This window comes from Dama dama, chromosome 18 (genome assembly GCF_033118175.1).
Source record: "Dama dama isolate Ldn47 chromosome 18, ASM3311817v1, whole genome shotgun sequence".
NCBI classification, from domain to species: domain Eukaryota; kingdom Metazoa; phylum Chordata; class Mammalia; order Artiodactyla; family Cervidae; genus Dama; species Dama dama.
This window is the reverse complement of record NC_083698.1, coordinates 73,502,936-73,632,148: the sequence shown is the minus strand read 5'-3', so window position 1 is coordinate 73,632,148 and position 129,213 is coordinate 73,502,936. Positions and strand designations below refer to the sequence as shown.

The 129,213-nt window shown below is 54.1% G+C and overlaps 2 protein-coding genes across 4 annotated transcripts; one reads left to right on the top strand and one right to left on the bottom strand.

Moving 5' to 3' along the window:
• Nucleotides 1-7,625: 7,625 nt before the first annotated feature.
• Nucleotides 7,626-16,990, top strand: YKT6 (YKT6 v-SNARE homolog). Of its 3 annotated transcripts, none has more exons than XM_061165610.1 (7): nucleotides 7,631-7,851; nucleotides 10,272-10,354; nucleotides 11,557-11,657; nucleotides 12,680-12,784; nucleotides 13,055-13,120; nucleotides 14,448-14,549; nucleotides 15,216-16,990. In XM_061165610.1, the coding sequence occupies exons 1-7, from the start codon at nucleotides 7,748-7,750 to the stop codon at nucleotides 15,249-15,251; spliced, it is 597 nt and encodes a 198-aa protein (XP_061021593.1). In that variant the 5' UTR covers nucleotides 7,631-7,747; the 3' UTR covers nucleotides 15,252-16,990. The 3 variants fall into 3 exon arrangements, with proteins under 3 accessions (XP_061021595.1, XP_061021593.1, XP_061021594.1); XM_061165611.1 differs by having other exon boundaries at nucleotides 7,713-7,851; nucleotides 10,279-10,354; XM_061165612.1 differs by lacking the exons at nucleotides 14,448-14,549; nucleotides 15,216-16,990 and adding an exon at nucleotides 14,306-14,441 and having other exon boundaries at nucleotides 7,626-7,851.
• Nucleotides 16,991-19,716: 2,726 nt separating this feature from the next.
• Nucleotides 19,717-111,984, bottom strand: CAMK2B (calcium/calmodulin dependent protein kinase II beta). Its single transcript, XM_061165609.1, has 21 exons — nucleotides 111,867-111,984; nucleotides 78,351-78,445; nucleotides 61,376-61,435; nucleotides 55,352-55,406; nucleotides 51,237-51,302; nucleotides 45,575-45,647; nucleotides 42,058-42,160; nucleotides 41,882-41,965; nucleotides 41,092-41,186; nucleotides 40,806-40,928; nucleotides 40,258-40,341; nucleotides 39,423-39,465; nucleotides 33,435-33,475; nucleotides 33,207-33,278; nucleotides 30,016-30,064; nucleotides 28,583-28,696; nucleotides 27,226-27,339; nucleotides 22,468-22,543; nucleotides 22,246-22,340; nucleotides 21,748-21,982; nucleotides 19,717-21,477 (listed from the first exon to the last, which is right to left on the bottom strand). Exons 1-20 carry the CDS (start codon nucleotides 111,929-111,931, stop codon nucleotides 21,750-21,752), a joined length of 1,740 nt encoding a protein of 579 aa, XP_061021592.1. The 5' UTR covers nucleotides 111,932-111,984; the 3' UTR covers nucleotides 19,717-21,477; nucleotides 21,748-21,749.
• Nucleotides 111,985-129,213: the final 17,229 nt, after the last annotated feature.

The following is a 129,213-nucleotide window of genomic DNA, read 5'->3' as shown; positions in this document are numbered from 1 at the left end:
TCCCTGAGGCTCCGTCACCGCCCAACACTTCCTGCTCCGACCAGGTGTGGAGTGGGGAATTCTCCTGCCAGGGCTTTCTGCGCTCCTGCGAGGGCCCACGCTGCCATGGCAACCAGGAGCAGGCCTCTGTGCTCACGCCCTCCGGCCTCTGCAGGGCTGACCATCCTGTCATTAGAGCTGCCATGCAGAAAACTGGGGCTGATGGCTAAAGGCCTCCATCTTGACATCACCATAGCGACAGCCTGATCATCTTATCACTGTAGACTTTGCACCTGTCCAGTTCCCAGGGGAGACTCAGAGGGTCTTCCAAACTCAAGTCCTAAGGGGGAGAGGCCCCTGGGGTTCTGGGAAGCAGAGGAGAGGGGATGGGTGGCTTAGCCACTGGCATGGCCACACGTGCTCAGACCACTCTCAAGCTTGGTCACTGCCTTCCCTGCCTACCATCTGGAAATCTGAGCTCTGCTGGTATCCAGCAGAGGGAGCAAGGAGGAGTGACCAGGGAGAATTCTCCAAATGGATCCACTGTAACATTTTTAAGCCACTTTTGTACTGATGGTCATCTGGGCAGTTTCAGTTTTTCTCCATTGCAAATCTTGGTCTTTCACCAGAGTCAACACATGCATGTGTTTCTCCTGGATGGTTCCTAGGGGCTGAATTGCTAGGTCAGATGCTGGGCACGTTTTAGGATTGCTTGCAAAGGACTACATTACCCCCTCAAATGGCTTCACTAATTAATCTTTCCACAGTCACTGGAAGTTTGGTTCCATGCTGACCAATCCATGAGTTGATAAATCTTTATAACTTTTACTTATCTGTCGTGTTTCATTATCATTTGAGTGGCAAAGTGTTGGACACCTTTTCATATGTTTATAGTTATTTGTATTTCTTTTCGTAGGGGGATGATTTGTTTTTATTACTTAACTATTTTGTTATTAAATTGTCTTCTACTTTTCAGTTTGTATTAATTGTTTTTATATTCCATCCATAATATCTAATAATCCTTTGCTTGTTAAATATGCTATAATACCTGTCCCCCATCTATTGCTAAGCATATGGCTTGATCACTGATGTCTTTCATCACACAGTATTTCTTTTTTATGAATTTTATTCTTTGCTTTCTTTTGTGAAGCTCTTGTCTTGCTAAGAAGATCATTCTCCACCCAAATTAGAAAAATGCTGTTCCACATTTCCTTCTAATATTTTCCCAATTTGTTTATGTTCAGCACTTTTGTCCCTCTAATTAGTGCATAGTTTGAGGGTAGGAGTCTAATGAGTTTGAGGAAGCTCTGGGAGTTGGTGATGGACAGGGAAGCCTGGCGTGCTGCAAAGAGTTGGACATGACTGAGCGACTGAACTGAACGGCATTGAACTGAGGAGTCTAACACTTGTTGGCTATCCTTTTCCCACTGCCTTGTGCTGTTGGCTGCGCCACAGTCTGTGCTCCGTTGCTCTGTTTCTCTGTTGTGAGGGAACGGGTCAGCTCTGGTCACCTTGCAGGAGTACACACAGGTGCACAGCTAGCCTAAGCATTGTGGTGTCCTAGGAAGTGAAGCTGGACTTGGGAGGAGCTGTGCTGAGGCCACCTCACGCTCTTCTCCCCATCTGCCCAGGAGGCATCCAGCAGAGTTTCCCCTCCTCTCTGATTCTGAGATGTGAGGCTCTCTGCCCCAGCCCCTCAGCATGTAGCTGCCATCTTGACTGGGGTCCCAGCCAGAGGTAATGCCTTGGGGTGACTTGAGGAGCAGGCATCCTGCCTCTTTGGTTGAGTATCATTCTTTCTGGTACATGGGACAAGGATGGAAAACAGCACGTTTGGGTGCTCTCCTTTGTCTTTCTTTCTTTCTTTTTCAAGTTGCTGCCTGTGTCAGTAACAAATTGTCTGAATGCAAAAATGACTCTCAGAACTCTGCCTGTCCCGTCTTAGCCCCACAGTTGTCTATGAACTAGACATCTCTCTGTCCATTCCTGTGGATACCACACTCTTTCAGTCAGCATAACTTTTTAGCTTTTTTAATATCTGTTGGGACAAACATCTCCCTTTTTTTCCCTTCAAAATTTTTTTTTACCATAAGCCTCTTATCTTTCATATAAACCTTAAAATCTACTCATCTCATTTCACTAAAATAATGCTGCTGATAATTGCACTGGAGAGGCATTGAATTTGTGGATTGGGAGATCCATTTTAGAGAACTGACATCTTTATAATGTCAAATCTTCTTATTCAGAATTTGGTACATGCCCCATTTGCTTAGGTCTTCTTTTATGCCTTTCAGCTTTATTATTTTTCTCTTATAGATAAATTTCTTATTAGATTTATTCCTAAAGAAAGGAAATATAATAGGAGAAGGAGAAATTGTCATTATAACTAATATTGATTAAAACGTTTGATTGACAAAGTACTTTTACGCTCATTATGTCATTTGATCAGATAATCTTGAGGCAGTAGGCATGGGTGGTATTATTTTCATCACTCGCCCCCCCCCCCGCCCCCCACTTTCAGATAAGTTCACTGAGACTGGGGAAGTTGAAGGATCGGGCTGAAAAGAACTGTGATGCTCACCATCCCCCAGGGACAAGAGACAAGGCAATCCTCTTGCAGAGCCCTGCCCTCCCTGGCCACAGTTGATATGTTACCTAATCCAAGGGCAGCCACACACTGCACACTGGTCAGAGCCTTGGGGGTGGCCCCACAGGAGACATTTACCCAATAGGGACTACTTGAAACAACAGGTTGTAATTTGGAGGCCTCAAAAGGGCAGAATCTCTGAGCATTCACGTCTCCCAAGTAAAGTCCTGCATCTTCTCCCTGAGGGGAGGTAGAGGATGGTACATTCCCAGCTGAAGTATCTGTGGAGCAAGAGGGGAGGGAGCGGCTCCCTTTGCTTCCCCTCCCCCCCACCCAGGTCCCAGTGTTTCAGCCCTTCACTCTGCTAAACCCCCATCACCTGTGCCTCTCATCAATTTAAACCTTTCCACCTTGGTTAGTATCTCTCATTTTTTGTCCTTCTCCCGCTCTCTTTCTTCATTCTAGTGGAGTTCATATAAACATACTTATTTCATCTTCTATGTTTAACCAGAAGTTTGTACCTACTGTTTGAGGTTCACTGACCTTTTTCATCCGAGCAAATCCCATTGCTTCTCCCAAGCCTTAAACACAAAGTCTTAAGACTGTGCCGTGGTTAGATAGCCTACCCTGTGGTCTGCGTTGATTGGCTGAGGCCTGGGTTAGTGGCCCAACTGTAAGACCAATCTCTGAGGCAGTAGGGAAGGCCTTATGTTGATTGGCCTCAGACTTTCTGGTACCCGCGTGCTAGCAGGGATGCAGAGCTTCAGAGGGTGGAAAGGTTGGGGAAGGGAAGAGGACAGAAGGGGATGGAAGAGGCTGCGGAGGGGGCTCGCAGTCCTCTCAATAGCTTGTGCTTTTAGATTCTTCATAGTGCCTTTTCCTATGTGATGTCTCCCATTCTGCTTTCTGCTCTCAGAGGTCCTGGGGACCAGGCTTGTGCGAGGCCCAGACTCCTCTTTTGTGGTGGCCAGCTCTGTCCCTCTTGCTCGGCCTCTGCCTGCCTCCCTGCCTTCCTTCCTATTCTGCAGAATTTCTCCCACTTTTTTGTTCAGGTCAGCGCCATAGGGGTAAAGGTGCCTCAGGTCAAGTCACTAGTCTAAATGACTGTGTATCCAGCATGGGCTCTGTATCCATCTCTAGATGCAGAGCAGGGAAGTGGTGCCTGGAGTTGCAAATATAGGTCCTGGCAAGGCAATTCTGAGGGGGCCTGTCCCTCTGTTCAGGTAACTCCCCACTGGGTCCTGGCTTCCTTGGCTGTGATCACTTCCTGCCCACTGCCTCCAGGTAAACCTTCTCATAGTATACCCCATCCCCTCCTGCTCTGACATCTATTCCCTTTGGTCTGGTGGCAGAGCTATGTCTGTCTTCCCTGTGGCCTGGTGGAAGCACAGGACAGGTGGGTAAGCGGTCATGGGAGTGAGCAGCATTCCTGGAGGCTGAGTCTGCTAGTAGACCCTGGTGGATGGCATGAGGTCCATGCTCCTTAGACTTGGTGAGCTACTAAGAAAAATTTCTCCTCTGCCCTCTTTGGTTCTCCAGCTGGGCTGAAGAATTATACTGACAGTAACAGGAGAAATGCATACAAGTTTTATTTAAAATTTGAGTTGCATATAGGAACCTTCACAAGAGAATAAAGACCCAAAGAAGTGATGGGTAAAAAAGCTTTTATACTTTTATCTTTTTTTTAAAAAAGCAATAAATTTGTGAAGAATTGACAACAGTGTTGGGTAGGGAAAGTAAATTGCGGAGAAGTGACTAAAGAAGATGAGAGTTGGTTCAAAATAATCAATATGTCAAAGCAGCATATTTAAGGTGACATGCTCTGAACTCTTTTGGAAGCCTGACTACATTGAAGGCCCCTTTCAAGGGCCCTTTCCTGGGTATTCTGTGGAGGCTGGTGTTAGGCTTAGAGTGAAAACAGCCCTACTGCCCTAGCCTTGACTGGTCAGACAAGGGGGTGTGGGGACTGAGGCCGCTGAGTGGCTGGGTTTCCCCCCTGGGCTGGGCCTCCTGGGGTACGCCCCTCAGCCTGCTTTTTTACATATTTACTTGTTTATTTGTTTGCCTGCATTGGGTCTTAGTTGTGGTGTGTGGGATCTTTGTTGAGTCACGCAGACTCTCTCCAGTTGTGGCACAAGTGCGCAGTGGTTGAAGCGCATGGGCTTAGTTGCACCATGGCCTGTGGGATCTTAGTTCCCTCAACTAGAGGTCAAACTCATTTCCCCTGCTTTGCAAGGTGGATTCTTGACCACTGGACCACCAGGAAAGTCCCTCTGCCAGCATTCATCTGGCTCCCTAGAGGCTTTCGCTGTCCAGCTAAATTGAGCACCTTCTGTGAGCTGAGCAAAGCCTCAAAGGTGGGTGGCAGTCTGCCTTGCCCAGCAGGGGCTAATTTAGAGACCCTCAGCCATTTGCCATGGACAACCTTGTTCCAGTTCTGTCTGCAGGGCCCAGTGCTGCAGGGATCCAGGACTCCAGAGAGCTGTACCACCCCTGCCTGTGTGGGCACTGCATGTATGACGTCAGCACCCCTGCCCTACAATCTCTCCTAGTCCCATCATTTCAGACTTACAGGACAGCTGCCAGAACAGTACAGCAAACTCCTGGATACCCTTCATCCTGACTCTTTTCTTTTTCATCCTGTCTCTTTAAATTTATGATATTTACCTTTAAATATATTATGGGTTTCCCAGGTGGCTCAGTGGTAAAGAATCCACCTCCCAAGCAGGAGACTCAGGTTCAATCCCTGGGTCAGGAAGATGCCCTGGAGAAGGAAATGGCAGCCCACTCCAGTATTCTTGCCTGGAAAATCCCATGGACAGAGGAGCCTGGTGGGCTCCAGTCCATGGGGTCGCAAAAAGAGTCGGACACAAATCAGTGACTAAACAACAATGTGTATTTCCTAGGAAAAAAAAAAAAAAGAATTCACTTACATAACACCACGATCAAAATCACTAAATTAAAAAATACAATACCATTCTACAATCTATAGCCCTTCTTTAGATCTCAGCCTACTGTCAAATCTCCACTTCCCACAGCCTGCAGGATCCCTATAACCTACCATGATCTCTCCTCCTGTTTTATCATGAACGATAACAATACACATAATCATCATTGTTAAACATCTATATGACTAGAGCTTGGAATATAATGCCTTATCATTTCTAGCAATGTGCCTATGGGAAGGACATTTTTCCAGTTTTACGGATGAGAGAAAGAGACACACACTCAGAGGGGTTAATCGTTTGTTCACTTCTGTGGTTTTGTGGTTTGTGGCAGTGCTAGGATTGAATCCAAGTTGAATAACTTCTGGGGTGATGAAGTGGAAGGTGGATCTTACTTTTCAGTAAGACAGATGAGCTTGGGGAATTGGTAACCACATAGACCAAGAGAGGCTATCTGCGGTGATGGTGGCTGAGCAAGGCCAGAGAGGAGGGAGAGAGCTGTTAGAGGTGTATGAGACAGTTTGTGTTCCTTGTTTTGGTGTTGACACGTTCCTCTTACCAGCAATTTCCTTAACCTGAATCTCAGTTTGTATATCTGTAAAGTGGTAATAGTATCTTCCTGTTTTTGTGAGGATTAAATGAGGTCACATATGCAAAGTGCTTGGTGTAAGGGAAAGTTCAGGACGACTACTACTATGTTTCAAGTGAATACATTTAAATCTATTCCAACAAATACTGTCCGTCTGATTCCTCCTTTTGTTTGACGTTCAGTGGCCAAAAAAAAAAAAAAAAAACAACCAAAAAACGGACTCAGAATTTTCTTCGGAAATGGCTTTCACCCGCCCCCTACAGGGCAATTGTGTCAGTGCAGTCAGGATGGGTTACACACAGTTCAGCGTCCTATCTTTTTGAGACACTGGCCCGGCATTGGCCTCTCTGTTCCTGAGGTTTGGTACCAAAATGTCGGGGATGGGAAAAAGCCCTTCCGCACACCCCTGCACTTGAAAATACCCAGGGTCGATGAGAAGGCTGCTGAATGAAAAGGCAGGTGGTGGGAACTTCCTTCAGCCAGCAGAATAGCGCATGTGGCAATGTCCAGAGACGTTTTTGGTTGCCAAATGGCCATTGGGGTACCACTTGCATCTAGTTGGGGTAAAGACCCGAAATGGTGCCTACGATGCATGGACCGCCTGCAACAACAAAGAATTATCCAATCCAAAATATCACCAGTGACAAGACTGAGGTACTCTGATTGAAGTCATGTTTTGAGTGATGCTATTGGTTTTTCAAACATACCATCTCTTTCCCATCATTTCAGATCTGGCTGCTTCTAGCACGACGGTTGTGTAACCTTCCCTCCAATTTCCAAATATCAAGGTCCTTTTAGCTGTGTCTGTCCTGCAAGATGCTTTCTGATAACATACCATTTAACAAACAAGATAAAAGACGTACTACCCTCAGAGAACTGAGCCTTATTCACCCCCATCCACTGAAAAAGCATTATTTCAACATTTCAAGCAAAATGAGGTTTTCCAAGTCATGGTATGCCAAGTGCTCCCTCAGTTTGGAGCTGCGGGAAGGGCAAGAGAGGGTTCAATTAACTGAAAATAAGAGGCAAGCCTTCACCTCCCAGCAGGAGCCTCGAAAATGTCCCTACCCTTCACTCGAAAAGGAGATCTGATTTACAAAAGACTCCTAGAAGGCAGTTCGCGCATAAATTAAAGTCCCTGGTGTAGAGTTTACAAAGTACTGGCGTGTGGGTGGGGCTCTGGGTCTCACTGCTCAGAGGAAGGACAGCCCCCGGGACACAGGTGTTCCTACAGTACTCAGAAGGACCGGGAAGAAGCCGGGGGGCGCTGGGAGGACTCAGGACGGCCAGGGAAGGAGGGAGAAGGCCTCGGAGAGATAAGGCCAGCAGGAGAATAAGGACTCGCAGTAAGACAGCGGGGTGGCCTACTAGAATTCCGACAGCGCCTCACGCGCACGCGCAGGACCCCGCACCACCCACCTCGTTCGTGTTTCCGGCTGCTTCTTTCTGCATCCGGGGCACGAAAAGACTCCGTTAGGCCTCGGGTGGCAGCCCCTGACCGGAACCGGAAGTGGACCCCGAGCCAGGAGAAGGAAGCCGGTGGCCGACCCGTCAGCAGCCGGCGGCGGCCTCGAGGGGCGGCGCTGCGCTGCTCCCTGCGAACCGGTGCCGCGGCCAGGCGGGTGGCCAGCCCAAGGGCGCGGCGCCATGAAGCTGTACAGCCTAAGCGTCCTGTATAAAGGCGAGTCCAAGACGGTGCTGCTCAAGGCCGCATACGATGTGTCCTCCTTCAGCTTTTTTCAGAGAGCCAGGTGAGCGGGCCCAGGAGGGCGGCGCCCGGACTGGGAGGCCCGGGGTCCGGGTTGGAGACCGCCCGGGAATCGAGGCCCGGGGCTTGGCCTCCCGCATTGGAGCCGGTGGCCTTTTCCTCGGCCTGCGGATTGTGCCTCTTGAGAAATCATCCTCCTTTCAATCGTGAAAAGCCATACCCCGTTCTGGAATGTAGTCCGTAATCAGGGGTTTTCAAAATTTCTCTATAGAAATGACCGGGGGGCTTTGAGAAAGGGCAGATTCCTCTAGGTTCACGCCGAGTTGAGTTCCAGCAATCTGTATCTTAAACCAGCAAATCCCACTCAGTGGTTCTGACCCAGGAAGCTCACGTGCCACACCTTAAGCGCCACGTTTGTGTTATCTGGCTGGGCTTTCCAACAGTTCGGTGTGAGAGTTCCTGGTACACTCTGTCATATTATGGAGGAAGTCACTGAGGCCCCAGGAGATGGATACCAAACCAGCCAGGACTCCAACCCAAATTGTATGCTCTTTACGGTTGGGCTCTAGTGGTACAAAAGCGTTCTACAGTGAAGATGTGGAAGGAAGCATGGAGGTTTTAGGGCTTAAAAACCTTTGAACATTTGCGAGGCACTTTAATGCAATCAAGTGTGTGTTAGAAATACCACAGACACTTAACAGCCTGTTTGTGGGCGGGGTGGCGGTGACTGAGGCACAAAAGGAGAAAGGTCCTACAAAGTCTGTGTCTGTGGACACCCAATCTCCAGGTCTGGTGGCATCTGGGTTCTATCTTCATTACTCCAGTGGGCTGTTTTGTTCTTGATGAGAGTGGCTTGATGGCAGGATCTCAAACAATTCCACTTGTTATTTTGTTGAAACTTTCTGCTTCTTTTTGGGTCCTTCTTGATCCTTAGCATTCTCTATGGTGACCTCTAGTCTCTGTTCTGTGTTGCTGCTTTTCTGTGATGGAACTTTGGGTGTTAACTTGGTTAACTCTTGATTCTTTTCCTTTCTCTCTTTCCCCTATTGACATTTACTGAGGATCCTCAGAGATTTCACTTTCGGACTTTCATCTCACTGGTTTTCGGTATCCAGACCAGTTTCAGATGATTAACACAACGGCAGTACTGTAGGGAAATCTCTACAAGTGTCTCTTAAAACAACATATAGTCCAGTTGAGCCCATTGTTTTTCTCATAAGTCCTCCTCTCTTCTGTCCTGCCCACCTCATGATTATCAGAATGTGAACCTCAGAGCTTTAAAACATTTTCCAGCTTTTCTGGCTCTTGTATGCAGAATGTCACAATTATTGCAGTTCTTCCTTTGTCTAATTATAGTTCTACTCTAAGCTCTGTCTCTTTTTAGTTTTATTGCAAGGACTTCCTTATTTTCAGACTTTCCTCTAAGGGATTTTTCTGGTCCTATTCACTCTCTCAGGATATTAATAACAAGTAATACTATGCGCCAGACATCGTGCTAAGTGCTCATTTAGTCATCACAGCACGTCTCGATTTATAGACAAAGCACGGTACAGTAAGTCCCTTACCAGAGGTCACACATCTCGTAAGTGATGGAGCTGGGATCCCAGCCAGGGGAGTCCACTCCAGACATTGTGAGTGCTCACTCTGCTGTGTGGCTCTTGATGTGATCTCAGGAGTGTATGAATCTGCTGGAACCAACTGTGGATTCCACAAGTCAGGACCCTGCACTGACAGCCCTTTATATGACATTCCCAGTCAGAGGCTTCTTGTTAACTCTGGTTCCTCCAGCTGGACTGTTTTCACCTGTGACTCTTCCATTCTGGCCACATCTTTTTCTTGGGCCTGTGAACCTCCTCGTCTCCCTCAGCCTTGGTACAAACCATTTTCTGTTTCCTTGTCTTGGCTGAGCCCTTGCCCTCAATTCCGTCCAGAGTGTCCCAGGCCTGTACCATGGATTAGCCCCACCCGACCTGAGGCTGGAGCCAGCATTCACTGTCGCATTGCAGGGTCCAGCGTGTGGCAGCTGCCATAACTGACTGTGCATCCGCTGAACAGTTTTTGCCACTTAGGTGTCTCCATCACAGATTTTATTTCTTCCCACTTCTTGGGAGTTAGTGGAGCCTTGAGAACAGGAGCTGGCCTGCTGCTTCTCTGCTGTGTCCCAAATCATACTCTGACCAAAATGTTAAATTAACTATAACCTGTAGAAGATTCCCCAAAAGTCTGGAAGTGGGTTGTTTGGGTCTGCTCAGTAGCAAGCAGATGTGGTTTGAATGGTTGTGATGATGTGTAATTATCTGTATTCATGATCATCGACAGAGTGTTTATTAGTTCTTCCTAAGGTTGGAAGGGAAGGAATGAAACCAGGAAGCAATGTCTCCTTAGTCTATAAGCTCAGGGGTCACTTTGCATTGTGTTGGGGACAAGGTGACAGGAACAGGTAATATGTGTTGTGTTTCTTAGCGTTCAGGAGTTCATGACCTTCACAAGTCAGCTGATTGTGGAGCGCTCAGGAAAAGGCAGCCGAGCTTCTGTGAAAGAACAAGGTAAGAAGACCTACCACCTTGTAAGCGTGTGCTGGCCTGGCTGCCCCACCTCAGATGGCCTAGAGTTCTGTCCACGGAGGGGCTGCCTTGTGATGGAGAGGGTTCCCAGGACCACGATCCTCTACTGGCTTCTCTCTTCCCTCCTACACTTCCTGTTATGCAAAATTCTATGCCCACTGTTGGTATGTTGGTTGCTTCCTTAAATCACCCCCAAAAGCTTAGACTCGCTTACAATTAGGGTCTGCCTCTCTTGGAGCAGTAAGCAGCCTTCCTGCTTTGTCCTCTTTTGCCTTTGGAGTTGTAAACGTCTCAGAAAAGGACCTCTACCCAGCCCTGTTGAGGAAAAACTATTCTGTGCTGTGTAGTGCTTTTGCCCAGGAGCCTGGAGACCCCTTATTTTTCCTCACGACCTTAGTTTTTTCTTCTTCATGATTCAGGTTTCCTATAAGAATTTTTAGGCATTTGTTTTAGGAGCATTTGGTTAGCTATGTCACCTCTGAATCCTTTCCAAATGACAAAATATCATTTCAAGGATTGTGACTGTTTTGCAGAAGCCCTGTACAGGCCGTACCTTTTGATAATTCGATGACTTCAGCACAGTCGTACTTGAGACCCCAGCCAGCAGTGGCTCATTTTTTTCTGGATGGGCTTTATCTCTTCCTCCCTCTCCTGCCCCATCCCCATCAAGGCTCACCACAGACTGGAGCAGGCTAGGTTGCTGTAGTGAGGAAACCTGGTGCCCTGACAGGCTCAAGCCAGGAAATCTTTTACCAAGTTTCTTGTGTATATATGAAAATGGAAGCCACTTAGCTTGTCCAGAGTCCCATCAGCTTGGGAGCAGAGCAGAGCACCTCTGAGGGCTGCAGCTTCCAAGACAGTGGGGCCTGACCTCAAGCTCAGGGTGGGACTTGGACAAGCCGCTGGGGCCATTTCCTGGGATGTTTCTGCACCACTGGTGATCCTTCGACCCTGGCTTTGCACGCTGGGCCTTGGGACTTTCACTCACGCTGAAGCAGGGGTTGAACCACACTGCCAGCAGAGCCCCTGCACATGCTGCCCTATGTGCAGGGCCTCACCGTAAACCGGGCTCAGAGCCGCTTTGCTGACCCAGAAGACAGAAGCCCAGCACTGTATCTATCAGTCCAGCGGCTTTGGGGGGTGAGAAAGTCTAAAGCCCTCTTGTCATCCTCTTGTCTCCTTAGAATATCTGTGCCATGTCTACGTGAGAAATGACAGTCTTGCGGGAGTGGTCATTGCTGACAGTGAATACCCATCCCGGGTGGCTTTTACCTTGCTAGAGAAGGTGAGTTTGCAGCTTGGCTGGACTATACTTGGGCAGACAGGCGTGGACTGGGACCAGGAGTGACGTGAGGGATGAAATAGTGTGTCCAAAATCAGCCTGCTTTCAGCCTCCTCACTCTAAACCAAGAGACAGTCTGGGAGCCTTCTCATTCCTGACTGTCTCATCCCGCCCTGCCCCTGTCCCCCACTGATTTCTGCTTTTCATCCTACTAGTGTCCCTGGGGCCACCCTGGCTCTCCTTGTCAGCCAGCCACAGAGTCCCAGCATCTCTTCTTCCCAGTGGGTCCCTCGGGTCAGCTCTGGCTGTGCTTTCGCCCCCACTCACTCCTCTTGCCAGCTCTGCTCCTGCTTCCGCCCTGAAAGTCGTGACTTTCAGTTCCTTCTGAGCCACACTAGGCTGCATGTTCTGCCCCATGACCCACCTCCCTTCTTCCCCTCTGCTCTTTCAGGCCATACCTGCACACACCAGGCTCCTCCCCACCTGCCGCGCTTCTGCTCAAGGAGTCCCCCTGCTGGCCCTTCCTGCAGTTACAACTGCTTCTTTCCCCAGTATGGGACTGGTGCCTCCTCATTCTTCAATGTGTGTGTTTGTGGTGCGGATGATAAACTCCTCCAACACCCTGGCCCCACATCCCCTAAAACACACATGCGTATAAGTGCATGAAGTCTAGTGGCTGCTTAAATTCAAATGACCTGATTACCTTTTTGAAGAATTGTTTTTGTTTTTTTTTTTGAAGAAATGTTTTGAAAAATTAAAGGTTCAGTAAAGTCACAACCTGAGAAAAGTGGAAATCTGTAATTTGAATTTCTAATAATTTATCATTACCAGATGAGGTTCCTATGAGGCTGGGCATACTTGGATTTTAATTCCAAGAATACTGAAGAAGAAGAAACTTGGACCTAGATTTTCTCCCTTGCCATTAGCCATCCTCCTCTGCCTTCCTCTGTGGGTCCTGGGGTCCTGAGAGCCTCTTTTGGATGAGCACAGAGATGGGGCTGTTGTTGAGCTCCTTTGTCTTGCAGGTACTAGACGAATTCTCCAAGCAGGTCGACAGGATAAACTGGCCAACTGGATCCCCTGATACCATCCAGTACACAGGCCTGGACAGTCACCTCAGTAGATACCAGGTAAGGTGCAAAGGCTGTGAAATAGAAAAGCCAACAGCCCTGATGGTTGTGACTCTGGATGGTATGGAGGTTGATGTCCTCCTGAAGACCGCAGGAACCCGCATTAGGACCTGGAACCTGAGCTCCTAGGCAGGCTTTCACTTTTCCAGCATGCGTTTAAGCATCCTGTGGTTTTTAACTTCCGAAAGTATATACAGCTTGCTTGGTTTTGAGCCCTGTTTCCAGGCAGCCACTCCAGTCCTGACGTTTTTATTTTTGCTTCTTTCCTAGAACCCCCGAGAAGCTGACCCCATGACTAAAGTGCAGGCTGAACTGGATGAGACCAAGATCATCCTGGTAAGTAAGTAAATTAGGAGACCAAGTTCAGAAACTGAGAGGCAAAAGGATTTGCCAGCAGTCAAGCCCATGCAGCTGACGCTTGTTTTAATTATAGTCAAAGTGCTTCTGAAAGTGGTGGTGGCCCTCCTGGCCCTGTGCATCAGAGGCCTTGAAAGCAGACTCACTCAGACAGCCACTCTGTGGTTCTACCTCCATGGTGCCTGCCTTAGCCTGACCCACAGCCCAGCAGGTTCCTCCTTTTCAGAGTGTGGGTTTCGGTGCAGACTGAGGCTCTCTGACTAAATACAGGTCCCGAGTTGTCAGAAACAGGCCTGAGTCAGAAGAGCGGGAACCCTGCATTTTATCTGAAATCTAGTTTGCAATTGCTGTTTTCTGCCTTTGTTTTTAAACTCTGGGCTACCTTGGCTTTGGAATGAAAGTTAAGAGATGACTGTGTTCAGGCACCTCTCTGTCTTCTGTAACGTTTCTCCATGTTTGCTAACCAAGCCCTGTCTCTGCCTTCTGCTGCTTCAGAGCCTCAGTCTGTGAGCAAGCACACAGAGGCAGGGGACACACACGCACTGTCTTTCCTTGTCTCTCCACAGAGCAGATGGGTCCAGGTCACCCAGCCCATTCTGGCTGCAGTGGTAAAATCTGGATTACTGGTCACGCTGCCTTTTATCCATCCCATTCATGTCTTGATCCAGTTAACTTTTTATGGTGGAAATATGAGTTGCTCAGCCATGTGTAGAGATAAAGAATGTTTTTGCTCATTTCTCCTTCTGTGTCATTTCATATGTCCAAACCTAGGGTCATGCCAATTGCCTCTGAGGGCCTTGCAGTTACAGCAGTGGCCATCTGGGGTGGGAGCAAGTCAGCCACTTCCTGATGGCCCTGGTGGCAGGGCTAGGGACTCTTGTGAGGACCTCCCTCCCTCATGTGTTTGGAAAGGGTCTGTCTGCACTAAGTACAGAGGGGCTCTCACAGAGCTGATAGTTGTGAGATTCAGACACAGTTCCCCTGGGGGAAGCATGACATGGCTATGCAGTAGGAATATGTGTGTGTAGATACAGGCTCAGGGGACCTCTCCTGGAGTGTGGCTATCTAAGCCTCTGCTTTGGAGGATTTGGGGGCAGTGCTTTATGTCCAGTTAGAACCTTCTAGATCCTCCAGGAAGGTCACTAGGCCCTGTGTCCTCCGCAGGTCTGGGTCACTGTGTGTTGATGCTCATGTCGGGAGGAGCCCAAAGGAAGCACTTTGCTGTGACTGAGCTTCACGAGGGACTTGGGTCTGCTCACCTTGTGAACAGAGCAAGGCATTCTTTTGTGTCTTTCCTCTTGTCCAGCACAACACCATGGAGTCTTTATTAGAACGAGGTGAGAAGCTCGATGACCTGGTATCCAAATCCGAAGTGCTGGGAATACAGTCTAAAGCCTTCTATAAAACGGTGAGATTGGCCTGCCACTCCTGGGCACACCTTCACTCGGCTTCCCCTGCCTCTGGGCTGCTTCCCCCCCTCTCCCAACCTCCCCAAGGTGAGGATGGGTCCTCCTCACCCATGCTGTCTGAGGTATGCCACCTTCCCAAAAAGGTTCCGACACTTCTAATTTGTTAACTTGGACTGAACTATTTCACCGTTTGGACAGTAGGGGTGCTGCATTTACTTGGTCAACCCACACACGTTTGCTGTCATGGTGTGCCTTGGAGGGAGATGCCTGTGGGGTTAGGAGGTATCTGAACAGGAGGTGAAGGAGAAGGTAACAGAGGCCCCACGAACCAAGTGGGTACCTCTCTGTTCTCTGAAGATATCCTTAGTAAGAAACCCCCATGGGGTCAGATAACTTTATGGGGAGTGAAGGCTGGAGCGAAGGAAGAGACATTCTTGTTCTTTATACTCGGCTGAACAATAGGAAGTTTCCTCCCTTATCGATAGCATTAATGGAAGGTGGACAGAATAATCTTGGGAGTGTGAACTACTTCTGGATGGCTTCCCTCCACTTCTCTCTCCTTGGTGGTTCCAGAGCTCCTAGTAAAGCCAACTGGTCCCCTCAGAACTCCCAGCTCTGTGTGTGCTGAGGTCCACCTCTTGCAGCTCTGTTTTGTCTCTTTCAAGGCCCGAAAACAAAACTCGTGCTGTGCAATCATGTGATGGCCGCCAGCAGAAGCCCCTGCGCTGGAACGTCACCATCATTCACACCGGAACCACGGCCCCCCAGGAAGCAGAGCCACTTCGCAACAACCCAAGTGGGACAGATTCAACTTCGGCTTTAGAGCTCCTGGGAGAAACCGAAGGGTGGATGGGGACCTGGGGGTGGGGAACGTTCAAATTCACATGCCTAGTTATTTTTGAAAAGATACTGAGGCCCCTAAATGTGTATTTGGGGGCCAAATGGAACCATAAAGCTCAGTGACTTTGTAGATGCTGCAGGGCTCGTTTCTAATCCCCTGGGAAGGATGTGGGCCCCCGACTTGTGCAAGGCCCATGGGGGGTTCAGAGCCAGCTGTTTGTGGATCTTCACATGTTTGGGTTTTGTCTGTATACTAACTATTAACACTACAGGGAGCAGGGTGCCCTGACTCCAGGACTGGGGAGGGACAGCCACTGTGGGGCTGCAATGGGCGTGGGGGCGGGGTGGGGGGCTCAGGCCAGTGCTTCCATGTTGGGAGGAGACAGCTACTGGACTTACAAATTCTGAGACCTGGTTTGCATTCCTGCTGAGGTTGACTTTGACTTTCTGCGATACCCATCCAGCAAGCAAGTTCCATCAAGAGCCCTAGAAGTTGGGGAGGAGGCGCTTGCCCCGACTTGCCAATTGACTTTGAGCATCTGGATCAGAGCACATGTGCTGCGGTCTTGTGAATGGTTGTCACTTGCCTCTCTGGTGACAAGAAAGACTGTTCTGACAATCACCTGGGACTTACGTCTTAGCAAGTGACCTTCACTGTGGCCACCATTACAGGCACCAAGAGAAGATGCCAGCCAGCCTGGGGGTCCCAGCATCCACTTGTGGGCTGAGCTGTCCACATTCCAGCCCAACCCCCGGCAGACACACTGCTGAGCACCACTACCCCGCCCCCGCCCCCAGCAGCATGAGGCCTATGGCTCCGAGGCCCAGCCCTCAAAACAGGTGCAGGGGGCAACCCACGCAGTAGCCCAGGAGGTCCCAGGCTCTTGTCAGCCTTGCTGGTCCCTCGGGCCACACTGCCATGTTGTAAACCGCCTCCTAGTGCCCTGCTGCGCTTCCTGAGGACACAGGCTCAAGACGCACCCTTGAGACTTAGTCTCCTTGGATGCCCGTCTTGGAGTGGCATCAACCAGTGTGGTCTCATCCTCAGCTGTGCTTCCCTGAGCCCTCTGTTCTTGCCCTGTCGAGGAGGTCCACTGCCCCGACAGGAAGTGCCTGTGGCCCTGAATGCCCTGGCATGGGCCAGAAGTGGGATCTGCGTGGCCTCTGAGGACCCACCCTAAGACACTTACCTGTCAGCTGCTCATTTTCTCTGGGCACTGTGCCGCCAGAGAACTTGGTCTAAAAGTAGCTTACCCAACGTGAGTTCTGCCATGTTTACCCTTGAAAGGTGCAGACCTGGCCTGCTCACTGGTCTCTGAAGTGGCCATGACCACCTCTTAGGGATGATTGAGAGTTGTCTGACTCCCACTTTGGAAGGTACTGGGGTTGGGGGGGTGGGGGGTGGTCAAGATTGGGAAGAGGGTGGCAAGGGTGGGTAGGGCTGGCCGAGACCTCTGCATCCACCCTTCTCCCAGCTCCTCTTGTCTTCTAATGTTAAATCATTTGGCAAAGTGTATTTTAATAACTGCTGCCTAACTTTTCTTTGTGTTCTGTTTGGAAGGTTCCTGTCTGGATAAAGTTGTCTTTTGAAATTCCAAAATAGTCCTGTGCTTTGTTTTGGGCTTCCCAGGTGGCACTAGTGGGAAAGAATCCACCTGCCAATCCAGGGGACATAAGAGACGTGGGTTTGATCCCTGAGTCAGGAAAATCCCCTTGGAGTAGGAAATGGCAGCCCACTTCAGTGCTGTTGCCTGGAGAATCCCACGGACAGGAATCTGGTGGGTTACAGTCCATAATCACAAGAGTCGGACACGACTGAAGCGGCTAAGCGCACACTGCTTTGAGCCACAGGGACCCCTTCCCACGGGAGCCCTGCCCCTCGTGCTGTGCGGGGTTCGCCGCATCCTGGGGGGAGGCAGCCTCTACTTTAATGCTCCCATTCCCCTCTCCCCACCCCCTAGACCTTTCTAGCAGGAAGTGGGGGAGGGAGCCCCAGAGTAGAGAGAAGTCCTGCTCTGAATCCTCTGACCTGGTCCTCGCTGCACCCTAGAAACCACCTGGGAGGATTCCTCACAGCCACAGAGGTGGGACCACACACCCAGAAACTGCAGATCAGGGTGTCTGCTGCGGTGTGGAGCATCCTGTGCCCCCCAGATCCTTGCAGGCTGGCAACTCGGGTCCTAGTTTAGGGAATGTCCTTGGCAGTTGGTTGTTAGACTGTGAGTGCTTCTCACCTATTTCATTGCTGGCCTGGGACCGACCTGGAGACCCCTGGAATAGGGAGCAGCCTGGGCATTTCCAGCTTTTCCTGCTCAGAGGACCCACCAGGGCATGTGCCCAGGGAGCTTTGCCCAAAGCAGGTGCTCTTTAAAATGACAAATGAAAGGCCCCTCACTGACTTCCCTCTGCCTATCCTGCCATGCCTGCTGGGGGTGGGCCAGGGGATGGCTTCAGAGTGCTGGTCCACCTCAGGATTCCTGCAAGATCCCCAGCAGGGGTGGGGTGGGGCCACGGTGGGTACCCACAGGGAGGCCTGGCCCGGAGAGCCTCCTCGGATTACAGCTGACAGGTGAGCGGAGCCCTAGATACTGCGGGGGTGGTGATGACTCCGCTCACTGGCTCTGTCCTAGATTCTCTGCGCCAAGCTCTCCAATCTGCCCTGGTGCTCCCCGGGCAGCCCTCAGGTATGCCTGCACGCCTGAGAGCCCTGCCAGGTACCACCCACAGGGCCAGCAAGGTAGCCTCCTGGCCCATCTGAAGGTGTCTGCAACCAGGTGCCAAGGCTAGACCAGGAGACCTGCTGTGCCCTCATGGACAGGACTGAGCGGGCCTGAGGCGGCGCCGCCTCATCAGAAGTTGCTTGGACCCGTTGGGTGGGTGTGTTGGGTGTATCAGATTGTTTGGAAGCCTGTACTTCTCTCCTGAGAAAGCTTAAGGCGTGAGGTACAGACAGGCAGTGGCACCTGGGGACCAGGCGTAGAGGGGAGGCTGCCCATCACCACATGAGGGTGTCTCTGGGGTGTCAGCAGGACTGCCGGGCACTATGCAGGAGGGAGGAGCGCACGAGGCCTTCGAGGGGCCAGCGGAGCCCAGGCAGGTCCCAACAGCCCTTGCCTGGCACGGCCTAAACACGTGCAGCCATGAGGGAAGGATGTTCAGAGAAGCAGGCGGCCTGGCATCCGTGTGTCCATGTAGCTGTGTGGCCCTGTGGCCACGTGGTCAGAAAGCCGTGAAGTCAGGCGGCCATGTGGCTATGTGGTCTGGTGATCAGGCAGGTTGGATGGCCATGTGGTCAGGCAGGCACGTGGCCAGCGCTCACTCAGCCAGTGCAGGCCGAGAGTGTTCCCAAGGAAGGCCCAGAGGCTTTGTTTCCCTGTGGTGTGGGGGTGCAGTGGGTGACTGGGTGCCGTGTCCCTCCCTCCATGTGGGGGGTGAGCTGCAGAGGGAAGGCTGGTGGGGAGCGCCTGGCCCTGCCCACCTGGGCCCTCAATCCCCTCAGTCTGGGGCCACCTGGGAGCTTCTGTGCCTGGCATCCCTCCGTCTCCCAGGTCTCAGCTCTGGGCTTCTGCTGTTCGGGTCTCCTCACGGAGCCTCTCTGGGCCGTGGTTGTCATCACCTGCTGTGTCATCTTTGCATCCCAGCAGCCACCACTCCTGCTCCTGGCATCGGTGCCTCACGTAGGTGCCGACCTGTGTGCCGTCTACACAGCCCAGCGTGCAGGCCCCCAGACGCACCCCTGGTAGCTGCAGGCACCACGTGTCTCAAGCAACACACACAAAGACCAGAGAGGTGGATCTCTCCTATCCCTCCTACCTATAGGTGGATCTCCATCCTGTCCGTGGAGAACGGACAGGGCAGCAGGGCTGGGGCCTGGAGCTCTTCCCATATAGATCTGCCCTCCTGATCTCATCTTCAGAGACCACTAGAGTGACCAGAGGTTGGGGGATCCTAGGACTCAAGGTGTCATTTTTGGTTCCTGTCTGGAGCTAACAGAGGCCTTGGGGGCAGCAGGGAGGAAGGTGGGAGCAGCTGGAAGAGTTTGACCTGTGGCCTCACAGAGGGGCCCCACCTGGGTGTGCCAACTACCCGAGATGGGCTTGGGAACATCTGGCCTAGGGCTTCTGCAGCCTGGCCAGCCCAGGGCCCACACAGCAGGGGAGGGACCTGCCTAGAGGTAAGGGGTCAGCTAGATCCTGGCAGAGAGCACCCAGATACACTTGAAGCAGTTTGTCCTGTTTTCCATTTATTTGCAGTTTCCCGAGACAGAACAAAATAATAATTTTGTACACTTACAAGGCTCAAAAAGAAAAGACAATGAAACTCAGCAAAAAGAGAGAAGAGGAAAGGCCGGCCAGCACCGTGGGCAGCCGACCCTCTGCAGGGCAGGCCGGCCGATGCCGCCACACCACGGACATCTAGCTAGAAGAGCGGGTGTGGCTTGCTCATGAGGGGTCATGCAAAAGAACTCTCCCCCAGAAAAAAAAAAAAAAATCCCCAAATTATCCCAGACAGGCAGCTCCCTGGAGAGAACGGGTGAGCGGGGAGAGGAGGGGAGGAGGCCCCAGGAGGTGAGGGCGGCTGGGCCGCACACTGTCCACGGCGAGCCCTGCCGCTGCCCGAGGCCCAGGGAGCCCTGCAGATGTTTACCCTGTGTCCATGGGTGGGGACGGCTGTCCTGAGCACAGCCGCAGACAGGCAGGTGAGCGTCCACTCTGAGTGTCTGTCCATGGACAGTCCCCCTTGGAAACCAGCATCCTGTGTCCTGTTCCCCACTCTGGGCCCCTCCCTTGGCTTGTATGGGGAGAAGATAAAGAAAATCCTTGTTGAAAACAACATGAGTTGAAGGGGTAGATATTGGGGTTGGGGGGGTGCGTCCTGCACCTCTGGGATCACGGCCCCTGACCACCCCCCGAGTATAGCCCAGGAGGCCAGATCATACCCACCCCCATGCCTGGCCAAACGCTTTCGGCTCTCTCTGCCACCACCTGACCACGCAGCCTGTCCCAGAGGCTCACCATAGTGCCCACCGGCACACAGGGGGACCCGCCTCCCCACCCCTGGGTCCCTGTCGCTCGCAGCCCAGTGCAGCTCTCTGCTCCCTGCTGCTCTGGCACAAACTCTTAAAAGTGCAGCCTCTTCAGCAAACACTTGCCTGGCCCCTGCCTCTACCTGGAAGCCAGAAACACCCGCCCACCTCTGACCCTTCTCTCCTTTCTGCCCCACACCCACATGGGGACGGGGGAGAAGGTGAGCAAAGACGGAGAGGTACCCGAGCAGAAGAGAGGCCAGCCCAGGGGGTCCCTTCCTCAGCGGGCTGCTGCCAGCACTGTCCTCACCCATGTCTCCTGCCAGGTGTGAGATCTGAAACTAAGGTGTGCCTCCCTGCAACCCCTCCCCCAGTGCACCTCCCTGGCCCCGACCAGACCCGAGCTGGATCCCTGGGCCTCCTTGGATGGCTCAGCATCCTCCCAGAGGCTGGCCCAGCCGCTGCACTGATCACCCATGCCAGGAACACTGGGAGCCCACATCCACACCTTCTCAGGGAAGAGAGGAGGGAAGGGAAGTGGGAGGGAAGACAGCCGTGCTCGGGCCCCCTTGCCACCCCCCAGTCCTCCCCTGACAACACCTGACTCTTCTGACCAGGAGCCATGCACGGCAGGGAGGATGCAGACTTCTTGGGGGGTGGGCACCACCTAGCGAACTGTTCCTCGGGCGGCAGGCCCTGGTGGACAAGTTCATTCCCCCGGCCAGTCCCTGGAGGAGGCCAGGAGCGGACAGACACGTGGAGCTTGGGTGGGGTGCGGCCGGAAGGTTCGAAGCCCCACAAATGCCAGTGATTTTTACAGCTTTTTCCCTTGTTTAGTTTTTTTTTTTTTTTCCGTTTCATCGACGTCAATTTTGTGTGTGTGGTTGTCGTTGTCATCTTGTTTTTAAAAAGAAATCACATCTGGTCTTGGTTTTCTGCAGACACAGGCACCAGGGGAGGAACGAGGCAGACACAAACATGCGACAGGCAGGCCGTGCGCCCGAGGGCAGCTGGGCTCCAAACACCGAGTCTGTCCCGTGGTGAAACCAGCCGCAGCGGCTCTGAAACGGAGCAGGCGCCAGGGCGGGCAGGTCAGCTCTGGGGGCAGCTCTCCGTCTGACCCGGGTTTGGTGGCTGCAAGGTGGGCACCTGCAGGGCTGCCCGGAAAGGGGCCTGGAGACCCTGACCCAGCGCCCCCGCTCCTCTAACACCAGGCTTGCCTTATGCCCAGGAGCCTGCTGGGCCACCCCTTCCGGCCACCCCTTCTGGCCGCCACCCCTAGGCTGCAGCCCCCTCACCCTGGGCTGCACTCCCCTCCCCCAGGGTCTCACCTTCACTGCAGCGGGGCCACGGGCGCCCCCGAGCAGTGGAAGTGCACGTTCTGCCACTTGCCGTCTCGGCGATGCCACACGCGGGTCTCCTCAGACTGGCTGGTGCGGGGCCGGCCCTGCCCGTCGATATACTGTGTGAGGCGGATGTAGGCGATGCAGGCTGCGTCCTCGCCGATGACGTGCACGTGCGGGTTCAGGATGGTTGTGTGGATCGGCTTGCTGTTCTTGGCGAGCACTGCGGGCGGGCAGGGGCTTAGCGTTGTGCCTCCCCCCACCCAGCCCCTCTACCAGCCCAGGCTCCTCCCCCAAGAGCACCATCTGGTTCCCCCTCCCTGTCCCCATGTGTCCCTGCCCCTCATCCCTGTGGCTTGGGGGTTTCTGCCACAGAGGGTGGCACAGTGGCTGGCTGACCCTGAGCACAGAGGGGACAGCCTGACGGGGTCCGCACGCTCTCCAGGGGCACCCGCCCTCTTCCCCGCCCCCCTGCCCTGCACTCACAGTTCTCGAAGTAGAATCTGTGGAAGTCCATCCCTTCAACCAGGTTGCCCAGGGCTTCAGGCTCAAACGAGGTCAGGCCTGGGTCGCAGATTTTCCTGGGGGGCAGACCCAGGTGAGGAGGGGCCCCTCAGAACCGGGTGCTTCCATCCAGCCCCCTCCCTGTGGGGAAGCCCTCCAGGTCTACCCGCCCCACTCCAGGACAGGCCGGGCGCCCCGACTCACGCGTAGGCCTCGAAGTCGCCATTGTTGACGGCCTCGATGAGCTGCTCCGTGATCTTGATGATCTCCTGCTTCCGCGCTGTGGGGAGACAGCTGCCCAGTGACCCACCCACCACCTGTGCCCGCCCAGGAGGGTCTGGGCAAAGTACCCCGCCCCATCCCCATCCCAAGGCTGCCCAGCTCAGACTGCTCTCTTCAGGGCCACCCACGGCTTCCCTGTTCCCAAGTCCAACGAGCTTCCATCTTATTTGTCTTAAATACAATATCCCTACCAGTCTGGAAAACGCAGGACAGGGAAGCAAAGCCTGCCACGACCACCCTGCATCCCCAGTTCCCCCAGCCACGTGCTCTGGGCCCTCAGCAGGGGATGACCCTGTGACACCGTGACCAGCATTCCTGGCTCCTACTCCCCAGGCATTGCTCTCTAGTCCTCCGTGCACCCGACAGCTCCCTGGGGGGCAGGTGTCCACTAGGGGTCGGCTCACAAAGCAGGGAGGGGACTGAAGGCTGCAGAGCCAGGCCTCTGTGCGAAGGCCAGGAAGCAGAGCCCAGTGGAAAGCTGAGTGTGGGCCTCACCGCCTTCTCTCCATGGAAGCCCACAGACTGCCGGCTGGCCTCCCGCCTCCTCCTGCCTCCACCTGTTTGTGGTTCTGGGCCCCAGGACCACTCTTCCATCCTGCACCCTCCACCTGAGGCCCTGGGCCGGCAGCCTTCTCCAGGTTACTGCTCACTTGACCTCTGGTCCTAGACCAACCCAGTTCCTGGGGTGCTCGCCTGGGGGCCCCCCTTTATCTCTTTAACTACCATTTATTTTCAGGCTACATATTTTAAACACGTGGAAGAAGCACAAAGAATAATATAACCCACACCCTGCTGGTTCACATCTGAACAATTTTCATATTTGCTTTAAGATTTCTTCCAAAGAGAGAAGAGCTGTCACAGAAAGATGCAGGTGCCTGTGTTCCCCTGAATCTGGTTCTTCACTCACTCTCCCCAAAGAAGTACCATCCTGAGTTAGGTGCTAAACCACTCCTGTGCAGATACATCGACACCCAAAGGCACACAGGAAACACACACACGCGCGTGTGCACATAGCCACAGACACACCCAGACATGGTGATTCCATAACACAATAACACGCCAGCAGTAAAACCCAGACCCAGGAAGAGCACCAAAGGCAGCACCCCAGTCCTCTCCACAGCCCCCTCCCCAGTTACGGCCATGCCAGCCACGCATCTGTGCACCCTCACATGGGTGCTTGTGTCCCCTCCGCTCCCCGCAGTATGTGGGGACCACAGGCGCTCTGCAGGGCCACTCCTGTGGATGCGCATCCCCGCTCAACCAAGCCCAGTGACGGGCATCTATCGCTCTCCAGTGTCCAGCTGCCAGTGCAGCTGGGCTCAGCACACGTGTGAGTTGATCCATGGCCTACATTCCCAGAGCGCGGGTTGCCAGCTCCCAAAGGGTGCATGTGCCCCAGGCCCTCCCATCAGCACCTTCAGCGGTCTGGGTGTTCCCTTCTCCCAGGCGCTCAGATGGGAAGTGGACAGAGCCCACAGCAGGAGATGCTGCGTGCGAGCGGGGGCGTGCCCGTGTGTGAGCTGGGAGCCTGGGTCGTGCAGCACCGGCTCTGGACAGTGGCTGCTGGGCGAGCTCTGTGACACCCGAGAGGTTCAGGGCATGCATGCGCATGTGTGTATATATGCCCCTTCATGCACGTGGGTGCATACTTGTGTGTGTGTCTGCACTGCATGTGCACACACCAACCTGCCAGCACACATGCGCTTCCCCTGTCTAGAAGAGACCGTCTCTCTGCACTGGCTGAGCTGCTGCTGGCTTCCTGTTTTTGTTTCTTACAGAACTCCATGTCTGGATGTAACAGGGTTTGGGCCTCAGGCTGTCTCTGCAGAACCCAGGCCCCCGCTGGAAGCTGGCCTTCAGGAAGGGGGCCCAGCTGCCCTGATGCCTCCATCCACCCACAGAGCTCTGTCCCAACACAGACAGGTGCGGGTGGTCCCTGTCCTCACCTGCTGGATATTTCACACCCCCTTCGGCACACCCACTTCCTCCTGTGCCCACCCCATAACACTGCTTCTCCCCTCTCAGGACTTCCTCCACAGCCTGCCCACCTCTCAGCCCTCTGCCTGGGCGTTTCCCAATTCTGGGTGGCCCTCTCCTCTGGGACCTCATCCACCCCCACTTCACCTGTCATCTTCCTGGAAGTGAGCTCAAGCCTCAGTCTCTGATCTCCCACCGCAGCCCAGCTCCCCCACCAGATGCCACCCCGACGGTCAGGGCCCCTGGGCTTGTCTGACGGCAGCACCCGGCGCCTGCCCCTCCCGTCCCTGCCCTGGGCGGCTGGTCACCCTGGACCCCGCTGCCTCCTTCCTGAAGCACCACGTCCAGCCCCTGCCCAAGAGCGCCCACCTCCCACTGTGAGCTACTCTGTCAGCTCCAGGCCATCCTGCTAATCTCGCTGAGGGGATGTCTACACATCCCGACATCCCAGACACTCGTCAATCCCCCTCTTGACAGAGAGTGTGAGCTGTCTCCCCTCCCAACGTGAGCCCTCAGCCGACAACCTCGCAGCTGGAATTAAGAGACTGTTTTTTCTGTTTTGTTTCCCCAAGCACTCTGATTTTACGGCCATCCTACTGCACCATGGTAAGTGGCCGAATTTTCCACTTGATGAGGTAATGTTGAGTATTTTTAAATAAATTGTAATTAAAAATGGAGTTGGTGTAACAAGAAAGTATTAAGTAAATAGAACTCTAAGGTCACAAAACACATTGCGAAGTCTGAAGTTTGGGAAACAGCACCCACGTCCATTCTGCAGATGAGAAAGCTGAGGTTGCACAAGCCCACCCACAGCCCAGGAATGAGCCAGACGCTCCTAACCCATGGAAGGACTCTGGCCTCTCCTTCCTTGCCATACAGAACAATCGTGCCTCCCCAGGTAACACACCACATAAAGGGACTCCTGGTGGGGGTGGGGGGAGGGCTGGTTATCAAGGACAAGCTGCCCCCACCAGGCAACTCCAGAAATGGTCTGGCTTGGGAGAAGTCACCGAGTTGAACCGTAGCCCTGCATCCACTCTGGCTCTCTTGGGGAGAGCTAACAGGCCAGGGAGGCCCAGACACTAGCAAAGGGTCTAGGAGGACCCTAGTGACCCCCGGTGGACCCCAAGTAGCTGCAGGGGCACCAGGACGTCCCCAGCCACAGCAGAGAGGCAGCTGCACAGGATCAGCCTGGATTGTGCATAATCCCCGATTATGGAGAACTCAGGGCGGGCCGATGGGCACCAACCCGTTTACCACTGAGACAGCTGGAGAGCTGGCTCCCGGGAAAGGAGGCTGCCATGACCCAGCCCAAGGATGGCCCCCTGCAGCCGGACCTCTGCGCCAGTGGGGGCAGTCCCTGGTCCCAGAGCTGGGAAGGGGGGCCACTCCACTTGGCCCACGGAGTGCCAGAACTCACCCCGAAGTGGCCACTCAGAAGTCCCTTCTCCAGGCTGGCCCCACCTGCCTCCCTTCACCCAGGACCCTGCTGGGAACCCCAGGTGGGAGGGCAGGAGGTAAGAGGAACCCTCTTTCTAAGGGACACTGATGGGGCCACCCCTCCCCTGGGTGCCCCCCTCCCCCAGCGCTCCGCCCTCCCCTGCACCCTGTAGGCCCGGCCACACGTGCCAGGCATCCAGGCCCCAAGGTCCCCTCCACTCAATCCTGTCACAGACAGCCCCTTCTGCGGCCCCACCTCCCGAGTCAGGCTCAGGACAGACCCCTAAAGGGGCAAGCCTGTGCTGTGCCTCCCCCTCCCCCACTCCGTCAGCCTGTCCTCGGAGCTCCCCACCTGGGCCGGGCGTGCCCCAAAGGTCGGTCCTGGCCTTGGGCCAGGGTCACATTGCAGAGGACCCCTTGGACACAACCCTCCACATCTGCTACCCTCAGCTTCGTTATCTGTGAAACTAGGGTCCAGGAGGATCCTGGATTTGGGGGACACGGAGGCCTCTAAACTTGAATAAGACCCCGTACAATGGGGGACCGGCACAGGCTCCGCTGTGTGCCCACCAGCGAGACTCTGCTCTCTCAACTCTGAGACGCATCTCCACTTCCTCTAGCAGAGCCTGAGTTCAGGCCACAGCCCCCCACCCCCAGCCTCCCCCTCTGCTCCCACGGCTTCCCTCCCACCCACCCACCCCTGCCCTGGCCCCCAGGCATGGCTGGCAGGGGTCGGCACCCCCACAGCCAAGCACTCACCCAGCCTCTCCCCCGCCATGCCCGGCCCCCCGGCCCCGAAGCAGCTTCGCCTCTGAGAGCTCGTGTCTCCCCGGAGGAGGGGGTGGCTGCTGCCCTGGGATGTCATCCATCCCTGTAAGCGATACTGGTGAGCAGTCGGCAGACGGGCTGCAGACGGCCGCGGTGGCTCCTCCCTGCCCGGGGAGGCGGCCCAGCCCAGCGCCCGCCCCCAGCCCGCCCCCCGGCCCTAGACTCACCAGCCAGGGCCGACCCCAGACGGCACGCACCCCCATCCTCACTGCCACTATCCAAGAAACCTGCAGCTCACAGCCCCTGGGAGCGGAGGCTTCTCTCCCCACAGGTGCGCATCTTTAGCCGAAGAGCAGTTTCGTGTGGAATTCCCTGGGTCCCCCACCCAGGAGCCGACCCCTTCCCAGAGCCAGGGGATGGCGCATCGCAGCTGGAGGTCTCCACACCCGAGAGCCCCCAGGAGCAGCCAGCGGGGCCACTCAAGGTGCTACTTACACGGGGTGAGTGGGGGGCCTGGGAGAGCCGGAGACGGGCAGGGTGGGGGGCCCTGGGCTTCTGGGGTCCCCGAACCCCTCCTCACCGTGTTCAGGATGTCAGAGATCCTGGGGGCTGGGGTGGAACAGACGAGACGTGAACACGAGGCAGGCGGGGGACACGCAGGAGAGAAAACCTATGGGCTGATGAGCCAAGCCAGAGAGAGTGGGGGGGATGGAGGGGTCATGAAGGGACATGGGGGACAGAAAGGGATGGAGAAGGGATGTGGGGGGTGGAGGGGGACGTGAGGGACAGGGGTGACAGAGAGGGGCGAGGGGGATGAGGGGGAAGCTTCAGGGATGTTCAGGCAGCTGCACCTGTCTGACCAGGTGGGGGTGGGGAAAGCTGCTGTGGGCAGAGGGTGCCTTCCATGGAAGGGCAGCCTGGCCCGGGAGAGGAGAGAGTAGTCCCGCGTGGGGCAGGCCCGGGGTGGGGGCCCCCAGGTGAGGACGGGATGGGTGATTGGAGGAGTGTGCAGAACGCCTGGCCCCTCTGGAAAACCAGTTCTGCAGGGAGGCTGGGCCCTTTCTTCTCCCTTGAAACCCACAGGCCTGTGGTCGAGAGGATTTCTATAACAGCTCCTCGTGCCTGGATGCCCGGTGTGGGGCCCATATGAAGTCAGCGTGACTGACAAGGCCACGGCCCATGGCCCAAGAGGCAGGATACATGGCTGCTCCGGGTCTGGGAGACCCTCAGGGGGTGAGGTCTGGGGCTGGACAGCAGTGCAGGGAGCCGTGTGGGAGGTGGGGGCAGGGGAGCCAGGGGAGAGCTGCCTTGCAGAGTTAGCGCGTGCGCCCCGACGCCCAGCCAGGCTGGACAGTTAGCCAGGCCTCGGCAGCCCGGCCCAGGGGCAGCTGAGGCCGTGCATGGCAGGATGCGGGAGCCACTTGGCAGCAGAGGCAGCAGGCCTACAGCACTACTTACATGGGGTGGGCAGGGGGCCCTCGGCTTCTGGGGTCCCCGAGCCCCTCCTCACGGAGCTCAGGATGTCAGAGATCCTGGGGGCTGGGGTGGACAGGAGCAGATACGTGAGGAGGAGGCGGGCCAGACTGGTGGAGAGGAAGCAGGCCTCCCGCTCTCTCCCGCCCCAGGGCCTGTCTCAGCACCAAGGAGCCCCGGCCCTGAGACCCCCAGGCCAGTGGAGAAGGCCCGCATGGAGGCGGGCTTGAGGGGCAGAGGTGCTGGGGAGCTGCTTTGGGGGGCTGTGAGGGGCAGGCTGGTGCCCGAGCTCGACTGGCCCTTGGCCCTCGAGCGTCCCCTCAGAGAAGCTGCAGGCCCCTCCAGGAGACCCCCACAGCAGCAGGGCCCGGCTACTTACATGGGGCGGGCAGGGGGCTAATGGGAGCCGGAGACGGGCAGGGCGGGGAGCCCTCGGCTTCTGGGGTCCCCGAGCCCCTCCTCACGGAGCTCAGGATGTCAGGGACCCTGGGGGCTGGGCAGACAGACGAGACATGAACACAGACAGGTGAGCACACGCAGGAGAGACGAGGGGGTGCAGGAGGATGAGAGGAGGCTAAGCTAGAGAATCACACGATGGGGTCCAGGGCTCCTGGGGCACCATCACCCCCGTGTGCCCAGGGCTGTGAGATCACAGCAGGTGTGTGAGGAAGACACGGGGCCACCTGCAAGGCTGGAGGGTTGTGTACAGTGCCCGCCGGGAACAGCAGAGGGCAGGCCTGAGCCCACTGGGGCTTCTCTGTACATGACAGATGGCATAGCTGAGGCTGAGATGCCCCTGGCCCCTGCCCCATAAGGCCCCTCAGGCATTTGCTGACCATCTCCCAGCCAGACAAGGGGCTGGCATGAGGCTGGCTGGCTGGCCCTCTCCCCCGGGCTCTTGCAGTCTCAGGCCGTCTCAGGCCCCCGCCCGGTTGGGGTGAGGGCAGACGTCCAAGAACAGGGCCTGGGGGAGATCTGTGTGACCTCCAAGCTCCATGCCGATGGCTCAGGGCCCGCAGTCTGGGGAAATCACACAAATGTCCACTCGCCCTACATCCAGAGACCAAAGCCTTGCACTCGTTCGCTTCCACTCTAGGGCAGGGGGCATACTCAGGACAGGATCACTGCATCTCCCAAACTGGCAGAGCGGCCACCGCCAGCTCAGTGCTCATCTACACAGAGTGAGGCCGAGAGGCGGGCTCCCCAGGTGGGGGCCGGTCACCTGGCCTAGATGGAATGGAGACCAGATCCCTCCCTGGGGCAGCTGAGAAAGCTGAGGGTGGAAGAGGGGTGCCAGGGTGAGCACACAGCACCAGGCACCCTGGGGCATTGGTGGGGCACAGACAGAGCCAGAGCCAGCTCAGCCTGGGATCCCTGAGTGGGGAACAGGGCACATGTCTCCGCAACCTGCCCCCCAGCAATGAGCCCAGGAAATGCCCCTTGCTGCCCATCCGCGTATCAACTGCCAGCTGGGTAGGCACAGGTTTAAGGACCTTTGAGAGAAGAAACAGCAAATTCAACCATAGAAACTGGGTGCACAGCTCCCGGAGCAACTTGGGGGCCCCTGCAGAGAACCATCCCATCCCGGGCAGTGGCTTCCTCGCTGGTCAGGGTGCTCAGGTCTGCCAGGCTCTGCTTGGATGCTCTGCCCAAGACCGCCCAGCGCCAGTCCATACCCAGGCTCAGGTGGGGCTGTAGCCCTGAACAAGTCAGCCCCTCATCAACAAGTCAGCAAGATGTGGCCTTTGCTGTCCCAGCTCCCCACCCGCCAGTGGCCCGCCCACCAGCCCCACAGGTGGGGAGGTTGGATACCTTTTGTGTCTTCATCCTCTATGGTGGTATGGGTGCTGTCGGATGATTCCTGGGGAGACACAGGGAGGCAGCAGGTCAGGATGTGGCCTTTGCCCCCGCGGGGCCCAGGCCCCACTCCCAGAAACCCACTGGCAGCAACAGAGCTTCATGCCAGGCCCAGGGGTCACCCATTTCCAGGCTGAGCCACCCACGTCCCCAACAGCTGAGGACCCCAACTCCCCTTCTGCCAACAAGACACACCCAGTGGAAAGATTAGCATGCTCAGAAGACACTCTTGAACAAGATAAAAACTGTTTTGGGTTTTTTTTTTTTTTTTAATTCCAAGACTCCTAGGGAAGCAGGAAAGCATCCACAGCCTGCCCACTTTGGCAGGCAGGGCAGAGCTTCCAGTAGCTTTCCTCAGGAAACTTGACCTGGCCAGTCAGAGTGCGGCAGCACCATACCTCCTCCCCAGGCCTGGGCCATCCAGCCAGGCCTGGCTTTACCTCTCAGGTGGCCTGAAGGGCAGAGAGGTAGCCCCAGCATCTCCTCCCTCACCCCTGGCTTGTTGCCCTTCAGATACAAAACCAGATGCCGTCCACCTGTGACCGAGTTCCCAGAAAGCTTGGTTGCTTCTCAGAAGAAACATCTTAACAGGGTCCCCAAGGAACCTCCCCCCCAACCAACCTCCTTACTAGACACTGCTCTGGGCCCTGGGCCAGAAATGGGGCATCTACAGGTTGTAAGATCAGGGCCCACATCACAGAATGTTGTCTCAAGGCCCCATGCAGGGAAAGCAGGGCCCTCAACCCCAGACACTGGGTCCTAGGAACACCTATCCCTGGCCTGAGTCACAGTGGATGCCCAGGCTCTTCCTAGTACCTCGAGGCTGGGTCAGCTCAAATGCAGTGGCCCATAGCACCCCCGTCCTGGTCTGTGGCCAGGATATGTGGGGACCCTTTGAGGATCTCAGGCCCAGGGGGAGTCTGGGTGGGGGTAAGGTAGTGAGGTCCTAGAAATGCAGCTGGGCTCCCCACCCAGCTCTCCCACCACCCCAGAAAGCCAGCCCCTTCCCTGGCCGCAGAGTGAAGATGCTGATGGGATGGGAGCTGATGCCAGAGCAGAGAGGAGGAGCAGGGGAGGGGTCAGCTCAGCGGGAAGCACTGGGCGCGGCGGGCAGAGGTGAGCAACAGGTGAGGGCAGGAGGGTCTGTGCTGCCCCCCTCCTCCTGGCCCCACACTCGGGGGGCACACAGGGCAGCCCCCTTCGGCCCTTCTCCCCTGGAACACCCAGACCTTGGCCGCACGCTGCGAAGGACACCCAGGCTCTTTCTGGCACCCTGAGCCTCTGAAGCGGTCCCTGCCTTCGGCTGCTCCTGACCAGGCTGGGCCTGGCCACCCCCAGGGCAGGACGGAGAGGGTCTGAGAAGCGGACCCTGCTCAGGAGGGAGGAAGCCCAGGCTCTTGTGTCTGCCGGGGACTTGGTACAACCGTGCCTCCAAGGGCAGCACCTGGGGCTTTTCCCCAAAGGAGCAGCCCGTGGACTTGGGGGCTCTGTCCTGCCTCGAGGGGGGGCGGGTCACAGTACACCTGTCTCGGCACAAATGCTTCCCCAGGGTCAACATCCCAGACCTTCCCCAGGGCCGGGGGTCTGCCTCCCGGCTGAGCAGACGCCCCCGAGAGGGTGGCGAGGAACGCGCAGTACCTTGATCCCGTCCACTGGGTTATGAATGACGGTGGTTTGAGGCTCCTACAGAAGAAGGAAGCACAGAGGAAGGAAAGAGTGCAGTGAGAAGAGGAGGAGAGCAGAGGCGCCCCGGCAGGAGCCTGGGGGAGGAGAGAAGAGGGTAGCAGCAGAGCAGGATGGAGGCAGATGGCCAGCAGGGAGCGGAGCAGCTGGAGAGGGACCTGGGGCAATGTGGATGGAACAAGCAGACCAGCCCGGAGCCTCCAGGGCACCAGCGGCCGGAGGCCTATGGAGAGAGTGGGGCTGAGGGCAGGGGTGAGAGCCGCACGCTGGGGTCCCTTCCTCGGGCGCTCTGCCCTCTGCTTTTGCTGCTGGACCCCCTGCCCGGCATGGGCAGGGCACAGGTTCGAAGAGGTCATGGAGTGGGGGTGGCACGTGGGATGGACGGGTCCGAGATGGGGCTGGCTGCAAGGCCGGCGTGTGGGACCCTCCCCTCCTGGGCCAAGGCCACTCCCCACACCTGCACTCGCTGTGGATCTCCGTTTGGCAAAGCTAGCCTCCCCACGGGCAGTCCAGGGCTCAGTCCCAGAAGCAGGGCCTGAGGCCCGTGGGGCCACCAAGTGTACTTTCAGCAAACTCGGGACCTGTGGACCAGCAAACCGCAACCTCTTGGGATTGCCTGCTCTACACGAGACACTTGGGCAGGAGGGCCATGCTACTGGCCACAGCCCTGCACCAGCGGCTCCGTCCCCTGGACAGGACCCTCCAGATGAAAGCTGGAGCTGGTGGGTCCCTGTGGTCTCATGTCTACCCACCCCTCCCCATCAGGGGAAACCCTGAACCCTCCCGGCAGCCACAGGGCTGCACAGCCATAGAAGCGTGTCTCCCTGTACCCACCTCGGCCCCGTAGGACACGGACTCTGATGGGGAACACCATGGCTGCCACTGCCCTAGACCCGACAGCCACTGCTAGGCTGTGACGGGGGAAAGCCAAGGGGCCCCTGTATCCCTCCAGATCACTGGGCGGGCTCTGAAGCTAAAGCCAGGCTCATCCATTCTCCCTAGGGAGAAACCAAAACCCGCCCCTCCCAGACACTGCATCCCTGCAGCACCCAGGAGAGGGGCTGGCAGTCTGTCCCCACCCGCAGCCTGAACCACTCCCCCTGCAGAGCCAGCCCCCGCTGAGTTCCCGGCCAGCCTCCTGAGGGCAGAGGAACCAATCCAGGTTGATGCCCGGACCCTGGGTCTCAGTCTCACTGGACCCCTGATGGTTCCCACTGCTGACCACAAGTCAGCAGGGGCCTGCCCGCTGCATCCAAGATGGGTTCCCTGGCACTGCATGAACTGGGGTCTTCCCTCACCCCCACATCCCAGGGCAGAGGGGCTAGAAAGGCTAGGTGTTATCTGTCAAGAGACAGGCTGGGAGCCAGACCCTGGCTTTACCCCAGGCCTCCTGACAGTGGCCACCACACAGCCGGGGCACAGGAGAGGATGGCCAGGAAGTGAGGGCCAGAGGGGTTCAGTACCAAGGCGGCTGGAGGAAGCGTCCCCTTGGGGCTGGTGGCAGCGGCACTGTTTTTGGTGCTATTCGTCTGGGGCTGCAGAGAGAGGAAGAGAGGCCATTAGGGAGAGAATGAGGGCTCACACCCCTTCCTCGAGACAGGGGAGGCCCAGAGGAGCTTTGGGGGCTGGGCCACGCCGCAGGCTGGGGCAGGGGGCCAACCACTGCCCCCTGGGCCGAGCCAGTGCCTTACCTTAACTCCATCTGCTTTCTTGTTGAGTAAACTCTTGGCTGCTGCATTGGAGGAAACAGACATGGTGAGTGAGGGGCCTGGCTCCCACTGCAGCCCACCCCCTTGCCGTGAGGCAACCTTGGGCGCCTGCAAGGAGCCCAGGTCCCCAAGATTGAGTGAGCGGGCCACCCCAGGTCCCAAGGCTGGGTGGCTTCTGCCACTTGGGGCCCGCTGGGGACAGAGCGGGTCTGTACCCAATGCTGAGCAGGGCCACCCTGTGGGCAGCCTGGCCAGGGCTGCCTGAGGACCCTTGTCCCCAGGACAGGGGCTTCCCCCAGCCCGCGCCCATGACCTCGGAGGACAACAAGACTTCTCCCACCTGAGACCATGGGATCCCCCAAAAGGAGGGCAGGCACTGCCCTCACCCCAGATGAAAACGCAGGACAGGGCAACAGGTTGGGGTGGCGGGCACCTCCCAGTGATTCTCCATGTCCTCAGGCAGGGATAAGCAGGCTGTAGCTGGCCACCCACATAGGAAGGGACTTGTCCCAAGCCCAGGTGCCTGCCTGCTCTCAGCCTCCCAGACCCCCTCCCTCAGCAGACAGCGCTCAGAGCTCTGCCCCTATGGCCAGGCCCCAGGCCATGCCTCTTGGTTCAGAGCACACACACAGGGCAGCCTCGCTTTCCCTCCTAGCCCCACCGGCAGCCCCGGCCTTGGGCCACTTCTTGGCCTTGCTCTGGCAGCACTGACAGGCCTCCGTGCCCATCCACCAAGGACTTTGAGCTCTGAGTGAGGGCAAGAGGAGGACACGCCTGGGGGAGGGTCCAAAAGACCACCTACACCCCAGGGTCTCACCACCTCTCAGATGCACAGCAGACAGCCCATCTCACCCCAACCTTCCACCCCACCCAAGAGGTCAGGATGGCCCGCTCTGCAACTCCGCCTCTCTGTGCACTGACTTGTGAGGCCCTGACCTGCCACACCCCCACAAGTCCTCAGCCTCCAGCGCCTGCCCCTTCACAGGGGTAGTTTTAATTATAGAACTTAAAAAAAAAAAAAAAAAAGAAGAAGAAGAAGAAGTCAGCTTACCTTATGGAAAAGGAAAGGTGAGGAGGGGAAGAGAGGGAATGAGGAAGGAAGGGAGAGAGAGAGAAAACAAGATTTGTGGAGGTTCAGGCAGGGAGCGCAAGTCTGCAGCCCGGGATTCAGCGGCTCCTGCCTCGCCCGCCCTGCCCACGCTTATGCCAAGCGGTGCCCCAGGACGGCCGGTGCAGGTTAGAGAAGCAGCCCGGGTCAGACGCCCAAGGGCAGGGTCCCTTGCCCCGGAAGAAGGTGGCACAGCCCCGATGGCCGGCTCCGAAAGCTCTGGCTAACCAGCCCTGAAGTGGGGGCTGCCTGCTTAGAGGGACCGGGGAGCCCCAGCAGGTCTGCGGGGGGCAATTTGCTGCTGGGGACATCCCCGGAGACCACTGACTCCGACGGCACATCAGAAAGACAGGCACTCAGACCCAGAGGGATGCAGCGGTTATCAAAATGGGCCCACTCCCCACCAGCAACATCTGCATCACATAGCCTGGGCCAGCCCCAGACTTCCTGGGTGGGCTCAGTTTAATTGTTCATTTGCTCTGGGGGATCCTGATGCTGTTTCAGTTTGAGAACCACTAATCAAGGTCCCCAGTAGGGTGGCCAGCCCAGTCCCCGGCTGCTGGGCCCCCACCTGCTGATGGCCTTTTCCTGTCCAGGTGGCCTCTGGACTTTGTATGGGGACACAGATGACTGTCCCCAGCCAGAGGGCCCTGTGGGGTCATCAGAGAACCGCTAACACTGGGCGCAGCTTCAGTCCCCAGGCTTCCTCCCCAGTAGCCCCCCAATACCCTCGTTTTCCTCCTAGGATCCACGGGGCAAAGTTTAATGAAAAGCCGGACTCCTGGCCTCACCTCTTATCTGGCGGGCCTCACCCCCTGAGAAGCACCACAGGATCCCAGTGAGTGAAGGGACCATGGGCCTTTCCTTGTCCCCCCAGCCTGGCCACTCTGCAGTTCATCCTCCCAAGGGAGAGGCCTCACTTGGTGAGGCTGGTCTCAGGATCACACCCTGATGCCTGGGCAGCCCTGCCCTGCAGGCGTCTGGGGCCACATCTCACTTCTACGGGGGAGACGCTGGAAAACCTCCCCTGGTGGCAGCCACGTCTGCCTCCCTGTAACTCACCACGGAGGAACCTCCAAGCCCGTCAGATGTAGGAACTCCTGAGCCTCCGGGGCCAAAAGCCTGACTCCTGAGCAGCAGGACACTCCTGCTGACCTCACCTCTCTGCTCCCTTCCCCACCTCCAGTGCGCAGGGAGGGTGCCACCGCCCCTGAAGTGGGAGTCCTGCTGTGGTCGAAGAGCCCAGGGACCCTGTCTGTGCTGGCCAACCAGCTGGCCAGACAGGCCTGGAGGAAAGTGGCGCCCACCCCATCTTGAAGGCACTTGTCGTGAGAGCTGAGCAGGTGAGCAAACTGACCTCCAGCTCCCAACTTAGGGTGGGCAGTCTGGGGAGAGTCACCTCCCAGTGCCACATAGCAGTGATCAGCGGCACTCCCGGCCAGCTCTTCAAAACCAGCACAGGCCAGTGGCAGTCTGAGAAGTCCAGCCAGGGCCTGCTCAGGGCCCTGGTGGAGGTGGAATCAGCTGTGCCTTGGGCTTCCCCTTGGGCAGGAAAGGGGGCCCGTGCATCAGAGCCTGGGTGGAGGCAGATGGAGACCCTGGGACAGCCCTGGGTCTTAGGAGGGTCCCCTTCAGTCCCTGATTCTGTCAGAACCCACACTCCAGACCATGCTATTCAAGACAGTACCAGTTCTGCTCCCTAAAAGCCATCCCTCTGGGGACACAGACCACACCACGGCCCAGGCTCTGGGAAGCCTGCAGCAGACACCTGTTCTTTGAACTGACTCCCACATGCTCCTCCCTGGGAATCCCCAGACCTCCGTGTCTGGATACACAGCTGCCCCCATCCTGACCACAGCTCCTGGCCTCCACGTTCCCTAGAAATTCACATCTCTGGCTGAGATTAACCAGGACCCTGTTGACTTCCATTTACACTAGTGGTTGAAGGCATAGGGAGTTTCTTCGTGTCTTCTCAAGTCAAATTCATTACTATGCGGCGGGAACTGAGGTGAACCAACCAGGAACCCTAGACCCCCGGGGAGACAAACAGCGGCCCTCTGGCCTACCCCGCCCCGGGTCCTCAGGGCCACGCCGTCACTGCACCCCAGCAGTTTGCCTGGGTCTCCTCTCGGTGAAGGCCAAGTGGGACCAACCAGGATGCTTTGATGAACTGCAAAAGATCTACAGACACCCAGTCTTCCACTGGCCGAGTGCTCTATGTCACCCCAGAGGCCATCATCCACAGAGAAGCAATGTCCCTGGGACTGAGCCCCCTCACCCGCCATGTCTCCTGGGTCCAGCACATTGGCTGAGGTGGGCTGCCCTAGCGGGGGTGAGGGCTCAGCCCACAGGGCCCAGCCGTTACCTCGTCCCCTAGCTCGTCACTCACGGACAGCCATGCTGGGCTCCGTCCACATGCACGGACCACCGCAGGACACAGCGGCCCCTGGCGCCCAGGGCGGAGCCGCACATGCTCGCGGCCTCATGCACCGACGCCCCACATCCACTTGCAGGCAGCGGGCAGTGCAGGCGGGAGCCCCGGGCAGAGAGCGGCTCAGAGGCGCCTGCCTCACTCACCGCCCTCAGTCTTCACCAGGAGCCCCTAGTCTCACCGTTCCCTGCCCCTCTGCCCTCCCTCCCCCCAGGTGCTCCAGAAAGGCCCAGAAAATGAAGCTGACTCAGGATAGCCCCCGAAGGCCGGCCCTCTGGACCTGTCCACTGGGCTCACAGGAGGAGCGTGGACCCTCCTACCCAGGATGGCCCTGCGTTGAGCACCCCAGGAGGCAGCACTTGGGGTCCTCTGGGTGGGCAGGCAGGCCTGCGCATCCTGCAGGGTCAGGGGAAAAGAGCCGGGCTGGACATGTAGGGAAGAAAGGGCCTAGGCCTAGGAGCAGCTGGGCATCTGCCCTGTCCCCGCGGACACTTGAGGCAGTGGCAGGAAGAGAGGGCTTCTTCTAGCCACACAACCCTGTCTGGGGAGCACCTGGTTGGCCCTCAGCTGCAGCTCCGCCCTGCTAAGTTCGTGCCACCCTCAGCTTGGGCTGGGGCCATGGGCTTCCTAGGAGGTCTTGGGGTTCACTAGCCTTATAGGGTCTGGCCAAGGTCACAGTCGGGTGACTCCCTGGAAAGTCTGCCCTTCAAAGACAGGGGCGGTAGATGGGCAGACTCTGCCTCTCCCCTCATGGGCTGGGGACGAGGTGAGGGGCCTCATAGAAGGAAACCAAGAGGAGGTCTTTAAAGTCATTCCCTGGGAGGCCAAGGGCCACGTCTTGAGACTCACAGGGCAGACATACGTGTTTGAGACTCAGTACGGACCACTGGCTCCGTATGAGCGGCCGGGAGCACAGGGCACGTTCCTGAGGGCAGGTAGAGGCCAAGTCCGGGGTGGATGGGGTGGCGAGTGGGCTTTCATGGGGCACAGTCTCTGCCCATGCCCTTCTCCCCAGGGCTCCCATTCGGGATTCAACCCCCCCAGCAGCAGCCCCAGAAAAGAGGCTCCTTGTCTTTCTAAATAGGGTCTTGACGGATAAGTGGGGAGTGAGCCTCAGAGAGCAAAGGGCTCAGACCAGAAGTGGAGTGGGGGGTCTCCCGACCCCCAGACTCAGGAATCAGGACTGGGGAATTCAGTCAAATGCACGCAGGGTGACATGGCTCGGGGGTCACCTCAGCTGGCCCCTCCTATTACAGGTGAGGCTGCTGGGACATGGATGCTGGCTCCCTGCCCAGGGTGGGGGCTCTGTGGGCGTGTCCACGGCGGGAGCAGGGGCTCCCGGGGCCTCTGGGGTGGCTCTCAAGGCCCTGCTGGCGGCTGCGTGCAGCGAGGGGAGCTGCATGCCGACAGGCGGGACGTCTACCTTGTTCCACCAGCCCCATGGTGGTGCCGGAGGCCGCGGTGGACATTGTGGCCGGAGCGGTGGTCTGTCTGCCCACTGTTAGCACCGGGTTAGAGACGAGGGGAGGGGCGGACACAGACGAGGGGTGGGCGAGGTGAGGGAAGAGAAGAGACAAAGGAAGCAGAAGAAGATTAGAGTCAAAGTTTAGGTGACGGATGGTTCCAGAACCCCTTTCACAGGAGCGTGAAAACAAGATGGAGACCGATTGACATTGGGAAAAGCATTTGCCTCCTTTCTCCTTGGAAAACCCCAGCGGGGCCTTCCGGGTGCCCGGCCAGGCGTGCGACAGGACACGTCCTATTAGTATTGGTGTGACAACATGCCCCCCGGCCCGGCAGCACAGTATCACAGCAAGGTAACAGGAGGGGGCGGGTGCTGATGCAAACGGACAACGAGGACGACCACAGACGCTCCCGCGCCGGCATCGCGGGCGACAGACAAGCCACAGGAGAGCGAGGGGGCGGCAGCCCCACCTGGGGGACGTTGTCCCCACTAGGCCTGCCCTGTCCCGAGGCCTCAGGGTCGCCGATAGACCCTCGGAGCGGCAGCACGCCCCCAGCCCTGCCCACCCTTCCTTCGTGCCCAAGCGGGCGGCCACCAGCCAGCGTGTCCGGAGCCTCCTCTCGCCTCCCTCTCTCCCAACACAGAACGGGTGCTCAGAGGATTCAGGACAACAACGAGGCCACAGAGGTGCCGACCAACACCTGGACAGATACATGGAAGTGCGGCCCGGCCGGCAGGCAGCTCAGACACAGACCCAACACGCAGGGACGGGCCCTCGGGGGGGCCCGGCCAGAGCCCAGGCCTCCTCTGAGGCCCAAGGGTCTCAGAGGGAGGAAGGCCGGGCCGGGCCGGGCCGGCAGCAGAGGACGGGACTGTGGGGGTGAAGACGGGGCAGGCGGCTGGTGGCGGGTCACTCCCCAGGCTTCCCACCGCAGGCCTGCTGCTCCTGGAGATGGCTGTTCTCACCTGAGAAATTCCGTGTGGCCAGCATGGTGGTGAGGATCGCACCCTGGAGAGAGACACACGGCTGAAGCCAGGCGGAGACCCCCTCCCCCCACAACCCCTAGACCTGGGGTCAAGGTCTCTTAGAGAGCCAAGAGTTCTACACGCCCACCAGCTGCACTCAGACAAGTCACCTCATGCAGAATTAACAGTGACCTGTCCTGGGCCCTAAACTATCCACCAAACCAAGCTTCTAAAGTGCTTCAAGACCCCTGGGCCACTGAGGCTGGGGGTTTGCCTCTCCCCACAGCCCTTCTTCTCCCTGAGAGGTGCGTGCATAGCAGCCAGGGGCCCGGTCAGGCCTGAACATGCGCCCTCAGCACAGAGCAGCCTGTAGGCAGGATGGGCCTGGTGCCCAGTGGCCTCTGTGCCCAGGGCCCCCTCCCTCCTGCCCCTCTGAGCCGCAGAGCTTGGCTGCTCTCCTGACCAGAAGTGCCCCAGGTCAGAAGTGTCTCAGCTCACTCCCACCCAGACAGCATGACCGACCACAGGGCATGCCTCCCAGCCCCCTGCCACCGGGGAGCCCAAGGAACACCTCACGGGCAGCGTGGGAGACTGAGGAGGGTCCAGCCGACATCTGGGCACCTTTGGTGTCATTGCCATGGAAGGGACCAAGTCCACCTGACACATCTGGTCTGGATTTCACCCACGAGCAGCCTGTCCTGGGTGGCTAGGACCCCTGCCAGGCCTGCTGGAACCCCTCTAGCCACCCCTAGTGCAGGGCCCTCAGTGCCTCTGGGTAGGCGAGCATGTGAGCATGGCAGGGCACCCTGGCCACACACTGGGGTCAGCGTCTCACCTTGAGCTTCCTCCGAGCGTTGAACTTTTTCAGGCACTCCACGGTCTCCTGCCTGTGCATCATGGAGGCCACAGTAGAGCGTTGCTGTGGGGAGGGAACGAGGGAGGGTGTTATTGCAAGCAGCCCCGAGGGGCACCAGCTTTGTCCCCAAGGGGGGTGCTCAAAAGAGGGGGGGTCAGGGAGAGGCTCAGGGCAGCAGCACCCCTGGGGCTCTTGAGCCAAGAGCTACCAGCTACTCACTGCAGCTGGAGGCCACCTATCCCCACTGCCTGCCTAATCTCCAAGTCCATCACCTCCTATGGCTGTCCACTCCACCTGTGCCCACCACCACCTGGCCCTCACCCTCCTTGCCACTCCATCCCCTCACATGTTGGACTGCGCCTCCTCTTCTCATGGAGCTCCTGTCCTCCCAGGGACTGAGGCCTTTAAATCACCAGCACATCCCAAGCCACCTAGCCCTCAGGAGACCACAGGACCAACCCACTGGATTCGAGGAGAGGGCCCAAGGTCCACAGGCTAGGGGGTGGTCCGGGGCTGGTGCGACTTACGCAGACCCACGGGTGCTTCAGTGCCTCGTGTGCCGTGATGCGCTTGGCGGGATTGATGGTCAACATCTGGTTGATGAGGTTTTTGGCTTCGGGAGTGACCGTGTCCCACTCAGGGGACGGGAACTAGAAAGGAAAACCAGGCACAGGGGAGCCTGAATCCCCCTCCCCAGACAGGAGACAGACTTCTCCAAAGGGTCTCATCTGAAAACAGGGGTGTCACCCCACACCCCGCCTCTGCCAGCCTGCCTCCCCCAGATAGGGAGGGACTGGGGGTCCTGGCACTCACGTCATAGGCCCCGGCCTTGATCTGCTGGTACAGCTTGTGCTGGTCCTCGTCCCAGAAGGGTGGGTAGCCCACGAGCAGGATGTACAGGATCACCCCTGAGGAGAGCCAAGAGCCCAGGGCCTCCTGCTGCTGCCCTCACTGCCCACGCCCAGCAGCCCAGCGGAGCCCACCAGTGCAACCACACATGAGTCGCATGCTGCCACAGAGTGTCTGGCGTGTGATCCCGGGATGGGAGCCAGATGCCCAGCTCTGGTACTGAACAGCTACAGGACACTCAGCTAGTTTCTCAGCATCGGCTAGGGTGGGGGTCGCGGGCCAAGGCCAGCAAGTCCCATGAGGACACTGGGGTCCTCAAGCACCCCCTCCTCTCTACCCCCACAGCCAGCGTCAACCAGTGTCCCTCTTTGGAGACCCTCATGTTTGCAGAATGGCATCAACAGCTCCTCTGCCGCCCCCCCCCTACTTCACAGGGGAGGCCCGAGAACAGCCCCCTCCACTGCCCTGACTGTGGGGGAGATGCCCCTGGCAAGGAGGCAGCCCTGCCAGGGTGGTCCGCACAGCCCCCGCCCCTCCAGTATCCATCCACCATCCGGGCACTTGCTGCCCCTTCTCCAGACTGCTCTGCCGAGCGCAGGGCAGGCAGTGGGGTGGTGGGCTTCTCGGCAGCAGCCAGGGTTGTATTAGTAATTCCGGTCTGGGTGGGAGGGTGCTCCCAGTTAGGGGCAGCCAAGTGTGGGTCTGGTGCAGTGCTTGTGGGTGCAGCCCACCTCGCCCGGCACACCAGCCTCACCGCACGCCCAGATGTCCACCGGCTTGCCGTACGCCTCCTTGCGCAGGACCTCGGGAGACAGGTAGCCTGGCGTGCCAGCAAACCCTAGCAGGAGGGGAAAGGGCGGTGTGAAGGACCAAAGGGGTGGCAGACACCCCCGCTCTATCCCCTGGCCAGTGGGCTGGCCGGGTACTCACCAAACCACGCCTGCTGGTCCCCCTGCACCTCGATGGCCAGGCCGAAGTCCGCCAGCTTCACCGCAGCCCCTTTGCACTTGCTGGCCAGGAGCAGGTTCTCGGGCTGTGGGGAAGGTGAGCAGCCCGAGGGTGTGGGGTTTACACCCAGGGGTGTCACCGGAGAGAGGGGGACAGAATACCCCTTGGCAGGTGGGGGCGCACAGGTCCCCTGACCACATGGGTGTCCCCCCAGCATGGCTGACATCTTTGGCTTGAGCGCACCCCAGAGCCTGCACCCCACAGTCTGTCTCTGTCCCCCACTTGCCGGGGGCAGGGACATGAGCCCTAGAGCTGAGGGAAGCTGGCTCTCAAAGTGCAAGCTTGTGAACTCGGGGCGCTGGGACCAAAACAGCACACCCTGGAGGCCCCAGCAGGCCATGCGGGGCCCAGACCCCCACTGTAGGGGGGCTTCCCTCCCCCAACCAAGGCTGGCTGCACAGTGAGAGCGGCTGCTGGAAGGTTCAGGCACTTCCTGCAGGATGGAGACTCTCAAGGGCAAGGAGGAAAACCAAGGGCCCGTACGGACTAAGCAGAGTAGGACATCCAAGTCCCACCAGCCCTGGGCTGGCTGCCCACAGGAGGGGAGGGCCCCGTGCGGACCTCCTGGTCTCGGGGAGCAGCGCCTTGCTCATGCCAGAAGGAAGGGTATTCATCCCTGTCCCACTGGGGTGCCAAGGAGGCTGCTGCCCTGTGACTGGGAACACTTGGCTCCGAAGGCCCTAGGAGTTCCCTGTTCACTGTGTCCTGCTTGCTAGGCTCCTCCATCCCAGCCTGTCCCACTGGCCTCGCCAGCTCCCAGAGGGCAGCGCTCAGAGCTCAAAGCCACTGGACTCCCTCGTCCCTGGCTGCTGGGGGCTCTCCGGGCCCTCAGCCCCCTCACCAGGCCACCCTCCCGACAGGAAGGTCTGCTGACACCATGCCGCCCACCTTAGTGCCACCAAGAAAGACAAATGCAGCCAACAGAATTGAGTTAACCCTGCTTGGACACCGGGGGCGTGAGGACAAATCGTGTGGCATAGATGAATCACGCCAGCCCATGAGGCAGAAACCAGGGCTTCTCCAGGCCCCACACAGCTGGTGGATGAGGCTCCGTCACTCCAAGTGACACGTGCTGGGGATACTCAGCCCCGCCTGCGCAGCACGGCCGGGAGGCCTCTGAACACCTTGATTTTGCCAGTGTGAGTAGGGCAGGGGGACCCCTTCAGTTCAGTTCAGTTCAGTTACTCAGTCGTGTCCGACTTTGCGACCCCATGAACCACAGCACACCAGGCCTCCCTGTCCATCACCAACTCCCGGAGTCCAACCAGACCCCTACCTCCCCACAAACCCCACACCAAGAAGTCTGAAATAGACACAACATTGCAAATCAACTATACTTCAAATTTTTAAAAAATGTTTTTTTTATAAAAGAAGTCTGAAATACTATGGGTCAGGGGCTGCAGCTGGGGGCTTGACCCAGCTTCTACAGATCAGATTCCCCCCACCCCAAGAAAATAAACCAGCATTCTTCGGCTTCCCAGGTGGCACTAGTGGTAAAGAACCTGCCTACCAGTGAAGGAGACATAAGAGATGTGGGTTCGATCCCTGGGTCAGGAAGATCCCCTGGAGGATGAAATGGCAACCCACTCCAGTATTCCTGCCTGGAGAATCCCATGGACAGAGGAGCCTGATGGGCTACAGTCCATGGGGTCACACAGAGTCGGACACAACTGAAGTGACTTAGAATGCCTCTCTGGGAAGAAGGAGCTAAGGGAACCTAGTCCCTGGGAAGAGCTGGGCAAGAAGGCTCTTCCCTGGGAGGAGACGGAGGGGACCCAGCTGGGTTGCACAGGGATGTTCCCGCCTGCAGGCCCCACCCTGGCTCCCTCACAGCCGCCAAGATGGCACCAAGCCCCTCTGCTCTCTCCACCCTCCACACCTTGACTGAGAGGAAACCCACCACAGTATGCTCCTGGAGGTCTGTCTCGGCCAAGATGACAGAGGCCTCTCTAGAAGAGGAGGGACAGCCTGCTCCCCCCAACACCTGGTGGGAGACAGGAGACCAACTCGTCCTAACCCCTTTTTCCTTTTCTCAGCAAGGGTTCTGGGTGCCCTCAGGTCACACCTGGGCTGGGGAGAGCATCCATCTGCACTTCGGAGCTTTGGGCTCCAGGTTTGTTATGCATCGTGAGGTCCAGGATGAAGGAGGGATGCATGCCCTCTTCCCTGTGGCCCCTATTTCCAGAGGCCCCTGAGTGAGGCCCATGCAGACAAGACACAGAGACAGAGGGGCACCCACAGGACAGGCAGTCATCGGGGGGGAGCCTGGGCAGGCCCATGAGAGGACAGGGGACCACACAGCACATGCAGAGTGGGAGCGGGGACACATGAGGGCACAGGGTGGGTCCCGGGCCTGCTCCTGGTGGGACTTCCCCCCAAGAGCAGCTCCACAAAATCAGCTCACACACACACAAACACACACACACACACACACACACACACACACACACCTCTGGGCAGCCCCAGAAGGATGTGACTCCATTCAGCCCTAGCACCCACGGGAAGGTTGGTCTCAAACACCACCAGCAGGGATGCAGGCCCAGGGGTTCCCCCATCCCCTGCAAAACCAACGAGAGAAGAAACTGACCCAAACTCAGACTTGGAGAAAGCTGAAGTCAAAGAAAGGAGGAGAGATTGAGAGGAGGAGGAGGGGGGAAGGGGAAGGACAGGAAGAAGGGGGAGGAGAAGGGAGAGGCAGGAGGGCTGCAGCTCCTCCTGAGGGCCCCTCCCACCACACGGAGGCCTGTGGGTGACAACTCTTGTTTTAAATGATTTGCAGTCACTTTGCCCAGAGCTGAGCCAAGGGCCACAGAGATGAGTAGAAAGGACTGGAAGTTTGAAGAGACCAAACTGGCCCCTCCACCCCCTGCTCCCCAGGCATCAGCCCCACCTGCGTGTACATTCTCTGTGTCTCTCCTGCCAGGTCCGAATCTCAACTGGAGCCCAGAAAGCGAGACTCCGCGTGGACATGTGCTACTAAGGCTGGTTCTTGACAACTGTCCCCTCTCAGCCCTTAAGCCTAGAGGCACTGGGAGGGATGTGTACAGACACATGCATGCATGCACACCCACAAACACACATGCGCGCACACACAGTCTCACACACATGCACAAATGCACATGCATATGTACACGTGCTCACACATACACACGTCCATGTGTGCGCACAGACCCACATTCTCACAAGCATGCACCTTCAAACACAAACACATGCACACACATACTCTTATAAGTGCCAATGCACATGTACACATGTGCACACACATTCTCATAGGTGCACACCTTCACGCAAAAACACACGGGAACACACATATGCAAACATTCCACACACACACGTGTCTTCTGGTGCATTGCCCTACCCCCGAGTCTCCCCTTAAACACGACATGCAGTTACAGACGACAGACACCTGGCACAGAGTTGGGGAGGGAGGGGAACTCACCTTGAGGTCCCTGTGGACGACCCCCATTTGGTGGCAGTGGAGAACCGCCTCCAGGATCTGCTGGATGCAGTGACTGCAGCAAACAGCAGGCGCATTAGTGCGGGTGGCCCCTGAGGAGTGGGCGGGGTGCAGGAGAAGGGTGCTGTGTGGGAGTGCTGGGGTCTCCAGCCCAGTGGGGGCCCGGGGGAAGCAGGGAATCAAGTTGCTGCCTGCCACATGGGGGACAAGACCCTGGCCAGAAGGGGGCCTCTGGGGCTCTTCACCCCCAAAGGTCAACACAAGGCACGCCCTCCCCTCTAAGCAGGCCCACAGAGGAAAGATGCCTGGCCCCAGTGCACTCCACCCCAGGCTCATGCTGGCCACGCCTGGCCCTGAGCTGAGTGCCCTTGGGGAGGGAGGCCAGGGCTGAGTGTACACCCTGCAAGGCAGGCTGGAGACCCAGACAACGGGAGGGGAGGGGAGAGGTGAAAGGGCAAGGGAGAGAGGGCAGGCCAGTGCCACACTGCGGGGGTGCTGCCCTGGGCACCGGGGCCCCTCTCTGTTCTGAGGCTGTGCTAACGCTGCAGTCACCAGCACACATGTGTGAGAGCAGGTGTCATTTCATTAAAATAAACTTCACGTCCACTCTGGCTGCTGGCTGCCGTGCTAGACAGCTCAGCTCCATAGCAGCACTGGGGTCGCTGGGGGCAGCCTGGCACTATCCAGGGCCCCGAGCCAGGGGCTTCCTTCCAGATTAGGGAGAAGTCCCGAGCCTTCTAGGGCATCACTGGTTGGAGAAAAAGGTCCAGGCTCTCCCCAGGCACCTCCCACACCTGGGCTTCAGCAATGGCCCTAGGTATCAGACCCAGGTGCCTCCAGACCTAGACGCCCCCAGCCCCGGTGACCTGCACCTGCCTCCTCTAGGTGGTTGGGAAGTGTCCAGCTGCCCCCAGAGCCAGGCACAGACCCCTGGGGTTCCACAGCGCCCCTGCAGCATTACCAGCCACCAGAGACAGGCGTGCCACAGGCTGCCATAGCCCATCCCTGGGGTCTTGGCCCCAGCGGCTCTGGTGGGAGTGAGGGAGGCACAGGCAGGACTGCTCCTGCCGCGGCTAGATCGGGGAGGTGACTGAAGGTCAGCTGGAGGGATGGACTTTGTTTTCCTAAAAGCAAACTCAGAGAAGGGACAAGAAACCAGCCCATGTTCTCAAATAGCTTTGACCACACCTGGAGACCACATACTGGTGGTCTCCACCTGCTAGAAAAGTAACCCTGAGTGTCCACCCTGGAGAAACCTGGACCTCAGAGTCCTAGTGATGACGGATTTCCTGAGGTTTATGGGGTCAGAAGGAGCTAGGCCCAAACCTGTGGGTAACAGTCCCCCAGCAGCCCCTCCCTTTAGACGCCTCTAAGGGCTGGAAACCCCACCCCTGCCCCAAGCCCTGAGCTCTCCTGTCCCACCTGCTCCCAGGGCCTCCCTCCCTGCTCCTGTCCCTCCCACCACACTCTCATCTGCCAGCCTCCGTCTTTTGTGGTCCTCACCCTCATCCCTGTATCTCCAGGTCCACATCCAGCCACTACTAGCCCTCCCGTGACTGTAGACACGGGCTCAGCCCCTCCAGGCTGCCCCATCAGGGCAAGTTCATCCAGGGGCCTCTTTCCTCATGGGCGGAGCTCAGCTGTGAGGTCTGGGGAGCTCCTCTGAGGACAGGACAGGCCACTGGGTGGAGGCAGAGGCCAGAGGAAGCGCCAGCACTTGCAGTTGAGACCGCTGAGCTGGGGCCCTGGGAAGGGGGCGCTGGCTTTCCCAGTTCCTGGGAATCTGAGCCCCGGGGGGCCGTGCCGGGGCATCACTGCATCCTCCTGGATCTCAGCCCTGAGTCCCTGGACCACCTGCTCACTGCAGCACCCCACCCGACCCAGGGGCTCAGGGACCCTCAGGTCAACCAGCCCCTGCCTGTGCTGCTGTGGCCAGACCCTGGTTCTGCCCCTGGGGGTGTCCACCTGAGCTGTGTACTCTGCCATCCATGTGGAACCCCAAGCCTTCCTCCATACCATCAGCAGTCCTCACAGACACAGGCTGGAGTCCCCTGGGCTACTGGCCACTCCCTGAAAGCCCTGGAATGACCTGGCTCCAACCTCAGGCCTGCTGAGACCCCTGCAAGTCTTGATGTTAGTTTTGGGTCAATCCCATCTTCTTTCCTCACCCTCATGACTTTGCCTCTGCTCTCAACCTCAGGACGCTCTCTAGACCTTCCTCCGTGTGGAGCGAGCTCGGGGCTCCCACGTCGTCCCCCCTGCAGTCACGTGGCGGCCCTGCACTCTGGGTGGCGTGCATCTCTGCACTGGACTGTGGCCTCCGTGACTGCAGACACGTGTTAGTTCTCTCCTCTCATTGTGTCCTTGGCCTTGCAGGAAGGTTTCTTGGACCCGAGAGGCACCTGCTGCAGCACCAACTGATACATCGGCTCAGATGTGGGTGAGCGGTGCCCTCTCTCCTCCTCTGTGTCCCCTCCTGAGGATTCAGGGCTCCAAACTAGTGCCAGGATGGGGTGACTACACCTGCTGAGCCAGCACCAGTCTGCATCTCTCCCTGGGCATCCCAGGGCTCAGCCCGGCCGCTGAAATCAAGGCCTACAGCTCTGACACAGCCCTGTCCGCCCATCCCGCAGGCCCCGCCCCAGAGAAAACTGTGGAGGGTACACCCCTTCTCACAGCCAATGTGGCAGCACCGGCCTGTCTCCCAAGCCTATTCTTCACAGCATCCCTGGGATTGATGGGCAAGTGGCTTCTGCAGCCAGCAGGTGGACGGGACACTCACGTGCCTGGAGAGCAGCCCATTCCGGGAAGCCTGCCCTCCAGGGATCCCTGGAGACCGCTCCTGGCGCCCTTCTCACCCTGCTCCCACCCTGGTCTCCAGTTCGAGACCAGGGCCTTGGGGAACATGAGACTGACTGGCCCGTCACAAGGTCCCTTCTGCCTTCCATTTACATTATACCATCTTCCTCATGAGGACTCCTTTCAAACGGAAGAGTTTAGAAAGTCACTTTGTGGGCAGAATTGTTCCCCCGCATCATTCCAGATGCTGGCCGGTCCTGGACATTATTCTCCTGGTTCCAGGCTCTGCTGTTACCTGGGATATGATCCTTCCCCTCCCTTCCCCTTCCTCCTCCTCCCCCACCCCCCAGGGTCAGCCAGCATTATCACACACACACACACCCCCAAGCACCTCTCATGAACCATACTATTTTCAGGGTTTTTTAAAAATGGATTTGAACTTTGCTTTCCAAGGTTTGAAAAAAAGACCCCTAATTTTCCCCACAAACTCCAAAATAAAGATTCCACTTTCTCTTCAAAGGAATCTCCAGCCTTCTTGGTTAGAAAAGGGTTCAGAAAAGCAACTCCTGCCTTGCGTCCTCTTCCTCTAGAGATGTGACACTTCGGGAACTCATCGGATGCTCAGCTATGAGCAGCATGGCCCCAGGCAGGGCCTTGGAAGGTGGCGGGTGCACTAGATGGGGGCCAGACTGCATCGTGGTTAGGGAGGTACCCACCACCCCAGCCAGGTGTCTAGGGCTCCAGTTTCAACACAGCCCAGATCCCTTTCAGAGGAGGTCCCGAGGGGAAATACCCTCCCAGGGTGGGAGAAAGCCTTTACCCCCATCTGCCACAGCTCCTGGTGATGCCCGTGGGCGACCCACCCACGTGGGCATCCACATCACTCTCTCAGACCCTCCTGCCTACAGGCTAAGCACCAACACAAAGATCAAACACACAGTTCCGGGGCCAGGATTCCTGGGAGAAACGACAGCCAGACATACGGGTTTAATGAGTGGGGCCAGCTGGGAGGGATCCCCAAGAGCGCTGCCTCTCACCCTCTTCCTCATAGTCTGGCCACCAGCAAGGCGGAGCCTAGGAAACCAAGCATTTGTGTGTGTGTGTGGGGAGGGGGGGGCAAACTCCAGAGGAGCCTCCACAACAGATATCCAGGGAGGAAGATCCAGATCCCTGCCGCCTGGACGGGCAGGAGGGAGGCACAGAGCTGGATGGGTGGGGTGGTGCAGAAGGGGGTGGAGTAGATGAGGTCAGGAGGTGAGGGGGGCAAGGGTGGAGCGCCAACGACAAGGTGTTGGGGAACTAGGGGACGTGGGTGGGGTGGGGGAGGGAGTGCAGGAGTAGAGGTGGGCACGGGGGCCTTCCAGCCAAAAGCAAGGCTCCTCTGTGGGTCACATCCCCTCTCCAGCGAGACCGTCCCTGACAGAGTGTGGGAAGGTGCCAGGCCCCAGGCCGTGCCCCGTGGTGGGCCCGTAAGACCAAGAAGCTCTGGCAGGATGCTCCAGGAGGGTAAAAGAGAACAGCTAAGGTAAGCCCTCCCGCACCCCCAAGGCACCCGGGAGGCACCGCAGGCAGAACCGGAAGGCAGCCCTCCTCGTCTGGGTTCTGCAAGTCGTTCCCAGGCTGTCATGCAAAGTGAACACCGTTCTTCAAGGAGCCTCAGGAAAGCAGCCAGTGCCCATGTACCCTCGGGAGCCAGAGCCCTGACCCAGCCACCCCTCTCCACCACAGACTCCAACACCCCACCCAGCGCCCGCCAGGCCCCTGGCCTCCTGCTGCCCAGGTGGGGGCCTGCCTGGGTGATACCAGAACCCACTCCCACCCTCTCAAGGGGGCTCAGGCTGTCACTGACAGGCAAGGTTGTCTGGGGGTGCAGAAGCCAGTCTCAAATAGCTGCTTTTTAAAATAATGTTGATTAGAAAGGGAATACATATTCATTAAAGACAAATTTTAAAATAGACAAAGAAGATTCAAAACTTGAAAAGCATCTGAAAATTCACGGCCTAGAGACGACTGCTGCCAGTCTTTTTATTCTTTTCTTTTAAGTGCATGTTTTCCTGGGAGCCCGGCGGGGTCAGGCTGGGCTGGCCAGCAGTGGTGGCCCAGAGATGCACTGTCAGGAGTGACGTAACTGTCATGGATCAGAGTGGCGTCTGGGCAACAGCATGGGTCATGGGAGGGGTGCCCACCCTTCCAGGCGGGGCCCTGCCATCCACCAGCAGCCTCGCTGCAGACAGCATGTCTGAAAATGTCAGTTCCCTTCAACCCCCCGTGAGGGCTGATAAAGCTCCTTCACCCCCCACCTCAGGCCCTGGTTTCCTGCTCACTGCCCCCCAGGGAGCCCTGAAGGAGGGCCAGTGGGCACCTTTCCCACCAGCCCAGGCCCCCATGGCCTTCCCTTTCTGCCTCCAAGGTGGTCCTGGGAGGATGTCACAGAAAGGGGTTCCCGGCCTGTCTTGGGCAAAAGCATTTGGAAACCGTGAGTCTCCACGGGGAAGGCCTTGGTCAGACATCCACGGCGGCAAGAGGAGGCCCAGCACCACTCTCCACCCGCTCTCCCCCCACCAGCCACCGCATGGAGAGCCCCTCTGTGGGCCAGGTCCCACCCTGGGGCAGGCTTGGACCCTCCCTGACTTGGGACACACCAGCTGCCTGCCCCCACCCTGGCCCCAGGACCGCCCCAGAGGGCTCCAAGCAGGGCTTTCACCCAGCTGACCATCTCCCTGGACCACGTCAGGGACAAAGTGTATGAGAGATGATGGAGGCCAGAGGAGGAGGAGCAAGGCTTAGTGAGGGAGGGCCGGGCAGGAGAAGAGGGGGAGGGAGCGTGCGAGGGCTCTACACCCACCTGGCGTCCGCCTCACTGTAGTACTCTCTGGCCACAATGTCCTCAAAGAGCTCCCCACCAGTGACCCTGTGAGAAGAGCAGAGAGGTCCCCTCCATCACCACCAGCATCTCCACCCCCACCCCGTGCTCGTCATCACCACCAGCATCTCCACCGTCTTCACCTCCACGTCCCCCACACCGCCAGCACCTCCATCTCTAGAGTAACTCAGGACTGACACGCTTTAGTCTTCACACCCCTCTCCATGACACTGGTCTCTTAAGCTCAGAAAACTGAGCTTCAATGATCTCAGTGACTTTCCCAGAGGGGGCAGCCCAGGAGTTTGTTCTAGGCCTCTGGACTGTTACCCAGGCTTTGTGACTAATTCCAGGCCTGAGAAAAACTGGCTTACCCTCCTTGAACCCCCCAAGGCCAGTGATGCAGCCCCCGCACAAGGCGGAGGGGCCAGAAGAGACAGTGCATGGATGTGGCCTCCCCAGTGGGTGAGGTCACGAGGTGTTCAAAGTCCATCTCCAGAAAGAGAGTAGGACCTCCATCCACACACTCTCTCGCCGGTTGTCCCTGGGCCAGGGAGCAGCCTTCAGGTCCTAAGGTCAGGATGGATCCCCCTGCCCAGGGCAGAAACCACTGCCTGGAGAGCCTCAGTGAACCCAGCAGGGATCCCAGGCACTCGGGATCCCCTGGCTGAGAATGTGGGTGTGGACAGCAAGGTGAAAAGCAGGGGCCAAGGCTGGATGCACAGGGGAGCAGGAAAGCTCAATCCCCGGGTCTGTCCGAGCCCCTCAGCCTACTCGGCCAGCTCCAAGTCCACCAGAAGGTCCATCTAGAGCTTTTCTACCCCTGCAAGGTCTTGAGTCTCCCTCCCATGTCTCCTCCAGTGGGGACACCAAGGGCACTCCCTCTGCAAACACACCCTCCTTCCACACCCCCTCCAGCTGTGCTGGCCCCACATGCTGGGATCTCTCCACTTGCATCTCAGTTCCCATTCGTTCTTGGGACCTGGGGCTTGGGTTGGCCTTGTTTTGTGCCCAGCACTCAGGGCCAGCCTGGTCCACAGTGACCACAGGCATGGGCACTGCTGAACAGTGGCCCTGGCATGGGCAGGCTCTCTCTTAGAGAAACACAAAACTGGGGATGCAGTGGGTGCTAGGATGCCCCTGCTGGAGGCTAGATGCTGGCCCTCAAATCCTGTTGGAAGCCAACTATCCCAGGAGCAAGGAATTTTTCAGGTTCCAGGAGACTAAAGCTCAGACCCTGATGATGGAAAGATTGAAGGCAAAAGGAGAAGGGGACGGCAGAGGATGAGATGGTTAGGTAGCATCATCTACTTAACAGACATGTATTTGAGCAAACTCTGGGAGACAGTGGAGGACAGAGGAGGGTGGTGTGCTGCAGTTCATGGGGTTGCAGAGTTGGACACGACTAAGCGACTGAACAACAACAAGGCTCAGAGCAGGTGACTGTCCAAGGGAGCAGAGCCCCGTGTGTCTGTGTGTCCTTGTGTATCCATGTGTACACGTATGTGTGTGGAGCAGCAGGATGGAGTACTAGGTCCAGCCCAGAAGAAGACTCGCTATTTATTTTTCTGCACCCACAATTCACAGGTCAGGCTCTGCAGGCCCCGAGTCCAAGCACAGGGCAGAGAGGAAAAGGCCACAGGTACTGACCTGGGCTGCAAAAGGGGCCCAGGGAGCCCCCCAGCCCAGTAGCCCTGCCCTGAGCCAGGGACAAGAACGCTGGGGCCCCACATCCACAGGAGGCTCCGGCTGTGCTGACAGGCATCAGGGGCCTTGTGGTCCAGGGTTGCAGGGCAGGGAGTTGGTGGGGGCAGGGGTGGGGTGGGAGGCTGCCGTCTCAAGCTGGCTGGGAAGGGTGTGGTCTGGAAACCAGCCTCTCCCTTTCCTCAGATCCTGGCCACTCAGCATGGCCAATTCTGGGCTGCAGCCACAGCCTCCGGGCGAGCCCCTTCCTCTGTCCCCAGGCCTGGTCCCCAAGGCCACGTGACATTCTGAGGCATGGAGAGTGGGGAAATCTGTCAGTCCCCGAATCCACAGAGCCCCCCAAGTCGCCTAGGTCCAAGGGCCTCCTGAAGGTGATGCCAACTCAGGCCAGACACTTCTACCCAATTCAGGGGCTACAGAGTCCCAGAGGGTCTGCAGCGTGTCACAGGAGGGCGGCGTGGGGCTGGGGGTGGGGGTGGCAGGGCCTGGCAGCATCTCTATGCCTCCACTCCTCCCCTCTCCCTCCACAGCCCCCCACACCATGCAGGCCCTCCTGCCCCCACCAAACAGCTGCCTGAGGTCTAGTGGTGTCCTGGATGCCCCCAGAGAGGCAGTTTCAACAGGCCTGAGGGCCACAGTGGTTTGCAGGGAAGATGTGCAAAGCCCAGGGCCTCCCTCCTCCCACCTGCTCCAAACACACCCACCAGTTTCCTCTCATTAGCCCCCCTCAGAGCCTTCCCCACACGTGCCTGTTGCTTGAGCCAGGAGAGTCAAGGCGCTCCCACACTCGTGCATGCACTTGTATGGGTGTGCACACATATACACATATGCGCACCTGCACACACATCATTCTCTTCCCTTTTTCTGCTCCTGAATCCCACACACCCTCCTGTCTGCCACCAGGGGCCTGGACATGGCCACCCTCCAGCCCGGGGCCTCTATATTTCCTGGAAAAAAGCTGGTGGAGCTGAACGGATCTGGGGACCCACGGGGGTGACGGCAAAGGGTCCGTGAAACAGAACGCTCGGGGCACAGCCTTGGCCCAGCACAGGCAACTGTATCACAGGTCAGCCCTGGACACCTGGCTGGTATCTCGAAGTGGTGTCTTGTGGGACACGGGGGACTGTGGGGGACAGTTCCAGCATCTCCTGACCAGAGGACCCCAAGTAGGCCAGAGGTTCATTCCTCAGGCCTCCACACCCCGTGGCCGAGGCATCTGTCATTTGAGGGGGGAGGTCCCTTCAGAGACACATCCTGTCCCCGTGGCCAGGGCCCCCGGGCTGGGCTTCCCAGAGGCCACACGGAGCCACCCCAAACTACGACCTCTGCCCACCGCAGGGTCCAGAGTCACACTGACTCAGGACAGCTAAATAGAGCCCCGCTCAGCCGGAGCTGTCGGGGAGTGAGGTGATGAGATCACTGCTTCTAAATCCAGCAAGAGATGAGAGGAGGCAGGGGCCCCAGATGCTCTCGCTCAGCACAGCTCACACACACATGTGCACATATATACCCATGTACACACTGATCGAATCACACATCCATCATCTACATCCACCCCCACAAATCACACGTACAAATGTGCACACACGTGCATGCATGATTTGTGAGAGTGGATATATGCACACACACCCCACAGATTATACTCATGTACACACACAGGCACATACACACCCACAAGCCACATGTGTGTGCACACATGCACCCGTGGACATGCATGCAAACAGATACATTCCCCCACAAATCATTTGCACACTCACACTTCAGGCAATCATACACACACTGTTACATGCTGACGCCAACATACACCCATGCACACACATATATGTTCACACCCCACATATCCACACCAACTCACACACACATTCACATACATACACATGCACACACACCACAAATCACATGTGTACATGTGTTCATATAATCACACACATATGCACACACTGAAACCCACTCATGCACATGCCCCCACAAATCACACCCACAGATGCCTGCTCATCAACATATATGAATGCACACACACAGTCACAAACACACAGGCAGTCTCATGCACCCAAGCATACACTCATGCCAGTCCATGGGCCCCAGTGCAGCGGTGATGAGGCCACCAAGGAAGGTAACAGAAGACCGAGGGCCAGACCATTCCTCCGAGATCCTTCCCTCCCTTGGCCTCCAGCACACCCTGTTCTGGGTGGTCGGGAAGGGGCCCAGCTGGGCAATCCCATCCCTGGGGGATTCCATACACCAATGCAAAGCCAACAAACCAATGACGTAGGCTGGGGGCGAGGTGACCCAGGAGTCGGGGGACTGTCTGCCAGGGCTACAGAAGCCAAGGGGCCCAGCCCAGGCCCAATGCTGGGAGCAGACGAGAGCCCATGTCCCTGCGCTTCGGCACTTACAGATCGAAGACCAGGTAGTGGAAACCTTCCTCGGAGATGCTGTCATGGAGGCGCACTGTGGGAACAGGAGAGGCCATGAGCAGGGGCAACAGCCCGGGGCCCACCCACACTGCCCAGACACTCATCCAGGCCCACAGCCAGCAGCACAAGCCCTTCAGGGAGGGCCCATACACCCGCCCAAGGGCCTGTGGCTTCCCACAGTTTGGGCTGGGGAGGGCCCGGGTGGGCACTGCAGGCAGAGTCTGCGGGGTGAGCCGTGGGCCCTGCAGTCAACTGACCGCAATTCAACATCCGAGGGCCTCAGGGGTCTGGTCTTTCCTGTCTTTTCCTTTCCTTTGCCAGAAGGAGACCCAGTCCCCTCTCAGTCCCTGGCCAGGTCCCCTGCTCCCAAATGCAGCAGAGAGCCGCAGGAGGGGGCGGGGTGGGGACGAAGGCCCCCCCACCAGGCCTGGAAAGGAGCCGCTGAGGGACTTCATGGGAGAGGAGGGCAGAGGGCTCCACTGCTAACCCGTCAGGACAGGCTGAGGTGGCAGGGACCCCTGGGGGAGGACCACCTGCCCGGGGCCCAGTATGGCATCACTGCGGAAGAGTCAGACCCTGATTTCCCACTCCAGAACCTGCAGGGTCAGCAGGATGGCGCCACGGCCACGCATGCCCTCTCTGCTTTAGTTTGTTTCTCCATCTCCTGAGCCTGGAACAAGGCCTGGCCAGAGTTGTGCTGGTTAGGAGTTGACGAATGAATGAATGAGGGGATGAATGAGTGAGTGAACAACAAGGAAGATTTCGTCATGAAGAACACCACTCCAAGGCCTCCTTTTCCCTGAGCTGGAGACGTGCCCAGCACTGAATGGCAGGTATTTCTAGGAAACTCTGGACACTTCCCACCGGGTGACAGATCCTGCCTTCTGTATCTGCAGCCTACAGTGCGCCCATCAGAAACCATCCCAGTCATCCTGAGAGGTCACGCATGCAGCAGCCGTGCAGAGAGAGAAGTGACCGGCTGAGGGTCACACAGCTCACACAACGCTGAGCAGCAGTGTGGGCAGAGCTCCCGCTTGGCCCCTCTGCTCCCTGGGCCTCCTGGCAGTCTTGAGCTCCACCAGGATGGACGGGCCTGCGGGAGCTGGAAGAGCGAAGAGCAGGCTTCTCCCAGGCCCCACAGGTCCCTTCCTCATGCCCTCGAAGCTGCTCTGGTTTCTAGCTGGCTGTTGGCTTCCTTCCTCCTCCAGCTGTGGACTTCCAAAGGGCCCAGCCAACAGGGCCCTCTCATCAGGAAGCCCAATCTGGCTACAGTGGCCCCCCAACCTCAGGCAAAGCCTGGTTCAGGGAGCAGGCCTCACTCCCAGCAGTCAGGGCGCCTGGTCACTAAGGACAAAGTACACGGGCGGCTCCAGGGGGCACCTCATCTCACACCCTGCTTCTCTCACCATATCCCCCACCCACTGCTCGCTCTGGATCTCTCTGCTCAAGGGGCCAGTATCCAGCTTCAGCCAACCCAGGTCCTGGGGCCAACGCCTGGCACCCTCTCACTCCCACCCAGACCTCAACTCCACCAGGTGGGTCTGCACTTTCCTAACATACAACAGACCGGCTCACTGCGCCCTCCTCCAGGACTCTCCTGCAAAATCACTGAGTGAAACTCTCCCCCCGCCGACTCCTTTCTGGTGGGGGCCCAGCCGCTCGGCCCCTCTGAGCAGCCTCCTCTGCCCCCAGCTGCTTCCCCTGGAACTCCAAGCAAAGACAGGCCCAGGGTGGAAGGGGGAAGGGAGTGGACGGGTCTGCCTCCACCACCCTGCCAGGCCTGCAGACAGCACCCCAAGAGGAACACTCCTGGGGGGACCCTTTTCTCTTCCCACGCAGGGGAATCCTCCTTCCCCAGGGGAGTCCCAGGGGTCCATAAATCTGGGTTCCTGCTGACCTTCCCCTCCTCCCCCGCCGTGGAGGCCACCCCTGCCCTCAGGCCCAGGCCCCTCGGAGCAGGTGAGAGGGGACTGGCAGGACCCTCAGCCTGAGAGTTAAGGCCACATGCACACACTCTCCTTTTTTTTCACTTAAACATTTTTAACATTTAAAAAATAGTTATATACTACTTTAATGGTTTAGAAGAACACCCACCTAGCACAACAGACCCGTGATTTCACAGAGGGGGCTAAGTAAAAAAGGGAATTGTCACAGAATCTATTTAAGTAAAAACAGTAAGTAAATAACTGTGGGTGACATACAGCGGCTGCAACTAGAGTCCAGGTAGTTCCTGAGAGTCCAGCCTGGGAGCAAGGGGTTGGGGGACACCAATAGCTACAGGGGGGGGTCAGGAGCCCCGGGACAAGCCTCCCACTGTGGGGCTTGCTCCTCCAGGGACCACACAGAGTCCCAGGCCAGGGGGCTCTCAGTGGGGGTGGTCCTTCTGCCCCTCCCAAGCTGCCCCTCGAACTCCTCCATGGACTGCAGTACTGCGACGGGAGGAAGGACCCCGGGACCTATCTTTATGATCGGCTTTGGGAGGGTAGGGCTGTGGATGGCGGCAAGGGCCCTGCGCTGTCAGAGACGGGAGACCTTTCACCCTCCCCTCCTGCACTGGCCTCCTCATCTCGGCAGGAAGTCCTCCCAGGGCCATCGTACTCCCTGGTGTCCCCCTGCCCAGCTCCTAGATGAGCCATCCTGCAAGGGAGGGCAGTTCCAGCCCTGGAAACCAGGAGGTGGGAATTTGCCATCCATGAGCCAGGCCCAGGAGAGAGAGGATCAGTGTGCAGAGGGGAGGCTGGAAGGAGGCTGAGAGGAGGATGGAAGGAGGCTGGGGAGGCTGAGGGCTGCCCTCCTCAGAGTCAAGGCTGATGGCTCTGCTCACTCCTGACAGGGCCCATTTTAAAAGGCTGTAGACGGTTCTGCCTTGGAGAAGGAAATGGCGACCCACGCCAGTATTCTTGCCTAGAGAATCCTGTGGACGGAGGAGCCTGGTGGGCTGCCGTCTAGGCGGTCGCACAGAGTCGGACACGACTGAAGCGACTTAGCAGCAGCAGCAGCAGATGGTTCTGCCTACCACGGACTCTGCTTAATCTGTCACCCACAGCTCCGGGGGCAGGGAGGGAAGCTTGGGACATGCTCACCTGCTGAGCGGCAACCTCTCAGGGTGGCCACGGCCCACCAGTGAGGTGAGGGTGCAGGAAGCCTTGCCCTTGGCTAAGTCTCCACTTCAGGCTCCCACCGGCAATGGGAAATATGCACTGAACAGGAATTCCAGAGACCCCGGGTGGAGGCGGCCAACCTCCCGGACAGCTGGGTACAACACGGACATGTGTGTGGAGGGCACAGCCCACAGTGAGGCCCTGGAGCTCATGTCCATCCTGGACACCCTCGCCTGCTTCCCGGGGACCCACATGGTGCAGTGGGCTGCCCAGTGCCCACAGCGTACCCACACAGGGCCAAGGCAGCCTGCACCTGTCTCCTCTGCCCAGGTGCCCGCTTGTCTCTGAATGGAAACTAAAGCCCCAGGAGTGGTGGGGGCTCTGCCTGTGGGCTGCTCCCTGGGGGCCTGACTCTGGGTACCTGCTCCTAATGAGACAGCCCAGCCAGCAGCCAGGAGACACCATGTGCTACCATGTTGGTTGTGAGAGGCATTCACATCCTCTGATGAGCCTCCTTTAAGAGGAGAGCTGGGCTCCTTCAAGCAAAAATAAGGCAAGGTGGACGGCATCACCCCTTCCAGACCAAACCATCAAAAGGCCTGGTGCTTCCTCCAGAAGTTAAACACAGAAGCACCACATGGTCTAGCCATTCCACTTCGAGGTTTACCCCCAAAGGACTGAAAGCAGAGATCCAGAAAGAGACTTGTACACCCATGTTCGTGGCATCATTAGTCACAATAACCAACAGGCAGAAAAAGGCCAAGTGTCCACTGACGGATGAATGGATAAACACAATGTGAAACATACACACAGTAGAATATTATTCAGCTTTAAAAAGGAAGGAAATTCTGACACATACTACGACAAGGATGAGGCTTGAGGACATTAGGCTGAGTAAAATAAGCTGGTCCCCGAAAGACAAACACGGCATGGTCCCATTGATGAGGTTCCTACGGTGTCGAATTCATAGAGACAGAAAGCAGAATGGTGGGTGGTGGGGCCTCGGGGTGCAGGTGGGGGTTAGCGTTAACGGATGCAGAGTTTCCACTGATGATGATGAAAAAAGTTTTGAGTACAGATAAGGGCAATGGTTACATAACATGTGAATATACTTAACGCCACAGAACTGTGCTCTTAAAAACAGTTACACTGATAAGTATATGTATATATGCTATGTATATCTGACACAATTGGGGGGCACTGTCTTCCTTGTTCTCCTTCCCTCTCCATCTCTCTGTCTCAGTCTTTATCTCTGTGTCTGTCTTTCTCTTTCTTTCTCCATCTCTCTCTGTGTCTCTGTTCCCCTCTGTCTCTGTCTCAGTCTCTGCTTCTCTGTCTTTTCTTTCTGTGTGTCTCTCTCGCTTTCTGTCACCTTCTCTGTCTCTGTCTGTCTGTCTCCAGAGCCCTGAGCAGGGCTGGCTCAGAGCCAGGCCACCTGCCTAGCTGCCCCAGGCCCCCAGACTCAAGAGAATCCTACCCTGCTGTTGCTGTCTTAAACTTCATAGTAAGTATTGAACAAAGGCATTGATCCCATAAAATCTGTGGCAGCCTCAGTCACCCAGCTGAACTGCTCTTGAATCCACAGAAACAGAGAAAATCAGTGCCTGTTGGTTGAGTTTTGGGGTAATTTGTTGTGAAGCCTGGACCACTGACACACTTGTGAAACACGCCCAGTCCACGAACAAGAAGACTGGGGCTCAGAGCAGTTCAGTGACTGTTGCGGCGGCTTCTCTGGGTGGGGGCGGTGGGGGGGTGGAAGGCCACACCCGAATCCAGGTCTCTGAGCTCCAAACCTCTGAACACCGCCTCGGAAACGAGGGCCCTCACAGCTTATGCCCTGCTTCCCAGGGGAGCCCTCTCGGCTCCTCCCAGGGTCCCTCCGGGCCCTCCCTGCGGCTGAGGCCCTGGTCTGGGAGTGGCATGGATGCAGCTGCTCAGCACAGCCTGGCGTCCCTTGTAAACAGAGTGCCGCGCACCATCCTGGTGCACGTTTGGTGCCCAAACGTGGGCGAGAGGGCCCAGGAATCCACCCTGACAAGTTCCCTGGGTGCCTCTGAGGCCACAGGCCCACTGTCCCCTCTGTGTCTCCTGTCTACCTCCCAGCATGGGCAAGATCTGGGTCCTGGGCTCCTCAGAAGTCCCTTAAGGGATGAGAAGTGAAGAGAGACAGGCAGCTATGCTGTGGGGACAAGGGGCCCCTCACAGCTGAGGCGGGTGGGCAGAGGCTGACAGGCCCCCGGAAATCTGCTCCAACTTCCGGGGTCTGGGGTCCCAGCAGCTCCTGTGACTGTGTCTGGGCTGAGTCTGTACTCAGTCTGGAGGTTGCAGAAAGAAGGGTCCTACTGCAGGCAGGGCAGCCACAGTAGGCCCTAGGCCAAGACCCAGGCTCTGGGAACTCCACGGGCCCCCAGGGCAGCTGATACCCACCCCAGACCACAGTTCCAAGAGCCCTGGACTCGGGGAGAGCAGAGGTCCTCCAGAATCAGACCTCGGTCCTCAGACCTCGGTCCTCAGACCTCAGAGCTCAGGCTGAGGCTGGGTGTGGTCTTTGACTGGTCTTTGGTTTCCAAACTTTTTTCTCTGTAATCAGGCCATCACATTGTTTTCTGAAGCGTCAGAATGTTAGGCTCCTGTGTGTTATCACCAGAATCTTGGCATAGAGTTACAGAGTGGTCGGCAGGGACCCGTCCAGGAGGAACCCGACCTTGGCCTCCCCCAGGGGGCTGACCCAGAGTCTGTGCAGGATTCCCTCTGGGTCAAAAGGAGATGTTTCCAGGGGCCTGAGGGTGGGAACCTTCAATGGGGAAGGAAAGGGACGCCTTCAGGGTCCTCCTGCTGCCTGTAACGGGAGAGCTGGGACCTCCCCTGCCCCCCACCTCCCACCCCGCCGCAGGCAGCTCACCAATGTTGGAATGCTTCAGGAGACGGCAGATTCGAGCCTCTCTCTCCAGCTTCTGGTGATCTGGGGAAAGAAAGGGACACAGCATCACCCTGTGGCCCTGCAGCGAGTGGCACCCTGGAGCCCCTCGACGGCATGCTGGACGGGCCGCCAACCATGAGACTCACGGCTGGGAGACGTGGCCACCACTTTCTGCGATGTCTACCCAGCTGACCACCACCTGCCCAGGGGGCACGTCAGGTTGTACCCCCTACCCATGCCCAGACCCCCGGCTGGCAGCACTGGTGCTGGAAGAGGCTGCCCAGGGCCTGGAGCGAGAGGCCCATGGGAGGCATGGTTGGTGCTCACTCGGGGCCAAAAGTTTCCCCCACGTGATGCAGAAAGAGAAAATGCCGGCTGTCAGCAACAGAACTGACAGCACCAATTTAATCCTTTCCTTATCTGTCCTAATTCTGTTCTCTGTGGAGCTTTCTGCAGAGGCCCAGTTTGTTCATCAGAGGCGGCCGTGGGCAGGCAGAATAGCGCTGTCGGCCGACGGGGGGCGTCCGACCAGTGTTCGGGGTCAGCCTGGGGCTGGACCTTCCTCTGGCGGGGCATCTGGGGAAGGGATGTGTGACTTAACATACCCTCCCCCACACCACCACCCCATGCACAAACCTCCAAAACACAGGCCTGGATTTTGATGGGTCCTGGTGTCGATGCCAGGTCAGCAAGAAGAAGAGTCAAGGCCTCAGAGGACCTTCCACAGGATCTAAATTTTTACGCAGGTTAAGATGAGGCTCCCTAAAATTATGTTTTAGAGGGTGCTTTTGAAATTTATAAAACAAAGTGGTCATGGGTATGCAACATGATCCCCAGATTTTCAAAATGGTAGACTTCGGACCAAGTCTTAAAAATTACCAAGCATTACTCAGAAAGTTTGAGAGAAATAAAAATTCCCTAAGTCATCAAAAAAAAAAAAAAGCCTCAGAAGGAAGTCGCCCCAGGCAAGACAGCTGCTGATCATGAAACTACCCCTCCTCCCCCAAGCCCTGTGTGCCTCCTTCCACCCTGAGAAGCACAGAACCTCAATTCTCTGCCCCCAAGGGCTGAGCAACTTATCAGCCAGAAGTTTTATCTTTCAAACAAACAGAGGTGCCAGGAGGATTTTGAAAGCGGATAAGATTATAATGGCGAAAAACTGAAAAAAACAAAAACCTATTTCCACTGACCAGAGAAGACAGAAATAAATCACACAACAGAACACACCCATCCGTGTGCATATCACCCCAATCTTCCAACATGAGGACAAGTGGAAGAAGCCGCTCACAGAAGAAGACCCAAACTGCACTTCATTCACATCGAGGCCAACAAGCAGGGCACTGGCACGCATGTGTGGCCGGATGGCGAAAAAAGGCGGGGGATCAGGAGGGAGGCTGCCCCAGGGTGGGATGTGACTGGAAAGGGAGTGTCCGGGGCCTGGAACACCTGCCCCCACCCCTGCTTGCCCTGGGCCCTTCACAGTGAGGGCCTGAGGACAGTAATATACCAGAGAAGACCACAGGATCACCTGATTCACCAGGGAACTCCTGACAGCCCCACTAGTGGGACACAGTTAATGGGCTAATTACAATATGTTCTCAGAAGCAATAAAGTCACTGGGCAGGCCTCCTCAGACCTGCCAGCCCATCCCTGGCTCTGCTGGGAGGTGGGGTGGACTGAGGGGATGAGGAAGACCCAGCCACCAAGTCTTCCTGCAGGAAGGGCGCCCCCTGGCCCATCTATGGTCAGCTCTCCCTGGGCTGAGTGATGATGGTGGGCTGGAAGCCTCAGGACAGCCCTGAACATGGACATACCTGCAAACAGGCGTGTGCCCTTTTGGAGTGGGGCAAACCATGCCTACAGACAGAATGTCTCCAGGAGATCCAGCAGGCTCTCCCTCCTCTCAGGATGGGCACTCAGCCCGCCCCCCACCCCATCCCCCCTGCCCCCTGCCATAGCCCCGGAAATGCTAACACCTCCCTGAGCTGCTCATCTGGCTCCCACCTGTCTTTCCAGACCCCTTGTGACTGGGAGGGCTCTGGCAAAACCACAGGGCAGTGGGTGGGCCTTCGGGACAGACCCGCACGTCTTGCCTCACTCCATCTCCATCTTGCCCTCACCTCCATACCCAATGCAGCAAACGTTCCCCATCCTGCTGGGGGGTGGGTACGGCATCAGTAGACAAGATGCAGCCCAAGAGTCACCCACCATTAGGATGGATGAGTGGAAAACAGCCACAGAAGAACACAAGCGACGTGGCTTCCACTTTTCCATCTGTATGAAGCTCATTAACAGGCAACACCAAACAACAGGGGTCGGGGTCCTATCCGTGAGGCTCACTCTAGAGGGGAGGGGAGTGGTCCATGCAACAGCCAAGATGGCGGCTCCCCCGCAGGCAGCAGTACGGAGGCTTGGAGGTGCAGGCTGGTGGGTTCGGGGGGTTGTTCTGTTCTTGCTTAGTGGGTTTTTTTTTGACACTATCTGAAGACTTTTCAAACTTTAAGCTGCAAGAATAGCACAAAGTGCCAATGAACGGGGCATTTCTGTATAATCTCTCTTCTTCCTATGCACGTACTAACTTCCTCTGCAGCAGGAGCGAGTAAGCCCCACATTTGACGTCCTTCTACCAGGTTAAGAGCTCGGTGCGTGTTTTGTAAGAACAAGGACGTTCTCTTACGTAATCTCAATGCAGTTATTATTCACTAAATCCAATGCAGATACAATACTCAGTACAACCTACAGTCCATATTCCAATTTTGTCCCTGTCCCCATAATGTCATAGCTCATTTCCTCCTGATGTGGATGGCTAATGAATAGCTCACCTACATGCAGACGGAGCAAGGCTGAGGTCAGAGAAAGCCCAGGATGGTAAGGTGATAAGAGCAGGGGTGGTCGTCTTTCCTGGAAAAATTGCCTGATTGCAGTCATAAATAAAAGCCAGGAGAAAATTCATGTGGAGACCCATCTTTGGAAAGCAGATAATTTAAACAACCATATTCCTGAGTCTTACCACCAATGGCAGAGCCCCATCCAAAAAATCTTGTCCTACTCCTGCGTGTGTCTGGGGGATAAATTACTTGTTTGGGGCCAAGAAGGGGCACCAGGTTGCCCAGCCCAGGTGCAGATGTCTACCCCATGGCCACGCAGGTTATTGACCCTCTTGGCTGTCTCCTTTCCGTATCAGGCACAGCAGCACTTGACCAGTGAGCAGCTCTGAAACTCTGTATCACGACACATGTTTCAAGGTGGTCAAAGTTCAAGTGCAGACATCTCAGTAAGATCATAACTGCTCTGCTCTGGGTGGCAGAATTATGAATAATTTTTATTCTTTATATTTTTCCCCAACTTTGACAACAACCTTGTGTTACTTTTGTCATAGGGAAATATGCTGTTTTGTTTTTTTCTAATTTGGTCCTGTCTCCAGTAAGCACAAAGCCACTGGTTAAACATGATGAGAGTGTGTCATAAAATATTTGCCCTGAAATTAAAAATATAAGTTGATATTCTGTGACCTTGGATGGGAACCAGAAGCCATAAGAAGGGGCTGGAGGAGGAGGCTGTTTCTCTCGGGTCCAGTAGGCTGACCTCGGGCCAGGCATGTGGCCGTGGGAGGAAGAACCCAGCATCCCAATTCTGCCCACATCCTCTGATTTGCTTTCAGATCTTCCCGACCCAGGAATCGAACTGGGGTCTCCTGCATCGCACGTGGATTCTTTACCAACTGAGCTACCAGGGATGCCCCTCTACAAAGTCAAGGAGCTGCTGTCTCCGAATTTCAAAATTAACATCGTAATAGACAACATGGTTGGAGGAGTCAATTTTTTTTTTTTGAGGAGTCAAATTTAACCCAGTCTGCTTCACACAAGAAGTGCAACCCAGTCCTAAACTGTCAGTGAGAACCTGGGAGGACACTCCACCTAACCCGTCCCCTGGTGGACAGCAGGACATGTGATGGGCCAGCGACCCTGAGCAAGCGCTGTGACTTCTCGGGGCTGCCGCACCTGCTCAGCCTGCCACCTGCCTCCCTCCCAGAACTCTGGCCCCAGAGACCTGTCTGGACTCAGAAGACCACAGCAGTGACCACCAAGCAGGGCCATGGAGAGAACACGATCAAAAGGCTGCCCACCCCAACCAGGACCCCTCAGCACACTGGGCACCCCAGCCTAGTGCTCCCTCCTGAAGGAAGTCCAAGAGTCCTCTTGAGGAGCCAGACCCTGCCATGCCCACTGCAGCGATATCCTGGCTGGGCAGGCAGTGAGCGACCCCAAGAGGGGCCCACCAGCAACTGCCAGGGTTCTAGAGGTCATGGGGGCATTGAATCCAGCTGAGAGGCTCAAAAGGGCCCTCCCAGAGCTGCAGCCTGGTGCACTGAGGGTCTGGGTGTCCAGAGTTGCCCTGAGACCCAGCACCTGCTGCTTGTGACCCCCTGCCATGTCAGCTAGTGTTTAGTTACTAACATTGGTATGTGGCTCGGCACGCGTCCCACACCTGTGCAGGTTTGCATCCAAGGACGAGTGAGCCCTGAGGATCCACCCACTGGCACCCCTACGCATCCTGCCCCCAGACGGTGCGGGGCCCCCTCTCCCACGTTGGTCCCTTCATCTCCCCTCACGCATACTGGCTTTGGGGTCTCAGGTTAACCTCCAAAACAGGGTGTGGAAGAATGAGGGGCCAGGGAGTGAGGGCACAAGCCAAGCCCCCTCCAGCCTCCAGAACCCCACCCTGTTGAGGGGAAGGCTCTCTGCCCCCCCCTCGCCCACAGGCTGAGCATGTCCCAGGAAGCCCAGGGACACCCATCCTGGGTCCCAAGGAGCAGAGAAGCAGTACCATAAGCCCCAAGGACAGCAGGATAGGGGGCGGGAAGACTCACGGGGGATGCCAGAGGCGGGTTTTGGAGGAGTCTGCCATTCCTGGGGGTACAGCTTCAGTTCCCACACCCCCTCTGATGTGAAGCTCTAAAGGGGAACTCCTGAGTTCAGCCATCTTGTAAAAAGCTCAGGCATCTAATGGAGCCACACCCATGGAGACCCACCTAAGTACCTGTGGGCCGGTTGCCAAAGATGACTGGTGTGGTGCGTCTGGGGCAACCTAACACACACACGTGACATTTACACCTGCTCCCCAGACAGCGTCAGCAGAGGCAGAAACAAGCTATTTATTTCTCCTGCCAGAGAAACACCCCACTGATAAAACACAGCATTCACTTATACCCTATGAAAGTGTTTATCCAACAAAACAAAAAGAACTTTAGTCAAAGACACCAGCTACATGGGACCTGTGATCAGCGGCTCCTGCACCCTAAGCTCCTGCCACAGCCCGTGAGGCTTCACCCCGCAGTTCTGCAGCTTGTGTCCCTGGCAACGCGGGGCCTGGAAGCTTCTGAGTAATTCTACCTTGATTTTAGTGCCAGGCGCACCCCGCATCCTGGAGGTCCCCAAGGTGGGTGGCAGGGGCACCCGGGAAGGGAGGTGGCCCAGTGCAGTTCCCAGACCCCAGGAGCCCCCAGGAGGCGGGGACAGGTCCATTTGGGGCTGCCACTGTGCTGTAGCTGGCACCCACCGCCCACCATGAAGGAGATGGGCAGGGGACCCCCAAGGAACAGGAAGAGACTGGCGCTGCCACACACAGCCATCAGGCCGTGGGCGCCACCTGGTGGTTTCAGGCGTTAGCTGTTTAACTCTGATAATACCCTGATGAATGGCAATGGGAGACTCAAACCAGCTCTGTACTATCCTAAACTCATCAGTGAGGCGGGTCCCCCCAGCCACAGACCCCCAGATGGGAGAACCCAGAGCTGAGTCAAGAACAAAGAGGAGGCTGCTGGGGGCAGGAGAAGAGATGCAGCCCTCAGAGGCGGGAGAGGATGTCTGCACCCTGCGGGGTGGGGCACAGTCACAGTGGAGGAAACAGGTACCCAGAGAGCTGTGTTCCCAAGATCAGGACTGGACCCAAGGCCCGGTGACAGCTGCCTTCCCAGCCCCCACCTGCTCCCTGGCTGCGGGTGACTCACAGCAGAGCGGGGTGGGGGGTGAAAGGAGCCAGGAGGAGGGCGACAGGAGGGACGTGGGTGGGTGGCTGGCCCCTCGCCAGCTGCCAGGAGCAGCAGCAGTGCTGTCACCGGCAGAAGGACACCCGCGAGGCGCCGGGCAGGGGCGGAGGAAGGACAGGAGGCCCAGCGGGCTGCCACCCGCTTCCCCGGCTCAGCCTGGGACAAGTGAGGAAGTCAGAAGTGAGGACATGTCATGCTGGACCGAACATGAAATCTTGCGTGGAAGGTCCACACTGCCCAGCATGTGGATGGGGCTCTGGGTTGCTCTCTCCTCCTGGGTGGCTACTGGACCCCTGGCCGGAGACAAGGAGGCTGGAACATGTCAGGGCACCAGCTAGAGGTCATGGGCCACAGTGTCCGCTGCCTAGGACACCCCATCATCAGGACACCCTGCCAAACCTGGCAGCTACTGGACACTGAGCCAGCGGGGGTCCTAGCATCATATCAGAGTTAAGCCCCCACCTGGGGTCACTTCTGCATGAAGTGTGGAATGCCCACCCCTTGTGGCTGAGATCTCAGGGGAGAAGGGTGCCCACAGGGAAGGAGTGGACAGGGCCGGCTCTCAGGCTATGAGGTGTGGGAATGTGTGTGTGGCCAGGCCCCAGGCAGCGACTTGTCTATAGAATCACCCGCCTGAACGTGCGGTGCAGGCGCAGCAGGAAGACGCAGCTGTCGGGTGTCCCAAGCAGGAGCCCCTGCCCTCGGCTGCCTTCCTATCCTCACCTGAGTGGTTGTGACCGAATGCCAGGGGTCCTGCACCAGTCAGAGACAGAGCCACCCCTCCCCCGGATGGGGGGATGCCAGATGCTGATGCTGCCCACCTCCGGAGGTTTGAGGAGAACCGTAGCCTTCAGGGGTGGCGGGTAGCTCCCACATCCTATCCTGTGTCCAGCTGTTGGCTCCACAGGGTGGGTGCTGCCCAGGCTCCATTCCCTCCAGGCTAAACCAGCGGTGGGCTCACACCAACATCATCAAGCTGGGGCATGGGAGGCTCACTTATGGGCCAGACTCAAGTGACCATGGGGATACTGGGCACAGGGCCCTAAACAGGGCCAAGCTTTGTGCTCCAAGAGTTTCCCATGTGTGAAAAGGGTTAGGGGGGTGTTTCCAGAGAGAGGCCAGCAAAGAGAGGAAACCCCCACTGCTGGCCCCTCCCCCAGCAGCTAGCCCCTCCCCGCAGCCTGCCCTGCAGAGCTGGGCACCTGGCCTGTCATCCTCCCTGCTTTCCCTGCTGCCCTCCTCCAGCCTCTTTCCAAGACAACACTCAAGACCCCAGCAGTTGTCTCCCCTCTCCTCTCCGAGGGCTTCTATTCTTCCGAAGGGAGGTGGGAGTCCATGGCTGCAAATGAGAACAAGGACTCATTGTCCCCAGGTGACCCACCCCACTGAGCCCTGGGATTCCTCATTCAGGGTTCCCTCCTCTCCTTCCCACCTGTCTCCACCGCCTATGCCTTCAGATGGCACAGGGAGATTTCTAGAGTCTTCGGAGGCTCATGGACATCCACATCCCATTTCATTCAGGCTCATGTTAGTCACTACCCAGCATCAAGTCCTTAACTCACGTGTCCCAAAGTTGTGAGAGTCCGGAGGGACCCAGCACGGGAACACAGGTGGGCAGCTCTTGTGGTTCCGAGCTGCTGGGTCAGAATCTGACAGAATACCCTGGGCATTCACAGCAGCCAGTGGAGTGCACAGCAGAAACCCTGGCACCCTCCACGGTGCCCTCAGCCTGGGTGCTTCGCACCACCACCTACAGGATCCTCAGGGTCCCAGGAAAGGGGTGGGCAGGCCTGGGGGTGGGTGCACCAGGGCAAAGGCCAGTTCAAGTGTAAGCACCAGCATCTGCCGGTTTGAGCCCACCGCTGGTTTAGCCCGGAGGGAACGGGAGCCTGGGCAGCACCTACCCTGCGGAGCCAACAGCTCGACACAGAACAGGACATGGAAGCTTCCCCCTCCCCCCGAAGGCTACAGCTCTCCTCAAACCTCTTGAGATGGACAGCGTCAGCATCTGGCCCCCCCCACCCAGGGGAGGGGTGGCTCTGTCTCTGGCTGGTGCAGGACCCCTGGCGTTTGGTCACAACCACTCAGATCGGCAACGGTGATGCTGGAGGCTCCGACCTCAGCTTCATCCCCTTTCTAGGCACAGGATGGAAGGCTGCAGAGGAGGACAGGTCTTTCCGGAAGGACGTCGCCAAGCCAGGGCCTCGGCAGCTATTGCCTCCCGACAGGGCTCCCAGGCCTGGGACGTGTGGGACAAACCAGCCCGACTCCAGGGGCAGCGCAGCGTCCTGCAGCAGGGCCTGACCATCCGGTCATTGTCACCAGGTGCAAGCTGGTTCAGGGGGAGGATGAAGTTCACAGGGGAGCACGGTCTGAGACTCCGGTGGTTCCTCCACTCCAGGGCACAGGAGTGCCTCGGGACCACTGCAACTAGCGCTTGCTGTTTACTGACCAGCTCTTGGGCTCTTCACAGGCCTGCAGAGCTGCCAAAGGGCCCTCCTTGAGGTAGAGCTGTTATTAACATCGCTCCCAACTTTCCGACAGGGCATGGGAAGGCTGGAGGGTGCGGGGAGTGGGGCTGGGCCACCACCCAGGAAGGTTGGCCCAGAAGCCTCAGCCATCCCAAGGCTTTCCCACCAGGCTTCTCAAGCCTTCAACAGGCTGACATGCTTGAGCCCAGCCTGCTCACCCAGGGAGCACCAAGGGTCCTGGGGGCATCTCAACCTGCTCTGCATCCAGCACTGGGGGCCCCTGGAAAGTCCAGTCTCGCTGCAGCCCCGGTGGCACCGGCAGGGCCATGAGGATGAAAAGAATGGCCGCCACTGTAGCTTCTTGTAGCAGATTTTGCTTCTAAAAGACAACTAGCAATTATCACACCAGCATCACCTGGCAGCCACACGGCCCAGCAAGGGCTCCTGAGTGCGTCCTGCAGCTGCCACTGCCTCTCTGCAACAAAGAAAGGGCTCTCGAGGGGCACGAGCAAGCTGCCAGGTGCCCGGGAGCTCGGCCGGCATCCTGCAGCTCCCCACCTCGCTGCACTGAGCCGGCCAAGTGGTCCTCAGAGCCCTCACTCCACGGTCCCTCCGGTCTGGCCTTTCAGCGGCTCCTCCAGGGAGCAGAGGCGCCCTCTTCAGGCTCAGAGCCATCATTACCCAGCACGTTACCACTGCGGAAAGACGTGGCATCTCATGATTGAGGCCCCATGTGATGTGCTGCCCTGAAGTCTGGTGAAACCGGGAGGGCCCCTAATGGCCTAGCTGTAGGCACCCCCCCGGCCCCTCCAGCCAAGTGGTGCTTCTCCCAGGCTCGGACCTGAGCTGTCCGCCACTGGTGGCCTCAGCCCCCTGCAGGCAAGGAATTATTCAAACGAGCGACCACGGCCCCCTGGGGGAACGAGGGGCACCCCACTCTCTCATCACCATGAAGCCTGCCTCCCAGAGTCTGCTGCTCACTCTGTCCTGCGTGGCTTGTGTGACGTGCAGGGACCTCCCGGGCCCTGAGCCTGTGCGGCGCAGCCTGCTGTCCACCTCGGCTCTCTGGGCTCCATGTCCTGTGTTTGGTCATGCCCACGATCCTATGGCGGGCTCCCACCTTGACTAACAGGCAAAAAAGAGGTGATCCGACTATAAATGACTATCCTCTCATGTCCTCAGTTTTGTCTGCTATAAAGTGGGACAGAAATTGGGTCCTCAAACCTGCGGGTGCCCCTTGAAACCCTGGAGGGTGCTCTTGGTGCATGTGGGGTGAGCAGGGGTGGTAGGAAGGAGCTCTTCAGATTGGGGGGAATGACAGGAACAACGGATGAAACAACCCCTCCAGAGGGCCCGGGAGCTCGGGAACATTTCCCAATAACCGTGGACCAGCCCTCCTTTTGGGGCTGGGCCACCTCCCCATACTCCCTTGACCTTCTACAGCCCAATGGGGTGGGAACTGCCTCGGCCTGACTACACAAAGCATTTGTATCATCCAAGCCACCAGGCCCCAGAGCCCACGGGACCCAGGGTTCACAGGGACAGCCATGCCCCAGAGCCAGAAGCAGCGGCCAGGCCACAGAGCTGCCACTCTCCCCTCCTCACAGGTGAGGCCACCAAGAACACGGAGCGGGTGTCCACGGGGACTCCTGCCCACAAAGCCTGGCCTCCACCCCTTTTCTTCTCCTCCTCTGCCTTCGCCCAGTTTAGGGAAGTTTTGACTTAGCCTGTTTGGTTAACAAATTAATGACAAAGACCTGTTTAGCATTGCCTGATAAAACACAAAATGACCCGTTTGGGACTTCTCTGATGGGTCAGTGGTTAAGACTCCATGCTGCCATTGCAAGGTGCCACGGGTTTGATCTAGTTGGGAAACTAAGATCCCACATGCTGCACGGTATACTCAAAAAAAAAAAAAAAAATGACCAGTTAAATCTGAATTTCAGATAAGCAACAAGTATTTTTTTTAATATAAATATGTCCCACAAGCAGGTAAACAGTTTTCTAATAGAAGCATGTCCCATGCCGTTTGGGACAGATTTGTCTTCAAATATTTTTTATTGCCTATCTGAAATTCAAATTTAACTGCAAAATCTGGCCACCCCAGTTTGGTTCCCTCATTGCTCCCCCATCCTCCCACTGGGACGGGAATGAGGGGGGGTCACCTCCCACAAGAACTCCCAACTTTCCCTCTTACTCCCTCCCCACCTGCACCAGGACACCCGCCGCTCCACACAAACCTACTCCCTGGCAACAGAATCTGGGAGAAATGGGTCTGTCCAGTTTAAGATTGACCCCGGGGCAAAGGGAGGGACCCCCATTCCTTTGCACCCTCTGGGTCCCTAGGGAGACCCCCTCCCATTACCCAGGGTCCCCTGGAGCCCCTACTCCAGAGCAGGGTGCACCAAAGGCTGGCTGGGGGCCTAGGACATACTTATTCTAAAAAATCATTTTTTATTTGAAATTAGGACATTATACAGTGAGGCCCTGGCTGGGGCCCTGGGGCCCTGGGAGCTGCAAGGGAGGGGGCGGGGCTGAGGAATGGCCCCGTAAGGGTGCTCAGGTGAGGGAGGAGTGCTCGAGGGAGGGAGAGGGGGGACGGGAAGAGTGGGGAGGGGAAGAGAGGGGAGAGAAGAGGAGGGGAGGGGTGAGGAGGGGAGAGGAGGGAAAGAAAGGAGGGAGGGTGCCCCAGCGCCCGCTGCGCATGCTCAGCCGCCCCTGCAATGCGGTGCCGGCGCCGCGTCCTCCAGTAACCCAGTTCCGCGGATTCCCGGCGCCCATTATCCTCTGTCTCGGGATGTCTTCCCGCTTGTGGGTCGTGGGGGCCGACAGGAAACCGGCAGCACGGGTTGCAGCAGGAAAGCAGGGGCCCGGGCAGGTTTGGCCAGGGGTGCAGGCTCAGCCCCAGAGCCCCTAGAGACCAGATAACTCCTCCCCGTTACACCGCCGACAGGGGCGCCCCCCAAGGCAGAAGGGGCCATCCGGACCCGCGAAGGGCGTGACCCTACGTAAAGGTAGCTGGAGGTAAACCGAGCTTCAGCCTGGGGTCGGGAGGAGGGTCAGAGGTGAGCCTCGATCTCGTCTGTGGCCTCAGCCTCCTCGCGGGGAGGGTGAGTCCCCCACCTGTACGGTGAGCACCCACTGTGAGGTCAGCCCGCACACCTGATCCCCCTGCGACCCTCGGCAGCTGAGTGAAAACTGGAGCTGCCAGCGTCCCAGGCTCTGCTCATCACAACTGTGGGCCAGACTCTGCTTCTGTGGGGTTCTGTTTCCTCAGCCGTGGCACAGGCCTCCCACCACTGACCTCACGAAAATGCTGCTGAGGGTCAGGGCACCATACCCAGGGGCCTGAGCCCCCGCTCCTGCGCAGGCATGTCCCTCCTTCCTTCCTCAAGGTCGGCCGCTGACCGGGGTCATTTCTGGGACACCCGCTCGGGGCCAGTGAGTACTAAAGAGACACTCGGGGCCAGTGAGTACTAAAAGAGCTCGGTCCACAGGGTGTCCTCCAAATGGCCACTAAACCAGCCCTAAAGAGCAGCCACTTGGTGCTGACAAGGAGCAAGGGGAGGGGACAGGGAGGCGGGGGGAATAAGAAGTGCCTGCTGATGATCATCTTACCCCCACCACCCCCGTCAATTAATTTTCCTCTAACTGCTTTTGTTAATGGTAGTTTAATAATCTCTTATTATTCAGTACATTCACAGACTCTGAATGTCTCACAATCCTCTATTTAATTAAGTATTAAATTTAAAAACTCTAACTCTTACTGCCTTTGGCACAAGCTGGATGTAATCTGCAGTGTCCTCGTGGCCCCAAGAACTGTCAGTTACCAAGTGGGACAGTTTTTCTGTGTCCAGGGCCAGCACTCTTCTCCTGCTGCTTTCTTTATCACTGGAAGCCTTGAAGGACTAAGCCAGTCTCCTCAGACCAGGAGGGGACCACCCTCACTGCAGGGCTGGGTGAGGCCCCTCCACACTGCTCTGAAAATGAAGCGGGCAGAAGAGGGGCTTCCCCTCTGAACTCTGAGTCCAGTCTCCACTTCCCCACTCTCCCACTTGCCTAGCAGACTCCCCACCCATGGATCCACTGCTCCCACCTTCCAGGATAACAGCTGGGGCAAGCATTTCTGAATGGCCTCTCTGGTGAGGGAGCACTGTCTGGAGTCAGGACTCTGTGTGTGGATCAAGTCTGACCTTGCAGGACGCCATAGGTGCAGGCTTCGAGGTGAACACCAGGACTCAGGGAGGAGCAGCCAGCTCTGGGCTTCCCCTCCTTGCTTCCCAACCACTCTCTGGCTTCACCACAGAACTTCTCCTGGACTTGGACTTCCCAGATGCTCAGGTGTTCAGTGACCAGGGATCTCCCTTGCAAACCCGACCCTGCAACACACCTTCTTCTAGACGCTGCTCCACCCAATCCCTGTCCCAGCTTCTCACCTGGGAGACTAACCTGACTCCAGCACAGGCTGCACATCGACTCCTTCAAAACCCGCTCACTCAAAGCATTCATTCATTCCAAAAGAGGTATGGAGAGCTCCCCACCTCTCAGGGCCTGGGTGGAGGGTAGGAGATACAATGGTGAACAAAACAGATCAAGTCCTGCCTGTGAGGCCTGGCAGTTTAGTGTGTGAGACAGTCATCAAATAAAAACAGGGTGCTTGGGTCCAGATTCCTACTGGAGGCTCAAGGGAGACCCCTTTGAAGAAGTGTCATCAACAGGAGTTAAGCAGGTACAAAGTTCAGGAAAAGCATCTCTAGAAAGAAAGTGAAAGTGTTAGTCATTCAGTTGTGTCCAAATCTTCGCCACCCCATGGACTGTATATAGCCTGCCAGGCTCCTCTGTCCATGGAATTTCCCAGGCCAGAATACTGGAGTCAGTTGCCACGCCCTTTTCCAGGGTATCTTCCTGACCCAGGTATCAAACCTGGGTCTCCTGCTTTGCAGGCAGATTCTTTACTGTCTGAGCCTCAGAGAAGGCATGCGCAAAGGCCCTGGGGTTTACAGAACCAGAAGAAGCCAGTGCCTGAGCAGAGCTGCTGGGAGGGAGAGAGAAGACAGGGCCACAGGCAGAGTTTCAGGCCAAATGAGAACTTTGGGTTTTATGTAGCCAGTCCTCAAAGGGAAGTAAGAAGAGGGTGGGATGTTCCTACATGTATTTTCCGAGTGTCTGGGCTGGGAGCTGAGAAGGTGCAGAGATGAACTTGCTGCATTTGCCCTCAAGGAGCAAATGATCAATGGAAAAATTCGTAAAGTGACTGCTTTTGGGCCTCTAGGTTTCTAAGCTGGTTGGGAGGACCCAGGGAGGCTTCCTGGAGGAGGAGTCCTAGAGCCTGCAGGCTGGGCAGGATGGTCTGGCAAGAAAAGTGAAAGAAAGCAAAGGGTGTTCGGGCAGCACTGTGCTAGGCTGACTCCAAAGTACCTCACTCCTCTCTCCCTCACAATGCCCCTCTGAGGTAGTGATTAGATTTATTCCCATTTTACAGCTGAGAAAACTGAGGTACAGGGTGGCTAAGTAACACGGCCAAGGTCACACAGTGAGGCAGTCAGGACCATGTGGCCAGGGCCATGTAGCGACCAAACCAAATCCATCAGCCTAGGTACCCCATTTCTGGCCCACACTCAGCATGAAGATGAGGGTTGGGGGTCCGAGACCCTCTCCTCTTACCCTTCCAGTCACCCATTCAGCTCGAAAAGGGGCTGGGGAGTGTCAAAAAACCCTTAGGTCCCTGTACAGGGAGGTGGCTGGTTGGTTTTAGAATCCTTTTCCATTAGAGAAACACGCTGATCACTGTGGTGAAATGACAGGTGGTCTGGGATCTGCCGCAAGATATGCAAGTGGGGGTGGAACATGGGGAGGGCTGCAGATGAAACAAAATTCCCCGAGTGTTGAAAACTGTTGTGTTGAACCTGGGGGCTCATTCTATCATTTTATCTATATTTGGGGGTGGTTGAAATTTTCCATGATAATGAGTTTAACAGGGTAGGGGGAATGCCCAAGACCTTCACAGACCTGAGCAATGCCAGGGCCCAAGTGTAGACGCAAAGCAGGGAGTGTCTTCATGGGGGAAGTGCTCCTGAGGGCAGGTGACAACAGGTGAGAGCTGGCTGCTCCAGTTCCAGACCAGCCCTGGCTAGCTGCCTTGCCTCCCACCACCCAACCTGAGCTGCGTCCAGCTGGGACACTGAGACCGGAAGCAGGGCTGATGGAGCCCCATGTCTGCACAGCTCCACAAAGTCTCCATGAGCCGAAATCTCTTTGGCCCAGCCTCTGGAACTCAAGGGCAGAGAGCAGGCTGGCTGTCAGGAAGCGGGCAGCAGGCCTGCTGCTGCGGGGGCAGAAGAAAGAGCAGGTGGTAATTATGGAACACGGGGAATTTCAGACTTCCACTGCTCTTGATCCTCAGTAAAGAATCTGCTTGCAATGCAGGAGACCCAGGTTCAATCCCTGGGTGGGGAAGATCCCTTGGAGTAGGAAATGGCAACCCACTCCAGTGTTCTTGCCTGGAAAATCCCATGGATAGAGGAGCCTGGCAGGCTACAGACCATGGGGTCGCAAAGAGTCGGACATGACTCAGCGACTAACACTTTCACTTTAAGGGTATAAACAGGGGAGTGTGAATATACTTGAAAGGAGCTGTCGGATTCCACAGAAACATACTCATACTCAAGTGGTTTTCTGCTTGAGTCTCACAAACTCCTATTCATCCTTCAAGACCCATCCAACCTCCTTGTGCCCTCTCCTGGGCTCCCACCCCAAAGATGGGGCTGTAGTGGTTTGTTTGGATGTGTTTGCTCATCACCCCGTTCTCAGTGCCAGGCACGTGGGAGGCGCTGGGTAAAGCTGACAAATGAGTGAGGGTCTCCCTCAGTAGTCCAGGGGACATCTGAAGGTGGGCTCTCTCGCCTCCTGTGGCCTGGCACAAGCCTAGAGAATGAAGCAGAGTGCTCCTCCTGCTTTAGAAACTCCACGTATGCGGACACAGCTCCCAAACATATGTGACAACGGTATCCGACCGGTGCCGCCCACCCACTGTCAGGGAACACAGGAGCAGCCCTGCATCTGGCAGTACACACAGCAATCGCTTGGTAAATATTAGCCTTCGTGTTATTGCTGTTATCAGTCTAGCTGCAGGATCTGAGCCTTCCCACCACACATGCCCCAGGGCTGCACTGGCTCCAAGACCTCCTGTCTCCACAGTGCCCTGTGTCACCCCTGTCCCCTCCTAACACCAGCAGCAAAAAAGAGGACGCAGGACTGACCCCACTGGTGCACAACCAGCCTCTCAACATGGGCTGGGACCGGAGCGCCTGCCCCTGGAAACACAGCCCCGAAGGCCTGGTACACAGCAGGCACCCAAACACCCACACACAGCTCAGCGAACCACACAGCAGGCTCAGCCGCTCGCCCCCGCAGGCTGCTGGGCTAGAAGCTGCAGACCCCACAGACGGAGGCGTTCTCTGCGCCAACCACAGGGCGGGATGTGGGCCAGGACTGCCGACAGTCAGGGCCTCGTGGAGGAGAAGGAGCCTCTCAATTAGATTTGTGTCTGGATGCTAACCAGGGTCGTGGGTGTGCCTGGGAGGAGGTGGGAGAGGACTTGACTCAGCACTGTCTCCCCAGGGCTCATCCAGCCCCTCCTGTCTAATCCTGGGTTGGAGATCCTGGGGGGTGGCAGGTCCCGCCAAACTTCTTCCCTGGTTCCCCGCCCTTGTCCCCATGCCTCTGTGTTCTGAATTCACCTGCTCGGGGCGGCACCTCCACCATGGCCTTATCACACTCACTCACCACATGTCATTCCCCCTCACACACATCTTGCCCCACCCCCACCACATGGAACACCACTGGATTAGGGGTCTGTCTGTCTGCCCAGAACAGGCCGCCCCCAGCAAGGGCCTGGGAAGTCCCGGATGGGGTGAGGCCACCTGCCCAGGGCCAGCTCATGGCCAGCATCACATCCACCCCTGCAGGGACACACCCCCAGCCCTCCCAGCACAGTCAGATGAGTCCCCACGTGCATCCCTGGGTCCAGAAGACTGGCAGGGTCTGAGTCAGGAAACATGCCATTCAGGTGGCCCCTGAAGCATCCAAAGTCTTCAGGCCCCTATGTCCTCCTCTGGCCCACATTCTTGGGCAGATGACACTATCGGACCATGTCCAGTCACCTGGTTGCATGCCTCTCCCCTCCAGCCCTGGGGAGAAGAGACGGAGGTTCCATGAGCCCCTAAACAAGAGCGAGCGTGCAATAGCAGATGTGAGGGTGTGTGGGTGCCTCTTGCTCCCAGCCCTGCGCAGCCATGAGCCCTGTTCACACCCCACTGCAGCCACGAATCCCACTCCGACTGTGTCGCCCCGGGAGCCACAGGCCATGCCCCATCCCCCAGCACAGGCTCCCCCTGCTCCCGGCTCCCACCGGCCAACACAGCCATTCCCTTCCTACCTCTGGCTGACAGCTTCTTGGTGTTGATGATCTTGGCCGCATACTCATGGCCAGTGCAGAGCTTGACACAGCGTCGGACCACAGAAAAAGCCCCCCTGGGAGAGAAACAGGGAAACAGACAGTTAATCCCCCCAGTGAACACCCAGCATTCAGTCCTGATGCCCAGCCTCGGGCAGAGATCTGTGTGAGGAAGGGGTGTGTTAGTTGGTGTTAATGTTGGTTGTTCAGTTGTGTCTGACTCTTTGTGACCCTATGGGCTATAGCCCACCAGGCTTCTCAGTCTGTGAAATTCTCCAGGCAAGAATACTGGAGTGGGAAGACATTCTCTTTCTCCAGGGGACCTTTCCAACACGGGGATCGGACCCAGGTCTCCCACACTGCAGGCAGATTCTTTACCATCTGAGCCACCAAGCAAGCCCTGAGGAAGGGGCACCCCTCCCCAAAAGACTTCCAGCCCCTGCGCCCTTCATGCCAGCCCCACAGGGGCCTCTTTCCCAGCAGCTGGCAGATCCCAGTTGACTGGCACACTCAGCTCCTGCGAGATCCCCGGCCTCAGCATCCTCATGGACCAGCAGGACTGAGGGCCTGTCTGGGGGCCTCTCAGCGAGCACTCTCCTTCACTCTATGCCAAGTCCTCAAGACCCAGGGTCCTGCCAGAGCAATGAACGCTGGCCCAGCTCCAGACAGTGGAATAGGGAGGTGCAGCCTGTGGGGACTCACTGAAGGTTCAGGAAGGATGGAGAAGCATCACATAATTACACTGCAAAGCTGGAGGCAAAGGCCCTCTCCCCCAGATCCTCCACCTCCACTATACAGCAGAGGCGGCCAGTCCCACAGCGGAGGAGACTACCCACCCACAGCATCAGTGCTTCTGAGAGGAGCAGGGACCAGCCTGGAGGGCTGGGAGGAGGAAGCCTGAAAGAGGGGTGACCGCTGCTGAGGTCACTGAGAGGTTCTGCATGTAACTCCCCAAACACTGACCCTTTGAGGAGGACGGTGTGCAGCAGGTGGCAGAGCAAGCCAGAGCCCGGAGAGCAGGCCCACGAGCCCCGAGAGCAGGCCCATGAGGGTCTGGGGCCGGTGGGGAGCACAGCCAGAGGGAGCCTGGGGTCCATCAGAAGGTCCTCCACGGTATTTGACTTGTCACCACCGTTGGTTTAATTTGATTTGAGATCATTTTCGAAGAACATTAGACCCAGCATGTTTGAGACAAAGCCGGAACAGGAAATGTCTGGGGAAGGCTGCCAGGGGAGAGGGGCACAAAGGCTGAGCACGTGGGCCAGCGGGGCGGGGGACACCCCTGGCTACAGGCCCCCCGTCTGTCTTCCCTCTGCAGAGGCCCTGTGGGCACAGCCCCCATCGGAACCCAGCACCCCCCCGCCCCTGCTGCCCACAGAGCCTGAGAAGCCCAGCAGCTGCCCGAGCCCAGGCTCCAGGTGATGGGAAAGCAACATCTTACATAGAGAACACATTTCTGCTATAATCCTTTTTGGAATAAAACTTCAGGGCCTTCTCTGGTGGTCCAGTGGTTAGGATTCTGCCCTTCCAACGCAGGGGGTGCAGGTCCAATCCCTGGTCTGAGAAGATCCCACACTCCATAGAGAAACTACGCCCTCATGCTACAACTATTGAGCCTGTGCTCTAGGGCCCAGGAGCCACAACTACTGAACCCACATGCCACAACTGCTGAAGCCCTCACGCCCCAGAGCCCACGCTCCGCAACGAGAGAAGCCACCGCAGTGAGAAGCCCGCACACCACAGTGAACACTCAGCACAGTCGAAAATACATATATAAAATTTTTTTAAGTCTAACTTACCTTTAAAAAATAGCCATAAGAATAATAAAATATTTTTTTAAACTTCATTAAGATGGACTCTTGTCTTCCTTGGGAAAGAAGTAAATATTATAGTAAATCTAATTGAGCATTTCCTTAACATCCCAGGTCTTTATGATCAATAGGTGTGCTTAGAGCTATATTTTTGCTTCTTCAAAGTCAGAATAGGGCAGTGGCTGCCTCAGGGGGAGGGGGAGAGGGTGCGGCGGGGAGCTGGGGGCTGGCACACTAGTCACTCCACATCCTCTGTCCTGTGTGATTTTCTCACTGTGTTAGAGTTACAGTCTCAAAATATTCTTTTATTTTAAGAAAAAAACATAAAGAAAGGGTGATTTTTTTTTTGATCAGTGATTTTTTTGGGGGGGTGGGGAGAGTGTGTTGAGGCTTCAAGCAGGTCTGGGTTTGAACCCTGCTCTGTCTCTCCCTGGCTGCACCCTCTGAGCTGTTTCCCCACCCACCCAAGGAGCAACAAAGGCTTACGGGGCCACTGCAAAGGCTGAGCCAGCCCCCAGGTGGCTGTCTGCCCAAGGCTGCTTTGGCCTCCTCCTCACCAGCCCAGCCTATCCCTGGTCCTGCCATCCACCTCCTGCCCAGGAGCGCAAAGGGTATCAGGTGTACAAGGCTGAGCTGCACCTTCATGCTCTGGCCCCCAAAGGGCACAGACACCCAAGCACCGGCTCACAGGCCTCCATGGAGTAGTCAGGGCTTCCAGTGCCAGAATCCAAACCCAGTGATGCTGGAAGCTCCAAACAGCCAGAGGGCTGCTCACAAGCCTGGTGGGCGCCAGGTGAGGCACCATGGGGCCCAAAGGTGAGCTCGTGCCTGGAGTGGGGAGGGGCCTACAGGGCCTGTCCACCTGCTGCTGTCCAGCCAGGGTAAGCACAGGACTAAGGCACAGTGAGCCGGGAATCCTCCCAGGGACACAGCAGGATGTGCCTAAAGTGAACAAGAGGAGCAGCCAGATGGACCATCCCAGACAAGCTGCCCTGCTGCCCCATGTCCTTCCAGGTCAGACCCCACTGTCTCTTCTGCAGGGGGCTCTGGGTGAGTGGTGGCAATCAGGAACGTGGCAGGCAAGCTCCCGGCATCCAGCAAGCGCTCAATGATGGACCTTATAGGTGGCACTCAGGCTGGAGAATGGCCTGCTCTTGGACACAGGTCTTTCTCTCCCAGAGTCCTGACTGCTGGGGAGGGGGCAGCTCTGGAAGCCCCTGTGGGGTAGGGTTTCTCCTGATTCTGTGACCCGGCTTGAAAAAAGTTTCTAGAAAGAGATGCCCTACCCTCCCCCAAGTCTGGTCACCCAAACCTGCACCCTAGTGCCCACTGACTCTGAGGGAGAACCTGGGCCAGCCGAGGCTGTGCCTGCAGCAGGGAGGAGCAGCCTCGGAAGCCCTCGGAGCTCAGTCTTCCAGCTCAAGACCCATGGAAGTTTCCCTGAAAACTTGGTCAGGTGCCTGACAAAGCTCACAAACTAGAGGACTCTCCATGGCTTAACTACCTGGAGTGAGAGCACAGGGAAGCAGTTTGGCCCCCGATGACCACCGCTCCTTAGGCCTGTCTCCCCCAGCTCTCCTCTCCCATCCTTGAAGCCAGCTTCTTGGTCACCACCATTCCCAGTCTCCTTCTGCCCCCTCCCCAGGCATCCACCCCCTTTCCAGTGGCTCTGCCAGTTGCTTGATGTAGATCACAAGCAAGCTCCCCAGAACAGCTGATGCTAAGAAGCATGTGCAGTGAGGACCACGGGCCAGGCCCCCAACATCTTGAACATCACAAACAACAGTCAGGTGAGCACCAGTGCCATTCTTCCTCAGAACCTACAGCATCTGCCCACCTGAAACTTAGAATTACTGAGACAATGACGGACAAAGAACCCAGGTCTGTATGCTAAAGCACAACCCCGCTGCCACCAGGCAAACTTCTATGCATCCTTCAAGACCCAATTCAATACCTCCTCTAGGAAATCTTCCCCAGTTGCCACAGAAGGTCAGCTCGGTCTCCTCCGGACACTGTACTCTACATGTCTCGGCTCACTTTGCCCACTTTATTATAATAATTTATCTGTTTCTGGCCCTCCACTGTGGCTCTCCATAGACAATCAAGATGCTGGGGACAGGCAGAGGGTCCAGACTGTGATGAGAGAGTAAGGACTGACCTCCAAGCACCATGAGTGGAAGTGAGTGGAAGGGCTGGGCTTCAGCATACCTCAGGCCTGCGAGACAAGAAGGGGCAGCCTTCTGGGAAGACAGGGAGAGACTGGGAGGGGTCAGACTCTGGAGAGCAGGCCAGCAGGGGCGGGTGAGCTCCCAAACCCTCCCTGGATGGGGTGAACGAGTGTCTGCGGGAGGGTGGGGAGTGCCTGTAGGTGGAGAATGTCTCCTGCGGGGCTGAGGCCATGGGGCCCCTGATCAAAGCAGAGGGCCACCGATGTGCCAGGAGCCTGGCAGACCCCCACCCTGCCCACAGGGGGCCTGGGGTGCAGATGCATGGCACAGACCAGGTGAGTGGTGGGGCACCAGGTCCCTGGACTGTGTCTGGATCGGCTGCCCGATGCTCCAGTCGTCCACGAATGGCACAGCAGGTGGCGGCCAGCTGCAGGGTTGGAAATGCCACTTGGGGCACAACTTATGTGGGAGAAGCCAGAAAGGTGGGGGTCTGGGTGGGGGTGAAGTTCAGGAGAGGGCGTGGTGTGGGCTCCCCTGAACCTTGAGGTCATATGCGATGCTGGGTGGGGCACCTGCTGCTTCACTCAGGTTTAAAGTTATTTGAAGAATGTGATTAGATCAGGAGCCTCCGGGGCACCAAGCAGGGGCTCTTAAGAATCAAGTAAAGCTAATGAAAGAAAGAAAACACTTTTTCATAAAGCCATTTATAGAAAGTTGACTGAGGAACCACAACAGCAGAGAGGCTGGCCAGGGGACAGGGGGGTGGGGGGGTGAACCCCGGAGCTGCCTGGAGTCTGGTCAGCTGCACGTGGGTGCCCAGCACTGCTGCGGCCGTGCCGGCCCATGGTGGCACTCGAGGGTCACTCTCCTGACACGCTGGGCAGAAGCCTCGAGCCAACAAGGGGCTCCCAGCCCATTTCCTCTCTCATTCCTCCCTGTCCAACCTGAGGGTATGCCCCTGACCCCGCCTCTACCTGGACACAGACAGCCCACTGGCCCTCGGGGGCAGGGTCCGGCCTGGGTTTCCACCTGCAGGGCTCTTAGCTGCCCCTATGCCTGACCACCTGCTGCCACCTGGAACTTGCCCTTGACATGGATTACCTGCAGCCCCCATGGAGCCCCCATGGCACTTGCTTTGGGGACCTGCCTCCTCCCTGCTCTGCTGGCCGAGCCCAGTGGCCCAGCCTACCTTCTGCCCACTGAGCTGAGCTGGTGTTGGTGGGAGAGGCTGATGGGCCCGAGGGTCTGGTCTTGCTCTGTCCCCACAGTGGGGGCTGCAGAACAGGGAAGCGCTGACGATGGATGTCACTTCGGGACCCTGCCTCCTGGGCCTGGGGCTTCCTGACGCAGGATGTGTGAAGGCCCTGGCACAGAGCAGGCATCAGACTCATGTAACCAGAGAACTTCTGCTTTTGCTCCTCCACGGCCACTCAGCACTTCCACTGCCTCCCTCCTGGTGCACATTCTGGGGATGCAGCACCTCCTTTCTCCGCCGCCCCCATCCCTGTGGTCCATTGGAAGACGGGGCCCCTGCACCTGACTCCGGCTCTATGCCCCGGCCTGGCCTCGCAGGTACTGGCCTGGCTGCTAACAGGGCTGACACGGCCCTGTTGTAGACACAGCTGGTGGCTGAACAACCTGGTAAATCCCCATCAACACTCTGCTAACCCGGATGCTCAGGAGCAGGAATTCTTGACAACCAACCAGAGCTGAGGGCCCACATCACACATGGACCAGTCCATGGGTTTCTTAAATTGTAGAGCCAAACACAGCCAGGAGTGCTGAGTAAAAGACCCAAACCCTTGTTGATCTGTTTTGTAAAGGCTCCCACTCAAGTCAGATGCTGGGATGTCCTCTCAGTGAAAACGGCAGTCCCGGCCCCCTGACTTCCCTGGCAGATCCACGAAAGATCTTTCTGGAATGGGCTTAGCAGGCGGCAGATGCACTTGGCTGGTCCAACAGTTTTAGTTCCCATGTAAGTTAACAAATGGGTGTTCTTTTAAAGCAGCCTGAGGCCAAATACACTCATCCGGCCCAGCCTGGGCCGCCCCAGTGGGCTCAGCTCAGAAGGGTCTGGGTTAGGGCTCAGGTGGGGAGGGTGGACAGTCCAGCAGACACGCTCACTCACCACACCAGGCCCTCCGCTTGCTTGGATTTGTGGATTTAAATTAAATCAAGCTGCTGGTTATTTGTGTGTTAGCGAAAAAATTTTTTCTACCTTTGATTAAAATGACAGGGGAGGTCCGTTTATATTTGTAATCTGGACCTAAGCGATTTGGTAGAAAATAAGGACTTGTACATGAAATTATTGTGGGGGCTTTTTCTTGCTTATAATAATAATTTTAAAAACAGAATCCATACTCAAGGCAGAAAACGGAGTAAACAAGCTAGTTTCAATAGAGCGAGTTGAAGCCGCCTCCACTTTCAGAACCCATTGCTAGAGTCCCACGATGCTCTGATATGTCTCGGTGAGGTCTACACCACCGGAAGGCTTTCCTCATCAACACTCAGGAATCTCTTGCTGTTTATATTCTGCTTCTTCCTCTTACCACTTCCCCACCCTGCAAACAACTCTTCCACAGTACCACCTGGCCGTTACATACTGCTTTACTGGTGGGCACCAGGAGGGTATGTGACCCTCCGTGGCTCCCTGGCCTCAGGGTTGGGCAGATGAGGAGAGCGTGCTGGCTCTGACAGGACTTGGGCAAATGTGTGCCATGCTGGGCGGGGACAGGAGGGCCCAGTACAGGAGTGATGTCCAGGGTGCAGGCCCACGAGGGCTGCCCATCATCGACGGCCCACGGAGTGCAGGGAACCATGTCGCCCTCCTGCCCTGAACCCAGAATATCCTGGGTTCCAGAAATAGGACCCAAAGTAGCCAAACTAGCAACCGATGCTAGACAACATTTAATTTTGTTTGTGAACACCCAAATCACAGTAGTCTCTGCAGCCTCCCAGCGGGTGAGTTCTGGCTTCGTGTTTGGCCTTTTATATTTAACATCACTTCACACACAGTTCCCATTCCCTGACCTAGATCATATACGTGTCATCTTCATAGTAGAGAACATTCCTTCCACGGATAGCCGAGCACTTCCTCAATTGGCAGCATTTGGGATGTTTCCAATTTCCCTTCTCGCAAATGCCTGCCGTAAACATCTCAGTTATTTCTGTAGAGTTGATTTCCAGAGGAACAATCGCTGGGTGATTTACAATCACACCAGGGATGAAAATGCCAGCTCTTGCCACTGGCCCACTATCCATCCCTGGCCTTTCCAAGGTCCTTCTCTGAAATCCCGGCAGCTCCTCGGCCCCAACCTCTGAGCTTGGGCCAGAAACTCAAGCCATAGGTCATCCATGCAGTGCTAGTGAACTGGGGTCGCCACAACATGGTACACAGGCTGGGCAGCTGAAACCCCAGACTACTGTCTCACAGTTAGGAGACCAGAAGTCCAAGACCAAAGGGCTGGCAGGGTCGGTTCCTTCCGAGGCTGTGGGAGACTGATGTAGGCCTCTCGTCAGCTTCTGGGGCTCCACGGGGGATCCTGGGCTTGCGGAAGCATCACCTCTGTCTCCACCTTCATGCTCTTATGGCATTCTCCCTGTATGTCTCCCTAAGCCCAAACTTCTCCTTTTTATACAGACACACAGAAAGCGGGGCGGGGTTGGGGGGGGACTTCCCTAGGGTTAAAGATTCTGCCTGCCAATGCAGGAGACACGGGTTCGATTCCTGATCCAGGAAGATCCCACATGCCGCGGAGCAATTGAGCATCACAACTACTGAACCGGTGCTCTGGAACCCGAGGACCACAACTACTGAGCCCACATGCTGTAATTACTGAAGCCTGCACTCCCTAGAGCCCACGCTCCACAAGAGAAGCCACAGCCACGAGGAGCCCGTGCATCGTAACTAGAGAGTAGCCCACGCAGCAACGAAGACCCAGCACAGCCAAAACAAATAAATAAAAAATAAGGACACAGTCATACTTGGATGAAGGCCCATCATCCACTTCACCATAACTAATTACATTTACAACCGCCTTATTTCCAAATAAGGTCATATTCTCAGGTACTGGGGTTAGGACTCCACATCTGAATTTTAAGAAGACACAGTTCAACCCACAGCACATGCTGACCCTCCATTCTGCCTCAGGGAGTCGGAGTCTGCCACTGTGTGTACCAGGCAAACGTAGCCCGAATTACCATCCTCAAATATTAATTCCACAGGATGCTAACAGATGTTGGGTACAAAGGGGGCTCTGTGAGCAAATACGTTTAGAAACCAGTAAGTTAAACAGTGTCTTCCTCCCTCCCTTCCTTCCTCCCTCCTCTCCTTTTCTGTTGCAGGACTTCTCAGGGCCTTTAACATGGTCGTCTGCACAGTGAATTTCCCACTAGTGAGTGTGAAGTGCAGCCTTTCTCTAACTTCTTTGATCAGAGAAATCTTTACCCAAAGAAATCTCAAGAGGGCCAAGAGCGGGTAGGGCAGGGAGGTCTTCTGGTCTGCAGCTTCAGCGTCAAATGAATCCATCGACAAACAAATGGCGAGTGTAGGATAGAAATGCCACCTGAGGACACCTACCCACACACAAGAACAGCAGTGCTGCCATGGAGTCTGTGGGCGCATCTCAGATGGAGAAAACCCAAGTGTGGTCTCCTCTTCTCTCTGCCCGTCTGAACAGAGCACCCAAGCTACAGCGGCCACCCCTCCAACCACACGGGCATCGAGGTCCACCCACAGCCCTCCTCCCGGAAGCCCTGCGGAGTGGAGTTTCAGGTGGATGAGCCGGGAAGGTCAATCCAGAGAGGACGTTTTCTTTACATTTCTGACAATGCCAAGAGCAGATAAAACACTCCATGAGCAGACAGGGGGCTGTGTCCTGACCACATAAGGCTTATGACAAAATGTACCCTACAGCCTAAGGAGGCTTAGATGTAAATAACCAAGAAGGGTAACCCTTTCATGTTTCTTAGGCATTAATGTCATCATCATTACACTATACAGTCACATCAAGTTTATGAGTCTCACACAGATGAGTATAACTCAACTTTGACGTGTCCGTGACACTGCATTCCTCTTAAACCCTCAGCTCTCACACTTCACCCTGTCACCCTCAATACTGCCCAGACCCACCCACCACCACCCCTGCCATAGCTGGGGTCCTCAGGTCCCAGTTCCACCAGGTATAGACATCCTTGAGAAGCTTCCAGGAGGACTCAAGGCAGCAAAGCCAGTGGAAACAAGAGGGTGGGCACCAGCCCAGGGGACATGGTAGGGTCTGAAGGAAGTGGGAAGCACTGAGATTACTGAATGGGTAGAGAGTTATTGTTTGGGGTATTGAAAATTTTCTGAAAATGGGTACTGGTGATGGTTATACAACACAGTGAAGAGACTCAATACCACTAAACTCTACATTTGTTGTTGTTGAGTCACTAAGTTGTGTCTGACTCTTTGTGACCCCATGGACTACAGAATGCCAGGCTTCCCTGTCCTTCACTATCTCCCAGAGTTTGCTCAAACTCATGTCCACTGAGTCGGCAATGCTCTCTAACCATCTCATCCTCTGCCACCCTCTTCTCTTTTTGCCTTCAATCCTTCCCAGTCTCAGGGTCTTTTCCCATGAATTGGCTCTTTGCATCAGGTGGTCAAAGTATTGGAGTTTCAGCATCAGTCCTTACAACAAATACTCAGGGTTGATTTCCTTTAGGATGGACTGGTTGGATCTCCTTGCAGCCTAAGGGACTCTCAAGAGTCTTCTCCAGCACCACCGTTTGAAAGCATCAACTCTTTGGTGCTCAGCCTTCTTCATGGTCCCACTCTCACGTCTGTACATGACTACTAAAAAAACTATAGCTTTGACTATACATACTTTTGTCAGCAAAGTTACATCTTGCTTTTCAATATGCTATCTAGGTTTGTCATCGCTTTTCTTCCAAGGAGCAAGCATCTTTTATTTTTATGACTGCAGTCATTGCCTGCAGCAATTCTGGAGTCCAAAAAAATAAAATCTGTCACTGCTTCTACTTTTCCCCCTTCTATTTGCCATAAAGTAATGGGATTGGATGCCATAATCTTAGTTTTTTGAATGTTGGGTTTTAAGCCAGCTTTTTCACTCTCTTCTTTCACCCTCATCAGGAGGCTCTTTAGTTCCTCTTTGCCTTCTGCTATCAGGGTGGTATCATCTGCATATCTGAGATTATTTCATTATAATACACCAGTCCTGTCAGATTAGAGCCACATCATTATGACCTCTTTTAACCTTAATTACCTCCTAAAGAACCTATCTCCAAATATAGCCATATAGAGGGTAGGGCTTCAACCTATGAATTTGGGGGGACACACAGTTCAGTCTACCACAAGCATTTACCAAAAAACCTTCAACTAACATCATAGTTTTGGTGAGAAAGTAGGTGAATTTGAAATTAAAAATACAATACCACTCACATTAGCACCAAAAAATAAAATACTTAGGTATAACTCTACAAAATATGTACTATATTGATGAATGAAATAAAAGAAGTAAATGAAAGAAGAGATATCCCATGTTCATTAAAAGGAAGATAGATGTCAGAATGTCTGTTCTTTCCAAGTTGATCTATAGATTCAATGTAATCCTAATCAGAATTGCAGGAAGTTATTTTATGGCTATTGACAAATAAATTGTAAAGTTTATACAGAGAGGCAAAAATCACTTCTCAACCTTTTGGTTCAAATCAAGTGTAGCAGACAGAAAGGCAAAAGACCCAGAATAGCCAACATAATATTGGTGAGAGAAGAACAAGTGTAGAGGATTGACACTATCCGACTTCAAGACTATAAAGTTTTGGGAATCAAGACAGTGTGATTTGGTAAAAGACTAGACAGTAGATCAATGGAACAGAATAGACAGCCTAAAAATAGGCCCACACAAACACAGTAAACAAATTTTTGACAAAGAAATAAAGGCAATTCAAAGAAGAAAAGACTATCTTTTCAAAAAATGAAGTTTGCTATGGACTGAATATTTGTTTGTGTCCATCCCCTCCCCATCCCCCACCACCAAATTCATATGTTGAAATCCTAACCCCAGTGGGATGGTATTAGGAAGTGAGGCCTCTGGGAGGTGATTAGGTCATGACAGCAGAGCCCTCATTAACAAGACTGATGCTTTATAAAAAAGACTCCAGATAAATCTTTCTACCCCTTTTGACACTAGGATAAAGATGACCATCTAGGGAGCAAGTTCTACCAGACTCTGAATCTCCAAGAGCTGTGATCTTGGATTTCCAGTTCCTAGAACTGTAAGAAATAAATGTGTGCTGTTTATAAGCCACCCAGTTTATGGATGCTATAGCCAGGCTATAGCAACCTGAACAATCTGAAAGAGTACTGGAGCTAGTGAACATCCAGAAGCAAAAAAATTAATCTAGACACAGACCTCACACCTTTCACAAAAAGGAACTCAAAATGGATCACAGACCTAAATGTAAAATGCAAAACTACAGAAGTTATAGAAGATCTCATAGGAGAAAATTTAGGTGACCTTGGGTTTGGCAATGACTTTTTCAGATACAACACCAAAAACATGATACATGAAAGAAAGAATTCATATGCTAAGCTTCATTAGAACAAAAAACTTCTGCTCTTTGAAAGATGAGTTAAGCAAACTTGCAAAACACATATTTGATTAGACTTGTATATAAAATATATCAAGAACTCTTAAAATTCAATAATAATAAAACAAACAAATAACCTGATTAAAAATAGACCAAAGACCTTAATAGACTCCTCACGAAAGAAGGTATACAGATGGCAAAAAATCATATGACAAGATCCTCCCTATCATATGTCATCAAATGCAAATGAAAACAACAATGAGATACCACCACAATCTATCAGAATGTACAAAATCAAAAAAAACTGCCAACACCAAATGCTGGTGAGGATGTAGACCAACAGAAGCTCTCATTACCTGTTGGTGGGAGTGGAAAGTGGCGCAGCCACTTTGGAAGACAGTCTGGCAGTTTCCGAAAAACTAAACCTACTCTTACCATATGATCCAACAATCATGCTCCTTGGTATACGTCCAAAGGAGTTGAAAACTTAAGTCCATACAAAAGCTTGCATGCAAATGGTTATAGTAGCTATAACTGCCAAAACTTAAAAGCAACCAAGACGTCTTTCGTAGAATGAATGGGTAAATGGACATTGTTGGGATGTCCCAACAATGAAGTATTATTTATCTCTAAAAAGAAACAAGCTATCAAGCCAGAAAAAGACATGACGGAATCTTAAAAGCATATCACTAAGTGAAAGAAGCCAATCTGAAAAGACGACATACTGTATGATTCCAACTATGTGACATTCTGGAAAAGACAACATTATAGAGACAGTAAGAAGTGGTTGTCTGGGACTCTGGAGGGTCGGGAGTGGGAATGAAAAAGGAGCACAGAGGACCTGAAATACTATAATGACAGGCACATGACTGTATCTTTGTCAACCCTGCAGACCTGTGCCGCAGAGTGACGCCTATGGCAACTGTGGACTTCAGTTAATATTAACTGCATGCTTTATGAAAAGCATGCTGAGCCATACTGGTCACCAGCTGTAACTAGTGTACCACGTCCGAAGGGAGATGGTTACAGGAAAGGGAACTGGGGCCCGGCTGTGAGGTAAATATGGAAACTCTCTACTTTCCATACAATATTTCTGTAAACATAAAACTGCTCTAAAAAAGGGTCCCTTCAGTCTTTTTTTAAAGTATAAAGAGGAAAATTAAGTATTTTTATGACAGACATTGGGGTTGGGGGATTTTTTTAACCACATGTAGAAAAGCCTAAGGAAAATACCAGTATATCAGTCACACCGAAACCTTGACACTCCAGCGTGACCAAGGACCCGCACAATGTGAGAAGCGTGCTTGGGGGTGTCATAGACTCTCCAGACCCGACAGCTCCCAGGACTGCTCTCTACAGTTTCTGAAGTGCCTGTCTCCTGGGCGCTCAGGACCCCCGTGGAAGATGGAAAGGGTGGGGGCACCAATGCCTTGCTGAGCCCGCGGCACTGTGGGTGGCAGAGGCGGAACCTAAACGCACACCTCCCTTTGATCTTCCCTCATAGCTCAGCCGGTAAAGAACCTGCCTGAAAGGCAGGAGACCGGGGTTCAATTCCTGGGTCGGGAAGACCCCCTGGAGAAGGAAATGGCAACCCACTCCTGTATGCTTGCCTGGAGAATCCTATGGACAGAGGAGCCTGGCAGGCTACAGCCCATGGGGTCGCAAGAGTCAGACACGACTTAGCAACTAAACCGCCACCGCCACCACACACCCTTCCTACACATTCACCTATCAGGTGACCTTTGTTGGCTCAAAAAGAAAGGGGGTTGGGTGGGGATGGATGGACTACTCCATTGAGGGTAGAGAAGGAGCAGGAGAAGCTGCCTCTGGGAAAAGAGGGGCTGGGGGCTTGTGGCCCGAGCCAAGGCTCAGGGGCTGCCCTCCCCGGCCCCACCCCACCCAGGGGTCTGGCTCACAGGCCAGCTCTTACTGGCTACACAAAACCAAATGTTCTGGTTGATGTCAAGCTTGACCTGGGCCATAATGGGTGTGTTTACACCACAGGAATGGGGAAGCACCATGGATCAGGATACCCCCGCCCAGCTGTTAACACTGACCAGGTATGACTAGAAAGGGGACTCTAACAGGGAAAGCCACCACTCCCTCCCCCTCTACGGATGGCGTGGAATGTGGGGAAAGGGGTGGGGTGGATGAGATCCTGGCCAGGCCAGAGGCCTCCTGAGGGCAGATAGTCCAGGCTGTCCCAGGACGAGAGGGCCCCAAGGTAAGAGCTGGTCTCTGCCAAGGGCTCCTCTCAAATCCAGCCTGTCATGTGGAGCCTCAGTGGACACACGCCATTCCTGGGCTCCTTGTGGGATCAGGCTCACACCTACATGCTCCGTGCTCTCACCCACCCACCTCCCCTCCTCTGTGCTGGGTCTGACTCTCTCCTTCTCCCTCTTTCTCTCAGGTACAATCTTTAGCAGCAAGTTCCCCAGGTGACTCAAGTTGAGGGTTTGCATGAAGCAAAGACCAAAATAAGGACAGAGGTGGGACAGGGCGAAGGGAGGCCCTGGTCCACCTTGGACCCCTTGATGCCTGGGGCTCCCTCCTCCCACCAGGCCAGGGCAGAGCCTGCAGTTTGAACCTGGCCTTGCGCCCTGCAGTGACCTCTGCAGAAGGGGTTGGGGGGAGCAGGTAATGGGAGAGTTAGGGCCCCACTTGACCCATGGTGGGGGTGGGGCACATGCTGATAGGACAACAGGAGAAGGAGCAGGAGGAGGGGGTAAGCAAGGCCTTCTGCAACTGCACAGCTCAGTATTGGAGGAGGAGGCACCCGCATCTCTAGAATTCCTCTCCTGCCTACACTGAGAGGCCTCAGCCCAGCCCACCCACGCCCAGGCCCTCTGTTCATCAGCTTCAGGGTAGCTGAGCCTGGAGACTGACCGAGGTGGCCTCATCAGCCCACAGGTCACCTGGAAAAACCGTTTCATACCTGAAGCAGGAGGTGAACTCAGGGACAAGACAGCAGTGGCCTTGGTTTCATTTCTATTCTTCATGTTTTCGGCCACCTGAAAGAACTTCCATTTCATCTTCTGTGAGCTGCCTGCTTAGGTCCTTCATATTTCAGTTGGAATTTTAGCTCTTTTTTTATTGACCTGTAGGACTTCTTTATATGTGAAGGCAACCCTTCCTCACCGCATGCAGCCCCCGTGGCCCACCTGCAAGGAGCAGGAGGCTTATTGCATGCTTGGGAGTGAGGTAGCAAGGCACATTTTTGTTGGCCCCTGAAATAAATTGGGATGTTTCAAGGGCAGGGTTGGGTCTGCACTTGTTGGCCCCTAGAATCCTGATGGCACAGGATTCCAGCCCGTCAAGGGAAGCTGGCGACAAGCTGGCGGGCAGGGCAGCCTGGGGAGGCCTGGGGCCTCCACCACCTTGTGTGAATGAGGCACCCCATTCAAGGCCCTCATCCTGGGTCTCAGCCCTCCTCTCCTTACTCCCAGCCCCATGCCTACCTGGGGTACCTGGATGTCCGCCTCGAGTACCCAGCAAGCAGAAATCAACTCACCCTGAATTATCAGACACCAGTGACCATAGAGGTTCCCAGAACCATTATGGACTTTTCATCTGTTTTCCATCAGAAGAACCAGCTCAGAGAGAGGGTCCTGGCCCTACCTGGACACCCACACCTGCCCTTGGTCCAGCCATCTGGGGTGCTCTGGACAGAGGCAGGGTGTCACATCACGGGACTCACAGACACTTGGACAGAGAGGGCCAAGTTGTTTCACCACCAAATGCTTGGTCAGAAGCATTGAACATATTATGGGAAGGAAGTAAAAGTCCCCTTGATTGTGAAGATGACAGAACTGTATGGCCATGGAGGTGCTCAGCTAGGAGGCTCTGGAAAGCTGCCAGCCCACCTCACCCCACAGATGCAGAGACCTGCTGCCTCGGCAAAGGGGTTCTGGGGTGGGGGGTGTACATGTGAACCCCAAGGGGAAAAGCTCACCCCCTCAGGTTTCTGGTCCAAAATGAAATCTGAATTTGGGAGTGTCAGAACCCACAATGCTAGAGGTCGAGGCTGTGTATGCCCCCAGGAATCTCCATGGTCAGCAGCCCTCCACTGATGGCCAGGCCAGGCGGGCCCAGGAAGGTCCAGCAGAAGCACCGAGGAAGCTGATACGGGAGTTTCTGATGAGAAGCAGCTCACACCTGCTCTGCTGGGGTCCCGGTCAGCCCACCTGCCCACCTCAGGCTGCCTGTCCTGATCTGGGGACACTGACATCACTTCAGGGCCACTGTGCTCTTAAGATGCCCTTATCAGAACCTGAGCCCAGGGTCCTCTCCAGCCCTGCCTCCATCTGCTACCTTCACGCTCAGGGGCCACCCTGGAGGGCCATGGAACCTGGCCGGCATCCCCACAGCTGGATGCGCCCAGCACCACTGCAAGGGCCAGTGCAGCCCAGAAAGCAGCCCACGTGGCTGCCCTCCCTGTGTGACCGTCGACGGGCCAAGGCCCGATTCAGGAGCCATGGGACCACTGAATGCACACACAGCCGCAGCAGCTGGGACCGTGTTCCCAGCCTGGGTCTGTGAGCCAGCGGCCCACAGAGCAACCTTCAAAAGCAGCTCTTCAAAGCCACGTCCGCCCCACTCGTCACAGTGCCAGGCAGTCACCGATGGGGACAGAACTGAGTCAACCCCCTGGGGGCCTGAAATTACTGCTGAGGCTGCGCAGCTCACGGAGGACAAGCAGGAGCAGACAAGGGAGGAGGGACAGCAACTGGAAGGTTCAGTGGCCCTGGCGGGAGGCGGGGCATCTGGGCGGGCATGGGAGCAGCACTGCCTGCCTGGACAGATGCTCTGAACACGGACGGCAACTCACCACCCATGGTGGCCCAGACCCAACAGGATCTGGAACTTAGGAAGATGGGCTTTGTGGCCATTTGATTCCTTTTTCCTGGAGGGGGTGGGCATATACATTAAAGCTCTAGGGACTTGTTTTTCTTTTATGTTTCAGGTCAATCAGACTGCATCCTCCTTAAGTTGTATTCTCCAGGAATGCAAATACCTATGTGATTGGCCCACAGACACCCGAGCATCTGACAGGTGAGCTTTGCGGCAAGTCTCAGAGGAAGGAAATGGGATTTCCACAGTCAATTCATGGAGCCACAAGGGACCCCAGAAGGTCATTTGACCCAAACCTCCTGGTTTATCAGGATTCCCTGGTGGCTCAGATGGTAAAGAATCTGCCTGCAATGCAGGAGACCTGGGTTCAAACCTTGGGTCAGGAAGATCCCCGGAGGATGGCGACCCACTCCAGTATTCTTGCCTGGAGAATTCCAGGGACAGAGGAGCCTGGTGGGCTAGAGTCTATAGGGTCACAAAGAGTCAGACACGACTGAGCGAATAACACTTTCACTTTTCACTTTCCTGGCTTGTAGAGGGGGCAACTGAACCTGGAGAGATTACACGGTGGCCCAAGCCACACAGTTCAGTATTGAAAAGTCGTGGCCAGTGGGAGGAAACCATATCTTACGTCCTTTAAAACAGCCGCAAGGCCTGAAGTGTCCATTGACAGGTGAATGGATAAGCAAAATGTGGTCCATCCATACAACAAATATCATTCAGCCTCAAAAAAGAAGGAAATTCTGACACATGCTACAACATGGGTTAAACTTGAGGACAGTATGTGGAGTGAAATAAGTCAGATACAAAGGGACAAATGCTGTGTGCTTCCACTTACATGAGGCATTCAGAGCAGTCAAATTCAGAGACAGAAGGTAGAACGGTGGGTGCCAGGGGTCGGGGGAAAGGGAAGTTGGTGATGTTTAATGGGGACAGAGTCTCAGTTCTAAATCAGATAAAAATGTTCAGGAGATGGATGGTGGTACTAGTAACATCACAACACGAATGTACTTAACACCACTGAACTACACATTTAAAAATGGTTAAGATAGTAAATTTTATGTTATATATATTTTACCACAATAAAAAAAAAAAGAGGAAGACTGGTAGGATGTGTAGCTTATGTCTTAAGAAAGCACTAACAAGTAAAAGAGACTTGTACTTGTCCTGTTAACTTTAAAATCAGATTTTCAAAAGGAGCGCCTTTAGAACCATGTGGCATACCTCAACCTCTGTTGACAAACAAGAAACATTTAGAGAAAAAAAGCATAACAACCCCAGACAGAAAACCATGAACTGAAAAGAACAGCTGTGATGGGCTCAGTGCTGCCAGGCACAGGCAGAGTCCCTGATCTGTGGGCCAGGCCAGAGCAGAGATGACCCAACAGGCAGGAAAGGCCTGCCTTGCCCATGGACGTCCTCCTCGTCCCACCTGGCCTGGAACCACCCTCCTTGGTTTGGGCACGGAAAAGTGGCTGGTCCACAGTGCCAACCACACTGTGTCCTGGACAGCCTCCTCTTCGGTTCTGGGCTGTGTCCTCCTAATGGTCACTGACCCCTCCTCCAAGACCCTGGCCCCAGAGACAGTGCAGAGAAAGCTGAAGCGCCAGAGGCCTCCAGGCCTGGCGTGGGCTCTGCCCGTGGCAAGCTCTGCACTGTGTGACTGACCTCACGATCACACACCCCCGTCACAGATGAGGAGACTGAGGCTCTAAGAGGTGACCCTTCTTCTGCCCAGGGATGTGACACCCACCCACTGTTCCTAAGAGAACACACTCATGACTGTCCCCTCCTGCTGGTAAGGACCCACTTGGACGCCCCTGCCACACGGAGCCCAGGCCTCGGTGTCCACTCACCTGGGAGCCCCAGGCTGACTTAGGCACAGTGGAGCCTGGAGACTGTGCAGGGGTTCCACACAGACAGCACCCCAGTGGGGAAGCAAGGTGAAGACCCTGTGCACTCCAAGAGGTGATGAGCAGAAGTCCCCAGTGAGAGCAAGACCCAGACCCCACCCAGTGTCTGTACTGACCGTCGGGACTGGGAGATGCAAGAGATGGGAAAGCAGAGGGAACTGGAACTCAGGTGACAGTTCAACCTGGCAGAGGAGCCTGAGAACGGGGAGGCCGGAGAAGGCAACCCCAGGACGGCCTCAGGAGAGACCCCTTTGTTGTGTAACCGCTAAGTTGCATCCAGCTCTTTGTGACCCCATGAACTGCAGCACACCAGGCTTCCCTGTTCTTCACTATACCCCAGAGTTTGTTCAAACTCATGCCCATGAGTCCGTGATGCAATCCAACCATCTCATCCTCTGTCGTCCCCTTCTTCTCCTGCCCTCAGTCTTTCCCAGCATCAGGGTCTTTTCCCATGAGTAGGCTCTTCACATCAGGTGGCCAAAGTATTGGAGCTTCAGGTTCAGCATCAGTCCTTTCAATGAATATTCAGGGTTGATTTCTTTGAGGATTGACTGGTTTGATCTTGCAGTCCAAGGTATTCTCAAGAGCCTTCTCCAGCACCATACTTCGAAAGCATCAATTCTTCGGTGCTCAGCCTTCTTTATGGAGAGACCCCGAAGCATCCTTTAAGTAAGGAAAGGAGAGGAGAAGGGAAACGGATGGACCAACCCAGCCCCCAGTCCCTGCTCTACAAGGTCCAGCCAGCAAAATGAAGGGGATACCGTTGGATGCCATTACCAGGAAGAGCCTGTACGCAGATGAAGGAGGAAGGAAAGAAAAGTCTAAACTTGAGGCGGAAAAGAGAGCTTAACTCCCACAAGACAGGCCGTCCTAGGCAATATGTCCCTCAGGCAATCAGTCAAGATGAGCATTTGTTCATGGGTCAGAAAATAAAAATGCAATTGTACAAATGTGCCCACTCTCAGGTCGCAGAGGAATCATGAAAAGCACTGCCTTTGAGGCACCATGGTCTGCAAGCTGGAAGTCTCTCTGTTGCTCCATGGCTCCACCCAGACTTGAGGGGCCAGAGACCCTCAGGGAAGGAAGGGGCACGGATGAGGGGACCCTAGAGCCCACCCCACACTGGAATGACAAGGATGCTGGGACCCTGGCCTCAGCACCCAGGTCCCAGTCCAGGAATCATGCATGGTACTGTCCCAAGGGGACCACTCAGGACAGAAACAAGTAGAGCCCCAGCACACAGATCAACACCAGGGCCAGAGCGCTGAAGCCAAGGCACCTACCGGTCCCTCGAAGTGGAACCCTGACTTTGAGGTGTTCCAGTGGGGTCTGTCCCCGCACTGGTTTCCACCAACAGTGGGAGGACCCTCACCCCATGCTGCACCTGGCCTCTGGGTTCCCAGCCGGGTCCTGCTCTTAGGGACTCCCGGCTCCTGGACTTCAGGGGTCTTCCTCGGCCAGGGAGTTGGGGATGAGGCCAGCGGGGCTCACAGCCCGCCCTGGAGGTTCCCCAGGAGACAGAAGGAGTGGGAGACATGGGAGCCTGGAAAAGGGGCCAAGGAGAAGAGAAGGAGGTAAGGAGAGGCGGTGGGGGAGGACCAAGGCAGGAAGGAGGAGCACGGGACAGGCCCAGAAAGGAGGCAACCAGATATCCCGGAATCACAGAGCCGGGGGTTCGGGGTTTGGGCTCTACCCCTACTCCAGCCCTTCCCATCACTGCCAATCGCACTGACAGCCTGTCCTCCTCCTCCACCCTCACCCATCACCCTACCCACTGGGACCCACCCCTCCTGCTCCCAGAGGAGCCTCACCCTCCAGCACCCATCCGGCATCACCCTCCTCCCCGACTCAGGGCCAGGTGAGAGCTGAGAGGATGGGACCTTCAGGAGCTGTGTCCAAGAGCACAGTCTAGGTCTGGGGGCGGGGTGGGGGTGCGGCCGCTTGTTGCTCACCATGGCCTTGTGTCCACTCTGAGACCACTCTGGACCCAAAGCCAGTCCAGGCCGTGGGAAATGAAATGCCAAGATGTGGCAGAGTAAGAGGGGAGGTCTATGGGCCTCCCCTCCCAGCCTCTCATTCCCCACTGTCTAGCTCGTGCCAGCCTCCAGCCTCCAGCTCCCAGCCAGCTCTCAGTTGCTCTGAGCATGCTGACAGGTGTCCCAGGGTGAGATGGAGCCCAGGCTGGGGTGGAGGGAGCCGGGGGATGGTTCACTGTGTCTTGGCCATGGCACTGTGGACCCTGCCCTCAGACACAAGTGGACTCATAATGCACTCCACAAATAATTCCCCATTGTGCGGGAATAACATTTTCTTCATCCACTCATCAGTTGATGGACATGTGGTTTGTTTCTACTCTTTGGCTATTGTGGATAATGCTGTTATGAACAAGTTTTTGTGTGGATGTGAGCTTTTTTCCCCACAAGATATCAAATATATTAATATTTGCCTGTGCTATACAGTAGGTCCTTGTTGTTTATCTATTTTATACATAGTAGTATGTATCTGTTAATCCCACACTCCTAATTTATCCCTCCCCCGCTCCTTTCCCCTTAGGTAACCTAAGTTTGTTTTCTATGTCTGTGCCTCTGTTTTGTAAATAAGTTCATTTATCATTTTTTAAGATTCCACATACACCACATAAGTCGTATCGCATGATATTTATCTTTCTCTGTCTGACTTCGCTCAGTATGAGAATCTGTAGGTCCAACTATGTTCCTGCAAATAGCATTATTTCATTCTTTTTCATGACTGAGTAACATGCCACTGTATATAAGTACAGTATCTTCTTTATCCATTTAGTCAGTGGACACTCAGGTTGCTTCCAAGTTTTGCCTATAGTAAACAATGCTGCTATGAACATTGTGGTGCATGATCTTTTCTAATTAGAATTTTCATCTTTTCCAGATATATGCCCAGGAATGAGATTGCTGGATTCTATGGTAACTCTATTTTCAGTTTTTTAAGGAACCCCATACTGTTCTCCATAATTGCTGCACCAGTACATTTCCACCAACAGTGTGGTTCCCTTTTCTCCACACTCACTCTAGTATTTACTATTTATAGACATTTATTTTCTGATGATGGCCATTCTGACTAGTGTAAGGCAATGCCTCATTGAAGTTTTGATTTTTTAACAAGTTGTATGTATTTATTTTTGACTGTGCTGGGTCTTCCTTGGTGTTCAAATGCTTTCTCTGGTTGCAGTGAGCAGGTGTTACACGTCTATTCTGTGCATGGACTTCTTGTTTCAGTCGTTTCTCTCTTACTGTGGAACATTGGTTCCAGGGTGCACGACTTCAGTAGTTGCAGCGCTTGGGCTCAGCAGTTGTGGAACACAGGCTTAGTTGTCCCACGGCATGTGGGATCTTCCTGGACCAGGAATCAAACTGTGTCCCCTGAGCATTGGCTGGCAAATTCTTAACCACTGCACCACCAGGAAAGTCTCTTTAGCTTTGGTTTGCATTTCTCTAATAGTTAACAATGTTGAGCATCTTTTCATGTGTCTACTGCCCATCTGTATATCTTTGGGAACATGTTTTCATATCTCTTGAGTACATACCTAGGAAGGGAACATTTTGAGAAACTGTCAGACTGTTTTCCATAGCAGCTGCACCATTTTACATCCCCACCAGTAACACATGAGGGTTCCAACTCCATATCCTCACCAACACTTGACATTGTCTTTTTGATTCTACTCATTCTAGTGGAAATGAGGTGGGATCTCAATGTGCTTTTCATTTGCATTTCCCAAATGACTAATGATGTTGAGCATACTTTTGTGTGTTTATGGTCTACTGGTATATCTTTTCGGGAGAAATATCTTTTCTGGTCCTTTGCCCATTTTTTAATTAGGTCATTTGTCTTTTTATTGTTAGGCAGTAAGCTCTTAAAATACTTTAAATACAAGTTCCTTATCAGATATATGACTTGCAAATATTTTCTCCCTTCCATGGGTTGTCTTTGTACTTTCTTGGTGGTGTCCTTTAAAGCACAAAATTTTTTTAATGTTAATTAAGTCCAATTTATTTTTCTTTTGTTGTTTGTGCTTTATGGTGTTGTACCTAAAAAAAACATTGCCAAATTGAAGGGCACAAAGATTGACTCCTAAGTCTTCTTCCAAGAATTTTTTGGTTTTAGCTCCTACAATTAGGCCATTTTGAGATAACTATGTTGAGTATCTTTTTGTGTGCTTCAGTCAGTTCAGTTCACTCGCTCAGTCATGTCCAACTCTTTGCGACACCATGAATCGCAGCACACCAGGCCTCCCTGTCCATCACCAACTCCCAGAGTCTACCCAAACCCATGTCCATCGAGTCGGTGATGCCATCCAACCATCTCATCATCTGTCATCCTCTTCTCCTCCTGCCTCCTATCCTTCCCAGTATTAGGGTCTTTTCTAATGAGTCAATTTTTCACATCAGGTGGTCAAAGTACTGGAGTTTCAGCTTCAACATCAGTCCTTCCAATGAACACCCAGGACTGATCTCCTTTAGGATGGACTGGTTGGATCTTCTTGCAGTCCAAGGGACTCTCAAGAGTCTTCTCCAACACCACACTTCAAAAGCATCAATTCTTCGGCGCTCAGCTTTCTTCACCGTCCAACTCTCACATCCATACATGACCACTGGAAAAACCACAGCCTTGACTAGACGGACCTTTGTTGGCAAAGTAATGCCTCTGCTTTTAAATATGCTATCCAGGTTGGTCATAACTTTCCTTCCAAGGAGTAAGCATCTTTTAATTTCATAGCTGCAATCACCATCTGCAGTGATTTTGGAGCCCAAAAAAATAAAGTCTGACATTGTTTCCACTGTTTCCCCATCTATTTCCCATGAAGTGATGAGACCAGATGCCATGATCTTAGTTTTCTGAATGTTGAGCTTTAAGTCAACTTTTTCACTGTCCTCTTTCACTTTCATAAAGAGCCTTTTTAGTTTCTCTTCACTTTCTGCCATAAGGGTGGTGTCATCTGCATATCTGAGGTTATTGATATTTCCCCCGGAAGTCTTGATTCCAGCTTGTGATTCCTCCAGCCCAGCATTTCTCATGATGTACTCTGCATGTAAGTGAAATAATCAAGGTGACAATATACAGCCTTGATGTCCTCCTTTTCCTATTTGGAACCAGTCTGTTGTTCCATGTCCAGTTCTAACTGTTGCTTCCTGACCACTAATATATCTTTTTTGTTTTTATTTATTTCTTTTTAAAAGTTTGTTTATTAATATTTATTTGGGGCTGTGTTTGGTCTTTGTTGCTGCAAGGGCTTTTTCTCTAATTGCAGAGAGTGGGGGATACTCTCTAGTTACAGAGCATGGGCTCCTCACTGCGGTGGCTTCTCTTGTTGCAGAGCACCGGCTCTAGGTTGCCAGGGCTTCAGTAGCTGTGGTGATGGGCTCATAGTAGTTGCAGCTTGTGGGCTCCAGAGCACAAGCTCAGTAGTTGTGGCACACAGATTTAGTTGCCCCATGGCATGTGGAATCATCCCAGACTAGTGATCAAACTAATGTCCCCTGCATTGGCAGATGAATTCTTTACCACTGGACCACCAGGGAAGTCCTATCTACTTTGGTATCAGGCATTAGATAGGGTTCCAACTTCATCCTTTTGCACATGGATGCCTTTTGCACATTTGTCCACTGGTTAAAGGAACCATTATTCTTTTTCCATTGAATTGTCTCGCCACCCTTGTCAAAAAAAATCAACAGACCATAGAAATATGAGTTTATTCTAGACTCTCAATCCTATCCCACTGATCTATGTGTTTATCCTTTAGTCACACTATACCCACATTTATGCTAGACAATATCCGCTCTGACTTGACTGATGTAACAGTATAGTTAGTTTTTAAATCAGGAAGTAGGAATCCTCCAACTTTGTTCTTTTTCAAAATTGTTCTGGCTCTTTTGGACCCCTTACATTTCCCTACAAATTTTATTTTTAATTTTTACTCTTTTTTTAAAGGTAGCTGGAATTGTAATAGGTACTACATTGAATTTATAGATCAACTTGGCATATACTGCCATTTTAACAGTATTAACTCTTCAGATCCATGAACATAAAACATCTTTCCATTTATCTAGATCTTTAATATTCTTCAACAGTAGTTTGTAGTTTTCAATGTTCAACTCTTGTATTACCTTTTTAAAATTTTCTTATTATGTATTTTATTCTTTTAAAATATGAATTTTCCCTCTAATTTTATTTTGGGATTGAACATTGCAAGTGTAATGAAACATACGCATTTTTTTATCTTGAGCTTGTATCTTGTGATTTTGCTAAATTCATTTTTTAGTTCTAATAGCTTTTCAGGGATTTCTTGGGATTTTCTCTATAAAGATCATGATATCTGTAAAAAGAGGTAGTTTTACCTACTCCTCTCCTATCTGGGTACCTTTTATTTCTTTTTCTTGCCTAAGTGTCCTGGCCAGAACGTCCAGTACAATGTTGAATAGAACACTCTTGATTGTTTCTGGTCTTAGGGAGAAAGCATTCAGTTTTTTGCCATTAAATATGTTAACTGTGGCATTTTCATAGAGGCCTTTTATCAAGTTGAAGAAATTCATTTCTAACCCTAGTTTGTTGAGTGTTTCTAGCAGGAAAAGGTATTAGATTTTGTTAAATATTTTGTGTCTGCATCTATTGAAATGATCATACACTTTCTTTGTTTAATCTGTTAATATGGCATATCACATTGACTGAATTTTGTATTTTGAACCAACTTTTTATTCCTGGAATAAATCTTGCTTGCTCATAATGAACCCTTATGCTGCTAGATTTGTTTCCCTAGTGTTTGGCTGAGGATGTTGCATCTGTACCCAAAAGGAATATTGGTCTGTAGTCTTCTTAAGATGTCTTTCTCTGGCCTTAGTATCAGGGTAGTTACTGGCTTCACAGAGTAAGTTAGGAAGAATTCCTTCCTCTTCTATTTTTTGGAGAAGTTTGTGAGGGACTGGTATTAATTCTTTAAACGTTTGATAGACTTTACCAGTGACGTTATCTGGACTGAAGGGACTTTTTTGGGGGGACATTAAAAATTTATTAACTTATTAATTATTCTCTTTAAGTGCTGCAAGTCTATTTAGAGTTTCCACTTCTTACTGAGTCAGTTTCAGTTGTTTCTGTCTTTCTAAGAATTTGTCCATTTCATCTAGGTTACCTTTCACTTGGTACACAGTCTTTCATAGAACTCCCTTATCAGCCTTTTATTTCTATAAGATTAGTTGTAATGTCCGCTCTTTCCCGATTTTGGCAATTTGAGGTTTCTCTCCTTTTCTTGGCCTGACCACTGTTTTTATAACTACAACCTTCCTGCTAACTGGTATTCTTTAGTTTCCTTAATCCAAAAGCAGAAGTATAAATCACCTTCTACCCCATCATATAATTTGTTTAGGGTTTACCACCTGTTTCTGCCACCAGTATAAGCTCGATGATGGCAGGCACCCTCAGCTTTGTTCACTGTTTCCTAAGCACGCAGAAAATGCCTGGCAAATGATAAGTGTGCAGGCAGATGTGCTGGATATGTGAAGGAATCTGAAGTAAAGCAAAAGAAACCAGAAAAGGTGCAAATAGTAACAATAATAATAACAGGAATGATCTTAAAGCTCTAAATGTGTGCGGTCCAATAGAGTAACCACTGCCGATGTGTAGCCCTAACAGCCTGAAATGTGGCAGTCCACACTGAGATGGGTTGTAAGTGTAAAAGATACAACAGATTTCAAAAACAATATATTTTTTAATTTGAGATAACTTAACAATAATTTTTGTATTAGTTATATGTTGAAACAATATTTTGGATAAACTGAGTTAAATACATACACTACTAAAGTTCTTTTCACCTGTTCCTTTTTAGGTTTTTTTCGTGTACCAGAAAATTTTGAATTACACATATGCCTGACATTTGCGACTCAAGTTTTGTTTCTTCTAGAAAGCTCTGCTCCAGAAGACTTGGATAGGGTCAAGGGGTAATATCGAGTATCTGAAAAAAGGAAGGCAAATTCCAAACACATGGTCAAGTAAGGCTCTTACAGAGCCCAGGGAGGGAGCAGGCGCGGGCACCTGGTCTTGGGCATAGAGGCCCCTTGCAGGGTCTGAATCTGCGCTGCCCACTGATCACCACTGAGGGGCAACCACCCTCCTCGGGTCCAATTCAGCAGGCCTGGGGTGGGGTCTACAGGTGCAGCCGGGGGCTAGGATGCACCACCCTGATCGCCTTCTTCAGCAGGTACTGCTCCGAACTAGACCAGGACTCTTCACCCGGAAAGCCCCTAACAGATGTCCCAGATCGAACCAAGGGCTTTGAAAATCAGGCTGCACCTCAATATACAAGAACAAAAGCTACATGAAGAACTTCACTAAGAAATGGGCAAAATGCTTCAACCCCTTGGCATCCAGCTCTGTGGCCAGCACCGAAGTCATACCATCCTTCACCAGGTCATAAGACAGGTGGTCACTCAGGCCAGGCATCTGAGACCCCCGAGACCACCAGCACCTCCTGCCCCCAACCACCTGAAGGGCCCCTGTCTTTTAGTGGGTGACATAAAGCCACTCTGTTGGGCACTACTATGCAATGGGTATGGTTCTAAGCCCTGGAATTCAGCGTGGGCTGAGTGACAGGGAGGCAGGAACCGCCCTTGGCTCTTCACTAGAAACGGGCACCAACCCGGGTATGCCCAACACCATGGAGGGTGTTCCTGTTTCATGGGAATGGTCACAGCATCTCCTCCCCGCAGGGCTCACTGGCTGCTCATAAAGCAGGGAAAGGAGGTGGTTCTCAAATTAGGCCTGTAGAACAGCATGGTTTATGTATCCTCCAAAAAATGTTCTTAAATCTATGCCCAGCTATTGCCAATCTGTTCCTGAATTCAACAAAAGCTTGTATCTGGCTTAACAAAGAAGCATAACTTTAGTTATTTTAGGATCATTATGTCAATGCAAAAAAAAAAAAAACAGTCCACCAGGAGTTTTGGCCACTGAACGACCTAGTGACCCTCTAACCTAGGAGACAAAGGCCACCCAAAAGTTAAGAACCTAGGAACACCACTAGCTGCCAATAAGGATGTTTTCATTTTAAATAGATTCAGTCTTTATATGAATAAAATATACATTTCTCTGTAACATGCCAATATGGTAATTTTTGGAAAACCAAGTTGATACATAATGCATTTTTACATTTCTACACTAACAAAGTGACTTGCAGCTGTGAAAGATGCTTTAAAAATAACTAAATCGGATTCCATTTTGAGGCGGGGAGAGAGAAGGAATTAAAAATTTTGAAAATATATTTGAGATCTCCAGAAAGGCCTCATCTCTTGCCTTGGACCAGGTGGCCTCAGAGAGCAGTGGGAGGGACAAGATGTTTCCAGGGAGCAGACGCTGTTCATGTCACCTCCACTTGATCTTTCTTATTAAAGTACTTGGTAAATTCCAGGCAACTCAATATGGACTTTCTAAGGGAACCATCTCTGATAGAATTTCACTTTAGGTAGAAGAAAGAAAATCCAACATTGCATCTCTCTTGCCTAGGCTCTTGGGAGATCCCGCAAATTAAAAAAAAAAAAAAAAAAAGGAGAGGAATACGTTCTTGGCTTCTTTTCGATCAAGACCCCTGTGCCCCAACCCAGGGTTCCACCAAGAAGTGCTCCTTCATCCACCGCCGATGATGCCCACCTGACAACCCTGGGAGCCCCTATTTCAAACACAGCATCCTCTCTTCCCTCTGTCTTGCTTGTCAGAGAACGGGTCCCCATTTGGGGTTTTAAAAATAAGGCCACCACATATACATCCATCTCTTGATTCTAAGAGAACTGGCAGGCACTTAGCTATAAGAAAAGTCTCTCTGACCTGAGGGATCATCATGAAAAAGTGTTAGAAGCAAACAAACTGCAGAATCACATACATGGTGATTCCATCGTGTTTTTAAGCCATATACATATACGTGTGTGTGTAACGTATATGCGTGTATACAAATGTGTACATATATACACCACACATAACTTCTACTAACATTAAAACAGGCAGTGCAGGTTCCTCTGTGGAATGAATAAACTTGAGTGTGAAGGAGTCACATTTACTGCATATAGTTATGTATTGATTTTTCTTTTAAGATATTATCCCTGTTGTCTATTTAACCATTAAAATCAAATAAGCCTTGCTGGACCCAAATGGGGGTAGAGTATTGGTTGTCACAGAGGGACGACCATAGGAAATTATGTTTTTATAAAAAGGAGCCATAGGGCAATGCCTTGTGCTGGAAAAGCACAAAGAGGGCTTGGCGAGCAGCCTGTTAAGGACAAGTGAGACCCTGAGGAGCCCAGAGTCAGAGTGGACCACAAGCGGGCCGTGAGTCAGCCAGTGGAATAACCGCCTTTTAAAAACAAAGAATGAAGTCGAGTCATGAGCTTCTGAGAGAAGCAGAAAGTGGATTCTAGTCAACAGCCTGGACTCAAACCCTAGCCCCGTGTGGAGCGTCTCTGAGTCTCAGGCACCTCTTCTCCAAACTGGGAGTGATCACAGTACCTATTTCACAGATCAAGCACCTTAATGTAATAAGCACCATTTAATTGCTAGCGACTGTTACCAGGAGAGAAAGAGTGCAGGTAGCAAGCGCAAGATATATTCTTAGCTCTCAGCAAAGTAGGTTATGGTATAAAAATACCGTTCAATAGTAACTAAACTAGCCTCACCTTCATGTGCATCTCACAGCAGCCTCAACATGTGCGACTTCTTCTCTAAATACCCTACATTAGGCATCTAATGGACTCCAACCCTGGACTCCAACCCAGCCCAGCAGGCAGAAGCCACTGGCAGGTTGACTCACCCCTTCCTCACGTGTGCAGGAAAGTCCACTGTGGGCAGGGCCAGACACCCACCCGCCTTTGGGTCCGATGGTGCCCGGTGACCCGGGAAGACAGAAGCGGGGAGGCGAGGTGGGGGAGGAGCAGGAAGTGGCGTGAGAACCTCTCCAGGGGAGCGGCCAGGGGGATGAGCTGTGGGGCCATCAGAGGAGGGGGGAACAGCACTGGCAAAGGTCCTGGGGCAGGAAGTACCCGATGTGCTTGAGGGCAGGAGAAAGCAAACACAGTGATTTCTCCTCCACCCGAGTCCTCGCTTCCCTGGCAACCAGGCTTTGGAGCTCAGGAGGCTCACCGTAGATTTGCTCTGAATTTCCTGAGTTTATCTATTAACCACCAAGCAGGCTGGTGGCTAGTGGAGAGGACGTCAAGAAAGCACAGAAGGTGGATGGTGATGGTTCTCCCGCTGAGGGGTCACACCCCAGGACAAGACCTGCTCTCCCCCAACTGGGGCACACTGGATAGAGTCAAGGACACACCAAGGTCAGCTCGGGGCCTGCCTGAGGTTCGGGGGAAGCTGGGAAGGATAGGGGCGCCCTGGACTGGGAGTGGGGGCCTTCCTGGCTGACGGGGGCAAGTTGTTCACTCTCTCTGAGCTGCAGCTCTGTGTCTATAAAATGGGGAGAGGAAGTATGAGGGGGGGTTCCCGAGCAACTCGAATCAAATAAAATCAGGCGTTCAAAGTACTGTGCCACTTGGAGGTTATTACAATGGGGCTCACCTTCTCTCAAGGGGAGGGGTCCATGAACCCCTGAATTACATCCAAAGCCATGTGGGAGCTGCTTTCTCCTGGAGAGGGGGATCACTCAGATTTTAAAGGGGATGACTCCTCAGAGTCTAAGCTCCGGGAGCCTGAACACAAAATGCACAAAATCCCTACCCAACAAACAGCCAGACAAGGAGGTCAGCACCGAGCCCAGGAAAGGGGCTGTCGGGGAGTGGGCCCGGGGAGACACGGAGAACGTCCAGACCCCCACTGGCATGCCCACCACCAGAGACAAACTCTGAGGAAAGCCTCGCCCCTGGGCACCAGCAAACCCACAGTGGGACTGGAAGAAACACTGGCAACACGGAGATTGCCACGAGGAGATGAACACGACATACTACAGGCACTACGGTCACTACACAGAGCAGCAGCGAAAGGTCAGTGTCCCCACACACAGACGCCAGAAGACTAAGCTGAGGGAAAGCGCCAGTTTCCACATTTTTATATAAAGTTAAAAAGAAAACACCCCCAAAGAATCCTGTATGTTAGTTGAGAATCTATCTGTGTGCAAATGAACCGAGTCTAAAAGGATAAATCTAAACACATCACAGTTGTTGGCAGAGAATGGTTACTTAACATTTCTTGGTAAGGCTTTATTTCTGATGATTTTTTTAAAAAAGAACTCTAAAGGACAGGGAGGCCTGGTGTGCTGCAGTCCATGGGGTCACAAAGAGTCGGACATGACAGAGAGACTGAACTGAACTGAAAGCCAAAATGACAAAAGAAGAAACAGTTTCCAATTCTAGGTAGAAGAGATACAAGTGTTTATTTTATTACTCCTGGAAGTTCTTTCCATTAAAAAAAAAAAAATCTATCCAATATGAAACATTTCTAAACCATGTTGCTGGCCAGTTCAATGTTGGGCTGAGGATTCCGCAGTCCTGATCTGTAACTGTTTGTAACTTAAAGCCAAAGTTAAGGCTCTCTACCTCTATGCTGGTGTTGAGGAGCCGCGCCCTGGCCAGGCAAGAAAGAGCAGAACCCCAGAAAACAGCTTTTCCTGGCCCTTGAACCCAAAGCCCAGGTCCCCAAGGGCCGATCCCACACAGAGACAGCGGCGGGCTGGGCGGGGGGTGGTGGGGACAAGGTAGAGAAGGGACAGGGCAGGAAGGGGACAGGCCAGTGGCCATGTCACGCGAGCAGCTGTGGGCCTGTGGCCCGGCCCTTCCCGGGCAGGGAGCTCAGTGTCGCCTGACTGGTGCCAGGGGCTGCAGCTTTAAATAAACTTGGACTCATCCACCTGGACCAGGAAGCAATACCAACTGTGCGTCGGGCAGGCCAGGCATTGTCAACAACCGCCTACATGGCCACTGAGGACCCCAGCCCTGGGCCGAGACAGTGGCCCCAGTGCCGGACCCTCCCTCCTGACACCTGCCCCACTGCAGCTCCCCCGGAACTGGCCCAGCCTCCTCCCCACCCAGAGGGGCTATGAGAGGCCCCTGGGCATCCTTCAGAGGGCCTGGTGCCTGGAGGCTCTGCCAAGGGGCGCTGGGCCAGCCCAAGCGATGGGGTACCTTCCTCTCCTCTCCCAGGCCCCTGGTCCCCCTCAACAGCTACGCTTCCTCACCTACTCATGCCTCAAGCCCCCCGGCTCCCTTTCCACAATGGCTCACACTCCTGCTGACAGGAGAGGAGCCTGGCTTCCACTGCAGGGTCTACCACCACCCCCCACACCCTCCCTGAGGGCAGTCCCAAGGACCTCCATCCCCCAGTGTGGGTGTGATGGCAGCAGCCAGGACAACCAGTTGTGGCCACTGGAACTAGAGGCCTGGGGTTGGGATGACCACCCTGCTGGGCCGCTGGCCCAAAGAGGTTCACAGAAAAGTGAAGGAGCGGTCAGTGGAGCCAGCTTCGGGCCAAGGAGATGGGGTGAATGGGAAGAGGCACTTCTGCAAAGGGGACCCGGGGTGCCTGGCGTGAGGGCCTGGGCGAGGAGAAACAACAAGAAGGTCTCTTAGAATGGGGTGACCTTCCTCCCACGGCCACCCCCCCGCTTTGTCCCGATATGAGAACCACCAGCCCATCACCCTATCTTCACAGGCTTGGTCCCAGACAAGCCCTGGAAGCTTCCTCAGGGCCTCAGGGGGTATATACAATCTGGGTGCTGGACCCCTCCCCCCCTTCTCTGCTCTGCTCTCCAGGTCCCCCTGCCCTGGGGACAGGCACCCAACCAGCCCCCACCTGAGGGTGAGGAATTTCTGAGTCCCCAGGGCCCAGCCTCCTCTGGCTTCCTCCACTCCATCCCTCCACTCCTCAGCCCCCCAGGCCTGACTGCCATCCTCCCCCACGTGCAGGGAGAACTGGGGAATTCACACGCCCCCACACTCCTCCCAGCTCTCACCCACAATTATCAGTGATCAGCATCCCTCGCCAACACAAGGTATCACCACAGACGTTTCTTAATAAAGAGGGGGAAAGGGATCTGCCGCTGGAGGTGTAAGAGGAAACCTCGCCAGCGCCCCCACCATGCCGGAGAGATGGGGGAGGATGGCGGAGAGGAGAGCTCTGCCCGCCGCCAAGCTGGAACCGAGGGATTTCAGGAGTTCTGGAGCCAGACCAGGAGATGCCAGGTGAAGCCACCTTGATTCAGAGTGGAGACTCCCAGGCCGGACAGGAACCTCCGATCAGATTCGGGTCAGAGTCCGACGGCAGAGCCCCATCTAGGGCCCTACACGGCTCACATCGGTGAGCAGAGCCCAGGAGCCACCTGTTCCCTCTATGAGGCCCTACCTGAAAAGAGCCTTCAAAGTCCGTCCTATTGCCTCCCCACAAATAACTCTACAGAAACTGCGCCCCCACCTACCCCCACGATCCTGAAGCCCATCAAGCTCCCACCTCACCTCCTCATCTTCACCCCAGTGACCTGATCCCAGCTCCCTGACCTCAGCCCCCAGCTCTCCAGACTCCTCTTTCCAGAATGATTTGGGGAAAAAGCCTTCAGAACCCCAGATCCCCTGAGGACCCACAGCAGAGGCTGTTCCCACGCGGCGCGGAGCGCAACGGGCACCCCCCCGCGTAGATGAAGCCACGCGGAGAAGCAGGCGCAGAGCAGGTCCCGCCGCCCCCGCGCCCGGCCGCCCGGTGGGGGTGGGGACAACGTGGCCCGCGCCTGGGACGACACTCCGGGCCAGGGCCGCCCCCTCCCCCGCGCTCTAGGCCCCGCGGCCGAAACCGCGCGCGGCTCCTCTCTGACCTCCCGCCGCCAAATGCGTCACGTCTGCCGGGCGCTCCGGGGACACCTGCTGCCGCCCCCGCTGCGCCGAGCCCCGCGCCTCGAGCCGGGGCCTCCGGTCCGGCGATCGTGCCGGACAGGGCCCGGTAGGGCCGCACGCGCCGCTGTCCGGCGGCCAGGCCCCGGGGCCCGGGGGTCGAGGCCGCGCGGGGACGTGCGCTCCCTGCCCCGAGCCGGGAGCAGCCGGGGGCGCGCGGGGCCGCAGTGCGCCCGGAGCCGGCGGCGCAGAGGGTCTGGGTCGCCAGGATCACCGCCCTCGGAGCGCAGCGCCCTTCGGGGTCCCCGGCCCGGCCCGCACGCGCCTCAGCTCTTACTTGCCAATATCCTCGTAGAGCTGGTACTCGTCGGTGAAGCGGGTGCAAGTCACCGTGGTGGCCATGGCGGCGACGGACGGGCTCGGCGTGCGCTCTGCTGCGCTCGGGCGGCGGCGACTCCGGCTCCCGCTCGCGGGCACGGCGGCGACACGGGCGCGGGCGCGGGCGACACCTCGGCTCGCGGCGCCGAGCGGGGGCCGGGCTGGGCTGCGCCGGGCGGCGAGCGCACGCGAGATCTGCGCGCTCCGTCCCCGCCAGGAGCGCGCCGCACACCTACGCGCGGGGAGCGCGGGCGCCGCTGTCACCGCCGCCGCCGCCGCCGCGCGGGCCCCGCCCGCCGCCCCCTGCACGCGCCCCGCTCCCGCATCCGCGCCCTGCACCCGCACACGCACTTGAGCCCTGCGCCTGCACCTACACCCGCACTGGCGCCCTGCACACGCTCTCGCACCCGCTCCTGCTCCCGGCATTCGTACCCGCGCCCGCGCCCTGCGCTTGCTGCGCTGGCACCCGCACCCGCGCCCAGGCGCCTGGGGCCACGCACACGGGCAACCGCTGGCTCCCTGAGCTGGCTTCTCCGCTGCCTCCTGGCGACTCCCTTGCCGCGCGCACATACACCGGGGACTGCACGCAATGAACCCAGCCCCCTTTCTCCTCTGAAGGCCTGCTTCGACCTGGACCTCAAGAGGGGACACAGGTGCACATGGGGAGGGGGGAGAGCCCTCCCTCCACAGGCTGATTCCTGACACCCCCACGAGGAGATGCTGCAGGACCCCTCCTGCCCGGCCCGGGTCTCTACCCCTCCACACACCACACGGTCCAGGCTCCCTGGCAGAGCCACCCAGGAGCCTCCAGACCAGGTGTGCACACTGGGGACACAGTACTAGATGAAAGGGTGGAGGCTGCCTGCTCCACCACAGTCTTAGCCCCTCGCTCTTCCTAGTTCTGGGCTCTGGGGGCTCCCGAGCAGAGGTCCCCGGAACAGACATTTCCTATTCAGAAAGAGGTCCCTGAATCAGGGAACAGTGTTTGCTCCATCAGCATCTTGGGGTCCTGAGAGCTCACAGCCCCCTTGCCCAGGTAGAGGTACACATTCTTGCTCTCCCAGGCATAGTCCACCTGCCTGCTCCCAGCTCTGGCCTGGAAGAAGATGGTCCATCTTGAGAGTGGCCCTGGAGAGGAGGACAAGTGAGCAGGAGGAGGGGCAGGAGAGGTTGGACTGACCCCATTTCCCACAGAAGAGCCTCTCCCAGGGCCACACCTAGGCGGCCACCTAGAACCAGGACTCCAAATTCAGCAAAGACAATCTACTGGGCTCCACACCCCCACACTCCTCAGAGAGGAGAGGGCCAGAGTGAGTCCTGGGCAGGCCCAGAGGAAACGAAGCTTCCAGCTGCCAGCCCTGGATGTGGGTCGTTCTGCTGCCCTGCTACGAGCCACTTACTGCACCGCGGGCTCCCCAGGAGTAGGGTCTGGGCCTGTCCTGCTCATCTCCCTCAGCTTGGTGGCCAATCCAGGGCTGGCTCCAGAACCCACAATAAATGTCTCCTGGGTAGAAGATCTAATGCAGGGATTAGGGGACAGGGGTGGACCCAGGGCCTCCTTGACCAGGATGTCTTTGGCACACAGCTGTCAGGCAGTTGAGTACTCCAGGTGGTGACCAGTCCCGACTTGTACCCAAGAGAGGGCTGGAGGTCGAGGAACACTTAGGGGACAAGGCGAGATCGGGACTGGGGGCAGATAGGGCCCCACGGTGGGCATGGCCTTGATCTCTGCAGAGCAGGGCAGAGGTGAGACCACCTCCAGACCTCAGTGCTGGAACCAGAGTGCCCAGGTGCCTTCCGATGGGCGGCCGCCCACCTCTCCTGGGGCAGCCGGGGGAGGACTGGAGGCCCCTCATGGACTGACAGAGGCTTGCTCTTGGGGTTGTCTTCTGCCCCACAGGGGCCTCTCCCCACACATGCTGGGCCATCTGCAACACTCTGAGCTCCGGAAGGAGAAGGAGGCAGTCCCACACAATAGAATACAATTAGCAAACAAACCAAACAAAATTGCACCCCTCAGTAAATCAGGCTGTCTCCAGGCTACAAGCAGACCCTGCACGCTGCCAAGGTCACACACGTTCCTTCCAGTGCGAGTCCATGCCACGACACAGTGGCATTAAAATCATGATGACAGCAGACAGTGACTTACGTATTTGCATTCTACACATATTATCTCATCTAATTCTAAACCAGCCCTAGGAAGCATATACTCATGATTCCCATGCTACTAGGTGGGACAGCAGAGTGACAGAGAGCTGAAGTAACTTGTCCAATGTCACGCAGCCAAGAAGTGGCTGAGGCTCAAACCTTATTTCCCTGTTAAGATGCTTCTGTTTTATTTTCACACACACAGATACAAACACGCAGTCACACAATACATACCCAGCACACACTCACACGCATGCACAACGTCCTACCACACTGGGCAAGGACACCACAGCACTCTGGGTATCTGTTTTGAGGTCCTTTCACCTGGGTGGGGAGGCTGCCCAGACCAAGTTTACATGAGAAGTCAGAGTCACTAAAAGGGTGTGATTTGAGGCCCCCATGATGCTCTTGTGAGCACTGGAGGTCAACAGGGCAGCCCCTCCTCTGGGCTGGGACATTAAAGGCCTGACATCGAGTGATCCTGAGGGGGGCAGGGACAGCAGGGTGATCAGAGCATCACAGTTGAGAAGGAGTGAGCTACCAAAGGGACCCAGATTGTCCCTGCCTATACAGCCCCACCCCTCAACCCCACTCTCCACCTCCAGACCCAGAAGGCTCCTCTCCAGCAGAGTGGAAAAGCTGGAAGGGAGAAGGGCTGCCAGCCAAGACACTTTCAGGAGTACCAGGCCCCAGAAGCCCTCTCATCTGGCTTCGGCCTCCCAACCCTCCTGCTTGAAGGGCCCTCTTCCACCCGCACCCCCACGTCATCTCCACCTCCCACCTCATCCTTTCTAGCTGGCTTTCGTCAGTAAGGAGGGCTCTCCCTCCCAGGTGGCAGCTGGGGCGGGTGTGGGGAAGATCGGTTCTGGGAGGTTATTGTTAGGACGGTCACCATGGCAACAAGCATCACATCTGCAGAGCCAAAAGTGCTGCACATGGGGCTCCTTCTCCCAGGAAAGCCACGGCCTTCCCTATCCCCCTTGCCTCAAGGGATTGCTGTCATGGGAGGGATGCCACTGCTGCCACTTGTCCCAGGCCCAGCCGTCTGCCTGGAAGAGCAGGTTGCAGTACCCCAGAGCAGGAAGACCCTAGTTCATCAGTCTCCAGTCATCTGGCCCTGACAAGGCAGGCCATGCAGGACTTGGTGGCAGGCATGTGGGGAGCGGATGGTAGTGGTGGGGGGTGGTGATGGTGATGATAATGACGATAGACAGTGGTAATGATGGTGATGGTAGTGGTGATAGTGGTGATGATGAAAACGATAGTGGTGAAGTTGGTGATGCTGACAATGGTGGTGGTTGTTAAATCACTCAGTCATGTTCAACTCTTCGCAATCCCATGAACTGCAGCACACCAGGCTTCCCTGTCCTTCACTATTTCCTGGAGTTTGCTCAAACTCATGCACATTGAGTCGGTGATGCCATCCAACCATCTCATCCTCTGTTGCCCCCTTCTCCTCTTGCCCTCTATCTTTCCCAGCATCAGGGTCTCTTCCAGTGAGTCGGCTCTGCACATCAGGTGGCCGAAATATTGGAGCTTCAACTTTGGCATCAGTCTTTCCAATGAATATTCAGAGTTGATTTTCTTTAGGATTGACTGGTTTGATCTCTTTGCTGTCCAAGGGACCCTCAAGGGTCTTTTTCAGCACCAGAATTCAAAAGCATCAATTCTTCGACCCTCAGACTTCTTTATGGTCCAGCTCTCACATCAGTACATTACTACTAGAAAAATCATAGCTTTGACCATACAGATTTTTGTTGGCAAAGTGATGTCTCTGCTTTTTAATATTCTGTCTAGGTTTGTCATATCTTTTCTTCCAAGGAGCAAGCATCTTTTAATTTTGTGGCTGAAGTCACTGTCTGCAGTGATTTTGGAGCCCAAGAAAATAAAATCTGTCACTGTTTTCACTTTTTCACCATCTATTTGCTATGAAGTGATGGGACCAGATGCCTTGACCTTAATTTTTGAATGTTAAGTTTTAAAGATAGTGATAATGATGGCAGTAATGGCAATAATGTTGGTGGTGATAATGGTGGTGATGGTGACCCTACCATCACATCTGTGTTCCTAGTGGCCAGATAGCAAAAGGGAGGATAGTCTGAGGGCCCTCATCAATTTTTGGTCACATGACCCTCTCCCTAATGGCCCATTGTCCAGAATCTATCCATGACTTCACTTAGCTGCAAAAGATCCTGGGGAAAAGGTCTTGACCCAGCTGAAATATGGAGATCCATCACTGAAGCAGAGGGGAGAATGCATCCTGGGGACAAGCAGAATTCTCTGCCACCTGGCCTGTGACATGGCCCACCAGTTCTCTGGGTATCAGTCCTAAACAGTCAATGTCTGCAGAGCCCACTGCTATAGAAAGAGCAGGGGCCTGAGTACACACCAGCTCAGAGGTCTAATTCTGATCCCAACTGAGAGTCTCTGCTTTGTGACAGGAGCTAATATCTAATAGCTGTTAGGATTTACTGTTTTTAACAAATGCAAAATACTCTAAAAGAAAATGTACAGAATTAGGGACAGCCACTTTCAATAGCTGTTTGGCAGTTTCTTATAAAGCTAACCAAATACCTTCCCTATGACCCACTAATTCCTCTCTTAGGTATTTACCCAAAAGAAAAAAATGTATATCAAAAGGAAAAAAAGACATTTGTACAGAAATATTTATAGCAACTCTATTCATAGCAGCTGAAACTGGAAGCAACGTAAATGTCCATACACAGGAGAGCAGGTAAACAAATCAGTGTATGTAAATAAGACTCACTACTGATACACTTGACAACATGAGCAAATCTCTCAGAACCAAAGTTGAATACAAGAAGCCAGACACCAGACGCAAAGAACACATGCTGCAAGATACCATTTCTACAAAATTCTAGAACTAACCCATGGTTATAGAAATCATAAAAGCGGCTGCGCAGCAGAGGCTGAGGGAATGCTGAGATCAGCTCCCGGCAGCCTGAGGGAAGATTCTGAGGTGGTAGAAATGGTCTCTATTTCTTTGTGATTACACAAGGGTAGGCCTCCCAGGTGGCGCTAGTGGTAAAGAATCCACCTGCCAATGCAGGAGACACAACATTGATTCCTGGGTCGGGAATATCTCCTGGAGAAGGAGATGGCAACCCACTCCAGTATTCTTGCTTGGGAAATCCCCTGGACAGAATAGCCTGGCAGGTAACAGTCCATGGGGTCGCAAAAGAGTTGGACAAGACTTAGCAACTTAACAACAACAACACAAGGGTATACATTTGTCAAAAACATATACTATACACAAACCATACTCTTAAAGTCAGTGCATTTTTATATGAATGTAATTTACATGCCAGTGACATATCATTATGTATGTAAATTACCCCTAGCTTTAAAATTACACAAAATGTTGGCATCATTTGTGGAGAATACATGTTCTTCTCAGTCACATGGATCAGTCTCAGTGCTTGGCAGAGGATCAGAAAACAGAGCAGGTCTCAAAAAATTTGACAAAAGCAGGCATCAGCGGCAACAGTGCAATAATATTAAAAAATAAATAACTAAAGGAAGCCAAATAAATCCGCTCCACTGTAAATTTAAATTAGAAACTACAGAAACTACAAAAATGAAACATGAATGGACACAAGTGAAACCAGCGTGCCTCATAGTATGTAGGGTGTGGCCAAGCAATGTCCCTAGGAGATAAGCCAGCTTGACTTACTAGAAGATGAGTGAGATTGAGAATAAGCTGAGATTTACAGCTGAAGATGCTGGCAAAGAAAAACAACCCCGAGAAAGGAAAAGGGAGGAGTGTGATAAAAACCAAAGAGAAATTAGTGAAATAAAAAACAGCCAAGCTCAGTTCAACCTACCAGTAATACCAAAAATTTGAAAAAATTTTTCATGGTAAAATAGACAAACTTTTGACTAGTTTGGCCAATAGCAAAAATATGTCCCCAAAAAGTTGAAAAGGAAGACAAAAATGAAACAAAGAGATACAGACCACAAAAGAACACTATGCAGAGCATTTTACCAATAAATGGAAAAGCATAGTTGAAATGGAAAATTTTCTAGGAAAATATAAATGACTCATGGAGACTCAGAAAAAGAGTAAAACACCATAGAAGAAATGCAAAAACTATGGTGAACTTTGCACAAGAATATTTTCACATGTTATATTTGTACTACAAAAAAGCCAATGAAAATATGAAAAGAAAAAAAAAAAGATAAGCAAATAAGAGCAACAGCCATCACTGGGGAATGACCAGGCCCATCACACCTGACATCCATCTGTCCGGCTGCACAGAAGAGTTCACTGCAAATTTAAAGGAATAAAACATTAGGAAATACTGGGTGCTCGTCCTTTACTTTTCGTTTGGTTTGTTTATGCCCGTGAACCTGGTAGAGGCTATGTTCCTGTCCCTGGTGCCCTTTTGTGCCCTTGCCAGGCCAGCGTCCATAGCAAGGGTCTATGCAGCGCAGGTGGGATGTGCCAGGAAGCAAGCAGGGTTTGGAAGGATGTGCTCGCTGGGCACCGGTGCCTCGTGGGGCTTAGTTATTCAGGGTTTCAGAGGAAAGAAGGATTTGTAATAAAGACATGCACAGCGGTGTTATTTATAAACCAGAAAACTGGAAACAGCCCAAATCGCCCCCCTCTGGGACTGGCCTGGCAGATCCGCGGAGGAAGGGATGGAGATACCGGGCCACGTGACACATGGGGAGGGAGAGCTCCGTGGAGACAAGAGCCTCGTGCGTGGGGGGAGCCAAATATAATGCAGTTTGCACACAGCCACCGTAATTACGGGACACTGCAGGCATGCGCACCCTTACAGGTGTCAGGCCACGGCCAGGCAGCAAACAGCCAGAGTAACTCGAGTGCCAGTCTAGCTGGAGCCTTCCATATGTGGGCACGTGGTCACCACTTTGCTAACGAGGACACAAGGTTCTGAGCAGTGGGGCGGATAGTGCTGGCATCCAGTGGGTTAGGGGTAGGGGAGGGGTGGGGGAAGCCCTCCCAGGCCTGGGGGCAGGTGATCCAGCCGGTTGTGCGATGCCACCTGAAGGCAGTCCAATGGTGGAGACAGACCTGTACGAGCAGAGGTCTTGGCCCCAGGGATGCAATGCCTACCTCTGAGCTAGCCGGGTCCTCCTTCCTGACTGCGGGAACAAGGTCTGGGTCTCAGGGAGCAGAGGGGAGGCAGCATTTTTAACTCTCCCTCTCGGACCATGTTCCCTCATCCTGCCAGGACTCCCCTGGGCCCTACTCTGAGGTGCCCAGGTGCAGGGCCTCCCCCTCTTGCAGTCATCCCATGAGGGTCTCCCAGGTGTCTGGGCTCTCCTCCACCCAGAGGCCCTGAGGGCAGTGGGTGGAAACGAAGTGGTGGGTGGACCCTGAGGCCCATAAAGTGGAGTGGCCTCATTCTTGCCCAGACCCCAGCCCAAGTTGCTTGGCCTCTGCCAGCTCCTGCCTGCATCTGGCCTTCCTAGTGGGTCAGGAGAAGCTTCACACCACGGATACAGCCCTCCTGACACTCTCCCCGTCTCTCACCCCTCTGCACCACACCCCCAGGCTAGCAGGCCACAACAGTTTGGGGGCTCTCATACAGGACAGGCTCTCACCAGGGCTTCCCTGGTGGCTCAGATGGTAAAGAATCTGCCTGCAATGTGTGAGACCGGGTTCCATCCCTGAGTCGGGAAGACCCCCTGGAGAAGGGAAGGGTTACCCACTCCAGTATTCTTGCCTGGAGAATCCCATGGACAGAGGAGCCTGGAGAGCTATAGTCCAGAGAGTTGCAAAGAGTCGGACATGACTGAACAACTAACACAGACATATACAGGACAGTCACAGAGGCAGGCGGTCCCTCTCCTTCAGGGAGGTGACTACAGAAGCCATACGGTTGGGGTCTCAGCAGACTGGCTGGCAGGCCTGCTGAGCAGCAGCTTGGGCAGGCCCTAAAACAGCCACCCAGTGGCAGCCAATCCCCAGGCAGGCTCCCTTCACACCTCAGCAGCTCCCTCCCTTGTCACTGGGTCTCTATCACAGTGACTGGTGTCCAGGTCTTCCTGCCTAGGGTTCTGCAGGGGGCCATGCAGATCCTCGTCCTCGTCTAGGAACCAGGGTCTACTGAAACCTCCTCACCTTCCCCTCACCTCCCAAGAGAAGCTGTTGAAGGCCACACCCTGGAAACTGCACATCTGACCTTCTTCATGATGTTAATATTAACAATACTAGTAATAGCTACTGTCATTGGCGGGGAGCTAGAAGGTTCCCAGGTGACTCAGTGGGTAAAGAATCCACCTGACAATGCAGGAATCACAGGTTCAATCCCTGGGTCAGGAAGATCCCTTGCAGGAGGGCACAGCAACCCACTCTAGTATTCTTGCCTGGAGAATCCCATGGACAGAGGAGCCTGGCGGGCTACAGTCCATGGGCTTGCAAAGCGTCGGACACAAGTGAAGCGACTGAGCATGGAAGGTATCCATCTGGAATTACGACTGGGTGGCCACTGCAGTGGAGAAGTTGCGGGAGGGGGAAATGCTGCATGACCACTCCTGCTGAGGGGGCAGGGTGGGAGGAAGACTCGAGAGAGGAACAGGTTTGAGGGATAGGTAGTAAGTTCCACTTCTCGGTGTTGAGAAAGAGCCTCCTGGCACCACCACCTGCAGCGTCAGGTGATAGGCCCTCAGGCCAGAGCAAAGATGGGAACTGAAGATCCAGACCAGGGAATTATGTGAAGGAGGTGGGTGGGAGCCATGGTGAATGTCACCTGGAAGAGAGTAAAGGGGCATTTGTAGGTCTCCAGGGGAAGCCTGCAGGAAGGGGATGGTCTGAGGAAGGGATGCTGAAAGAGATCAGAGGGAGAAAACCAGGAGTTCCCTGGTGGTCCAGTGGTTAGGACTCAGCACGTTCAATGCTGAGACCTGGGTTCGATCTCTGGTCGGGAAACTAAGATCCCAGATCCCACAAGCCGTATGTCGTAGCCAAAAAAAAAACACTAAAAATAAGGAGCAAACTGAGGGTGAGAGAACCAGAGAGGAGATATTCTGGAAGCCATTCCTGAGAATTGTCAAGGCAGAAAAGTGTCAAGCGTGGTGGGGGCAGGGGGTGGAGACAAGTGTCACCTTCTCCATCAAGAAGTTTGCTTTCAGGACTTTTCTGGTGGGCCAGTGGTTAAGACTCTATGCTCCATGCAGGGGACTTGTATTTGATCCCTTGTCAAGAAGCTAAGACCACACAAACTGCAACTAAACACCCTCACTGCAACTACTGAGCCCATGCGCTCTAGAGCCCACGAGCAGTAACTTTAGAGAAACCCGGATGTTGCAACAAAGACCCAGCAGAGCCTAAATAAATAAAAATAAAGTTTTTTTTTTTAAAAAAGAAGCTTACTTGTGACTTCCATGTCTAAATATTATGGACGAACTAGAACTAGAGTAACCTTTCCTCAGATAACCATAAAACTGGACAGAATGTATGAGATAACTGTTTTCAGGCTGTGGGTGACAGACCAGACTGGAATCCCAGAGAGGACAACTTACAGTCTGCAAATGTTCCCTACAGTGGTTTTTACCAAGTTACATTCCCACCAACACTGTGAATTTGGACTGCTCCATAGTCTAGGGAGTATAAACTGGTAAAACTTTGGGCCATTCAGGTGGGTGTGTATTACACTGTGATCCTAACTTTCATGTCCCTGATAACCTTCTCATATGTTTTAGGAACCTTTGGATATGTCTTTTTGTGAAGTGCAGTTCATATTTTCCCCCGTTTTTCTATTAGTTGTCTGTCTTTTTCTTATTGACTTGTAGAAATTCTTTGTATATTCTGGATCAGGATCCTTTGTCAGATCCATGCACTGGATCTTGTCACTCTGTGGCTTGCCTTTTCACCTTCTTGACCATTATTTTTTAACTAATTAATTTATTTATTTTTGGCCATGTTCAGTTTTCACTGCTGCACACGGGTTTTCTCTAGTGGCCATGCACGGGCTTCTCACTGTGGTGGCTTCTCTTGTGGACCGTCTGCTCCAGGACACACAGGCTTCTGTAGTTACAGCTTGTGGGCCCTGGGCGCAGACTCGGTAGTTGTGGTATACAAGTTAGCTGCCCCACGGCAAGTGGAATCTTCCCTGACGAGGGATCAAACTCACGTCTGCTGCATTGGCAGGCAGATTTTTATCTACTGGACAGGCAGGGAAATCTGTGCACATCATTAATAGTGTATTTTAACCAGTATAAGTTCTTAATTTCAATGTGATTAAATGTGTCCATTTTTTCCTCAATGGCATCGTGCCTTTTACATCCTATTTAAGAGATTATTGCCTATTCCCAAGGTCATAAAGATATTCTCCTATGTTTTTTTCCTTACAGCTTTATTGTTTATCCCTATGGATTAGTTCTACAATCCTTGTGAATTAGAGGTATGTGCACGTGTGTGTATTTGTGTGTGTGTAGTATAAAGTAAGCATCAAAAGTATTTTTCCATATGTATATTCAGTCCGCCCAGCAGTAATTTTGGAAAAAACTCTTCTTCGCCTAATTTATAAGCAAGCAGTAATTTTGTCATACATGTGTGGGCCTGTTTCTGAACTCAGTTCAGTTCCACTGGTCTATTTGTCTATCCTTGACTAAGGCCACCCTATATATTTACTGAAGCTTGGCAATGATGCTGCTGCTGGTACAAGTCCTACAGGCTCGAGTCTGTTGTTTCTCTGTTCCTCCTCCTTCAGTTCATCTTACCTTTCTTAATCCTTTGAAATTTCAGGTAGATTTTAGGGTCAGTTTGTCAATTTCACACACACAAACACGCAACTGCTGATATTTTGGGGGGGGGGGTAATGTGCATTAAATACATAGCTCAGATTGCAGAGAGTTGATATTATTTCAGTATTATCTTCCAATCTACAAATATGGTATAGGTCCTTCCATTTATTTAGGTATACTTTAATAAAGCTCTTAATTTCCCATGTAAATGTTTTGCATGTCTTTTGTTAGTTTTGTTACTAAGTATTTGGTGTTTTTTAATCCTATCAAAAGTGATAATTCTTAAAATATTTTAATTACTTTTGGTACATATAAATACAAATTTTAAAATATTGACATTATAGCCAGCAACCTTGCTAATTTCACATATTAATTCTAATAAGTTGCCTGAAATTCTTTTGGACATTTTACTTACACAATAATGTCATCTCTAAGTGATGTCACATCTAATGATCATTTTATTTCTTCATTTTCAAACTTTCGGTCTTTATCTACTTGCCTTTAGAACTGGATAAACTCTTCAATACTTTGGCCAGCTGATGCGAAGAACTGACTCATTGGAAAAGACCCTGATGCTGGGAAAGATTGAAGGAAGGAGGAGAAGGGGATGACAGATGAGATGGTTCGATGGCCTCACCAACTCAATGGACATGAGTTTGAGTAAGCTCCAGGAGTTGGTGATGGACAGGGAAGCCTGGCGTGCTGCAGTCCATGGGGTCACAAAGAGTCGGACCCGACTGAGCGACTGAATTGACTGACTGAAGCTCTTCAATACAATGCTGAATAGTAGGGTGATTATAGATATCCTGTTTCATTCCCAATCTCAAGGGGAATGTTTTCAATATTTCATCACTAAGAATGCTTTTGTAGATAGTTTTTAACAGAATACAAGTTACCAACCACTCCTAAGACGTGATCTGAATAACTTAAGTCTCTTAATACGTGTTGAAACTTACAGTTCAACCATATGATCAATTTTGTAATGTTCCATACATATCAAAGATATCAAATTTGTTAATCGTGTTATTCAGATCTTATCCTTACTGAGATTTTTGTCTTCTTGTTCTCATAAATTAAGGGAGATGGGTTGAAGTCTTCACTCTGCCAATTTAAAAATTTCTCCTTTTAGTATTGTCAATTTTTACTTTATATGTTTTGAGCTTACTAGGTTTATACAAAATTTCTAATTTTTGTGTATTTCTGGCAAGTACACTTTTTAATATGTCCATCTCCAGTTACCTTTATTTTCTAAGTGTTTGTTTTAATCTAATGATAGTATAATTGCATTAGCTTTTTTTTTGGTTAGTGCCTGCATGATATGGAATAAAGGGTTAACACACCAGACTTGGTTTGCCCAAATCCTGCACATTCCAAGAAAGGCCTGATCCTTGGCTGGCTTCTGTGAAATAACTTCTGAGCTCTTGGAATATCCTTGCTAAAAATCATGTTTCGATATTCCTGAGATCTTGGGCCATGCTCTATCAGTTTGACCAGGGTTATGAATTTAACTGTGTCTGCTACAAATCCAGTTGTTGAAACTCTAGTCCACAGTACTTCAGAATGTGACTGTATTTGGAGAGAGGGTCTTTAAAGATAAATAAGCTAAAATGAGGTCATTTGGGTGGACCCTAATACAATTTTGCTAATGTCATTATAAGAAGATGAGGACACACAGAGAGATACTACGGATACAGAGAAAAAGTCGTGGGCAGACACAGGGAGAAGGTGGCCCTCTGCAAGCCATGGAGAGAGGTCTCAGAGAAATCAACACTGACATCTCAATGTTCCAGTCTCCAGAACTGTGAGAAAATAAATTTCTGTTGTTTAAGCTACCCAGTCTGTGGAATTTTGTTATGGCAGCCCTGGCTGACCTATACAATCACATAGCTAAGCTAGCATGACTTGTGGTGAATATCCATTTCTGTAGCCTGAGGCCCTGGGCTACCCTGTATTGGCTTTATCTCCAGGGGCTGCAGACTGAGCAACTAAGGCTAGTCATGAGATAGTGAAGCCAATTCCCAATATAAACCCTTGACATCAAGCCTCGGGTGAACTCCTTAGTTGGCAATGCTTCATGTGTGTTATCAGGCTTCCCTGGTGGTTCAGACGGTAAAAAATCCTGCTGTAATGCAGGAGGCCTGGATTCGATACTTTGGTTGGGAAGATCCCCTGGAGGAGGGCATGGCAACCCACTCCAGTGGGTTGCCTGGAGAATCCCCATGGACAGAGGAGCCTGGCAGGACTCTGGTCCATGGGGTTGAAGAGTCAGACATGACTGAGCACCTAAGCACACACAGCACACATGTGTATTATCACACTTTGTTATCAGGAAAATTAAACAGCTTCACTAGGGGCGGTTTCCCAGGTTATGCCAGTAGTAAAGAATCTGCCTGCCAATGCAGGAGACATAAGAGATGTGGGTTCAATCCATGGGTCAGAAAGAGTCCCTGGAGGAGGGTATGGCAACCCATTCCAGTATTCTTGCCTGGAAAATCCTATGGACAGAGGAGCCTGGAGGGCTATGGTCCATAGGGTTACAAAGAGTCAGACACAACTGAAGCAGCTTAGCGCACGCGCACACACACACACACGCACACACACACACACACACACACACACGCACACACATTGGGAGGGATACCCTTGGAAGCTAGTGCCTGGTTTCCCCTAGATTTCATTCATGCACCTTTCCCCTTTGCTGAGTGTAATCTATTTCCTTCTGCTTTAAAAAAAATAAAAAAGTAATTGTGAATATAACAGCTCCTCTGAGCCCTGTCAGTCCTTCTAGTGAACCACCAAGCCTGAGAGTAGTCTTAGGGACCTGCAACACACATGGTCTATATTTTCCCATCCTTTTATTGTCAGACTCTCTGCATCCTTATATTTAAGATATGCCTCTTGTAGCAACATACAGTTTATTTTGATCCAGTCTATCTTAGTCTTTATCTTGGAATAATTCATCCCTTTACATTTAATGTGGGCTTCCCAGGTTGCGCTAGTGGTAAAGAAATCACCTGCCAATGCAGGAGACATAAGAGACTTGGATTTGATCCCTGGATTGGGAAGATCCCCTGGAGAGGGGCATGGCAACCCACTCCAGTATTCTTGCTTGGAAAATCCCATGTACAGAGGAGCCTGGTGGGCTACAGTCCACGGGGTTGCACAGAGAGGAACACGACTGAAGTGACTTAGCATGCACACATATTCTGCCAATGAAGATTTTCATTTTTTAATTTTTTCTATTTTTCCTGAGATGTCTTCATTTCACCCTCACTTCTGAAGAAGATTTTTGCTACCAAATTCTATGGTATTCTAGGTTGGTGCTTATTTTTGCCAGCACTTAAAAATGTTATTTTATTGCCTTCTGATTATTCACTTGTGTTGAAAACTCTGCTATGTCTGATTGTCACTCCTTTGAAGTTACATTGTAGTTACTTATTTTTAGTCTGGCTCCTTTCAAGATTATCTTTGTATTTATCCTGCTTGTGGGTTCATTGAGTATCTTGAATCTGTGGGCTGATAGCATTCATTTATTTTTAAAATCATCTGCCATTATGTCCATTAATATTTCTTTGCTTCTTTCTCTTCCTAGGACTCCAGTGTACACATTTTAGAACTTTTCAACATGTTCCATATTTTCTTTTTTTCCATCTTTATGCATCAGCCTTGATATTTTCTACTGTCCTGGCTTCTACTAACCCTGTCAATCAACTTTCATTAGTTCTTTAATCTCTTGTGTCCCATCATAAACCCACTGACTTATTCTAAATATCAATAATTATGTTTTCAGCTCTAGAATATATATGTTTCTCTAATTAAATTATTTATCTCACCATCTATTTTCTTTAAAATATCAATAACAGTTATTTTAAAGCCTGTCTGATAACTCCAAAATCTGTGTTATCTAAAAGTTCCCTGGTATGTTGATAATTTATCACTGAATGTTGGACACTGTCCATGACAGTTGACTGAGGTTTCTGGATTCTTCTACATTTCTCCAGAGAGGGTTCATCTTATCGTCTGGAGGCAGCTAGCATGTGGGCAGACTACTTTAGTCCAAAGTAACGGGAGGCAGGATTTCAGTCCTTTTGTCTCCTTCTGTTTTTGGTTCATGCCCATTCCCAGGGTATAGCCTTCCCCAGGCCCCAACTCAGATCCTAAGTTCCGATTTTTGTCTCTTCATAACCATGAGATTATTGAAAATACCTCTCCTCGGTTCTTAGCCTCTCACCATGCATTTAATATATGGACAAATGCTTTAGGGGCCACATCTGAGTTTGGAGCTTACAGCCTCTTCAGTCCTGGCTAATTTATTGGCACTATAATTAAAAATGTCTCCTACGTGTAGAAAATTATGCTGGTTTCTATGCCTTTTAGCAATAGTAGCCCTATGCTCAGATTCATAGCCTCTCTAAGCCAAGAATTGGCTCACATCTGAAGATGTAAGTGGTGTGCAGAATGTCAGCTCACATCTCTCCAGTTCTCTTTTCTCAGGAAACTTGGCTCCTCAATTTATGGTTGTCTGCAGCTCTCAGATGCCTTCAAACCAATTTTTTCATCTGAATTTTCTAATTGTTCACAGTGGTCTAGCCAAGTCCTCCACCGTAGCTGGAAGTAGAAACTCGAGGAAGGGATGACATCAAACTGGACAGGTCTCTCTCTCTCTCTCTCTCTCTCTCTCTCACACACACACACACACACACACACACAGAGTAAATAATGATGACTGCTCCCCTCCAAGGAGCCCTCATCCTGTGCCAGACTTGATGCTAAGTACTTACATGTATTATGCCGTTTGATTTTTATAGCAGCCTCATAGGATAGGTACTATGTCTGTCTTCATTTTACAAATGTGGAAACTGAGACTTAGGAGGTAAATCTACTTGTCCAGGCAACCAATCTATCCCTTGGAACTGAAATACACACAAAAATTTTTGAGTTGTTTTTTATTATAGTAAAATATATATATTATAAAAGTTACCATCTCAACTATTTTAAGTGTACAGTTCAATGATATTTAAGTACATTGTTGTGCAATCATCACTACTATTGTGTCTTTCCAAATTTTTCATCACTCCAAACAGAAACTCTGGTCATTCAGTAATAACTCCCCATCCCACCACCCTCCAGAGACTGGTGATCTCTAATCTACTTTCCATCTCTATGAATTTGCCTATCCTAGATATTTCAGATAAATGGGATCATACACAATTTGTCATTTTTTGCATCTGGCTTATTTCCCTTAGCATAATGTTTGCAACATTTGTCCACAATGTAGCCTGTACTGTAATCTTTCCTCATCCAAACATTCCAAGCTCCCCAGTAGATGCCTCAAACTGCAGATAGCACTGAGCATTATGTATATCGTGTTCTTTCTATACAGGCATAGCTGTGATCAAGTTTAATTTATAAATTAGGCATAATAAGAGGTTAACTATCATAATAAAATAAATACAACAATGTATGCTGCGTGTGCTCAGTGGTGTCCAACTCTTTGTGACTCTGTGGACTATAGCCCACCAGCCTCCTCTGTCCATAGGATCTTCCAGGCAAGAATACTGGAGTGGGCTGCCATTTTCTCTTCCAGGGGATCTGCCCTACCCAGGGATCGAACCCACCTCTCCTGCGTTGGCAGGTGAATTCTTTACCACTGAGCCACCAGGAGGGCCAATTATAACAATACACTGTATAAAAGAATTATGTGAATGTGATCTCTTCCTCAAAATATATTATTGTACTATATTTACCTTTCTTGTGATGATGTGAAATGACAAAATGCCTACAAGATGAGATAAAGTAGTGTGAATGAAGTAGGCATTGTGATGTAGCATCAAACTATTATTGACCTTCTGATGATGTGTCAGAAGGAGGATTATCTGCTTAGGGTGATCGTGGAACATGGAGCCATGATGATGTCAGTGGCTGAATGTCATGAGCTGACAATGTCGATGACTGGAGATCTCAGACAGAATGGTGTGAGATTTCAACAACCTACTCAGAATGGTAAAAATTTAAGACTTAGGAATTGTTTATTTCTAAAATTTCCCATTTCATATTTTTGGATTACAGTTGACCATGGTAACTGAAACCTTGGAAAATGAAACTATGGATAAGGGTGAACTACTATATCAGAAAGTCATTCATTTTTATGGATGAATTATATTTTGCTATCTGGATATACTATTGATACATTTTACTTATCCATTCATCAGTGGAGAGACATTTCAGTTGTTTCTGTGTGTGCTAAGTCACTTCAGTCATGTCCAACTCTTTGCCCCTCTATAGGCTGCAGCCTGCCAGGCACATCTGTCCATGGGATTCTCCAGGCAGGAATACTGGAGTGGGTTGCTGTGCCCTTCTCCAGGGGATCTTCAAGACCCAGGGATTGAACTCAAGTCTCTTGCATCTCCAGCATTGGCAGG

What these genes read in the sequence shown, in the direction of transcription:
- YKT6 (XM_061165610.1), top strand. Translation starts at nt 7,748, where the DNA reads ATGAAGCTGTACAGCCTAAGCGTCCTGTATAAAGGCGAGTCCAAGACG. An exon ending in GTCACCTCAGTAGATACCAG is followed by an intron (nt 12,785 to 13,054) that starts GTAAGGTGCAAA and finishes CTTCTTTCCTAG; the next exon opens with AACCCCCGAGAAGCTGACCC. An exon ending in ATGAGACCAAGATCATCCTG is followed by an intron (nt 13,121 to 14,447) that starts GTAAGTAAGTAA and finishes CCTCTTGTCCAG; the next exon opens with CACAACACCATGGAGTCTTT.
- CAMK2B (XM_061165609.1), bottom strand. Translation starts at nt 111,931, where the DNA reads ATGGCCACCACGGTGACTTGCACCCGCTTCACCGACGAGTACCAGCTC. An exon ending in GGACCAGCAGGCGTGGTTTG is followed by an intron (nt 41,966 to 42,057) that starts GTGAGTACCCGG and finishes CCCTCCTGCTAG; the next exon opens with GGTTTGCTGGCACGCCAGGC. An exon ending in TCAAGGCCGGGGCCTATGAC is followed by an intron (nt 40,929 to 41,091) that starts GTGAGTGCCAGG and finishes TTTCCTTTCTAG; the next exon opens with TTCCCGTCCCCTGAGTGGGA.